General features: G+C 37.7%; 5 protein-coding genes, 3 long non-coding RNA genes and 1 pseudogene across 24 annotated transcripts; 7 read left to right on the top strand and 2 right to left on the bottom strand.

Moving 5' to 3' along the window:
- Positions 1-18,786: 18,786 nt before the first annotated feature.
- On the bottom strand, positions 18,787-25,137 carry LOC113666932 (uncharacterized). The gene is made up of 2 exons (XM_089189289.1): positions 20,538-25,137; positions 18,787-20,155 (listed from the first exon to the last, which is right to left on the bottom strand). Exons 1-2 carry the CDS (start codon positions 24,812-24,814, stop codon positions 20,089-20,091), a joined length of 4,344 nt encoding a protein of 1,447 aa, XP_089045415.1. The 5' UTR covers positions 24,815-25,137; the 3' UTR covers positions 18,787-20,088.
- An 8,016-nt stretch (positions 25,138-33,153) lies between these two features.
- LOC113670392 (2-(3-amino-3-carboxypropyl)histidine synthase subunit 1-like) lies at positions 33,154-38,438 on the top strand (annotated as a pseudogene).
- A 12,756-nt stretch (positions 38,439-51,194) lies between these two features.
- LOC149036551 (uncharacterized) lies at positions 51,195-68,379 on the top strand. Its single transcript, XR_016181441.1, has 8 exons — positions 51,195-51,206; positions 51,552-51,579; positions 52,302-52,329; positions 53,056-53,080; positions 53,796-53,823; positions 54,554-54,581; positions 67,278-67,386; positions 68,243-68,379. It is a non-coding gene; the product is annotated as an uncharacterized LOC149036551 (long non-coding RNA).
- A 2,458-nt stretch (positions 68,380-70,837) lies between these two features.
- On the top strand, positions 70,838-72,293 carry LOC149036550 (uncharacterized). Its single transcript, XM_089189431.1, has 2 exons — positions 70,838-71,267; positions 71,675-72,293. Exons 1-2 carry the CDS (start codon positions 70,838-70,840, stop codon positions 71,737-71,739), a joined length of 495 nt encoding a protein of 164 aa, XP_089045557.1. The 3' UTR covers positions 71,740-72,293.
- Positions 72,294-74,148: 1,855 nt separating this feature from the next.
- Positions 74,149-119,195, top strand: LOC149036546 (uncharacterized). Of its 16 annotated transcripts, none has more exons than XR_016181661.1 (10): positions 74,885-75,212; positions 76,606-76,680; positions 78,467-78,528; positions 112,992-113,039; positions 113,213-113,253; positions 113,706-113,816; positions 114,513-114,569; positions 114,771-114,840; positions 115,552-115,632; positions 117,821-119,195. It is a non-coding gene; the product is annotated as an uncharacterized LOC149036546 (long non-coding RNA). The 16 variants fall into 16 exon arrangements; XR_016181659.1 differs by having other exon boundaries at positions 115,548-115,632; XR_016181656.1 differs by having other exon boundaries at positions 115,548-115,636.
- On the bottom strand, positions 82,371-87,346 carry LOC149036549 (uncharacterized). Of its 2 annotated transcripts, none has more exons than XR_016181668.1 (5): positions 87,231-87,346; positions 86,447-86,515; positions 85,881-86,028; positions 85,638-85,738; positions 82,371-82,660 (listed from the first exon to the last, which is right to left on the bottom strand). It is a non-coding gene; the product is annotated as an uncharacterized LOC149036549 (long non-coding RNA). The 2 variants fall into 2 exon arrangements; XR_016181667.1 differs by having other exon boundaries at positions 82,563-82,660; positions 86,812-87,257.
- On the top strand, positions 87,307-104,164 carry LOC149036547 (uncharacterized). Its single transcript, XM_089189304.1, has 3 exons — positions 87,307-87,804; positions 96,756-102,387; positions 102,725-104,164. Exon 2 carries the CDS (start codon positions 96,791-96,793, stop codon positions 100,283-100,285), a length of 3,495 nt encoding a protein of 1,164 aa, XP_089045430.1. The 5' UTR covers positions 87,307-87,804; positions 96,756-96,790; the 3' UTR covers positions 100,286-102,387; positions 102,725-104,164.
- Positions 101,138-102,408, top strand: LOC149036548 (tetratricopeptide repeat protein 28-like). The gene has a single exon (XM_089189310.1). The coding sequence runs from the start codon at positions 101,138-101,140 to the stop codon at positions 102,389-102,391; it is 1,254 nt and encodes a 417-aa protein (XP_089045436.1). The 3' UTR covers positions 102,392-102,408.
- Positions 119,196-121,608: 2,413 nt separating the features above from the next.
- Positions 121,609-134,840, top strand: LOC149036545 (uncharacterized). The gene is made up of 4 exons (XM_089189447.1): positions 121,609-122,026; positions 129,976-130,515; positions 130,629-134,154; positions 134,338-134,840. Exons 2-4 carry the CDS (start codon positions 130,011-130,013, stop codon positions 134,402-134,404), a joined length of 4,098 nt encoding a protein of 1,365 aa, XP_089045573.1. The 5' UTR covers positions 121,609-122,026; positions 129,976-130,010; the 3' UTR covers positions 134,405-134,840.
- Positions 134,841-144,179: the final 9,339 nt, after the last annotated feature.

The following is a 144,179-nucleotide window of genomic DNA, read 5'->3' as shown; positions in this document are numbered from 1 at the left end:
TAATTGTATTTGCTTTATATCCCAAGTATTAATTGAGTTAATAATAAATTGCTGCTTTTCACTTTTTTACAGGAAAAAAGATCCCGACAGAGTAAATTATGAGAGTTACTCGAAGGAAACAGAGCTAAAAGACTTTTAGATGGATAAATTAAATAGAAACAACTAGGGAAAATACTTTATCCGGTATTTCATTGAAACTGTAAAAAGAGTTATCCCAAATTAAGGGAGATCTATTTCAATTTTTTGTGCTTTCGTCCCAATATTCTCAAAAGGATACATTGGTTATGTACTCAGAATGTTGTTGTTTATATTTGTGAAATAATAAGCACGTAATAATGTTGACGTAGGTAAGGCTTTAAAGAAAAAGCGAAATCAGTAAAGTTAAAACAGTAGTTTAGGTATAAAACGAACCACTAAAATCTGGTTTGGTTCTTTTTTCAAAGCCTTTTGTAAATTTTAGTTAATAAAACCTTCAATATTTGAGGAATGATTTGATGAAGCATCTTGAAGGATCTTTGTCAACCACGGCTCTGTTTTTGTTAACATACGGGCAACTTCTGAGAAATTCGTTCATATTAACTCAACGCTTAGCAGGAGTCGTGCCGGTGTCACAGCGGATTTGGACCTCTTGAAATTGTTTCAGTAAATCTTTGCTTCTTCTGATGCGAATCAACATTAATAAGAAACGTCATAACATTAGTGGAGACTGTTGCATCCCGTCACAAAAATAACTCAGTCTGATTTTCTAATTAAATAGCATTAACCAGTTTCTGAACAAGAACGAAGTAACAACTCCTACTTAAAGTCGTTCGTAAAGCCTATGGTAAGTAAAAATGTTTCTATTCTGAGCAATTGGAACTCTCAGCTTATTTTCAAAGGCAAATCAACATTAATGTCTACGTCCTAACAAAAGTGGTGACTATTACATCGAACTCAATCTTCTTTTCTAGTTTCAACGAATATTAACCGTTGAGAAATAACACCTTAACAATTACGAAGACGTTTAGAGTCTAGCGGTTTGCAGACAATGCAGAGCCAGTTGCCCTCCAGGGCAGTCTTATATCCCTCGCAGCTCATGTGCAACCATTCCTCGCACAACTCGCACTGTACCATGTCGTCCAAACACTTGGGCATTGAATAAAGTTTGTCTATTATTGAATCTAACGGTGTTCGACTTTCGCGGAAAGGGTCATTTCCAGCTGCCAATTGCATGTTTTGAATCAAAAACATACTTTAATATGCACTGTAACGTCAAGTATTTCTACTAGAACGTCAAGGATGATGTTTCACTCAGATTTGCTGGGGGTCCAAATCCGCGGAGGGGAGTCCAAATCCGCTAGCAGATTTGGACCGGGGGGTCCATATCCGCTAGCGGATTTGGACCCGGGTCCAAATCCGCGGGGGGTCCAAATCCGCGGGGGGTCAAATCCGCTGTGACACCGGCCGTAAACACTTTTTACCTGGGGTAAAGAAAGGATTCGCAAAAGGAAAAGTGTTAAAATGAATGCTGTTTTATTAATATTGTCCTGTGCCTATCAAGTCAAGCAATGTTATGCAAAAATCGCAACCGAAGAGAAATGAATTTATTACAAAGCGGCTTCGTTAATTCTTTTTGGTTTCACATCTCACCAATCATCCTCATCAGCTATGAAACATTGGCATGCTATGCATGCAAGAGTTATTTTTTAGGGGGTGGGTGGATTACTTGAAACATTGTCAGTGATGTCTACATTCTTACAAAAGGAAACAGGAGTATTAACGCAGAAAAGAACGAAAATGTCGAATTAACTCACACACAGGTATTATGTGGTAGAGTGTGTATGTAGTGTGAATAACTGTAACCAAAAATAAACTGTATTGGTGTCACGGATACTTGTTAGTACAAAATACAGACTGCACACTGCAGATCGGATACAAAATGTAGACTGGGACAAAATGCAGACTGAGAATCTGAAGAGTTTTTTTTCGTCTGGTATGTGATAACATGTCATCTTACAACTTACCGAGCGTCACGCAATGGCTTTTCCGCGATCAGCTTTCACGATTATTTGCACTATTGTGGAGTATTCCTGGTCCATTTCTTGATGAAAATCTATCGTAATATAATTTCAAGCCTTCATATAGTCTGCTCACTTTGCGCTTGAGTTAGTTGGTGTGATGTCTGTACAGATTTCAGTTTACCAAAGTAATAAAAGTAGATGTAGATGTTGAGGAGATGTCACCTGAATATTTAACACGCGCAACATTCCAGAAACAATTGACAGCTTTGCACGCAGTCCGTTTTATCATCTTTTTATGCGGTATGTGTTTATTTTGTAGACGAAAATGGGAACCGGGACCAAAAGTGTTCCTTCGGCTTAATTAATTTTTCTACGTTTGTAGATCACATCATATTAACTTATCTCTGTTGTGGTTCAATTTTATTCTTGGTTCAAATTTTGTTTTCTTTTGTTTTTGGGTATTGTAATGTTTGATAATGAGTTTGAAACAAAGGAAAATAAAATTTGAACCAAGGATAAAATTGAACCACAACATCTCCGTAAATCATTCATTCCATATGAGTAAATCAAATAAACATGCCAACGATGGTATCTGAATTCGTCCTTGGCCAAACACAAACGACTCCACAAGATCACTTTCTCCAGGCATCGAAAGCATACACAAAATCGTCCATGGTTAATTTTAATCAGACATTCATCTGAGGATAGCACCGATCAAACCAATCCAGAAAAGTACGATCGGCACACTCAACAAATCAGGAATCTTGCAAGACAGCTTGCCGTTAAAGAACCGCTCAAATCAAAATGTTTGGTGCAGTTCATCAACACCTCAAGCAATATTTAATTCAAAATTTTTCCACTCTCTCTCGTCGTGAAGGAACGATAACCATGATCATGTTACAGCGCACAGAACTCCATTTACTCTCGAATAAACTATCCACCATCTTCACAGCATGAGTAACTCGCCTGATATCTTTCATCTGTCCAGTCTCACGAAGCGCGGTAAAATACACGTTTAAAACACAGAAAAGCCAACATTTCGCATTCTAATTCCATTCTACGAACCGCTCTTTCCGAATCCCCCATTACTTCGTTGAAATGTGAACACCTCTCAAAGCAAAGAACAAAAACGAGTGAAAGTCAGAGCTAAACTGGTGGTACTTAGCTGCTGTCACAGTGGAAGTGGACAGATAAGAGCCGAAGGAGTTGAAGGAATTGCCCGTGCGTTCTTAGGATCCGGCTCCCGCTCGGTGTTGGTTGCGCTGTGGGCCATTCCAGACTCAGCAACAGAGCAGCTGATGAGTCGGTTCTACAAACACCTTGTTGAAAAAAAAAGTGCCTGTAAATCTCTTCACCAGGCCATGAAGTGGATGAGAAAAAAACGGCTTTACCAAAATGTCTGGGCATGAGTGGGCTTCGTTTACGTTGATTGGAGATGATGTGAGGCTCGAGTTTGACAAGCAGAGGTAAGACTCAGTGAAAACAGGTATTTCATAAATTAAAGTTAAATTAGATGTGAAGGTGGCTATAACTTACTGGTCGCTGACTGTCGGCGGTGATCCTTTGTCACCTTAAGCTTGAATATCAAGGTTAGTTTTATACCTTTTTTTTTTTTTTTTTTGTTTCTCTCAGAGAATAACAATTTATGCTCCAAGTTAGGTGTAAAATTTAGAATCTCGAAAGCGCCACTCTGCCAATAAAATACAAGTGTGCATTTGCTTACGTACTACGCCTGGTATAATTGTATTTGCCTTATTTAAGAAATTTTGATTGAGTTATTTACAATTTTTTTTACGTTTGTTACAGGAAAGAAGATGAGGATAGCTCGAACGAAACAGACCTTAAAGACTTTGAGATGGATAAACAAATAGAATAAGTAGAGGAAATACTCTATCCGTTATTTCATTGTGTAATTTAAGAATGGGCAATCTCAAATTAAGCATATTGATTTTAATTTTTTGCTTTCTCTTTTCCGATCTTCTCAGAAGGAGGTATTGGTTACGTATCCGAGAATATTTTTTTCTGCACAAAAATTATCTTACCCGGCTGATATAATTAGCATGAAACATTATTGACTTAGGGCTCTTAAGCGCAGTGAAATCAGGGAAGTTAAAACAGTAGGTAATTTAGTATTAACAACTGGGTTGAAAACGTAAATTAGCCACCGTAAAGGGTAAAAAAGTCGCTCTAGTCGCTCAAGTCGCTCTGACGAAGGGCTAACGCTCGAAACGTCAGCTTTTTTTACCCTTTACGGTGGCTAATTTACGTTTTCAACCCAGTTGTTAACACTAAATTACCTGCTATACTCTCCCACCGACGCAGCACCACAGTTTCTTTAGAAACTTACCCCTTTATTCAAGTTAAAACAGTAGTTTAAGCATCAAAAACGAGCCAGTTAAGTCTTATAGGGTTTTCTCTCAAAGCCTTTTGTTATAGGTTTCGTTAACAGAATCCTAAATTTTTTATGTAAAATCTTTACGGAAAGTTTTTCTTTTAGTCAGTTCCAGTACTACTTCTGAGTGCTCATCGCGTAGAATGCCTGGACATCATTAGTTATTCATCAGTACTGAAGCGGGAGATTTGACTGCACTCGCGCCTTGAAAAGCCCATAATTAGAGAAGAAAGGGCCGAAACTAGCTCAGCAGCGTTCATAAAATTCGGTTTTTCAATTGCCAGAGGCAAAAATTGAGAAACCCAAGAGCGGGTTTTTTTAGAGGAAGGGTTAATCCTAAATTTAAGCTTAAAAAGGGGAAGTTTAAGAAAGTATAAGGACTATTCCCGAGCCTTTGAAAATGAGGAAAAGACGGATATTTTTAGTATGAAGGCCGATTTCAAAAGCGATTTTTCAAAAACTCAAACCAGCATCCAAAAACCTAAGAGCGGGAAATAGAAGATGGATCTTTCCTGAAACAGAATCTGTTTTAACTTGGAAAATTGGTGTACGACAATCACTATTCCTCGCAGTTTTAAAATTTGTAGTCGAGGTTCCTTTCGAAAAATGGCGCGTTTCGAGTTCGACACTATTGTTTTCAGCCTACGCTTGAATAACAATGGCTGTCAAAACTAAACAATGGCCTATTCAAGAAAACCACTCATTTTTAAAATAGACGATTTACCGCGAGTTTTAAAAATGATCTTAGCGCATCAGCTGCTTTATGCAACTAAACCGCGCGATGATGAATGATCAAAGACAAAATGATCGTGATCGGGAGCTCTTTTCAGAGCTCATAGAACCCCCGATCCCCCTCTCATCTTATACAAGTAGTTCCATCTTTTCTTGTGGAAAGCAATCCAGTGTACATGATTCAAATGAGCGGTGAAGCAGCCTGGAAATGCAGAGAGTTTTACTGGATGCCTTGTAGAGTATTTGATTCACTTCAGGCGAGCATCCTGCCTCTCGGCTACAAGCTCAACGAATCCTCCTGCGATCACGTTGGTCGCACAGTCTGCGAAAATATAAGGAGATTTAAACGCAAGATGGACTCAATTACAAGCGCTAAACAGAAGCAAAAAGTACGAGCTGAGACGTGGGTTAAAATTACAATAAAACCCGAAGAGATCGCGCTAACACCAAGTGATATGTTGGCAAAGGTGACGAAAAAGAACAACGACCTTTCGACCACAGTTGAAGAAAAGACCGCCGAGTTATACAATTCAGAGGGTCTGAGACTTGCCCACAATGGTAAACACTTTACAGAAGTCGGAAAGAAACAGCAGAACAGACAGTTAACTGAGATACGGTAAGTCGGCTTTTAATTCCCTCTTGTTGCCAACGTAAACTATTTGGTTGCTTAGGAAATTACATATGGGCCTGTTGGTGAAATTCAACGTATTGTTTTGTTATTTCTTTGCAGAAGAAAAGCTAAAGATGCACTCTGGTTCGGAGAAACGTACGGATTAATGCCCGAGTCCTTGAGGGTCTGGGATAAAACCGGACAGAGCCATGACATCAATTTAAGAGAAATTCCAGCGGGTAACCAAACTTCAAAAAACCAGTATACTGCAATAGGGTAATTCACGAGAGCAAAAGATGACTCTCTTCTTATCACTTTCTTGGCAGATGGTCCCGACAAAGAAAACATGCCGATTAGTGGAGCAGTTCCTGAAATTCAAAACAAAGACCATTAGAGGCGAGGAGACAGTTCCAAAGGTAGGGAGACCTTTCCAATAATAATTATTTTCAAACAGGGTGCCTTCTGAGTCCCAAAAGTGGTTTCAGAACAGCCCTGCTTTCTTAGTTTAATAATAATGATAATAATAGTAATGATACTAATAACGGTGTTAGAATTCCCAATATCCACTTAAAAACAAAAAAAAGTGAAGAAGTCGGTTGGTCACCTTTCATTTGACTCAAGTTGTGATTTTTGCAGAACATCTCATGACTTTAAAGTCATTGGACAAAGATTAAAAAAAAAACTGACAGACTTTACCTTAACTTTTGCAATGAGAACTTTCCACATGCATAGTTTCTATAAACAACATTAATCAACGGGGTAAGCTTTTAAAGAAACTTTCGTGGGGTATTAAAAAACTATTTGGCTTTACCAACTGAGTTGATAATGTAAATTGGCCATCGTAATAAGTTTCAGCCGTCGTTTACTTCCGTTTGAAAAATGTCACCAACCAAGTTCACTGTGCATTTGTCACGGAAAAAGCAAGTCCCATACATGAAATTTCAAATCCAATATTGGAACTGACAGTCAGTGTTATCTGCGTAAGGCTCTCCAGAATTATTCAAGAAGAATTGGAAATGACAGCAGACCAAGTTTACTACTGGACTGTCTCAGCTTCCGTGTTGAAGTACATCAACTTTGTTAACTCGCAGGTAAGCGAACCGTAGAAACTAGACTTAACTCACTGAGTCACTGTCGTAAATAATAGCGGAGCTCGCAGAGCGTAGCCCCATAATTATGCAAAATAGTAGTAGCCCATCAAGCCGAAAAAATTTGGATGTACGACCATACGACCGTATAAGGTGCTACTTTTAACATGCGTGGTCAACTGTACCGCGGGCACGCCAACGCCGCAGCTTTGTCCAGTAGTTCAGTGGTCAGTGCATTGGGCTGCGAGTCGGACGACCCGGGATCTAGTCCTGGCCGGGGCGAGGCGTTGTGCCCTTGAGACGTGCGGGAAAAAAAATACGAGCTCCGCTTTTAGGCTTGGTTAAATCTATATATTATACTTTGACCTAGTTTTTTTGCTTCGTTCATCTCGTCACGTGATGTAAAAGAAACATTTTGCCCTTAGGTTGAATCATATTCCTACCGATTTCTGTCTTTCATCTTTTTGTGAGTGAACGTTAAAAGCCAAAAATCTATTATGTACATCCTCGATGTTGGAGCAGTCTGAAGATTAGTGAAAAGTCTTACAAACTTCAAAGAGAACTTAAAGATTATCCGCAAATGGGCTTAAAGGAATGACAATGGAATTAATTGTAGTTTTAAAACAGTTACAATTGGAATATAATAAATCAATGTTAAGAAAGCTCATACAGGTTATAAACAAATAGTTACCAAATGACAATGACATAAAAAAAAATAAATCACTGAGAGTTTTTGTTGTAATGTTCAGTTTTTTCTATCTTTGTACACATTTTTCTTAAGTGATAGACAGTTGTGCCTGACTTAAACTACATTCATATTGAAAATCATTTGATATCAAGCTTAGAGGTCGTTTCAAAAAGTTTCATTGTTACTAAGAATTTGTAACAGGATTTGTGATCAAACTAGAACTTCTGGTCTTTCTAATCGCATGAGGAAACTCACAAAATTTCTCTTCCCAGTGTCTCAACCTTCCTAAGGCAGATAATTAGGAAACCGGAAACAGACAAGAAATGGGAAAAGAGAGTCCCTTCTTAATTGATAATGAAGCTCATTGATTCAATCAGCGAAGAAGATTGAAGAATAAGAGGCTTGGTTTATATCATGTATTGTGAGGTAAGGAAGCTACCTTTTCTCAAACGAAACAAACTGCTGCCATGTGTCATAGCCTGACTCGCTGATTTATTTTTGAGGCATTATTCGCTTTGATTAAAAACAAACAAAAAAGACAAGAAAAAATGCAAATTTAGCTAATGAAAAATCCATGGAAATCAAAAGAAATCAGAAAGAAATAGTCTACAATATAAGTTCTAGTTTCCCCATTCTTAGTTTATTGATTTTGTTATACCGGCTGTCAAAACGTATTTGCAATGCAGACTCTTAGGATCACTGTATTTTATTTCTTATTCATGAATAATACAAGAATGATTAATGAGAAAATTGCTCTAGTTTTCTTGAGAACTATTCGACAGTTTAAATAATGTACCGTCCAAAATGTTTGTACTGGAAATTCCCTCGCTCGATTTTATTGAAACACCGTTCTTTTGGTTCATTACCGAGATGATCACAGTTGTAAGTTATTGACATTCGGGAATATGGCAACGTTTGCAAAGATTGTTCATTTTAAAAGCAATGAGCGCATTTATCAGACGAATGTCCCTGAAAACGAATATTTTCTTATCAGATGAGGATCATTAATAACATGCGAGACCACAAAGGTTTGATATGATCGCCTTATAACAAATTCATTTAACTTCGGTGGCGAATTTTACATATCGTTACAGTACTTTAAAGTGACAGTACAAATACTAACCGGGGAAACAGGACTTTTTTATTTCAGGCTTTGCCATTAATTAAAACGTTACTCATGCACAAATTTCTCTAAATAACAATATTCTAGTGCTATTTACTTGATACATGACAGAATTCTGTATATCTTTTTACTTGCACTTACCAAGTTGTCGACTTCGTGGTTGATACTTTTTAAAAGTGAAACGATAGAAAAGACTTTAATGAAAGACAGTTATGACTTTTCCTTATATTCCAAAACCTCCGCCTCTTGACTTACCCTAACCGCGACTATTTTGTGATTCAGGTGAGAACACAAACTTTCATAACATCCTGAGGACCTATTTAGTTAGATTTTAAAACCATTCTTTAACCGGATTCTGTTTTTTTTTTTTTTGACATCTCAAAACATATGTAAACCTTTAGCTGAAATTCTAATAATAATCTATTTCTCACTCTGGTGTGAGACTGTTGGAAATAAGTAACTTTGATCTCCTTTTTCTTGATCAAAACAGAACTTACAGTTTTACTAATCACGTGAGGAAGCTCGAAAACTTTTTGTTCTGGCCGTCAAAACGTATACGTAATGAAACTCCCCAAAATCAAGCATCCTTATTTCTTGTTCATGAATAATACAAGACATGTTTTAATGTCTTGCTTAAAAGCTTGAATCATTTTCTCTATTTTTTGCTTAAAAGCGTGAATTATTTTCTCTACAAAAATGTCGAAGGGGAATAGACCGCGACGCAAAACATGAAAGAGTAAACAAAGACAAAGGTTCAACGTGAATAACCTAACATTTCATTTTGGGAACTTTGAGGATCGATTATTCCTTTTCAAATCACGGGCGAAAAGCTTGTATTAATACAGAACAAATTTTCAAGTGAGAACCTAAGATAAATATTTAGGTATTGTAGCTTTTCGCAAGTTTGACGTCGGAATCCGATATAGATATTATTTTTTCCTACGCGTAGATTGCTTTTGAAATTCATGGCAAGGGGAGATATTTCGCCACGTGAAATTGACTTTTATTAACACGCACGTTGTTTGTGAAGTCTTAGATGCTGCGTCGTAAATATAATTGTCCACATGATGCCCTAACGTCGATTGCTTTTACCTTTCCAAGGCGATGTCACTAAACTTCTGGATAAAAAGAAAAGCCCGCAAGATTTGGCCGAATTACCCTCAATCTACCCCCTTATAGTTATGTTGTTGTTAATGTCTATTTAGTCACCGGAAATTCATTGTAAAGGACAATAAAATTTTCGATTAGTTCAGCCAATCCCTTGAGCACGCATATCGTCAAGTGATATTCATTATGTTATTTCATAATTTTTCTTCCTTTGTCAACTCGTTCTCCATAATATTCACTAGAGTAGTTTGATGGTTACTGGTATGTCGTCAATATGAGCGTTCACTTATCTCACGGACGGGTGGAGATTGTATGCTTGGCTTGTAAGGGTCATAACTTCTAGGTGACTGGCCAAGGGGGGAACTGGTAAGTCTACTGTGGTAAGGGAAGTCATCAACAATTTTCGAGCGGCTGGAAAAGGTTTCTGTGGTATTTTCCAGTGGTATAGCATGCACGATCCTGGTGCCGCTTCTATCGTGCATTCCTATTATGGATCAGAAATTGCAGACCTATCACGGGGACAGCTATCTGCTTGGTTGATTGGGACGATAGATTAATGCGAGGTGTCACTGTGGGGATGGGAATAACAGTGATGGCAAAGTAAGCTTAAAACAGCAGAAATCGTCAGAAACTAATATGGACACACAAGATGTGTGTACTTTTATTGATTTTACGTGTTAAATGTTGATTTCTCGAAATATTTCTCGCGATAAATCCACCATATTTCGCTCCCCATTCTATTCTTAATAACGAGTTCAACGCTCGTAACTTAACACCAAGTCACACAACCCGTGACGCTTTCAGGAATTAATCGGTTGCTTTTTCTCGAGACGTGAACTCGGACCACCTCTGCCGACACTGATCAGTAAAGTTCATTCTGCATTATGAATATGTCTTAATATGGGATTGATGTTAGTTTTTGATCACGTGATTGCTGAAACCATAAGTTTCTCAAATTAAACAATGCCTAACAATATCTTAACTACTGAGGTTGAAATATATTGTATAAAAACCTTAACGGTTTGAAGAAAGAACTTTAACGGTGGAGATATAAAGTATCCGTTCAACGGTAAGGTACGCTTATACTATGAATGCAATAACAGTGAATTTAAGAAAGTTTCACTCCTCTGAGAAAATTAAACCATCTCTCTCCGTGAGCGCGTAGCCTCACAACTTATCTTCCTGCGCGAGACTCAGGCGCTTAAACGGAAAAAAGACAGATTACGGCTTTAGAAAAAATATGTATCGTAGAAACCGCCGTTAGTATCCAAAGGTTTAAGAGAAGGGTATCTCGACAATGAAACGCTTGTGTACAAGTAGAAATATGGCATTTCGAATCTAGCGCGATCTCTGAATCGTTCGTTCAACCCTCCTAAACAGATTCAAGTTGATAGCTGATGTAGAGTCGTAGCCACTGGAAAACCACGTGATCAAGCACCACGGATTTCCTTCAGCGAGGGACGGTCCACAACATAAATAAAGGTCTGATTTTAGTTTTTTGATCATCAATTGCTCAAATTGAACGATACTCAATAACATTAGTTGATGAGGATAAATTATACTGTATAAAGCTACAGATGTGGTGGCGATTCAATCGCGCCATCAACCGCTTTAATGAAGGGCTAACGCTCGAAACAAGACATAACTACATATTGCAAAAACAAAGCTCGAAAAAGCAGCTAGTGGGCTCTGCCATAAGAGCCTTATCTCTCCACAGTTACTAAATAACTAAAGCTGATAAAAATCGAGTGACTAGGAAAGATTTTCAATCGCGCTAACCAAGATGTTGACAATGTGGCTGATGCTTTGAAAATGAAACAATAAAAATAATGAATTACACTCAGGACTTTTCTCGACCTTCAACTTCCGCTGTCAGAGTGTTTTAGGTATTTAGTTCTCGTGTGTTTTTTAGGTTATTCCCGTCCCCCCTCTAGGCTACTCGAAATAAAATTGCATATTGAAAACGGTTAGTGGTCATATGTTAAAATGCTTATCGACCTAATTTTCCTTCCGGCCCTTCTACTCAATCAATAAGAACGCAGTATTTTGGTTTTGTACGTCACACTTTTATCGCTCATGATGTAGTTGAACATGGAAAATGAGAAGAGTTATTCTTTTTTTAATAAGAAATGTCAGGCTTTAGTGTTTACCCCTTTGAAAGGTTTGATTTTCATCACAAGATAGATCACAGTACAACCTAAGTTTCTTTTTTTTAACGCTAAGCTATCTTTGCGTGATAATGGACTCATTGTCTTCGTGAACTTTTCATTTTCTAGCGGGTGTGATTTGCATGATCGAAGCCAAAAATACCAACAAAACTTAGTGACTTTATTTTGGTTTGGCACGTCACACTATTCTAACTAATGATGAATTTGAGCATCCAAAAATGACACATCTTACTTTGTTTATCCGAAAACGTCAGGCTTCAGTGTTCATCCCTTTTAGTACGTTAGAATTTGCATCACGAGATCGATAAGATTGAGCGACAACTAAAGCTTCTGTCTTTAAACAGTAAGCTATCTGTGCGTGAAAACTGACCCACTGTACACATGAACTTTTCATTTTCTTGCGGGTGTGATTTACATGATCGAAGACAAAAATAGTAACTGATATAATAGATAAAAAAAAAAAAAGAAAACGGACGGAGTGGATCGGTAATTTGCTCGAACATAACCATATCACTGGTCTTACCTTTGAAGGCGTTAATCCAATGACTGAAATATGACAACAAGTAAATGAGGAGGTAGCTTGACTTTCAGTAATAATCAATAGTTATACTTAATAGTTATATATTTTTTTTGAGGAGGGGAGAGAGGTGGGGGAAATGGACTTCACTACAGTTACGTTGTAAGATCCGCGCATCCGGAAGGGACTTTCCTGAAAACTCCCAACGGCAATTCACGCTGTTCAACCTTTTTGTTTCCTCTTTACCTCAGACAAGCGCAAGAAACTTGCAACTAGAGGGCACTAACACCCAGCGATCATTTGAATGATAAAAATTATATATGGCTTAGGTTCTTCTTTGTCTTTGAAAAATAACAAACAATTGCAAGCTTGACAAGCTTGCTTCCCATTTAATTTAGTATTTGTGTCTCCAAATTCGGGGAAATTTCGTTTTCCAAGGCTACACTGTCAAATCCAAACAAGTCACATTTGAGAATTATGGGCGCACTGTAGTAGAGGGAGGGTCTCAATGGGGTGATGGCTTTTACGGCTAACGGTTAAAATTTTGGCCATTTTACTAGTAACGGTTAACATCATTCCATGAGTTGTTACCAGAAATCTTTAACAACTCAATTCATAATTTGTTACCAGAAATTTTTTTTGAGGTTTGATTTTTTTTACGAATAAAGGTTAAAATTTGACGATTTGTACGCTTAACGGTTAGATTTTTTTGTGGCCGTTTCATGGCTATCGGTTAATCCCATTGAGACTCTCTTGAAGTATATGACGTCTCAGATCAGTGGTAAGTAACTGAAAATAAAAAGATTCCAAACGTAATTTTTTGCTATCGTATGCAGCTGACACTATAGATGTTTCACAAGTTATTTTCTATTTATTAGAATCTGAGGCGTTGGGAACATTTTTCAAATGGGGGGGAGGTGGGGGGTTTTTGGTTGTGTCGTATTTGAATTTAAGGGCATTCTGGCCAGAATGTTTTACTATCGTGAATTGTGGGATAGGGGGCAAAATCTCCCGATGAACCCCTTGCATGCCCCCTCTAAGTATCAAGAGGGTCGTAAAAGAGTGTTGGCATGGCTTTTACGGCTAACGGTTAATATCTTTCCATTGTTGCCACTAGAAATGTTTTTACCGTTAACTCTTTTACGAGCTAAGGTTAAAATTTGTCAAGTTTTACGCCTAATGGCTCACAAAAATCTTATTAAGACCCTCTATCAAACACTGTTGCTGCCAATTTGTGATTAGGAAAAATGAGAACTGTGATCAAAAGTATTTAACAAAGTCACTGAGAATAGGAACTGATCAATTATCAAATACGATCAAGTAAAGGATCAAAATGGTATGTTTTTTTTCCCTGGAGCGATTCATTATGTACGAGACGTGAACTAATGATTGTCATTTCACAAAATGTTAATAGCCAATAAGAAATATATCTCCAATATTGCAGAAGATCATGTAGTGAGAGTTAAACTGCCCAGTTTTCATGCGACTTTCGAAAAGTCAAAACGGAAATCGAATACTAAGGGAGAATTAATGAGAGGGAGATATGGAGAGCGAGTTAGCATTTGCTCAGAGGATTTGAGCGTTCCAACTCAAGTGAATGAATTTCGGTTTTGTACGCCACAATTTAATGACCAATGATGGAATTGAACATGTAAAAATAACATATTTCATTCCTTTTTAACAGGAAACGTCAAGCTTCTGTGTCCGTCCGTTTCGAAAATTAGAATTTCATTACAAGATCCCTACCAGTAAAACTAAAGCTTCTTTCTTTAAACGGTAAGCTATTTGTGCGCGATAATCAACTTTTCATGAACTGATTTGGAAAACCGATCAGCAGTTTACTCCGCAGTGAATCTAATTCGGTTTTGCACGTCACACTTTTATAGCTTCGAATCGACCATATGTGGTTCACCATACCACACCTTCTAACGTGTACAACTCTCGTAACTTAACACCGAGTCACACAACGCGTGACGCTTTCATGAACTAATCGTTTGCCTAATCTCGAGATGTGAGCTTGGGCCGCCTCTGCTGACATCAGTAAAGGACATTCTGCATGATAAATATATCTTAATATAGAATTGATTTTAGTTTTTGACGCGTGATTGTGGAAACCATCAGTTTCTCAAATTAAACAATGCTGAACAATCTAAGTTAATGAGGTAAAGGTTAAGGGGTAAATGAGGTAATGAGGTAAAGGTAAAGGTAAAACCATAAAGGTTTGAAGAAAGCCATATAACGGTGGAGATATGAAGCATCCGATCAACAGAAAAGTACAATTATACTATGTATGCAATAACGTTGAATTTAAGAGAGTTTTAGTTCCTCTGAGAAAACTAAAACATCTCTCTTCGTGGGCGCGCAGCGTCATGAATCTTCTTATGCGATACTCTGGCGCTTAAACAGACAAAAAAAAGATTTGTGCTTGTATGCCCGTCTATCGCGTCCTACTTGGCTCGAAATTTTTAAGAGTTAGTGTTCATATGATAAACTGCTTATTGACTGAGTTTGGTTGGGTCGGATGGGATGATGTAATTGAACATGAATTGGGTCATGATGTAATTGAACATGAAAAATGAAAAGTGTTATTCTATTTTTAATGGAGAACGTCAAGCTTATAAGTGTTGACTCTTTGAAAAGTTTGATTTACATAACAAGATTGACCACAGTAAAACCTTGGTTTCTTTCTTTAAACGGTAACTTATCTTTGCGTGACAATCGACTCATTGTCGTCGTGAACAATTCATTTTCTAGCGGGTGTGATTTGTATTGACTGTATTTCGATTTAGCACGTCACTCCTTTCTGACTAGTGATGGATTTTAGCGTCCAAAAATGATACATCTTACTCTGTTTAACCGGAAAGTCAGGCCTCAGTGTTCATCCATTTTGGAAAGATTGGATTTCCTTGACGAGATCGATGAGATCGAGAGTACAACTAAAGCTTCTGTCTTTAAACAGTAAGCTATCTGTGCGTGAAAATTGACTCATTGTACTCGTGAACTTTTCATTTTCTTGCGGGTGCGATTCATGAATTAATCGTTTTTTTTTCTTGAGATATGAGCTGGGGCCACCTCTGTTGACATCAGTAAAGGACATTCTGCATTATGAATATGTCTTAACATAGGATTGATTTTAGTTTTTGAGCACATGATTGTGGACACCATCAGTTTCTCAAATTAAACAATCTTGCTAATGATGTTGAAATATATTGTAGGAAACCATTACGGTTTGAAGAAAGCAATTTTACGGTGAAGATATGAAGCATCCGTTCAACGCAAAAGTAGGCACATACTATGTATGCAATAACAGTGAATTCAAGAACGTTTCAGTTTTTCTAAGAAAATCAAAACATCTCTCTTCGTGGGTGCGCAGCGTCATAACTTATCTTCTTATGGGAGACCTTAGCGCTTAAACAGAGAAAAAAACGGATTACGGCGTTTAGAACTGAAATATGTACAGTAGAATCCACCGTTAGTATCTAAAAATTTAAGTGAATGGTGTCTCGACCATGAAACGCTTGTGTACGGGTAGAAAACGGAAATTCAAGTCGAATCTACCATGATCTCTTAATCGATCGTTAAACCCTCCTAAAAACAAAGTCAAGTTAATTGCTAGTGCAGATCATAGCTAATGGAAAACCACATAATGGAGCACTACGGAATTCCTATGATATCTGTTCAAGCATTTTCCATGGTATGATGCTTCCATTTCATACATACTAAGTTTTTTTCTAACTGTCCAACAAAGATTGGAAGCTAACAACTGTGAAAATACTTTGTTTGTTTCATTAGAGCCACAAATGATACTACTAAACAGTGTAAATCCTTATTTGTATTAAACTAAATTCCATTTCTTAACAATTCTCAAATAGAGGATTAAATAATTTTTCAAAGATTTAAAGGTGAGAAGGAAAAAAAAGGTGAGACTATATGATTATTTTTGACTGTTGACAAAGAAATTAAAATTTAATACAGATCAAATAAAAAACCCTTTGAAGGTCCATTGCAACAGTTTCCAGTTCATACACATATACAAAGACTGTTTTATTTCCAATCCAACAAAAGCTGCCTTAAGCAGGCATTGAAAGATAAAAATCTATGATAATACAAATAGGGATTTTAGGGCAAAAGGGTAATTTATTTAGATCTTGTGAGTATAGTTGTCAGTTGGGTTACATCTCCTTGCAAGTGCATTGCCTTACCTCAACTTTTAATTTCTTTTTTTTTTTTTTCTATCAAAGAAATAAAAAATGTTTCAACTTAGGAGAGAGAGGCCACTCCTACACGGTGGATGTGGTGACCATGCCCACCACGTCAACCTTATTAAAAATATAAAATATGAATCAAAATGAAATCAACTGTCTCTCATTCATTTTATGAATGTAAATTTGCAGCAGATTAATTCAGCCATAACTGCAAATGATAACTTTTTACCAAGCCTGAGGGCCATACAAGAGAAAATTTTCCTGAGTTCCTTACAAAAACAGCGGATGGCCAATATTCCTCAGTAGAATTTGAGCAAGAAAAGTTAGCAAGTGATTCATCACATTGCAGTTGGATTAAACTTTTTAGTTTTAAATTTGGTGCCTTTCAAAACAAAAATACATGGATTATGATCGTTTCGCAGGAAACGGTCTGCATGGAAAAGTGCAGAACAAGTAAGAACCAGATCAGTGCTGGTAATTACCTCCATACTACCGGAGTTATTCGGTTATGAGGCTCACTCGGCTTTAAGACGCACCCCCAATTCGGCAACTTCATTATTGCGTGTTTTCAAACTGAAAATATCGCTAAAATACTTGGCTATAAGGCGCATCGTTGTTTGGGGAGTAAAGATCGGTCAAGTTTATTGTAAATTCTTTCATAAACTTATAAAAAAGCGAAAAAGTCGCGTATTGATTTTAGTTTACCGTTAATTAACAAAAGCAGAATTGTCGACCACGCGCACAAACAAAAGCCTTGATTAAACAAAAGCAAAATGTCACACACATAAACAAAAGCCGAAAAATGTCACACATTTAATCACATGAGATAAACAAATGGCAAAAAAAAGTCACACATTTAATGACAACCTATCGGTACATATTAATTTTTAGCCTTCCCTCTCGGGAAACATGGTTTTAAAGTATAATATCAATTCGATCAACAAAATCAGTAGTTGCAAATTTACTTCACCTGGTGAACATCATCTTGCGAAGTCTACATTCAGCACAATCATGCCAAACTCGCCGTCATTCTAATGATCTCAACTTCAAGTTGAAAATCGTAATTGAAGCTGAAGCTGTTAACAACAATCGAGAGAAAGCGAGGGAATACGGAATTTTCGAATTAATGGTTTCGAATCAATAGTTCGGCCATCTGAAGATGACAGCCAAGCGCGCATCCATGGACCGTCACCGACCAAAAGATCCCGAACTTCATCAACTGTAGGCCGACTGGTTCAGTGATCAAAGGAGCCAAGGTAAGCAAATGCCTTCTTATCTAATACATGAAAGTTCACACGGCAACCAGGTGGACAATCAGACATAGTTTGATGCTACTCTGGTTTTCAGATTTAATGAAGTAACCGAAGAAGATACAATTCATAGACCCAACCTTTCGACACTCCTGTCTAGTGCCTTCATCAGGGGTGATCTAGACGCTGTAACTAGAGGTCCTTTTATATGATCACTAATTAGCGGCCTTTTTTTTTTTTCTGACGAGGTGTAAATAGGCGTCAGGAAGCACGCCGCCCTCGTCACGATCTAAACCTCCTCCCAAAAACATTCAAAAGGATGTTTTCAATGCGCTAATCGCTCTCAAAAAGGATCCGGACAGGCTCGTATTATCTGCTGACAAGGGTAATTGTAGTTCGTGTAGTGTGATCGTCCGGGTGAGTGTAGTTCTGAAAAGAACTGTTGTTGGTGACTGACGTTTCGACTATCTGTGCGGTAGTCATCTTCAGAGTCAAGTGAGGAGTAGTTGTCAGTCGATGATGTTTCAGTTTTGATGATGTTATAAAGTCTGGTCTGTTGAACGTGATTAATGATTGGTCCAATCACGTTCAACAGACCAGACTTTATAACATCATCGACTGACAACTACTCCTCACTTGACTCTGAAGATGACTATCGCACAGATAGTGGAAACGTCAGTCACCAACAACAGTTCTTTTCAGAACTACACTCACCCGGACGATCACATTACACGAACTACTGATACTCCTGGGTTCAAACCATTTTCACTTTAAGGGTAATTGTGTTGTGGTTATGGACAAACAGCAATATCACGACAAAGCTTTGTCTCTGCTTAATGACAAGAGTACGTATGCTGTCTCTGATCCTACCAGAAAAACTCAAAGAAAGTTAAACAAAATGTTGCTTGATTTGAAAAAAGCTGGTAAAATTAGTGACTCTACGTACAAAATATTATACAGTAGTGACGGCTTTTGTCCACGTTTTTATGGCTTACCTAAAATTCATAAACCGGGAATTCCTTAGAGACCCATTGTCCCTTTTGTTAATTCTCCGACTTATGCAATTTCTGGTTATCTTGCGAGAATTTCGTCGCCTGTTGTTGGGAATACTGATTACACTGTCAAAAATTCCTGCGAATTTGCGGATTTCAGCCACAACGTTAAAGTTGCTCAAAAACCTTTTAAAAGACTTCAGTTAATATGCATTGGCGATATGCATGTTTTGAACTAAAAACATACTTTAGTACCCACTGGAACGTATAGTGTTATGTATTTCTACTAGAACGTTAAGGACGTAACTGCCAAAAACCAGTTACAAATAGTAACGCTCTTGATGAAAGGGAACCAGCGACTAGTTTTGCTGTTATTACAGGGTGTTACCAATTAACTTATTCTACAAGAGATGAATTCTATATCCCAAGACAGGATTACTTCCATATTTTCGCTGCTTCGCGCAGGGTCCATAGCACAAGAGGCAAGTGACCAGTTAAAAATTGAAGTATTGACATGCCCGCATGACGCTACCGCCATCCGCAAGCGATTTTAAATTTCTGTCTCCAAAGATCAGTTCTGGTCAGGATATACTTTAATGTTTTATGGCCATGCGATTTTAATGTGGCATTTCCACATCAGCGTGTTCTTGAGCTTTTGTAAAGCCGGAAGTGATACTTCTTTACTGGAGCAGATAACTTCAGACACGAATTTCTGCAGAACTTCGTCAGGTATCCTCTTTCTCCTCTTTTAGTCGTATTTTTAAGCTCTGTACGATTTTTTTTAAATGTGGAGTGCTTCGGATTTATTTTTAGGATGCGCAACGCTTCTCCTTTTGCGAATCCTATCTTAACGCCACTTAAAATGTGTTTACGGGCCGGCACGACTCCTTACAAAAGGTTTGAAAATACAAAAATTAAACTCGATTTTAGTGGTTTGTTTAATACTTAAACTACTGTCTTAACTTTACTGAATGCGTTTTACTCAAAAGGCTTACGTAGGTCAACATTGTTTCGTGCTTAGTATATCAGAATATAATTTTTGCGTGAAAGACAAAAAATTGTTGAGTACATAACCATTACCTCCTCCTGAGAATATTAGTAAAGAAAGCACCAAAAATTGGAATAACTCTCCCCTAACCTGGGATAGCTCTTTTTTTAATGTCGATGAAGTACCGGATAGAGTATTTTCTCTACTTATTTCTGATAATTTATCCATCTAAAAGTCTTTTAACTCTGTTCCCTTCGAGTACTTGTCATTATTTACTCTATCGGGGTCTTTTTTCCTGCAAGAAAAAATTTGAAATAACCAAATTTATTATTACCTCAATTAATATTTTGGATATAAAGCAAACACAATTACACCAAGCACGATATATAAAAATAATTGGCTATTACTTGTATCTCATTGGTAGGGAGGCATCTGTGAGATTCTATACTTTACACAATAGAGCGGGATAGTAACTCTTCAAAAAGGAAAAAAAAGTGTGTGTATAGTCATATATATATATATATTTATTTATATTTATGTATATTTATGTATATTTATGTTACCTGATGCTCAAGGTAACAAATGATCCCCATCCAGTCAACGACCAGTAAGTCATAGCCATCTTCACATCTAATTTAACTTTAATTTATGAAATACTTGTTCTCACGGAGTCTTACCTCTGCTTGTCAAACTCGAGTCTCACATCATCTCCAATCAGCGTAAACGAAGCCCACTCAGAAATTTGGTTCAAGCCGTTTTTTCTCATCCACTTCATGGCCTGATGAAGGGATTCACTGGCACTTTCTCCTTCAATGAGGTGTTCGTAGAACCGACTCATCAGCTTCTCTGTTGCTGAGTCTGGAATGGCCCACAGCGCAACCAATACCGAGCGAGCACCAGATCCTAAGAACGCACGGGCAATTCCTATAACTCCTTCGGCTCTTATCTCTCCACTTCCACTGTGACAGCAGCTAAGTACCACCAGTTTAGCTCTGACTTTCACTCGTGAGACGTCAGCCATCGTCAACATGTAAGCTTCCTTCGGTGGGATAGCGTTTTGACTGTTGGGAGTAGGAATGGGGGAGAGTGCAATTTCTCCTCTTTCCGCGTTACCATGGGCAGCAAAATGTATCAAGCTCACTGAACTTATCCGCTCAAGTACCGCCTGCTTCGTTGCTTTCTTTTCAACTAGAGGCGGAACACCCACCAGTCGTCCGACCATCTCCGCTTCCTTTCTTGCAGCTGGCAATGGTTGCAGCCAATTAACCTTGGGATTGCCTATTACCAAGGCACCAGTGTTGCTGTGATAGTCCTCTGGACTATCTTGAATGTTCTTGAGTGTTGTCAACGAAGGAATGATACGGATCTTATGAGTCTCTGACAAGTATTCGGCTCCTTCCCTTTCACTCAGGGCAGCAAAGGGAACTTTGTACAACCTGCGGTCAGGAACAATAATGACTTCAGGCTTATCAAGCAAATCAGAAACGGGGGAAATGAACATTTTGTAACACAAATATAGACTTGAAATCATTTTCTCGTCCTCGTCCTCGGCCTCGTCCTCCTCCACGAGTCGCAATCTTGCTGAGCTCTTTTGCGCGGGGGAGAGAGGTTGCAATTTAATCGTATTTAAAGACCGATCTTCACAATCCTTAGTGGGCAAAATACCAAGACTCCGGAAATTATAATCCAAAAATTGACTCAAAGACAAATCTTTGGGTAACCCAGCCTGAACTAGATTCTCTTCTGGTGATACTCTTCTATAGTGAAGGACTCCACTTGTTTTCAAGATCCACAAATGCAGACAATTCTGAAAATAAGAAATGTACAGACAAGTACAGTTTTTTTTCTTACTTAAAATGTTCTCAATGCCAAACCAAGATTGTGGATTAGCAGAGATATGTGTTTCAACTGAGTACTTCTCTGCCATTAAGTCTGATAGGCCTCTAGCTCGACCCAACTCCTCAACATAAATAGCATCCCGAGCATTTCCGGTGTCACAAAGCAAAGTACAAAGCAGTTTGTAGGGAAATATTCCTGTGTTCTCCAGAAATGATGTTTTGAACTGATCATTGGCGCCCAAGAAATATCTAAGCTCCTCATACTTTTTAATGCACAGATGAAGACACGACAGGGAGTCTTTTATTTTATTTTGGTCTAAATACAAAACGGCGTAACTTCGAAGGATTTCGAACTCATTTCTTCCATCTCTAATATCTCTGGATATGAATAAAGCTTTCTCCAAGCATACTTCCGAAGCTTCAAAATCACCAACAATTCTAAACACAATTCCAAGGTTTCCGTAGTCAGTTGCCTCCCCTTCTCTGTCGCCAATTTCAGTTGTGATGACAAGCGCTTTTTGGAGACACTCTTCAGCCTTGTCGTATTGGCCAAGCGACCTAAACACAGTACCTAGTTTTCCATAACATGATGCCTCCCCTTCTCTGTCACCAATCTCGGTTTTGATGACAAGCGCTTTTTCGAGATACTCTTCAGCCTTGTCGTATTGACCAAGCGACTCAAACACAGTACCTAGGCTTCCATAACATGAGGCTTCCGCTCGTCTGTCGCCAATTTCAGTTGTGATGACAAGCGCTTTTTGGAGATACTCTTCAGCCTTGTCGTATTGGCCAACGCACAGAAACACAGTACCTAGGTTTCCATAGTTAGTTGCCTCCCCTTCTCTGTCGCCAATTTCAGTTTTGATGACAAGCGCTTTTTGGAGATACTCTTCAGCCTTGTCGTATTGGCCAAGCGACTTAAACACATTACCTAGGTTTCCGTAACATGATGCTTCCCCTTGTCTGTCGCCAATTTCAGTTTTGATGACAATCGCTTTTTGGAGATACTCTTCAGCCTTGTCGTATTGGCCAAGCGACTTAAACACAGTACCTAGGTTTCCGTAACATGATGCTTCCCCTTCTCTGTCGCCAATTTCAGTTCTGATGACAAGCGCTTTTTGGAGATACTCTTCAGCCTTGTTGTATTGGCCAACGGACAGAGACACAGTACCTAGGTTTTCATAACATGATGCTTCCCCTTCTCTGTCGCCAATTTCAGTGCTGATGACAAGGGCTTTTTGGTGATACTCTTCAGCCTTGTTGTATTGGCCAAGCGACCTAAACACAGTACCTAGGTTTCCATAACATGATGCTTCCTTTCGTCTGTCGCCAATTTCAGTTGTGATGACAAGCGCTTTTTGGAGATACTCTTCAGCCTTGTCGTATTGGCCAAGCAACCTAAACACAGTACCTAGGTTTCCATAACATGATGCCTCCCCTCCTCTGTCGCCAATTTCAGTTTTGATGACAAGCGCTTTTTGGAGATACTCTTCAGCCTTGTCGTATTGGCCAAGCGACCTAAACACAGTACCTAGGTTTCCGTAGTCGGTTGCCTCCCCTGCTCTGTCGCCAATTTCAGTTCTGATGACAAGCGCTTTTTGGAGATACTCTTCAGCCTTGTCGTATTGGCCAAGCGACTCAAACACAGTACCTAGGTTTCCATAACATGAGGCTTCCCCTCGTCTGTCGCCAATTTCAGTTTTGATGACAAGAGCTTTTTGGAGATACTCTTCAGCCTTGTCGTATTGGCCAACGGACAGAAACACAGTACCTAGGTTTCCATAGTTAGTTGCCTCCCCTTCTCTGTCGCCAATTTCAGTTTTGATGACAAGGGCTTTTTGGTGATACTCTTCAGCCTTGTTGTATTGGCCAAGCGACCCAAACACAGTACCTAGGTTTCCATAACATGATGCTTCCTTTTGTCTGTCGCCAATTTCAGTGGTGATGACAATCGCTTTTTGGAGATACTCCTCAGCCTTGTCGTATTGGCCAACGGACAGAAACACAGCACCTAGGTTTCCATAGTTAGTTGCCTCCCCTTCTCTGTCGCCAATTTCAGTTGTGATGACAAGCGCTTTTTGGAGACACTCTTCAGCCTTGTCGTATTGGCCAAGCGACCTAAACACAGTACCTAGTTTTCCATAACATGATGCCTCCCCTTCTCTGTCACCAATCTCGGTTTTGATGACAAGCGCTTTTTGGAGATACTCTTCAGCCTTGTCGTATTGGCCAACGTACAGAAACACAGTACCTAGGTTTCCATAGTTAGTTGCCTCCCCTTCTCTGTCGCCAATTTCAGTTTTGATGACAAGCGCTTTTTGGAGATACTCTTCAGCCTTGTCGTATTGGCCAACGGACAGAAACACAGTACCTAGGTTTCCATAGTTAGTTGCCTCCCCTCCTCTGTCGCCAATTTCAGTTCTGATGACAAGCGCTTTTTGGAGATACTCTTCAGCCTTGTCGTATTGGCCAAGCGACCTAAACATAGTACCTAGGTTTCCGTAGTTGGTTGCCTCCCCTGCTCTGTCGCCAATTTCAGTTCTGATGACAAGCGCTTTTTGGAGATACTCTTCAGCCTTGTCGTATTGGCCAAGCGACCTAAACACAGTACCTAGGTTTCCATAACATGATGCTTCCCCTTCTCTGTCGCCAATTTCAGTTGTGATGACAAGAGCTTTTTGGAGATACTCTTCAGCCTTGTCGTATTGGCCAAGCGACCTAAACACAGTACCTAGGTTTCCATAACATGATGCTTCCCCTTTTCTGTCGCCAATTTTGGTGGTTATGGCAAGGGCCCTCTCAAAATATTCCTTTGCTTTTAGGCTTTCGCCAAGTTTATAAAGCATAAATCCATACTCTCTGTATAAGTCAAACAGTTTCCTTCCGTATCTTTCCGCACTTATGTGGTCAGAGATATGACGATAAGCGCTGAAAAGAATGGCATAGATGTCGCTGTAAACTTGTAGCAGTGCCGAATCAAATTGGTCTTTGCTGTTTTGGTCGGTGCAAGTTAGCAAAATCAAACATTCGCTGCATATCTCAATGGCTTTCTGAATGCGATCTGAGTTGAGCAAGAACAGGGCAACAAGTAAGGCGATGCTCATGAAAGGTGTCATGGCTTCTGCTGTTAGGTTTCCATTGCAATCCTGTCCTGTTATCAGGGAAACATTATTTTTATTAACACAATACTAAACAAAAAAAGAAAAAAAAAAAAGAAAACAGACGGAGTGGATCGGTAATTTGCTCGAACATAACCACATCGCTGGTCTTACCTTTGAAGACGTTAATCCAGTGACTGAAATATGGCAACAAGCAAATGACATCAGAGATAGGAGGAGGCTTGACTTTCAGTCAATAGTCATACTTAATAGTACTTCATATATCTTTTGAGGAAGGGAGAGGTGGGGGATGAGTTTCGGTTTTGTACGTCACACTTTTATGACCAATGATAGAACATGTAAAAATAAATTATATCATTCTTTTTTTAACAGGAAACGTCAGGCTTCTGTGTCTATCCATTTCGAAAATTGAAATTTCATTACAAGATCGATACCAACAGAACCAAAGCTTCTTTCTTTAAACGGTAAACTATCTGTGAGCGATAATCAACTTTTCATGAACTGATATGGAAAACCGATCCGTAGTTTACTCCGCTGTGAATCTAGTTCGGTTTTGTACGTCACATTTTTATAACTTCAAATCGACCATCTTTCGTTCCCCATACAATTCCTTATGACGTGTTCAACTCTGGTAAGTTAACACCGAGTCACACAACGCGTGACGCTTTCATGAATTAATCGTTTGCTTTTTCTCGAGTGTGAGCTTGGGCCGCCTCTGTTGACATCAGTAAAGGACATTCTGCATGACAAATATGTCTTAATATAGGATTGGTTTTAGTTTTTGATCACGTGATTGTGGGAACCATCAGTTTCTCAAACTAAACAATGCTGAACAATGTTAGTTACATTATGGTTGAAATTTATTGTATGAAACCTTAACTGTTTTAAGAAAGCCATTTAACGGTGGAGATATGAAGCATCCGATCAACGGAAAAGTACGCCTATACTACGTATGCAGTAACATTGAATTTAAGAAAGTCTTAGTTTCTCTCAGAAAATTAAAACATCTCTCTTCGTGAGCGCGGAGCGTCATGACTTATCTTCTTATGCGAGACTCTAGCGCTTAAGCAGACAAAAAAACAGATTACGGCGTTTAGAAAAATATGTACCGTAGAACCCGCGGCTAGTATCTAAAAATTTAAGTGAATGGTTTCTCGACCATGAAACGTTTGTGTACAAGTGGAAAACGGAAATTCAATTGGAATCTACCGCGATCTCTAAATCGATCGTTAAACCCTCCTAAAAAAGTGTCAAGTTAATAGCCAGTGCAGATCTTAGCCTCTGGAAAACCACGTAATGAAGCACTACGGATTTCCTATGATGTCAGCGTGGGACAGTCTAGTTTTATGATCATCAATTTCTCAAATTGAACGATACTCAATAACCTTGTTTTAGCTAATGAGGATAAATTATACGGTTTAAAGCCACAGAGATTTAAAAAGTCGCCGTAGAATCAATTTATTTCACTGTGGTGACGATTCAATCGCGCTATCAACCGCTTTAACGAAGGGCTAACACTCGAAACGTAACATATTGCAAACATAAAGATCAGGTACTGGATAAAGTAAATAATAAAGGGATAAAGCAGCTACTGGGCTTTGCCATAAGAGCCTTACCTCTCTACAGTTACTAAATGACTAAGGCTGATAAAAACCGAGTAACTAGAAAAGATTTTCAATCGCACTTACCAAGATGTTGACAATGTGGCTGATGCTTTCAAAATGAAACAACAAAAATAACGAATTACTTTTCCCAACCTTCCGAACTTCCGCTGTCACAGTGTTTAATGCATCCAGATCACGTGTGTTCAGGATATTCCCTTCCCCCTCGGGGCTAATCGAAATAAAAGGAAAAGTTTTAAATTGCATATTTTTTTGTGTGCTTGTATGCCCGTCTATCGCGTCCCATTTAGGTTAAAAATTTTTAACAGTTAGTCGTCATATGATAAAATGCTTATTGACAGAATTTGGTGGGACCAGTGGGGAAAATATTTAGCTTAGGGTCATGAAGAAAGGACCTCGCTGTGCCCCTACCACTCAATCAAGAAGTACACAGTATTTCGGTTTCGTACGTCACACTTTTGTCAGTCATGATGTAATTGAACATGGAAAATGAAAAGTGTTATTCTTTTTCCAACAGGAAATGTCAGGCTTCAGTGTTTACCCCTTTGAGAGGTTTGATTTTCATCACAAGATCAATCACAGTACAAACTAAGTCTTCTTTTTAACGCTAAGCTATCTTTGCGTGATAATGGACTCGTTGTCTTCGTGAACTTTTCATTTTCTAGCGGGTGTGATTTGCATGATCGAAGCCAAAACTACAAAAAAAAAAACCGAGTGACTGTAATTCGGTTTTGCAAGTCACACTTTTATAACTAATGATGGTTATAAAATAATTGAGATAGTTCGCACGCTCTCAATAGGCCAACTAGTTAGTTTAGATGAGAGTATGTAAACACAGCTTGTTTGGACGTCACACTTTTAATGTTTACCGGCGCAATTTGAAAACATTTCAAACTCAAAGTTTTCCCAATACTCGCACAGTAATCTCAAGTGTAAGTGATAAATATTGGAATTGGAGAAGTATGTGCCAATTTTTGATCTAGGGTTTGGCTTCCATCCCTTCCCCAGTGAGGAACAAGAAGGAGGAAAAAGAGGCACTCTTTTGCCTGCCTTGATGACCATGAACTGTGTGGCCTAGTCGAGGGAATTCAAGTAAAGACGACCAATATGCAACAAAATGCGCAGAAAACATCGAAATGTAAGGAAACAAGGAAAAATTCTGAAAAAAAAACATTTTGTTCTACGCGCCCTACTTTCAAAGAAACACTTGAAAACTGTATATCACTGAAAAGCTTATAAAGTATTGAAGAAAGTTTTAAAAGTTTGTTTTTTTCCCAGCAAATTTAATTTCAATATTTTCTCTAAACAAAGAGTAAATGAAGTGGAAGTTTGAAATTTGACCAGATCTTGTTGACAGTAATCTCAAATCAAAACTCACAATTCAAGGCAGTAACAAAACAATTTTTTTCGTTACTGCCTTCGCTACATTACAAAACTGAAGAAACCGTTTGTTCGTTGCGGCTGAACGAAAACAAAAATCATGCTGCCTAGGTCTCGAAGGCAGGGTAATTAATTTATTTTTCAAAAATGACGTTTAGTTGCCCTTTTGCTGTGCCCTGAGCAAACGCTGGTCCCTCGTAAAAATGCCGAGTTAATCAAGTCGATTTTGAAATTAACGCAGGGGTCATATCATCGAAAGAACTCGGTGACACTGATTGCAAAATGAGAAACTTTCAAAGTGTGGCTACATTTTCCAAGATAAACAAACAGTGACGTGGCTTGATTAAATTTCCTGAACTTAAGAGTCATCAGATATATTGACAACTGACATACTTAAACGTTAAGTCAAGTACATATGTATTCAAATTGGGGAAACTTTGTGTAAATATTGGTTGCAAGCGAAGGTAATTGATTAATTACCAAAATTACCGACCAATTGCCTAAATTTAGATAGATTTTGCTTTTTGAAAGTTTCTCAGATATCACTGGCTAATTTTCAGCTGGTTAAGATGTCACTTTTTTACCTATGTCTTTTGTACCCTTCTTTAACTTCATTCGCTTGCAGTTTATCACTTCTCTTTATCGGAATAGTGGTTAGGATATCCGTACTTATCTGTTCAAGTTACCAAATTTTCCAGCTTTTGCATGATTCAATTCTGATCTATTCAGATTCACCGTAAAAAGGAAATAAACAACTGGTTTCCTTGGTTTCCCATCCTGTTATCACTGAAAACTTTCCACTTGAATATTCTCTTCGCATATCTTTTTTTTCCTCTAATTGCTGCTTCCTGTTCTCTGTTTTTGCACTTAGCTTGTTTTGAAGCCAAAACAAAGGTAAAAATACAAAATATACCACTGAAGATATTGACAACGTAAGTAATTAGAAAAAAGGCTCTAAAACGGCAAATTACGAAAATACGCGGTCATTCAAGGCTGCTGTTTCTCAGTGAAGGCGAGGCCCCTCTTTGATGAGGAAAATGGCTGTTGTTCAGTTGTGTATTTTAGCGCTGTTTGTGGCTTCCACAAAGAGTAGCAGTATGTACAACATGTATTCCAACATGATCATACTCGATGGCAAAAGAAATTACTTTGTTTTCTACAACTACAAGGGGTCCGCGGACACACTGGAGTTTATGGTGCAAATCAGTTTAGGTTGGTTTCGGTGTTGCTGAAGTAGCATCAAATACATATATGCTATTTGCCATCCCACGGCCTCGGGCGGTACTTAAGACAGCAGGCACAGTTTTTACCAATACGGACTGACTTAGACTGGTGAATAACATCTTTATTTTTTTCCTTAAACTGAACTAAATTCCTTCCAAAACATCCTGAATGATTTAGGGCTGTAATTACAGCAGGATCCTCCATAAATTGAGCAATATGTTGAGCGGATAAATGATAGTTAAAATAGAGGTGATGCAAGAGAGATGCTGCATCAAAACATTTCCATGTACGTAATGAATAAGATAAGGGTGATTTAAAAAGCTTCCTAAAAAACTTTGAAACATTATTTTTACAAGTATCTGTCACAATCTGACACAAGTTAATTGAAGAGCGCGTAAGAAAAAAAAGGGCATGTACACTTTTGAAAAACAACCAAACTAGTTTAGCAAGGACTGTCACCACAATGTTTTCTTCAAAAACAGTCAATGATCTGACGGAAAGTATTATTCACTCTCGTCGACGATTAATTCATGTGCGAAGATTTACTGCTGCTCATGAAGTAAATGGCGAGGAAAATAATTGCAAGTAAATTCGAATTTTCTATTTTGAAGTTGTAAGAGTTTGCTCGTTTGTTTGCTGCAATGGCGTGTGTAAATCTGGTCTTTCCTTCACACAAAATCTAAATTCGAATGAGACACTTCAACGAGACACAAGGGGATTTAATGCGTATATTTGTTGTTGAACTGAAAACTTCGCTCGTCCTTTTACAACGAACAAATTGTTTGAGAGAACTAGGATATTAAATGAATGAAGGTTCCATCGATTAATTCAATTTTGATCAAATACCTCACGTTTTAACTTTCTAAGTATTTTTTGTGAAGGATTGAAATTAATTACAGACAGGTTTTAGGCCGCTTATCAACCAATTTAATGGCACTTTAGCTTATACAAATTAATTTCGAAACCAATATTTTTCTGTCAACCAAGGTGATTTGAGAGAGAGAAAAGAGAGGATTCATAAGTTAGTAATAGGTTTGAGTTAGTGACCGACGTCTTTGCTTAGAAATACTGCCCGTCGGGAAAAACGGATACGGACCGCAAAAAGAACCAATCAGATTGTAGGATACGTTACCGTGCCCTCTGAGAAAAAAATAAGGGAGAATTAATGAGAGGGAGATATGGAGAGCGAATCAGCATTTCCTCAAACGATGTGAGTGTTCCAACTCTAGCGAATGAATTTCGGATTTGTACATCACTCTTTTATAACCACTGATGGAATTGAATATGTAAAAAGAACTTATTTCATTCCTTTTAACAGGGAACGTCAGGCTTCTGTGTCTATCCCATTGGAAGATTTTCATACCAAGATCGATATCAGTAGAACTAAAGCTTCTTTCTTTGAACGGTAAGCTATCTGTGCGCGATAATCAACTTTTCAGACTGATATGGAAAACCAATCCGTAGTTTACTCCGCAGTGAATCTATTTCGGTTTTGCACATCACCCTTTTTCAATTTCAGATGGATTTGAGCATGCAAAAATGAAACATTCATTTCCTCTTATCAGGGAACCTAAGGGTATAGTTTCAACGCAAGGGGTCTTGAAACAGTTTTAAAAAAACACCGTGGGAAGCTATGGAGGACTTTCCTGGTAAGTAACTGTGTTTTCTTCTCGATCCGTGCCTTATCCTTGCTGAAAAATAATCATAGTTACTTACCAAGAAAGTCCTCCATGGCTGCTCACGATGTTTAAAACCCCCTGCGTTGAAATTATTCTGTACCCAGAGTTCTCACGGTCAAACAGGCTAGCAAACAAATCCAGCCGAACCATGGACGCTGGAAATCATCGGCGATTACAGACAAGCTCTCCTGCATATTACTCTTTTCTGGAGACCACCGAAAATTATACTTTACAAATTCGGCGCAAAAATCAGGTTTGTTCACGTCCCCGAGTCCCACGTCCCCGAGTCCACGTCACAGAGTCCACGTCCCCGAGTCCACGTCCCCGAGTCCACGTCCCCGAGTCCACGTCCCCGAGTCCACGTCCCCGAGTCCACGTCCCCGAGTCCACGTCCCCGAGTCCACGTCCCCGAGTCCACGTCCCCGAGTCCACGTCCCCGAGTCCCAGTCCCCACGTCTCAGTCCTACTTTTAGTCTATATGCAGTGAAACACGGTTTACCTACCAAACATGGCCGAGGCATCAAAAGGCTGCGCGTTAGAGGACAAAGCGAGTTGTACGCGAGTTTCTGCCGAGAATAACATAAGAAGGAGATTTGTGGGAACTAAGTCTAATGCTGGAAAAACGACTGAAAAACTCGTAGGTACAATGTAGTTGATATCGGCTTGTAATTCACTATGCACGTGCACACGTTTACGTAGAAGGAACAGAATTGTTATCGTTCCCACTCTCAAACCCATTTTTAACGCATTTTCTTCCTTTCTCTTCCTTTTTTTTTCGTATGCCTTTCCTTTAGGTGCACACGATATAATTTTTACGTTCATGTCGTACTTAATTAATATGTATCCTAAGCCCAATAAATGGATGAAAACTGAGTTGTTGTTTTTTTTGCTTGTTTTGGTTTGTTTTGTTTTAATTTCCTTATCTGTAACCTTGCACTGTTACTTATAATTTGATATACTAGTCGAAATCCCCAGCCCTGGACCCAGTATACATGCCTTAAAGTCTCTGATCCCTGGGGGATAATAAGGTAAGATTTCCGCTCAGCTCCATTCTTCATTATGCATACATATCTTGGATAACTGAAAGAAAACGATGACGAAAACAATAGATTACCTTTGTTTTACAAATGTATGGGACTGTACGGAAATCTTGCTGAAAATATTCCGATCACACTTTCTGTTCCTTGAGCAAATATTGTCAAGGGATTAAAAAAAAATAGTCACTGTTATTGAAATGCCTTACATTCCCTGTTATTCAAGAAATAGGAGCAAATAAGAGAAGAGTTGTTCGTCAGATTCCAGATGAGATTGTCAACAATCTTGAGCTGCAAGATGCTGTGAGACACTGGTAAATAATGAGAAACTTCACATGACCCTCGGTTCACTTGACCCTTTAACCCCATAAGTGACCAGGAAAGAATTTCTCCTTACAATATCAGTACAATATCAAGCAGACAAGTGATGAGAATGAAGAAAAATATCAATTAGGGGATTAATAGCTGATCCAATACCCAACTTCTCAGAACTGACATCAAAAGAATTGTTGGGAAGACAGTAAGGAGAATTACTAATGAGATCATGGGAGTCAAAAGGGGTTGAAAAAGTAAGTTAATTACTTTCAAGCCCCTTTCAACTGATTTAGTTTTATAAAATCCAACTAGGTTCATCATTGGGATTTTCAGTCAGCCGACTGAGTGTGGAAAGAAATTAAAATGTGACTTCTTTAAGTATAAATGTATTGTAAGTTGCTCTCCACAAACTTGAATCCTTTTCAGCATGTCATGATGTCACTGAGGCCTGTAGGATTGTTATTTAAGAATCAGATCTTATTTTTCAAGTGTATTTTAATTTTGCAGGCTGTGTACTAAATTAACCATCCTTGTCCAAACCTTTTTTTTTTTTTTTGCAACTTTTTTTTACATGTATTTGAAATGTGAGGCATTTACAAAGAGTGTGTTCTAGATAACTGTTATTTGTCTGGAATGGTCATCATCAAAAACAGGTCACAACAGTTTAACCAACTAGCTACAATCCATTTTCTATATATCAGATTTTGCACCAATAGAGACCAGGGTAAATATTACTTTCTAACCGAGATAATTATTCCTTTTACAACAGTTACCTCCTAACTACAATTTTGAAATCTTCAGGTCAGTTTGGAGGAGTTAAGAAATAAATGCTGAAAGAGGTAAATAAGCCACATTAGTTGTTAATTTTTGTTTGTTACTTGTTCTTATGCAACACACTTGACTCCACCTGAGTGCAAAGAAAAAAAAGATGAAGTCGTTACTCTAGCCAAGTGGCCCTGATTCAAGGGGAGCTTATCTGGGTTTTCATAGCATGAAGTAACAAGGAGTATTACAACTCCCCCCAGATGGAATGCTGGTCCATCACTAGGTTACTTCCCTGGGTTGAGAGATGCATTGTCAGAATGAAGTGTTTTGTTGAAGAACACAACAGAATGACCTGGCCAAGTCTCAAACCCAGACCTCTCCAGCCAGATTGCAGTGCACTAACCATTATGCTGCAGCATAATGGCATCTTCCATGAGTACAAAAGAAAGGGTGAGGTGGAAATGCAGTACTCCTTATCAATACATGCTACAGAAATCATGATAAGCTTTAGTCCCTCTGTCATTTGATCTTGTATGCAGACCTTGGCCTTCAAATGTTGCCATGAAAAAAATGAAAAAATATGATGTCATCTTCAACCACAATAGGCATAAATCAATGTCAGTTTCATGTTCTGTTTTTTTTTTTTTCCAATCATCCGTGGCATTACAGTTTCCTGAAGGACAGCAGACATTTTAGAAAGGTATTTCAAACCAATTCCTACCAAACTTTTCTTATGTTTGTTATTTGTACACATAAATTATTTGATACATTTCATATGTTGGAAGGATTGTAAAAAGTAGCAATTGATAATTATATCACTTTGAATGGACTGCAAGCCAGCTGTTTACCTACTGACAGCTTGCTTAAGTATGCCAGGCATTTGTCAATTAACAAAAAGATTCCATATTGCCGTGTATCTGTTCAGCGACAGTGTGTCACTGATGGTCTTAACACATTTTGACGTCTTCCACAATCTATTACTGTACAAACCCACAGAAATACAGTCTAATCTATTTGTTTTATGTGGTAACAAAGCAAAATGTTGTCAATAGTGACATCAACTAAATTGTATGCATCTGTCCCACAATAGCTCATATTAAGTAAAAACCATTCAAAATGTGTGCATAATTCAGCTTATCATATAATTTCAAAGCTGACATTTTGAGTGTTAGCCCTTTGTCAGAGCAAAGGACTAACACTTGAAACTTCAGCTTTGAAACTCTTCATGGTGGCCAATTTACACTGTTAACTCAGTTGATGGTGAATACTAAATTACCCTGTTATACTCCACCACCAATTCAGCACCACAGTTTCTTTACAAACTTACCCCCTTTATTAATTTATTATTATCATATAATAATTATATGATCTATGATGGATTCTGAAGGATTACAACTGTAAGATAATCTGCACATGCATACTTTTTTGCCCATCACCTCAAAAAAATTCATACAGAAAGTGGCTCAGGTTTTCAGCACTGGGTGACTGCCATTGTACTCACTGGGACTTTTGTGTTAAATTCACAGGTTGTGATACAGTCATCATGCGGGATGTCACGTATGGTGCTTGCTGTGTTGATGACTTCACTGTGAGGGCTCTTGGTTGTGATCTATGGCTACAGCTGCTTGAGTAAGAGAAAAAAAATGTTGATAGACATCACTTAGTCTTCTTCATCATAATGTAAACTCATATTATACCACAACTGAATCCTTTCAGCCTTGATCTTTTTCTTCTAACCTCCCAGTTTCACCTTTTGAAGTCCCCTTTGTCTCACCTTATACTTCATAGTTCTCTAAAGTTGCCCTGTGTTTTTATTGCCCTTGCTTTCTGTTTTCTGCTGGTAGATATGTCTAAGTTTTGAATGATATTTTTTTTGAGGAATCCTTGCTTTATAACTTTGATGCTTGAGCAACACAACAGTTCAATGTCAGTAGCATGGTATTTTGATGCAAACAATAGTGTTGCAATCAGTGGCTATGAATGTATGAAAAAAATTCAAGCCTGTGCTGGATTCAAACCCATGACCTTTAATTGCGATACCAATGCAGTGCTCTACCATTACTGAGCTAACAAACCAACTGAGAGCTGGTCATTATGTTGGTTCATAATAAAACCATGAAGAGATTAATCAATTTTTTATTTTTTTTTATTTTTTTAATTGTGACTTATTTAATATATATATATATATATATATATATATATATATATATATATTCACTCAAACTAGCACCCATGTGCTAAACAATAAGCAAGTTCAAATAAAGCTTTATTACTACTACAATGACCATGAAGACAGTTAGTTGCAAGTTAGCACTTTCTTTTTATCAAATATGGTTATGAAGACTGAAAATGACACTTTATTAGACTAAGTTGTTTTGGTACAAGATATCCCTCATGAAATTCGACTCATTATATTTGCAACTTTTGGTCTCTTCTATTGATGTAAAATTGAAAGACCCTAAACAATTAGTAACCATACATACAGTACTGTAGGTAAGATAATGTGAAAAGGTTCATTATTTGTTCATTGTTTTATAGTTCCTATTGACTCAACTAAAGGATTCAAGATGTTATATGTATTTGTGGACATAAAGCTGGATGCCACACATTTGGTCAACACAGTCACACACAATTTTGAAGCTGGAAAGTCACTTGCACTTTTGAGCACAATCCAGTTTGTGACAACACTTCAAGTATGTATTAAATGATTACACTGATGGGACAGTATCGGGATCATGTTTATTGTAGGTACAGTACTCTCCACTGAATATATTGGTCAAGAGTTGGTCGATACTTAACCAATATATTGGTTGACAGTCGGTCGACAGTCGGTTGACTGCTTCTTCTGGATGGAAGGAGCATCTCACATGGTTCTCTATCAGGCATTTTGTCAAGTTTCCATGACAACTCAATGGTACCCATTTCTCTCCAAGCTAGAGAGAGGGGAGAGAGAATGCAACACAGTGACTTGGCTGAGACTTAAACCCTGTGGTTTGGAACCAGTGTCTCCTTTTATTGTGTGCACACTTTCAAATAATTTTTACATATATGTATTTAATTTGTTGTTTACCCTGTAGGCTGTATATCAAGACCTGTGTAGAGATTATCAGGTAGAGATTCAGCAGTGTAAACCATTGTCACCTGGAGAGATTCTGGGCTGCACTGCATGCTCCCAGAATAAAACACAAGGATGCATTCATGTAAGAAAATTATTAAGCAAAACAAGGAAATAATTATGTAATTTAGTTCATTATGAATTTAAGAAAACTGCACCAACTCTTTCATAGCGAGTACTCTTAAATTGAATATTCTTTTGAAAATCTTTCTTATTATTTGTATTGGCAAATCTAGTTAAAAGTACTGTAGTGGTTTAGATTCATTAAAAATTTGCACCATTAGATCTGAAGCTATTTGCTTATAAATAAAACAATGTTCTGAGCCATAAGGATCACTGTAGTTAGGATGAAAATTAGGCAGTTTGTTCGTGTTTTGACCATGTCCGTTGTTTTGCCAGGAAAACTCCCATAGAGCCTCTGTCTTATTTCTGGAAGAATTGTTTGGCATTCTTCCTGCTGTCTCCATGGCATATTTATTGTTTAGTGATGTTGCCTAGCAACAATGGTGCCCACTTTGACTAAAATAATCATGTTTGTTCTGAGGACTAACTTAAAATCATTTAACCCTTTCATTCCCAAGATCTCATTAGTAATTCTCCTTACTGTCTACCATACAATTCTTTTGATGTTAGTGTGGAGAATTTGGTACTGGATGAACTACAACTACCCTAATTGATATTTTCCTTTAGTTCATCACTTGTCTGCATGATATTGTATTGATATTGTAAGGAGAAATTCTCTCTTGGTCACTCATAGGAGTGAAAGGGTTAATCATTTAATTGGGTGGAAATTTAGTAAAAGTGTTATCAAAAACTAAATTGGGAAACAGATAAGTGGGTGTTATGTTTTTGATTAATGTGTTATTATTGCAATTATTCTTAATTAAATGCTTGTTTTGTCACTGTATTTACCATTTTGATTATAAGCAGCAGCTATCATTTAGGCACATGCCACCGACCACAGCAGGTACTTGTTTCAATTTTTTCACTGGAATGATCTTTAAACTTACACTTTTTTTTTAGTTACTTAGGTGATGGAAGGTTCCATCTAGAGGCTGTCATGATTGTTAACCCATCTACACCAGCATACATGTACACGTAGAGAACCTCAAAAGGCAGATTAATTTACGTGTACCAAATAGCCTTGCCTTGCATAACATGTAGCTTCATATTATTTCAATTGGTTGCAGTGCTCAACAGCTAGAGAGGCAGCACAGATCGAGCCATCATTGAAGACTGATTTTTTCAGATCTCTTTCGTGTAATTCTGTGAATAAAAATTCATCACTTTTTCGATTAAAAAATTGTTTGTCTCTAGTAAAGGCATACTGTCTGTGTAGACAGAGTGCGATGCCCGTCTTTTCCAGTGTTTTCCCTATGCCCTCACTAAAACAGACCCCCTACCGCCTTGTACGCTTTGGATTGTTAGATATTGTATACCTTTCTGGGCCTTTGAGACACACAACTTTGAACTAAAATTCTACTGCACTTTCGCTTTCATCGCAGATACGATCCCTATGGCAAAGTGTTTTCCAGGGAATATTACGATATTGATGCCATGTTTCAAGCGAGGAAAGACGCCATAACTACAGCATCAAGAGCTAAGAAATTTGGACTCATGCTAAGTACATTAGGAAGGCAAGGAAGTCCAAAGGTGCTAGAGGTATTGCATACAGCTAAAATGTGAAAATTTTATGAGTAAATATACTTTTTGAACGGAGTTCTACTTTGTGTGATTCAAAATTAAACCTTCAAATGTGCGTTGAAAGTAATCGGCAATCAGTTCGCCATGTCATGGGTTGACTGACGTGAACAATCCAAGCTACCCTCTCAACCAATCAGGTGCAAGGCAAATACCAATCGTGACTCGGTCAATAATGTTGCTCTCGCTGTACCTTTTAATTTTAGTTCCCATCTGGTTTTGATTATATTTTCCAACGTAGTGATTGGACATCTGCTGATGACTACTATGTTTTTGGTATTACGGCACACTATCGAAATGCACTTTAAGACATGACTCAGACTCTCTCTGGACAAAATCAAGTCATTCTCGCATCTAAATATAAGTTTTTCTGATGCAATTAACTTTGGGGAAGGCTGCAAATTTAAATTTAAATTCTCCAGTTTTCTTACGATGTAATGTGTGAAATATTTTCGTCTATGCAGAAGAATCTCAATTTTTTGGGCATCCTTATTAAACGTTTTCTCTACTTGAGGGACACAAACTTTGATTAAAACCCTTGTATTCGATGCCATCATTGAGGGGACACCCCTAGTTCAGGGATATTTTGCTCGTGACGGTTATTATTCATGTTATCATCTTTTCCAAAGAGCTCATAAAGCAGATTTCATGAATCCTTTCATCTTTTAATTTTATCTGCAGAAGTTAGAAGAACGATTCAGCAAGGCGGGCCTGGAATATGTAATTGTACTCATCTCTGAAATATTTCCGGGTAAACTTGGATTGTTCGAGGACGTGGAAGCGTAAGTTGCTTTTCTTTATAACTGCTTTCCGTCGATAAGATAAGATAAGATAAGAACCGTCTTCACGTAAATTCTGTTTTGTCAATTGTCCTTAACAAAAAATCGCATAATCAGGGCGTGAAATTGCGCCCAATATAGGCGCCAATGCGACTAAATTTTTCACTTTGGCGACCAAATCCTGATCTGTGATCTTTGATTAAAATCCTAAGAGGGCACAAAAGAATAGAAATAGAACGGCACTAGATACTAACGAAACAATGGATGAAAACACTAGTATACTAAGCTACAGGAGAGACTAACGTAACAATCGAATGTAAGGCGGTCCTAAGACTGCGCGAGACAGTTACGAGATAGGTAATGCGCGGAAATGCTGTCGTAACAGTGTAATCAAAGAACATCCTAAAACTGCCTGAGATACCGAAGTAACAATCAACTGAAAGAGAAACTTTAAGAGAAAACAGAGATAGAAGCTAAAAGATTAGCTACTAACATAACAAGCCAATCTAAGAAAATCTTAAAAATGCGCGAGACACAAACGTAACTTTCCAATGAAGGAATATCCCGAAAGTGGGCAAAACACGAACCAAACAATCAAAAGTGCAAAAGGGCATGAAGCAGTAGTGAATGGAAGGGAATCCTTTAACGGTACAAGATACAAATGCAACAATCAAATGATAAAGAATCTTTAAAGAGTGCGAGATACTAACGTAACAATCCGATGAAAGAAAATCCTAAAAGTGTGCAAGATATCAACGTTAAAATTAAATGAAAGAAAATCCTAAAAGTGCACGAGGTGCTGTGACAAAATCCAATAAAAGAGAATTCTTAAGGTGAGCGAGATACTAACGTAACAGTCCAATGAAGGAGAATTCTTAAAGTGCGCGAGGTACTCACATAATAATCTACAAAATGGAATTCTAAAAGCGCGCGAGGTACTAACGTAATAATCTACAAAATGGAATTCTTAAAGTGCGCGAGGTACTAACGTAACAATCTAACGAATTAGAATTCTTTAAGTGCGCGAGGTACTCACGTAATAATCTACAAAATGGAATTCTAAAAGCGCGCGAGGTACTAACGTAACAATCTAACGAATGAGAATTCTTTAAGTGCGCGAAGTACTAACGTAATAATCTACAAAATGGAATTCTAAAAGCGCGTATGGTACTAACGTAACAATCCGAAAAAAAGAGAATCCTAAAAGTGTCCAGAATACCAGGGTAGTAATCGATTGAAAGAAAAGCTTCTAGTCTGCGAGATACCAACCAAACAATTGAAAGAAAGAGAAATTATAAGATAGCGCGCGTGCTTGCCCTATACAAGTCCTGTTAAGCCGCTATGAATAATATTCTTATCTACGCACGCCCGTGCGTAAATAAGATGACGTGATCAATTTTTTTTTACCTGGCTTTCCGTCCTGTTAAGCTGCAATGCAGTTTTCCTTCTCTTTTAAATATGGAAGGAACCAGCGAAGAACTTCCCAATTTTTCTATCGGCATTGAACTTTTAGGTCCTGATCCAACAAGCAACAAAAATAAAGCCCCAAAAAAACGCGCAAGTTGCACTTTTCGCAAATTTTCATTCACAGTTATCGGATAACTGGATCAAATGTTTTCCCTCAAACGAAAGTATAAAATGTGGTGTGTTTTTGACCAGCCAATAAGGACGTTTGTGTACTTTTTTTTTTGTGCGTCGTGAGAATTTTGCACTCTATCACAATAAAAGGCTTCTTCGCGCAGATCCTTGTTGTCGCTCTGTTATAAAAGAATTTGCTCATGCTTTAAGCTGTGCGTATATCGAGTTATGGATGCACTTGGAAAGTTTGAAGGGCACTCAAAAAAGAGCACTCTAGCACTCAAAAAACCAGAGTTGCTCTCGGCTGCGCCTCGAGCTACCCTTCCGCATTTTTCTTGCTCTCCAAACTTCCCGCGTGCATCCATAAATCGATATACGCACGTTAAGCATCAACAATTTCTTAACTTAAAGTGCCCGTGATAAAAATATAGCAATCGATAATAAGAGCAGCCTAAAAGTGTGAAAGATACTAAAGTAGCAATCCAATCGAAGACAATGCTGAAAATGCGCATGACAATAACGTAACTTTTGAATTCAAGAGAATCCTGAAAGTGGGCAAGACACTAACACACTAACACTAACCTTCCGGAACTTACCAAAACGTGACCAAAAAATTTAAGCTGCCAGGATATCCACGCCTCAAAGCAATGGTGAAATATTCATGTGCACGCACAAAAAAGAAATCAACATCAATGACTTTTGTTTCAGAAACTCAATATGCGAGTTTTACTTTTTTTTCAGCCACTTTCTCCAACGGAGGCGATGCAACTATGTCATCTGAATATAAAAGCGAACGAGTGTAACAATCCAAAACCGAGCTTTACCCAATTTTGACCCCATATTACTAATTGTTTGTTTCCGAGTATCTTTGAAGATCGACACACTTAAGAAAGATGAGTGTCAGTCTTTTTCTGTGCCAAAAAAAGAACCCTCAGATATGATTTTCTTAGCGGTTGCTGTGACGCTACCTTCAAAATTACTTTGTCATGGTCTCTCGCCTGCGGTTGATTAAAAGAAAATGAAACAAACTTTAACTTTTCCTTGTAGAGGAAACGAATGTTATCGGTGAATCTTAGAAACTTGGGGGAAAATAACTCTTACCTTTAATTTGAAGAGAGAATTTTATAGGTGTGTTGGTGTCAAAATTTGGAATAAGATACCGAAAGAATTCAAAACGTTATCAAAACATTCCTTTAATAAACAAATAAAAACGTCTTTATTTCAGATACTAGATAATGAAGATTCTTATCTTGATGTTGAAAAGATCTCCTCTAAACTTAAGGACTGCATAATTAAAACAAATTGATCCGATTGCTTTCAGTACTAATTTATTTGCTTCTATACTTTATTGAACAACTATTGATGTATTTACCAGTTATGCTTCTCTTTATAATTTAACAATATCTAACTATTTAGTTTTTAATTTTCTTTATATATTGTAAATAATGTTTGTTGATGATTGACCCGCCTCGAATAGCAAATTTGCTATCTGCGGGTCAACATAATCTAAATTATTTTGTAAGAAAAAGAAAAATAAAGTGTGTAAGTGTGTAAGTGTGAATAGATAAAATTAGCGACGAGTTTTTAACAACCTGTCGTGATACTACAGACATGAAAGGAGACAATACATATTTCACCAAAGCCTTTCGCTCCATAAAAAAAAAACTTTTTGTAACAGAAAAATGTAAGGTGGAATCGAAGCATCACAGAAACTTTGAAGAAAAATCTTGCCTTTGAAGAGAGTATTTAAATATTTGAGTGCGAATATGCGTTTTGACTTTGAAGCACTCCCTGTAAAAGTTTGCAATATAATATACTTGAGTAAGCACTTAAAAAATAATACGTCACTGACAATACACGCTTCGTTCGTTCACTGGTTATAGGAAAGGGAAAACTTTCTTCAGCCATTACTTTGCAAGATGGAAATCAAATATCAAACATTAATTTAACATATGACCCTTGTGGACTCACGCGCGCTTTTATTGAAAAAGAAAATGGTGTTTAAATTACGCCTATGGATAACAAAGCTATGTGAGAATCTTCAGAACAAGTGAAAAAGGACAAGAAAAGTTGCTAAATTAACGCGTTTAAAAGCCTTTAAAAAAATGACACCGATAACCTTTAAAAGTCCAAATTTGTGGGTGGAAAGCTAACTTCCACAAGTCTTTGATGTATTCCTTTCGATATGGCAATCGTTGTATGTGATGGTCGCCCTCACTGTCAGTCTCTGGAATATCATTAAGGACAGGAAGGGAAGAGCCAAAACTTTCCAAACGAATTTAAGCAGAATGGAGCCCAACTTCTTGAATGTTTGTCCCGTCACTAAAAGATTATTAACTTCATGCAAATGGCTGTCAAAAGATGCAGTTGATTGTTATTTCAAATGCAAATCGCGCTAATAAATGTTTTGTCTACAAATATGATTGCCCTGTATTTCGAAGTACAGTTTGATTGTCTTTTATCTGATGAAAATATGATTTCAACTAATAAATGTCTGAGAGGGTACTGTTTGTTTTGAAACAATGTTGAATGTCGTTTAAATTGCCAATATCGTTCTGCTATTTCTATCGCGTTTTTTTTTTCCGTCTAAATGAAAATTATGCGAAAGAATAGCAAAAGATGTAGATTTCCTTAATTCTTATCGGGCTATAACTGACTGATATACAGCTGCTCAGCTGATCCTGAACTGCGAGCCTGAACTGCGAGCCTGAACTGCGAGCCTGAACTGCGAGCCTGAACTGCGAGCCTGAACTGCGAGCCTGAACTGCGAGCCTGAACTGCGAGCCTGAACTGCGAGCCTGAACTGCGAGCCTGAACTGCGATCCAAAAGTGTGCAATATACTTATGTTAAAATCCAATGAAAGAGAATCCTAAAAGTGCGCAAGATACTAACGTAGCAATCCAATGAAAGAGAATCCTAAAAGTGCGCAAGATACTAACGTAGCAATCCAATGAAAGAGAATCCTAAAAGTGCGCAAGATACTAACGTAGCAATCCAATGAAAGAGAATCCTAAAAGTGCGCAAGATACTAACGTAGCAATCCAATGAAAGAGAATCCTAAAAGTGCACGAGGAACTAACGTAACAATCCAATGAAAGAGAATTCTTATAGTGTGCAAGGTACGGACGTACTAATCCAATGAAAGAGAATTCTTATAGTGTGCAAGGTACGGACGTAACAATCCAATGAAAGAGAATTCTTATAGTGTGCAAGGTACTAACGTAACAATCCAATGAAAGAGAATTCTTATAGTGTGCAAGGTACTAACGTAACAATCCAATGAAAGAGAATTCTTATAGTGTGCAAGGTACTGACGTAATAATCCAATGAAAGAGAATTCTTATAGTGTGCAAGGTACTGACGTAACAATCCAATGAAAGAGAATTCTTATAGTGTGCAAGGTACTAACGTAACAATCCAATGAAAGAGAATTCTTATAGTGTGCAAGGTACTGACGTAACAATCCAATGAAAGAGAATTCTTATAGTGTGCAAGGTACTAACGTAACAATCCAATGAAAGAGAATTCTTATAGTGTGCAAGGTACTGACGTAACAATCCAATGAAAGAGAATTCTTATAGTGTGCAAGGTACTGACGTAACAATCCAATGAAAGAGAATTCTTATAGTGTGCAAGGTACTCACGTAACAATCCAATGAAAGAGAATTCTTATAGTGTGCAAGGTACTGACGTAACAATCCAATGAAAGAGAATTCTTATAGTGTGCAAGGTACTAACGTAACAATCCAATGAAAGAGAATTCTTATAGTGTGCAAGGTACTAACGTAACAATCCAATGAAAGAGAATTCTTATAGTGTGCAAGGTACTGACGTAACAATCCAATGAAAGAGAATTCTTATAGTGTGCAAGGTACTGACGTAACAATCCAATGAAAGAGAATTCTTATAGTGTGCAAGGTACTCACGTAACAATCCAATGAAAGAGAATTCTTATAGTGTGCAAGGTACTGACGTAACAATCCAATGAAAGAGAATTCTTATAGTGTGCAAGGTACTAACGTAACAATCCAATGAAAGAGAATTCTTATAGTGTGCAAGGTACTAACGTAACAATCCAATGAAAGAGAATTCTTATAGTGTGCAAGGTACTAACGTAACAATCCAATGAAAGAGAATTCTTATAGTGTGCAAGGTACTAACGTAACAATCCAATGAAAGAGAATTCTTATAGTGTGCAAGGTACGGACGTAACAATCCAATGAAAGAGAATTCTTATAGTGTGCAAGGTACTGACGTAACAATCCAATGAAAGAGAATTCTTATAGTGTGCAAGGTACTGACGTAACAATCCAATGAAAGAGAATTCTTATAGTGTGCAAGGTACTAACGTAACAATCCAATGAAAGAGAATTCTTATAGTGTGCAAGGTACTAACGTAACAATTCAATGAAAGGGAATTCTTATAGTGTGCAAGGTACTAACGTAACAATCCAATGAAAGAGAATTCTTATAGTGTGCAAGGTACTAACGTAACAATCCAATGAAAGAGAATTCTTATAGTGTGCAAGGTACTAACGTAACAATCCAATGAAAGAGAATTCTTATAGTGTGCAAGGTACTGACGTAACAATCCAATGAAAGAGAATTCTTATAGTGTGCAAGGTACTGACGTAACAATCCAATGAAAGAGAATTCTTATAGTGTGCAAGGTACTCACGTAACAATCCAATGAAAGAGAATTCTTATAGTGTGCAAGGTACTCACGTAACAATCCAATGAAAGAGAATTCTTATAGTGTGCAAGGTACTAACGTAACAATCCAATGAAAGAGAATTCTTATAGTGTGCAAGGTACTCACGTAACAGTCCAATGAAAGAGAATTCTTATAGTGTGCAAGGTACTAACGTAACAATCCAATGAAAGAGAATTCTTATAGTGTGCAAGGTACTAACGTAACAATCCAATGAAAGAGAATTCTTATAGTGTGCAAGGTACTAACGTAACAATCCAATGAAAGAGAATTCTTATAGTGTGCAAGGTACTGACGTAACAATTCAATGAAAGAGAATTCTTATAGTGTGCAAGGTACTAACGTAACAATCCAATGAAAGAGAATTCTTATAGTGTGCAAGGTACTAACGTAAGATTCCAATGAAAGAGAATTCTTATAGTGTGCAAGGTACTAACGTAACAATCCAATGAAAGAGAATTCTTATAGTGTGCAAGGTACTGACGTAACAATTCAATGAAAGAGAATTCTTATAGTGTGCAAGGTACTAACGTAACAATCCAATGAAAGAGAATTCTTATAGTGTGCAAGGTACTGACGTAACAATCCAATGAAAGAGAATTCTTATAGTGTGCAAGGTACTGACGTAACAATCCAATGAAAGAGAATTCTTATAGTGTGGAAGGTACTGACGTAACAATCCAATGAAAGAGAATTCTTATAGTGTGCAAGGTACTAACGTAACAATCCAATGAAAGAGAATTCTTATAGTGTGCAAGGTACTGACGTAACAATTCAATGAAAGAGAATTTTTATAGTGTGCAAGGTACTGACGTAACAATCCAATGAAAGAGAATTCTTAAAGTGTGCAAGGTACTAACGTAACAATCCAATGAAAGAGAATTCTTATAGTGTGCAAGGTACTGACGTAACAATCCAATAAAAGAGAATTCTTATAGTGTGCAAGGTACTGACGTAACAATCCAATGAAAGAGAATTCTTATAGTGTGCAAGGTACTAACGTAACAATCCAATGAAAGAGAATTCTTATAGTGTGCAAGGTACTGACGTAACAATCCAATGAAAGAGAATTCTTATAGTGTGCAAGGTACTAACGTAACAATCCAATGAAAGAGAATTCTTATAGTGTGCAAGGTACTGACGTAACAATCCAATGAAAGAGAATTCTTATAGTGTGCAAGGTACTGACGTAACAATCCAATGAAAGAGAATTCTTATAGTGTGCAAGGTACTAACGTAACAATCCAATGAAAGAGAATTCTTATAGTGTGCAAGGTACTGACGTAACAATCCAATGAAAGAGAATTCTTATAGTGTGCAAGGTACTGACGTAACAATCCAATGAAAGAGAATTCTTATAGTGTGCAAGGTACTGACGTAACAATCCAATGAAAGAGAATTCTTATAGTGTGCAAGGTACTAGCGTAACAATCCAATGAAAGAGAATTCTTATAGTGTGCAAGGTACTGACGTAACAATTCAATGAAAGAGAATTCTTATAGTGTGCAAGGTACTGACGTAACAATCCAATGAAAGAGAATTCTTATAGTGTGCAAGGTACTCACGTAACAATCCAATGAAAGAGAATTCTTATAGTGTGCAAGGTACTGACGTAACAATCCAATGAAAGAGAATTCTTATAGTGTGCAAGGTGCAAACGTAACAATCCAATGAAAGAGAATTCTTTTAGTGTGCAAGGTACTGACGTAACAATCCAATGAAAGAGAATTCTTATAGTGTGCAAGGTACTAACGTAACAATCCAATGAAAGAGAATTCTTATAGTGTGCAAGGTACTAACGTAACAATCCAATGAAAGAGAATTCTTATAGTGTGCAAGGTACTGACGTAACAATCCAATGAAAGAGAATTCTTATAGTGTGCAAGGTACAAACGTAACAATCCAATGAAAGAGAATTCTTTTAGTGTGCAAGGTACTGACGTAACAATCCAATGAAAGAGAATTCTTATAGTGTGCAAGGTACTAACGTAACAATCCAATGAAAGAGAATTCTTATAGTGTGCAAGGTACTAACGTAACAATCCAATGAAAGAGAATTCTTATAGTGTGCAAGGTACTGAGGTAACAATCCAATGAAAGAGAATTCTTATAGTGTGCAAGGTACTGACGTAACAATCCAATGAAAGAGAATTCTTATAGTGTGCAAGGTACTAACGTAACAATCCAATGAAAGAGAATTCTTATAGTGTGCAAGGTACTGACGTAATAATCCAATGAAAGAGAATTCTTATAGTGTGCAAGGTACTGACGTAACAATCCAATGAAAGAGAATTCTTAAAGTGTGCAAGGTACTAACGTAACAATCCAATGAAAGAGAATTCTTATAGTGTGCAAGGTACTGACGTAACAATCCAATGAAAGAGAATTCTTATAGTGTGCAAGGTACTGACGTAACAATCCAATGAAAGAGAATTCTTATAGTGTGCAAGGTACTGACGTAACAATTCAAAAAAGGGAATTTTAAAAGCGCTCAAGATACTAAAGTAACAACTCAAGGAAAGATAATCCTAAAAGTACACGAGAAACTAAGGAAATAATACAATGAAAGATAATTTTTAAAGTGTGCAAGGTGGTAACGTCACAATCCAAAAAGGGAATTTTGAAAGCGCGCAAGGTACTAACGTAACCATCAGAAAAAAGAGAATTATAAAAGTGTACAAGTTACTAACGTAGCAATCCAATTTAAGACAATCCTAAAGATGTGGGAGGCACTAACTTAACTTTTGAATGAAGGAGTATTATGAAAGTGGTCAAAACACTAACGTACTAATCAATTAAAAAATAATTCTAAAAGTGCGCGAGTAACTGACGTATTAATCGAATGAAAAAAAAAGTGCGCAAGATACTAAGAAACCAATGAAAGAGAATACTAAAAGTGCGCAAGATGCCAAGTAAAGTAATCATCCGATAAAATATCTTAAAAGAGCACAAGATACTAACGCAACAATCTAACGATAGATAATTTGTAAAAGTGGCAAGGTGCTAACATAATAATCCAATGAAACAGAATCCTAAAAGTGCATAGGATACTAACGTAACTTTTAAATGAGGGAGTATCCTGAAAGTGGTCAAAACACAAACCTAACAATCAACTAAAAGACAATCCTATAAATGCGCGAGAAACTGACGTACTAATCGAACGATAGAAAATTCCTTTAAGTGTGTCAGGTACTAACGTAACAATCAGTGAAAGAGAATTCTAAAAGTGTGCGAGATACTAACGTACTAATCCAATCAAAGAAAATCTTAAAAGAGCGCGAGATACTCACCTAACAATCGAATGAGAGAGAATTCTAAATCCCAGATCCCACACGCCTTCGCGCAATCACGAGTATCCGATTAGCAGCAACTCATTGAATACGTATGAGGTTTACATACTGATTTGCTAAAGTTACGAGTATAACACGAAGAAGTCCTGGTCACAGGAAAAAATTAGATGAAAATGAAACAAATTTTTAAACCTTTGAAACCTACGCACGTGAAGTAAGATGTGGAAATGTGAACATTATGCAAGCTCTTCTTGAGTCCAAATTAAAAAAGTATTTGCTGATCTGTGAAAGCGGGATTTCTGTTTTCTGTTTCTTTTGCACATTTAACCGAAATAACGTTTTTGGCTGTAAGATTTATACTGACTGCATCCAAATTACCCAGATCACCCTCCAGAGAGGCCCCTGGTTCTTCTAACAGATCTGCCACAGCGCCATCATTGACAGTTTGCTCAAATGAAAATTTGATAAACCTTAACACTGTTACGGTATAATCTAACCAACAGAAAAGCACTACAATCCAACAACCTCAACTATTTTATTAAACAGCGCGTAATGTTGTTCTTAATAAGGAGCGACTCCTGAAGCAGCACAATGCTTATCGTTAATAAACTTAATTGAGCCCAACACCCCACACAGTCTATACCCTAGCTCACCATTGACACAATCTCACTGCTGTCTCCAAAGTTCCTTGGACAGCGTTTCCTCCTTCTGGAAAGTTCTACGGTATGCAGGCTCTCTCACCGATTGCAATTGCTCTTGATCCGACATTTTCCCTCTTAGCGCGCGCACCAGCATGGAGGGCGCAAATTTTATGAGCCCAAAGATCTGGTTACGACTTCGCTTTCCGCTGTGTATTTCGCCCAGCGGTTGGTCGATAGAGGATCTGCAAGCGGCCCTGTACGCATCCATGAAAATATTTTTTGAATGAGCGTGAAATTTATGGCCTTTTTCAGACTGAAAAACTTTGAGAAATGTCCATCTATTATTCAACACTAACACAAGCAAAGCATTTTGACATATTTCACCGAAAGTACTGGCTTAACTCATCTGAACTGGGAGCCTCATGGCTGAGCTCGGTACAGAAATGTTCCAGATGTAATCGACCCAGCCCGTTTGCTGGCGTGTAGAGTTGTATGTTGCTCGTACTAATCAGATCACCAATCAAATTGCATTTCGGCAAATTAGATTTCGCTTCATCACGAGTCATTTCCTTGTCAACAACGTGTATCTTATCGTGTATTCTAGCTGCATAACGCAAAATGAAATCCTAAAACTACTGAGAAGAATTCACGTGGCACCAAGTGCAACTGTTAGTGAATTATTCACACAATTCAAAGGAAGTTTTGACGTTTTCAAAAATAACTCCTGCTTCCGCAATATGCTTGTTTTTCATTTTGAGCGCTTTCGCCTACGATCATTACTACTTTACTCTCTCGGATTATGGATTCTTTTTTTTTTCTTTTTTTCTTTCTGTTTTTCATTCATTAATAAATTCGACCTTTCCTAACAGTAAAGGCCTATCGTGTTTATATAATAAACAAAAGTTAATAATACATGGTTCCCTGACATGTCACAGGCTGTGATATCAGGCAATCTCTCCCTGTATGCTGACGATACCACAGTTCACTGCATTGGATCTACCGTTGATAAAGCATGTAACCAACTAAATAACGCACTTGACGAGCTTAACAAATGGTGCATGACTAACTCGTTAACAAATGGTGCATGACTAACTCGTTAACAAATGGTGCATGACTAACTCGTTAACACCACACTCTTGAAAATGCCAAGTAACGTTGTTACACCGGGGAGCCTTCATTGGTCCATACTCTTTGATTATTATTGGTAACGTTGACGTTGCGTGAGTATGTCACGCAAGGCTGTTGGGTATTACCACTGATAACGTTAACGTCGCAGAGGTATGTCACGCAAGGCTACTGGGTATCACTGTAGACTGAAAACTTACTTACACGAAACATCTTACGGAATTAAGAAGTCACTAAATTGAATTTATTTAAAAATTGCTCTTTCCCAGAGAGGAAACTTTCCCTGACCTATATTTTCAGGTGATTCTCACTTCTGTGACAGACGACATCACTGTCTGGGGAAACTGTAACAATCAGATCACGTTAACTCCCAGCAAGAACTACACTGTCGCTGGAAGGATAAGTTTCAATTTGCCACGGGATACACTTTCAGAAGCAGTTATGGATCTCACTCGATGGCACTCGATTTATGATCTGTATAAACTAAGTCTTTTAAAACTATTTTACAACATAGTTAGCGATAATATACCTCCATTTATTCCAGATTGGCTGTATGACCTAACAGTCCGCATAACTTGGGAGGACATAACAAATCCGTTGTTCTGCAATTTTCCGCCTATTTTATGAAAAATTATATTCGTTATAACGGCGCTGTATAACTAAGTTTGGTCTCAGACTGAGACTCTTGAAGTTTTTTAGGCAATTTTATAGAAATGTGAAACCTTATCCCGAATTTAAGGAAATCAGATTGACCAGCTTATTCGCACAGTCGGTAGCAAATATTTCCGATGTTTAATTTCAAATTATCTTAAATCATAGTAATACATTTTGCATTGTCACGTGTTTACTTCTAAGTCTGCTTATTCATTTCATATATTTTATCCACTTTTACTCGTAGGTTACTTGAGTATTAACTATTTACACACGACCCCTCAAGCATGTAATACCTTCAATCTAATCGTGTTCAAATAAAGGATCTTACTTACTTACTGGGGAAAGTCCCGACAGTAATTCAATATGTTTGTCTTCTCACTTTCAGAAGCATCAGCCACGAAGTCTACATCTTGTGCGATTCATTATCTTTCATACCGCCCAGTTTTCCATCGCTGAAATGACTGAGTAACTCAAGAGAAATAATGCTCTTTTGGAAATGCCCAAGCTTTTTCGAACTTCATGTTTGCACTTTGTAATTACATGTCATTCGAATGACACGCCGCGAAAGAACCGCCACTACAGTGAAATAAATTTAGAGCGCCCTTTTCAAACCTTTGTAGCATTATACCACTTATTTTATCTACTAAGTAAAGATATAGGCTCTCAGGGGAAAGCCCGCTTACTCGTTTTTCAATCTTTATGCTTACACACTATGTAGTTATGTAACGTCATGAAAGAATCATTCTAAAACGACTTTTGTACCATGGCACTAAAGGTACACTCACTCTTGATATATCGAGTTAAACACTCCTATAGACTTTTCATGCCGACACGCGCCAATGTATTAATTTCTAGTTAAAATCTCTCGCTGCGTCAATTAACTTAAAACAGCGATTTCTCTCATTTCGGCAATTAATTTAAAACTTTACGAAAAGTTATCATAGGACACCATGTTACTTCCCCATGCTCCAATGCTGTTCAGCTGACGTTTGTTTAGAGTATCCCTAAAGGGACTACCCAACAAATACACACAGATACCCAAAACACTACGGCAGCGGAAGTTTTAATGTTAAGGGAAAGTCCCGTCTGTAATTCAATATGTTTGTCTTTTCACCTTCAGAAGCATCAACCACGGAGTCTACATCTTGGTGAGTACAATTAACAATCTTTCATACCTCCCAGTTTTCCATCATTGAAATGGCTGAGTAACTCAAGAGAAATAATGCTCTTTTGAGAATACCCAAGCTTTTTCGATCTTCATGTTTGCACTTTGTAGTTACATGTCATTCGAATAACACGCCGCGAAAGAACCGCCACTACAGTGAAATAAATTTAGAGCGCCCTTTTCAAACCTTTGTAGCATTACACCACTTCTTTTATCCACTAAGTAAAGATATAGACTCTCAGGGGAAAGCCCGCTTACTTGTTTTTCGATCTTTATGCTTGCACACTATGTAGTTATGTAACGTCATGAAAGAATCATTCTAAAACGACTTTTGTACCATTGTCCAAAATGTACACTCACTCTTGACATATCGAGTTAAACGCTGCTACATATTTTTCATATCTACACGCGCCAATGTAATAATTTCTGGTAACAATTACAATCTCTCGCTGCATCAATTAACTTATAAGAACAGCGATTTCTCTGATTTCAGCAAATGATTGTACATGTTACGAAAAGTCATCTTAAGACACCATGCTACTTCCTTAGTCTCCAATGCTCATCAGCTGCCTTTTGTTTAGAGTATCCAGAGAGGGGATACCCAGCACAATACACGGCGATACCCAAAACACAACTACGGCGGAAGTTTTAATGTTAAGGGAAAGTCCCGTCCGTAATTCAATACGTTTGTCTTTTCACCTTCAGAAGCATCAGCCACGAAGTCTACATCTTGGTAAGTACGAATAATAATCTTTCATGCCATCTAGTTTCCATCACTGAAATGACTGAGTAACTCAAGAGAAATAATGCTCTTTTGGGAAAGCCCAAGCTTTTTTGATCTTTATGTTTGCACTCTGTAGTTACATATCACTCGAATGAAACGCAGCGTAAGAATCGCCTCTACAGTAAAGTACATTTTGAGCGTCCTTTTCAAACCTTTGTAGCATTATACTACCTACTCTATCCAGTGAGTAACTCAGGAGATGTGAGGCTCTAATGGGAAAGCTCGCTTACTCGTTTTTCGATCTCATGCCGCCACGCTGTGTAGTTATGTCACGTCATGAAAGAATCGTTCTAAAACAACTTTTTTATCATTGTCCAAAAGCTACACTCACTCTTGACATATCGAGTTAAACGCTCCTACAGACTTTTCATATCTACAAGCGCCAATGTATTTATCTCTAGTAACAACCACAATCTCTCGCTGCGTCAATTAACTAAGGCAGCGATTTCTCTGATTTCAGCAAATAATTTTACATGTTCCGAAAAGTCATTACAGAACGCCATGTTACTTCCCCATGCTCCATTGCTGTTCAGCTGACTTTCGATTAAAGTATCCTTAGTGGAGATACCCAGCACAATACATGTCGATACCCAAAACACTATGGCCGCGGAATTTTTTATGTTAAGGGAAAGTCCCGACTGTAATTCAATATGTTTGTCTTTTCACTTTCAGAAGCATCGGCCACGAAGTTTTTATCCTGGTGAGTGAGATTAATAATCTTTCATACCAACCAGTTTTCCACCACTGAAATGACCGAGAAACTCAAGAGAAATAATGCTCTTTTGGGAATGCCAAGCGTTTTTGATCTTCAAGTTTGCACTTAGTAGTTACATATCATTCGAATATCACTGGGCGAAAGAATCGCCACAACAGTGTAATATTTAGAGCACCCTTTTCAAACCTTTGTAGCATTATACCTATCATTCTATCCAGTGAGTAATTCTGGAGATGTAAGGCTCTTATGGGAAAGCTCACTTACTCGCTTTTCGATCTTTATGCTTGTACACTATGTAATTATGTCACGTTGTGAGAGAGGCATTCTAAAACTTCTTTTGTACCATAGTACAAAAGGTACACTCACTCTTGACATATCGAGTTTAACGCTCCTACATATTTTTCATATCTACCCGCGCGATTGTATTAATATTAAGTAATAACCACAATCTCTCGCTGCGTCCATTAACTTAGAGCATCTGATTTCAGAAATAATTTTACATGTTGCAACAAGTCATCATAGGACGTCATCTTACTTCCCCAGTCTCCAATGCTGTTCAGCTGACTTTTGATTAGAGCATCCCAAGAGGGGATACCCAAACACAATACACGGCGATGCCCAAAACGCTGCTAAAGTGGAAGTTTTAGTGTTAAGGGAAAGTCCCGACTGTTATACAATATGTTTCTGTTTTCACTTTCAGAAGCATCAGTCACGAAGTCTACATCTTGGTGAGTACTATTAATAATCTTTCATACCACCCGGTTTTCCATCGCTGAAATGACAAAGTAACTCAAGAGAAATAATGCTCTTTTGGGAAAATCCAAGCTATTTCGATCTTTATGTTTGCATTCTGTAGTTACATGTCACGCGAATAACACGCCTCCGAAGAATCGCCATTACAGTGATATAAATGTAGAGCGCCTTTTTCAAACCTTTGTAGCATTATACCCCCTATTCTATCTCGTGAGCAACTCAAGAGATGTGAGGCTCTCGTGGGAAAGCCCACTTACTCGTTTTTCGATCTTTATGCTTGCACTTAGTAGTCAAATTATGTCACGTTATGAAAGAATCGTTCTAAAACGACTTTTGTACCATTTTGCAAAAGGTACACTCACTCTGGACATGTCGAGTTAAAATGCTCTTGCAGACTTTTCATTTCTACACGCGCCATTGTATTTATCTCTGGTACCAACCACAATCTCTCACTACGTCAATTAACTTAGAGCGGCGATTTCTCTGATTTCAGTAAATAATTTTAGATGTTACGACAAGTCACCACAGGACGCTATGTTACTTTCGCAGTCTCCAATGCTGTTCAGCTGACGTTTTTTTAGAGTATCCCAAGAGCGGATACCCAACACAATACATGGCGATACCCAAAAAACTGCGACAGAGGAAGTTTTAATGCTATGGGAAAGTCCCGACAGTAATTCAATACGTTTGTCTTTTCACTTTCAGAAGCATCAGTTACGAAGTCTACATCTCGGTGAGTACGATTAGTAATCTTTCATACCACCTAGTTTTCCATCGCTGAAATGAACGAGTAACTCAAGAGAAATAATGCTCTTTTGGGAATGCCCAAGCTATCTCGATCTCTATGTTCGCACTCTGTAGTTATATATCACTCCAATAACACGTGGCGAAAGAATCGCCACTACAGAGATTATACCCCCTATGCTATCCACTGAGTAACTCAGGAGTTGTAAGATTCACAAGGGAAAGCCCACTTATTCGTTTTTGGATCCTTGTGCTTGCACTTCGTAGTTATGTCACGCTATGAAAGAATCGTTCTAAAACGACCTTTGAAAATTTTGTGGCTTTTTGCCGTCAACTCTATCCATATCAGCCAAGATTTTAAACCAATGCTCAATTTGAGGAAATGATGACCAAAAAAATAATCTCAGACTTATCTTTATTATGACTGTCTGACCACGTTATTATAAGACATTTCTGGTGATTCATTACGTGGTTTTCAAGTGGCTTTTCTGTATTAGTAGTCATCTTGACCTCGTTTCAGCAGGATTCAGCGAATGATTCAAAGATCTCGCTCCATATGAATTCAGTTTCTTATTTTCACCTGTATATAGTAGCGTTTGATATTAGAGATATTCTTCACTGAAATCTATTCACACCCGCGGTTTTTTCAGTACACAAACTTTCAGTGGCCGCAATGTACATCAGCAAACAAAGTGACCTCGTTTCCATTTCAAAGTGCAAAGTCTCGTTTAAGAAGATAAGTCGATCACTCTTTGATATTCCACGCCAAATGGAGGCTTCTTATTCCTTGACAATCTTAACTTTACCTGAATGCACTGAAATTGAGTGATAGTGTAGTTAATCACTACTCTTACTTTGGAGTGGGAAAGAAAGTTTCGAACCCCGCAATTGAATACGTACGACTCATCTTTTCTGCGTGACGCGAAAACGAAACAACCTTCGTGCCAATTCCTTTTTATTAATACCCGTTTTCACGTCAGCTATAATATTTGCCTTACTTTACCTTATCACTATAATCACATATATATATTGCAACCAGTCTTTTTGTGGATCACTACACGTATGCTTACTTTTCAGTAGGAAGTAACCTTCAGGTTTCCACAGCTTTAAATTAGTTCGATTGCGTTGTCACGGTGTACCATGAATCCAAGAAAAAATTCGTTGAAAGTTTGAAGATATTGTTCGTGCTATTCGTATCATTTCTGACTAGGATAATATTTAACAATTATTAACCGAAAGTGAAGCGAATGTAGTTCAATAATTCCCGAGACGATGTCGAGGGGATTATTCTCGTATATATGTATTGAGCCTAGGGATTTTTCTCCGATATATTATTCTCCTATATATGTACATATGTAATGAGCCTGGGGTACGTAATTGTTTTCGTACAATTGCTTAGGTGCTTTTAATTTCTTTGTGAATTCGTTTTGTTTTTGAAACCTAACCCTAAGCCAACAAGATTAAGGAGGTTGTTTGGTTGTTTCTGTCATTCATTTTTTTCTCACTCCTGTTGCTGACTAGTTAATGAGGTTGGCCTATCAGTGTAAGGGACTGAGGATTTTAGCAGGCCAGTAGATTTAAGGGAAACTATCACTGTGAAAAGCCACACTTAAATAGGTAACTCTTTCGTATTCTTCTCTACTAGTTTAAGGAAGGCACAAATGAATGTTTTATTTCAAAAATTTGTTGCACATAACTGTGCACAATTCATTTTTACAACTTATTTATAAATGTGGGCCTAGCTAAAATGAAAAACTCAACATACACATTAAATCAGGTTTATACCCATAAAGGGAAACTTACCTTCATTAAAAGGAAAATAATACACATTTCTAAACAAAGGTCAATAGTGTTTTCCACAATTAGAAGCAAGTGTCAAATAACAAATGATTGAAAGCTGTCAATCTCATCATCAGAAGAATGTTATTAACTATTGTAAGGCAATATCTCAAGGGTGATCAAATTTCTAAAATCCCATCAAATTATTTTGCTAAACACCTGATATAGAAAAAAAACTATCTAATGAAACTAGAGTAATTTAGGAAAATGCTCCAAAAAGATAAAAAATTTGCTGGGTAGATTTTTTAAAAACTATTTTTGGGACCGCGCAATGGTAAATCTTATTTGTAAACAAAATATTAGGGTAGGTCAGCAAGCTAACTTTCGAGATACTTACTCATTAATATAGCCAGCTTTACTTCAGGTGCTCACAATTCAGCTCACAGTTTTATGGCCAGTGGTGTGTTTTAAATAATATCCCTGACTCAATGGCTCAGTTTGCGGGGAAAATTCCAGGTGATGGCCACAGATAAGAACAAAGTATTCCTTCTCTTTTTGTCAGTCAGCAAACGACAAATTTGTCATTTGGAATTCGCAATGGAGGAGAAAAGATAAGTTTTCTGGGGACTTTGACACCTTACAGAGTGTTAAAAAAAAAGCATACTAAATCGAAAAAAAGCAAAATTTGCACTCATGGTTTGGGGAAGAACTTATCTTTTTGTTGGAGGAAATTCTTGGTGACCAGTCCGACTTGTTTGGGCGAAGCTGATAATATCTAGCCGATGTCGAGGGTGCATTAACTCCTTCAAGTAATTTTTGTCCAAATTTGGAATAGGGATCTCGAAGAATTGAAATAGCTAGTCTGCCATCTGCAGGCCAACTAATGATACTTCAAAGAGCCACTCAGGTGGTAAAGATTTTCAAAGAAGGAGTCAACAACTTTTCATCATTGCTCAGCAAATGTTTTCTGTTGCAGCATTTCATTTGGTGATTATGTTTTTGAGCTTGAGTAAAGAAGAAAACAAAAAAATGTCTCGGTGAATTACTTCCGATGATTTAACAACTACATTGACATTTTCTCTTCTCTGTGTCTGACTTCTGTGTATAAGTGAATGGTACCGTATGAATTTTGTGCAATACTTTTCGCACATTAAACAAACAAACAATCAAAAATGTGTAGCATGATGTTGAAAATCAGTACATAAAGATTCTGCCATCTTTCTTCCTTTGCGTGGTATTTGAACATCGTATTATAAACTCTACTTATGTCTCTTTGCCTGAGTTGTTTGTTTGTCGAGCTTTCCCTTTGCTCAACACCCTATTTATTACCGAAATCATTCAGCTTTTAAAAACAAATAAGCAAGCAATTTTCATCTGATTTGCAACCACCTTTCTTGTTTAAAACTCATGCCATGAAATTTCCTGTAAAAGACTGTGCATAGGATGCATTAAGAGTGTTTCCACGAGAGCACCGGGCAGTCGTGCTACATGCCATCTCACCGATTTCAATGAAACTTTGCCAGTTTAAAGGGTCTACCCCAAAACTAAAAAATCTCTGAAAATTATCAAAAAAATCTCTGGGCGCCAATGTATTTTGTCTTGGATGCCTTTTAAAATCTGCGACTGTGACAAGTTTCTCTCAACTACACCTGTCACGCAGTTCTTGCTCTGAGCAGTCACTTGACCAAATAAACCTACATTTACAAGATGATTGATCAAGAAAGCTAAAAGATGTGAAAAACTTTCAAGATTTTTGTAGGAATGGAAAATTTCAAGTTTAAAGAGATGCATGTAAGCGAAAAATCAACGGGAAAATCGTAGCGTTTCTGTCTTGTCATTTATTACTTTGAAGATTTGCTAAAATCAGGAGATAGGGCTCTTGTACATAACAAAACATTCATTAGCCAATAAAGTGATCTTCTATTATCATTATCGCATAGTTTATAATAGGGAAACTGTAACAGGAGAGGAGATTTTAAAGTTACATGTCGCGTGCTTGTTGACGTACAAGTTCCCTAGTGTAGCAACTTCGGCTTTTCCACACCGCGGATGACGGGAAACTCTGCCCCCCCCCCCCTTATTTGATAGAAAATATTAAATATTAATAGACCCATCAATTCATTAAGTGCACCATGTTTCCAGAAAATAAGACTGGAAAATGTTTTTTCCACTTTCCACCGTCAGGAAATTCCACGTATAGAAATAGTATTTGTGGTGTGACTGCGTGACCTTTCATGAGAAGTAAAAATTGTTTATCCTTTTTTTTCAAGAAGACACTTCTAGAAAGTTCTTAATCCTTCTGTTATCTTATCTTCCTGTTTTTTGACTGCAAATACCATCTGCATTGCTATTATTTTCGCTGATTGTCATGGCCTTTCCTGCGTGCACGTGCGAGCCAGTTCAAATACAGCACTCTTTCAAGTTTCTCTGGGTGGTGTCGGGCTTAGGTGTGTAGGTCTGGCTCAAAAGATATCTGCGCGCTGCAACACGGGTTCCTATGTTTTCTCATTTTTCTTTATTTGTATTTTTATTCTCTTCCGTGCATTATTACACATTTATGTTTTTTTTTATTCCCTCAGCGTGTTCCCTCAGATTTGAAAGTAGGCTATGAAAACTCGATATTGACCAGAACTGAAACCCTTTTCTATCACTATTTGTTTCAGAGAACCCCCGTTATTTATAACCTTATTTCTCAAGAGAATATGTTTTTATTTGCTATTTATTTCCATTAGAACATGAAACTAGGTCCTGATAAGTTTTTTTGTTTCGTGACTCCCAAAAACTGTGTTTACGACAGCATCAACTGAGAAATCAAAGGCAATTACGCCTGAGAAATTTGCTTGTAACCTTCTACCCGCAAAAGGCAAATCCAAATGATGAAACGTTCTAAGACCTCTGTAAACTGGAGACATTGCGTGATGTTGAGGGGTCAAATATTTACACTAAATCTGTGACGCTCAAACGAATCACGTACACATGTAACGTCCGGAAAATGTCACGCATGTATAACACCATAGGCGCACCTGACGAATTCTATCCACTGGCTTCAATCAGGCCTGGGCTTCAAAAGTAAAGAAACAACTTATTTCCCATTTGTTCATGAGCAAGCTTATTTACCCTACTTGAAAAAATCCTTGATGAAGTCTACTATTGTCAGACGAAACGCGTGGGAGATAAATACAAGTTTTTACTTTCTCAGTTCGTGCAATGATGCTCACTAGTTTGTTCCGTCAAAAACGCTTTTAATGCGAGGTCACGTCGACCTCGACAGAAAAATTAAGCTCACCCTGTCAAAATCAATGGTTTGATACCGTAAGTACCAATTTAGTTACATCATTGGGCTTTGATCACAATAACGAAAAAAATGTGCGTTCCTCACGCTCGCCACATTTATTCTTTGGAAAATTATTTACTGGAGGGCGATGTCGCTTAGCTTCGTACGTCTAGACTCTAGCCTACGAAAATTATCGAGGTGAACCCCATGAAATTCTTGACAAATGTTTTAAAAACTTTGTCTACCCTTGAATTGCACGCAGGAAAACAAAGGCAAATTCCGAACGGTATTTCAAAACATTTTATTCATTGGTCAATTTATGAACTGTTTTATTGCAGCCCGAGAAAAAAAGCAAAATTGAAACAACCGGCGTATCGGTCAAATGAATTCCAATTTTTTTCAACGAGGAGTTGGTAAGTTCATTTTTCCCAGTAAATTTAAGTGGGAGTCAATTTTTTGTGACAGCCGAAGATAGACATCTCTGAAACGTCTCTGAAACTCTTAAAGAGTTTACACTTCCGGTAATATTTTCCTCCTTCTCGCAACAGCGCAACAGATGTTGTTAATCCTATGTAGTATACGTGTACAGTTGTATTATGTCTTCATAGTGATGCCATATAAGAAGTCGTGTGTCTGAAAAGCTCTCAATTCAACCTAACACTCGAATTGATAGAGTCAAGATGGTGCAGTTGTCTTGTTCATTTGCAACTAACTGTAGAACCAAATGTTATTTTTCTCGCGCTGCCCAGGGACGGCAACAGCTCATACCTCTAAATTCGTGGGTATACAGCTTAAAAAAAAATTTGACAGACGTCGATGTATCCCAAACATGCGTTTCGTCCGAGAAGAAGCTAATTCTAGCGCGTATTGGCTTGTCTAAGACTGACCGGTTGATAGAGCAGCAAATCGCACGATACTTCAGCCGGTTATCTGCCGTAACAAAAGTTGGTTTTGTTGACGAGGTCCCCCTCTGTAGAAATGAACGAGGACGAAGAGGCCGATGCCAATGATCTAGCTTCAGAAGTCGAAACTGACCGAACAAGGCAGAAAATAAGGAGTGACCTTACAAAATTTAGACGAAGACTGCAGGAGAGGGTACAGCTGCTATTAAGCTAAAAAAAAAAGATAATAATAAAGACATTTGCATCTCACTTTTCTTTTATATATGTTGTCTTTACTCGCGAAAACAACTGACTATGTCTCGGGATTTCATCAAGGGAAATTTGCAGGAAGCCTACTGGTCAAATTACTGCTGGCTCATTCTTAATAAATTTTACAAGTCACCCAATTAAACGCCGGCAACACTCGATCTACAGAGGTGTAGATTTTTATGTAGTAATAGAATGCTTGAAAAAAATATGCATATATTTACGATCGAGGCAGGCAAATAATCATAGAGATCTGCAGATTATTCTGAAATTGCTATCTGGCAGACAGCATAAACAACGCTCTTGAAAAATTCCTACGGAGAGTCTTCGGGTCACGCAATGTTAGCTTAGCGGAGTTCTGCATGGAAAAGTTCGATGGCGGTAAGTGACGGCGACAACGCTATTTTAATTTTATTTTCGGGATAGAAGCACAGTTTTCAGTCGGATAGAACCATGGATATTTGCTCTTAGGCGAGAGAGCAGAATTTCTCGTCTGTAAAAGTCGAAGTTGTTGCACACTGGAACTTGTAATAGTGTCAACCAAAACGCAGCGTGTGACTTTAAAATCTCCTAAAATGAGCAATGATGATGATAAACAATCAAATTATAGACTAATGAATGTTCTGTGCCGTACAAAAGCCATAGCTGCTGATTTTAGCAAATCTCCAAAGTAATAAACGACTGCAGAAAGAAACGCTACGATTTTCTCTTCGATTTTTCACCTACATGCATCTCTCTAAACGTAAATTTTTCCATTCCTACCAAAAATCTCGAAAGTTTTTCACATTTTTCACCTTTCTTGATCAATCATCTTGTATGAGGAGCTAAAAAATGTAGGTTTATTTGGTCATGTGATCGCCAAGAGCAAGAATTGCGTGACAGGTATAGTTGAGAGAAACCTGTCACAATGACAGATTTTTAAAGGCACCAAGACAAAAATACGGTGGCGGCCAAAGATTTTTTGATGATTTTCAGGGACGAAATAGTGGGTTATAAAGGGTAATTAAGATTAGTGTTGTAGCTTTCTGGCAACGGGAGATATTTGACCTCAAAGTTGTCAAATATTTGGATGAATCGAAAAGTCTAAAAACACTGTCGTATATTTGCCTCTGTTGATTGACAAGCCGTCAATCAAATTGACTGATACTTGCGGCGGACATAAACCAAGGATGTAAAAATATGTGTGCAAACCCTCAGAGTAATTGGTTAAATACCATCGCAGTGAGAGCTTCATACATTTTACCTATTTAGAAGCGATTTCCTTAGTGAAAACCAAGAAAAACCGGGGGGTGGTCTATCTCCCCCCGGTAAAAACCAAAACAGAAACCAGTCTTTTTGAGTTTTGGGGTAGACCCTTTAAACTGGCAAAGTTTCATTGAAATCGGTGAGATGCCATGTAGCACGACTGCCCGGTGCTCTCGTGGACACGCTCTTCATTTGAATCCAATTTCCTCAGACATAAAAACCCTGTTGACCCTCATTAAAATGCTGACGAGGAGAATTTGGTCAACAATCAAGAGCTTCTCTAGTTGGTGATCGCTTCTTTATTCAAGCGACCTTAATCTGTGATTCAGGGGTGTAATATGTAAATCAAATCAAGGAATGAATATGGTATGATAATTACAATAATAATAATGAGGGTATTATTGTGAAATAATTGCACTTAGAAGCAAATTGCAAAATTAAATGAAATTTCAATGAGAAATGTGATAAAAAAATTGGTACAATTATATTGAACTGGGTCTGTACATATCCATAACGTTTAAGAACATTTCACCAGATCATAATAAAAGGGGATGCCAAAATTTATATCTACCAATTGAAAGTTAAAAAAATGTAAAATTTTAATAATTTAGAAGTTTAAAAAATATCTGGCTGGAGGCACGTTGCAGGGAAAAACAATTCTTCTTCAAAGACTCAGTCTGACAAAAATAATCTTGGTGGGTCAGACTTAAGTCAGGCTGCCGTATTTTTCAATGGTTATAATTAATATAAGGTTGAAAGTTTGAAAGCTGATCATAACTAAATACATTACAGGGTTGAAAGTTTGAAAGCTGAAATACATTACAGTCACCTGCTATAATCACTTACATATAGTGCGAGGTGATTGAAGCGTGAGAGCTAAATTTCAAAATGGCTGCCTCGCCTTTCGTCGATGTTTGTGAGGAAGTGATAAAGTGATAGTTCATTCCCCTATCTCTATATATAGCACCTTCTACAAATTTTGTATTTTTACTTTTCAACTAAAAAAAAAACCCTCGTGAAAATGTTAATTATCTCACTCGTTACTCACGACTGTTCAATCATTATCTTGAATACCAAACTAACCTCAGGAAAAGCAAAACCTTTTGCTCCAAGGGTTTCAGACAAGGTTCTGTCAGTTCGTGATGCAACCTCCTTGCAGAGTCAAAATCAGCCAGTTTGGCTCGCGAACCTTCTGCCGCAAATTCTGACTCAAGGGTAAGGGAGCGCATCAAGGCTCATGGGAGCGCCTAGTCGGCAGCATACTTAAAACGCTCTCTAACTTTCGGGTTTTATTTTCGTTATTTACTGCTTCTTCTGATTTAACGTTATTCACCTATCGTGGATTACGTCATTAACTAGTTTATCGATGGCCCTCGTGTACTCTCGAACTGCTTTCAACGCTATTTTATCGAATCTTACGCCTCAGCGATTAAAGCCTTCTTCGTGGACGACGCTTGTACAGCTACAAATAGCAAGAACACCACCCACTCGCCGTGGCTGCTGTAGCGGTAAAAGAAAACAATAATCACCTGCCTTACTCAATAGAAATTCTGAGCTGGATGGAATTTATACAAACAATTTCCAAAATCATTTAACTGACGACAGTCGCGAAATACGTAATTTGCATATCAACGAAATAAATACAAACAATTCAATTCCTTCAATACGAACTATACAAAGTAACACCTTAACAACGCCATCTTCTCACAAGACCGAGTTTGCTGTCCTGTTCTATTGACAAACGTCGTGTCTTTGGTCCCAAAGATCGACAAAATTAGTATCCTAATATCCCAAAAGAACTTTGATTACATCTTCTTTACGGAGACCTGGTTACGAGAATCCGTTGGAGACAATCACTTGACACTAAACAACTGCAATCTTCTTCGGCGTGATCGCTCCCCAAGGTACACATGGAGGAGTTTGCATGTATATAAAAGAATCTATCAAGACCAGGAGACTACAAGAGCTTAAAGATCCCGCCTTCGAAGTCCTATTGCCCTACGTCAGACCCCCAAGATTACCAGTAGGGATTAACTGCGTCGTCACCGCATGTGTTTACCACCCACCTAGTTCTAACGATACTGAAATCTTGGAGTACTTGTCCGATGCCATCACGCGTGCTGAAGGTCTATTTCTTGGTTGCGGTATTATTATCGCCGGCGACTTTAACCAATTGGACACAAAACATCTTTGTCGAGATTTCCGCCTAAAACAACGTGTCCACCAACCAAACCGCGGTGCTAACATTCTGGATCTAGCGCTCACCAACATGCATAATTTCTATGATTCAAAACCAGTCGTACTTTTACCACCCTTTGGCCTATACGACCATAATGCTGTTGCAGTTTGGCCGAAAACTAGAGCATCTTCTAGTACTCCAAGCATGAAAATAGTCATTAAAAGAGACACCTGCCCATCGCGTAAAATGAAACTTGGTCGGTACCTATCCGAAATCGATTGGCACCTGATTGAATCGGAAACGTCGTGTGACGAGAAATGCAAGTTTCTGTGTGCTCTGTAATCATGACTGGCTACAACATTCTCATGCCAGAGAAACTAGTGAAGATTCACCGGAATGATCCCCCGTGGATATCGGAAGAACTGAAGCACTTAATAACCTTGCGCCAACGTGCTTTCTCCTCTGGGAACAATGTTATCTTCAAATTATATCGGAACAAGGTCAACAGAACGAGGAAATCCTGCCGAGGGAAGTATTTTACCTCCAAATTTATCAAGCTTAAACAGACGAACCAAAAGACCTGGGGGTCTGAAGTAAAACCTTTAAGTGGTATGACATCTGCTCCTAACGAACTCCTCAATCAACTTCATATTGACAACACCCAAGATCTGTCATCTAAAGACTTTGCAGATTTAATTAACAACAGTCTGATCGCACCGATGAGAGCCTACAATCCACTGGATTTCTACCCTTCTTGATGAAATCCATGAGTACCCAAATCTCAACACCAACTTGGCTGACACTGACTCTGTGTTAAAGAAGTTAAAAAACCTCAACCCATCCAAAGCACTAGGCCCTCATGGTATTGGCAATAGGATCTTGAAAGAATGCGCACTTCCTATCACGCACCTACTCAGTGCCTCGTGGAAAGAACAGAAGCTACTCCGAGTATGGACACAAGCCAACATACCACCAATTCCCAAGGAGAAAACCGGTTTCCAACATCAGCAAGCACTTAAGACCAATTTCGCTCACCCCTGCTTTATCTAAACTGGCTGAGGGCTTCTTAGTTGAAAAGACTATCGCCCCTGCTGTTTAGAAGATAGTCGAACCATCTCAGTTTGGCGGTATTCCTCGTTCATCCGCAACCCATGCGCTCATCTCGATGGTGCATTCTTGGGCTAAGGCAACCGACGGACCAGGAAGCGCAGTCAGATTTTTTTTTTCCAGTCAGAGTTGCTCTATTTGACTATCGCAAGGCTTTTGACCTCATAGACCATCACATCCTAGATAAGAAGGTCTCTCTCTTTTCCAGGCCTCTCTTTGTCAAGCGCTGGGTGATCGACTTTCTCATGAACAGACAACAGCGAGTAAAGCTAGCTAGAGACTGTCTCTCCGAATGGGCTGATATCCCGTCTGGTGTGCCGCACGGGAAAAAGGTATTACTTTACGGTTTGTTGCGCGTGTATCAACTTTCGATAGAGATTTGATTTATTCAGCTGACACGTTCTTTAACAATTGGTTCATGCTTTAGCGTGCACTATCAAGTTATGGAGCACGTGGGAAGTTTGGAGAGCTCGAAAGAAGCGTAAGAGTTGCCCGAGGCAATAGCCGAGAGCAACTCTAGCTTCTTGAGCCAATTGTTCTTGAACCAATTGTTTTATGACATAGCCGGTGGAATCGTGCATCAAATCCGACGCGAAAAACGGACAACAATATCACAAGTGATTGTTCGCGGTAAGCGAAATATTAATTGAGTTTTACTATTTCCGAGAACAACTGTAAATATATATTTAACAATTTTGAAACGGAAAAATGTAAGCTTACCTTTGAAGGTTGAAACAGACCAGTTTGTCATTTGTTTGGTTTTACCAGTGTCTTTCTGTCAAAATTTGTTGCATTTCACCCTCGGACAGTGAAGCGAATCGTGACGGCGCTGATGCCGAGTCTCCTTTTCCGTTGTTTTTCTCTTTTTCTGCCTCATTTAAGAACTCTAGCCCAAGAGAAAAGGTCGGAAAATTATCTTCGTTTTGGGACTGGTGGGCCGAGTCTCTGTTTGTATTCATTATTTTTGCGAAATATATTATTTTTCCCCGCGCTAACAATGGCCGCTCGCGCGATAAAAAAAAATTTCTGGCGAAGCGATATGCTCACGCTATCAGCGTGCACTATCGGGATTTTGAGCGCGCTTACGTACACTGAATTTGATTGCGCGGCTCTGTTAGCTACGTTAGAATTTCAGTTATGGCGCGTACAGGTTTTTTTTTTAACAAAAGTCGCGCGCGCAACACACCGGGATTGAAAATTCGTCGTAAAATCGCACGAACCTTAGAATGAGTGTAGGCAACTTTGACTTCTGGCGAGATAAAGTGGATGGTTCAAAGGACCCCCTGAGATTTTTTCCAAGGCTATAACTCCAATTTGTTTATAACTATGATAATCGTCATTAGTAGCGGACGATGCTCTTTACCCATTATTGTCCTCATATCGTTATCACGCCGGAAGAAGTATAAAGCCGACACGTTGCCTTACCTAACTACGCAGAAAATTGTTCTCTCTTTTGCTCCCCTTGCATCCTGGAAACTGTTACTATTAAGAAGATCAACAAGAAAGCCTTAAGAACTACTGAAATTTTTGATTAACAGAATGTAAAGAAAAAAATGGGTAGGAAGAGTAATTCGCGTATCTTGTAATCTGTACGACAGTTTTCACTTGTTCAAAATTTGAATTTGATCAGTTTTCGCGTGTGTGACTTAAGCGAACCGATAAGATTCATTCAAGTCTTCTTGTTTGCTTGATTGAAACCTCCAAAGTTGTCCTAAATGGAAGTCTTGAAAAGTGTCACGACAAGCCTTCGCCCAAGTGAAATTTAATTTCCGTAAAACTCTGAAAAATAAAGAGATCCGATCAAACGGATTGTGGTTTTAGTATAGGTACATGAATGTCTTATAATACACAATAAATGAGCGAAATCTGTGTATCAAGCAAAATCGACCGGACCGCTCTTACAGAGACACTCTTAATATTGCAGACCACTCTTTGCTGGTTCTTCAGTTGTAGAATACCGTCTGGCACTACAACATCATTGATTCATCAAGATTATCAAATGCTCTACTGAAGGGCTTCAGAAACTCATTACGATGGCCAATTTACATTGTCAACTCAGTTGGTAAAGCCAAATTATTTTATAATACCTTCCAAAGTTTCTTTAGAAACTTACCCCGTTGATTAATGTTGTTTTTAGAAACTATGCAAGCCGAAAGTTCTCATAAAAGTTAAGATAAATGCTGCTTTTTTCATTTATCTTTGTCCTTTGACTTTTAAGTCATGTCGTGCTGTCCAAAATTCACAACTTAGGTAAAATCAAAGGTGACAAACCGAGTTTGTCAAATTTTTTGGCAATCTTTTTGGCAATCATCCTCATCAGACACGAACAGATTCGTTTTCAGCTGTATAATTCATATAAGTAAGCTTATTAGTGTTGATAAACTGCTACAACAACATTTTCAAATGTTCCTAGAACGTCGTAGCGAAAGGTTTATCAATCCTTCTTGTTTTTGTAGGAAACCCGCAACCTTTCAAGAACCCCCTAATTGATGGCGCGATCCCCCGACTCACAACCATTAGTCAAAGTCAAGTGTGCTTCACTTTTTTTGTTTTGTTTTGTTTTTTTATACTTGATAAGATGAACAAACGAAACAGCTAGATCAAAAATCGCTTCGATAACAGTTGACTTTTACGGCGTGACAGTCAGACAGTCCGTTTTTAAACTGTGCAGGTCGAATTAATTTTACAAGTTTCACCAAATGTGATCCGTTGATGTGCTCCAGTTGTACTTATCCACACCTCTTCTTCACTTCTTTTTTTGTTTTAAGTCAATATTGTGAATTCTAACGCTTTCAGAAAGTTCCAAAAAGTTTCGGCGCACGTAATCGACCCAGTCCGTTTTGGTCACATTATAAATCGAGATTATCCAATCATTTGGTTAGCTTGTGTTACTGAAAATAATGTCTCCCTCATAACAGGAGAGGATGGCAATGGAAACCTAACAGCAGAAGACATGATATCTTTCATGTGCATCGCCTTGCTAGTTGTCCTGCGTAACTCAGATCACATTCAGAAAGCCATTGAGATACGGAACGAATGTTTGATTCTGCTGAATAACAACGATAAAAACAGCGAAGACCAATTGAATTCCCTCCGCCAACCAATTTACGAATTCATCTAATTTACGAAGGTTTACAGATGCCAAAGAACTTTATGAAAAAGCAATTGATAGAGAGAGACAAACCGGTGAAAAACTTGGAGAAGCAAGTGCCTGCGCAAGATTCGGAGCTATGTTTTATAAACTTGGCTAAAACCTAAAAGCGAAGGAGTATATTGAGAGGGCCCTTGCCATAAGCACCGAAAATGGCGACAGGAGAGGAGAAGCATCTTGCTACCAAGGCTTAGGAGCGTTGCATCAGTCGCTCGGGGAATGCAACAAGGCTAAAGAATATCTCCAAAAAGCGCTTCTCATCACAACTGAAATTAGCGACAGAAAAGAAGAAGCATCATGTTGTGGGAACCTAGGTTATGTGTGCGGGTCTCTCGGACAATACAACAAGGCTGAAGAGCATCTCCAAAAAGCGCTTGTTATCAGAACTGAAATTGGCGACAGAAGAGGAGAAACATCATGTTATGTAAACTTAGGTTATGTGTTTATGTCTATCGGGCAATACGACAAGGCTAAAGAGTATCTCCAAAAAGCGCTTGCCATTAGCACTGAAACTGGTGACGGAAGAGGAGAAGCATCGTGTTATGAAAACATAGGATGTGTCTTTGCGTATCTCGGGCAATACGACAAGGCTAAAGAGTATCTCCAAAAAGCGCTTGAAATTTTCAGCGCTGAAATTGGCGACAGAAGAGGAGAAGCAACATGTTATGGAAACCTAGGTAATGTCTTTGAGTGTCTCGGGAAGTACGACAAGGCTGTAGAGTATCTCCAAAAAGCGCTTCCCATAAGAATTGAGATTAATGACAGAAGAGGTGGGGCAGCTGACAACGGAAACCTTGGTAATGTGTTTCTGTCGCTCGGGCAGTACGAGAAGGCTATAGAGTATCTCCAAACAGCGCTTATCATCAGAACTGAAAGTGGCGACAGAGAAGGAGAGGCAGCTGACTACAGAAGCCTAGGTAATGTGTGTGAGTCGCTCGGACAATACGACAAGGCTAAAGAGTATCTCCGAAAAGCGCTTGTCATCAGCACTGAACTTGGCGACAGAAGAGGAGAAGCCAACATCTTATGGAAACCTAGGTAATGTCTTTGAGTGTCTCGGGCAGAACAACAAGGCTGTAGAGTATCTCCAAGAAGGGCTTGTCATTACAACTAAAATTGGCGACAAAGGGGGAGAGGCATCTACCTCCGGAAACCTAGGTACTGTGTTTAAGTCGCTCGGGCAATACGACAAGGCTAAAGAGTATTTAAAAAAAGCGCTTGTCATCAGCACTGAAATTGGCGACAGACGAGGAGAGGCAGTTAACTACGGAAGCCTAGGTAATGTGTTTCACTCGCTCGGGCAGTACGGCAAGGCTTAAGAGTATCTTCAAAAAGCGCTTGTCATCAACAATGAAATTGGCGACAGAAGAGGAGAAGCAACATCTTATGGAAACTTAGGTCATGTGTTTCGGTGTCTCGGGCAATACGACAAGGCTAAAGAGAATCTCCGAAAAGCGCTGATCATCTCAACTGAAATTGGCCACAGAAATGGAGAGGCATCTACCTACGGAAACCTAGGTACTGTGTTTCTGTCGCTCGGGCAATACGACAAGGCTAAGGAGTATTTCCAAAAAGCGCTTGTCATCAGTACTGAAATTGGCGACAGACGAGGAGAGGCAGTTAACTACGGATACCAAGGTATCTTGTTTGAGTCTCTCGGGCAGTACGACAAAGCTGAAGAGTATTTCCAAAAAGCGCTTGTCATCAGAATTGAGATCGGCGACAGAGAAGGAGAAGCAGCTGACTACGGAAACCTAGGTACTGTGTTTCAGTCGCTCAGGCAATACGACAAGGCTAAAGAGTATCTCCAAAAAGCGCTTGTCATCACAACTGAAATTGGTGACAAAGGAAGGGAAAGGCATCATGTTATGGAAACCTAGGTACTTTGTTTCAGTCGCCCGAGCAATACGGCAAGGCCAAAGAATATCTTGAAAAAGCGCTCGTTATCAGAACTGAAATTGGTGATAAGGAAGGGGAAGCAGCAGATCTTGCAAACCTTGGAATTATGTATAGAAAGTTTGGAGATTATGAAGCTTCGGGAGTATGCTTAGAGAAAGCTTTATCCATATTCAGAGATATTGGAGATAGAAAAAAAGAGTTCCAAATCTTTGAGGATTACGCTATTTTGTATTTATGTCAAAATAAAATCAAAGACTCCTTGTCGTGTCTTCATCTGTGCATTGAAAAGTATGAGAAGCTGAGATATTTCTTGGGCGCCAATGATTAGTTCAAAACATCATTTCTGGAGGACTCAAGAATATTTCCTCACAAGCTTCTTTGTACTCTGCTTTGCGGCACCGGAAATACTTGTGATGCTCTTTATGTTGAGGAGTTGGGTCGAGCTAGAGGCCTCTCAGACTCGATGGCAGAGAAATACTCGGTTGAAACGCACATCTCTGCTAATCCACAATCTTGGTTTGGCATTGAGAACATTTTTAAAAAGAAAAATAACTGTACTTGTCTGTACATATCTTATTTTCAAAATCACCTGCATTTGTGGATCTTGAAAACAAGTGGAGTCCTTCACTATAGAAGAATATCACTAGAAGAGAATCTAGTTCAGGCTGGGTTGCCCAAAGATTTGTCTTTGAGCAAATATTTGGCTGATAGCTTCCAGAGTCTTGGTATTTTGCCCGCTGAAGATTGTGAAGATCGGTCTTTAAATATGGTTGAATTGCAACCGCTCTTTCCCGAACAAAAGAGCTCAGCAAGATTGCGACTCATGGAGGAGGACGAGGACAAGGAGAAGGACGACGAGGACAAGGACGAGGACAACGGACTCCCCTCAACAGGTGTCAACCACTACAGGCACCATACAAACGACTCATTCACGACATTAACATTACAAACGAACCGAACATGCAGAACGACCTAACTTCACTAACGGATCCAAACCGACCAATCACGATTGACCTACGCCACTTGAGTCTTACAGCCAATAACATCACGGTAAAACTGACCAATCAGTTTACACAAACCGGACTAAGTACATTCGACTGACAACAACCTTTCACTTGACTCTGATGATGACTTCCGCGCAGGTTGTCGAAACGTCAGTCACCATTACCGACAACAGTTCTTCTCAGGACTACACTCACCCAGACGATCAAACTACACTATTACATGTTACCCCCGGGTTCAAACCATTTACTGTACTATGTTATTTATAATTGTTTTTCTTTTTTTACGTTTGTTACAGGAAAGAGAATGAGAATAGCTCGAAGTAAACAGACCTTACAGACTTGTAGCTGGATAACCAAATAGAATAAGTAGAGAAAATACTCTATCCGTTATTTCATTGTGTAATTATAGAAAGGGCTATCTCAAATTAAGCATATTAATTTCAATTTTTTGCGTTCTCTTTTCCGATCTTCTCAGGAGGTGTTGGTTACGTATCCGAGAATATTTTTTTTCTGCGCGAAAATTATCCTATCCGGCCGATATAATTAGCACGAAACATTATTGACTTAGAGCTCTTAAGTGAAGTGAAATCAGGAAAGTTAAAACAGTGGTGTCAGCATCAAAAACGAGCCAGTCAAGTCTCACAGGGTTTTCTCTCAAAGCCTTTTGTTATAGGTTTCGTTAACAGAATCGTAAATTTTTATGTAAAATTTTTACGGAAAGTTTTTCTTTTGCTCAGTTCCAGTACTACCTCTGAGTGCTTAAAAGACTGGAAAAAATTACGTGGATTTCCTAATAGAACCATGGAAAAAGCTATAAAGGTCAAGAACTTAATTAGTATCAAGTGGAAAAATAACGACAGCAATATTTTGAAACTGGTTCAACAAGTCACTTACGCATTACAATGTTTGAGATAATGTATGTTTGCGTGGTGATTTAATGTTTTCAAGTCAGGTGCAAGTGGTAGGAGTGTCTTGAGAAAACAAAGGGTGACGTTACATGGAAGAGAATGTCATGCGTTGAGAGGTCAAATATTCCCACTAAATCTGTGATCCTCAAACAGATCACGCACTCGTACATGTAACTTCCGAATAATGTCACGCATGTACAACGCCGTAAGCGCACCTGGCGAATTCTTTCCGCCTGCTTCAATCGAAAAGAGACAGGTTATTTATTTAAGCAAGCTTATTCAGCTTACTTGTAAAACCCCTGGATGAAGTCTGCTATTGTCAGACGAAACGCATGGGAGATAAATACAAGTTTTTACTTTCTCAGTTCGTGCAGTGGAGCTCGCTAGTTTGTTCCGTCCAAAAAAAAATCGCTTTTAAAATAGTCACGTCGACCTCGTAGAAAAATTAGACTCACCCTGTCATAATCACTGGTTTGGTACCGTACGTATTAATTACGTTACATCATTGCGCTTTGATCACAGCAGCGAGAATGTGCATTTTCTCACGCAGGCCACATTTATTACTAGTCGTAGTCATTGATTATGAAGTACGTTTGTGGTGGAGATTGAAGGTTTTTTTTGGTTTTCGTACTAACGAAGGCTTTATAAGAAACAGGGAACAAATGGCTGGGTGCCCATTACGCGGTTGGAGGTAAACAAGTTTAAAGCAGAGGGAAACGTCTGAACAGGAGTTGAAGGCTAAGTGGAAATATTGTACAGTAAAGAGGCAGATGATGTTAGGAGCTGAACAAGACTTTATTGCCTGCAAAAACCGCCACTCAACTTGCCACCTGTGGCTTCGTTGTGACGTGACCACCAAGGAAAGATCTGCGTGAAATGCTTTATTGTTCCCGAAAGAACAAAACTCGTTTGAAATAATTTTCCTAATTTTCTAGAAGTAACGCAAACTTCCCTTAGGCTTCGATAATGGATAAAAGTTAGCTATAAAAGTGTGAAAAAAAAAGTTAAGCTTACCCCAAACGCGAGAAAGTACCGCTTTTACTCTTCTTCCAGTTAAACTACTCGCCACAAGATGCGCGATTGCTATTTGCGCATCGGGATGTGACGCGTGACAAAACGAGGTAGACTATTCAAGATGGCGCTGAAAATGCAGACGTTCGACGAAAATGAGTATCACATAAGATCAGCCTTGAGTACCACAGGAATCCCAACTGAGTACCACAGGACTGTGTTTTGCGTTCTCCTAATGTCGAACGCAATTACAATTGGAAAATGAATTCACTCGAGGGCGAGGTCATAGGTCGGCAAGTCTTGACTCTGGCCGACGATAATTGCCAACGAGCGGCGAGGTAACCTCCCTGTTGAGCACCTTGAAACTCTTGTCAAATGTTTTAAATACTTTGCCTCCCCTTGGTTCGCACGCAAAGAGAGACAAATTTTGTCCCTTTCGCAACAGCCCAACAGATAGTATTGATCTTATGTAGTGTAAGTGTATCAGTTGTATTGCGTCCTCATAGTGATGCTACATAAGTGATCGAGCGTCTGAAAAGCCCTCAATCCAAGATGGCGCAGTTATCTTATTCATTTGCAACTAACTGTAGAACTAAATCTTATTTTTCTCGCACTGGCCAGGAGGGCTTTGAAGAGCTCATACCCCTAATTAATGGGTGCACAGCATAAAAGAACACTTCAGGAGAGACTTCAATGTATTCCAAACATACGTTTCGTCCGAGAAGAAGCTTATTCTAGCTCGTATTGGCTTATCTGGAGAATATGAAGGCCACGAGTTCATGATATGCCTCAGATATCGTGCACAGGTTGGTGTGAGATTCAGTCCTTTGAGTTTGTAAATTCCAGTATCCTCTTCATAAAAATCGGAGACGTAAAGTTGAGAGAGTAGTAGATCTTAAGATGGCAGAAGAAATCAAAGCTGGCAGAAGAAATCAAAGCTAGTGACGAGTCTTTCAGGTGGTAAGGTGACTGTAAACATAATAGAACACATACTGTGACTGTTATCTTAGAGTCAATGAGTAAGGAAGAAAGGCAATAATGGTGCTTATCTGAACATCAATTTTCCTAACTGGTGAGTGGTGACTGCGATAAACTTTATATCGCATGATTGTTAGGGATACGCAGATACTGTAGAGGCGCTCACGTAGACAGTTTGGAGGCGGGCGATCCTCCCTCTGACTTTGGAACTGCGACAAGTGTATAGCGCAGACTAGCTGGCACAGTTTGGAGCACCTCAGGGCTTCACTAGGCTCATTACACTAGAAATCTTAAGCAAACTAGTCATAGAAGCAGGTGGTTATCGGCAACGTGCACAGATCTCTGAACCCGGGCCATCGCGAGAACTATACCCAATCCGTCTCAGACAGAACAAGAAAGTGGTGTATTAAAACGTTACAGTCATATTTACTGCCTTCCAAAAGCACCTTAACATAGGATGAAGCTGATAAGAGAATCCGCCTTTGATGAGATCAAGAGGAAATTGACGGAGGCTTAAAGAGACTACAAGAGAGGGTACAGCTGCCATAACCTACAAACGATACAGACCTTTGCATCTCACTTTTCTCTCAAACAATAATTTACTGTTATAACCCATGAAAACAACTGGCTATGTTGTCAGGTCTTTTCACCAAGGAAACAGGAAGCCTACTGGTCAAAATATTGCTGGCTCATTCTTTACGTCACGTTATTCGACGCCGGTAACATTCGATCGAGAGAGAGATGCAGGCTTATGTGGAAAAAGGGGAGATATTTGAGATCGATGTAGGCAAATACACATAGAGATCTGCAGAATAATCTGAATTTGTTATCTAGCAGACAGCATGAACAACGTGCTTGAATAATTCCGATGAAAAGTCTTCGGGTCACGCCACAGACGTAAGTTAGGCGGAGCTCTGCATGGAAGTGTTCGATGGCGGTAAGTGACAACGACAACACTATTTTAGTATTATTTCCGGAATAGTAGCACAGTTTTTGAATTTGAAAGAGCTATTGATATTTCCTCACAAGCGAGAGGACAGAATTTCGCGTCTGCAAAAGCCGAAGTTGTTGTATAGGGAACTTGTATGTCAACCAGCACGCAGCATGTGACTTAAAAATCTCTTAAAATGAGCGGTAAACAAATCATAGACTATGAATGTTTTGTGCCGTACAAAAGTCATATTTGCTGATATTAGCAAATCTCCAAAGTAATAAACGACAGAAGAAAGAAACACTACGATTTTCCCATCAACATTTCGCCTACACGCATCTCTCTTAACGTGAAATTTTCCATCAATTCCTACAGAAATTCTTGAAAGATGTTCACATTTCTTGGCTTCCTTAATCGGTAAAATTTCCGCACAGCCCATATTATATTATGCATTCAGTTCTTGGAGAAAGAAAAAATAACAAAAACAATACATTGCCATCGAGAAAACAGGTTTGTTTTCACAATAGTATGGGGCTGTGCGGAAATTTTACCTCCTTAATCAATTATCATGTATAACGATCGAGCTACAACATGTAGAGGTTTATTAGCTCAAGCTTAGCCTCTTAGAGCCAGAATTTCGGGACAGGTTTAGTTGATAGAGGCTTGTCATAGTCGCAGATTTTAAAAGACATCAAAGACAATGCAAGGCTATTCATATCCTACTTCCAACTTTGTCTCCTATGTCTGAAAGCTGACAATAGCCACTTAAAAGCCTGCTGATACTATACCAACAGTATAAAAAAATGCCACTTTGTTTTGCTGAGAAAGAAATGCGAAATTCCACTGACTAAAACCCAAAAACTGTGAACATATTTGACAACCATCTATTCTTGCCCAGTAAATTGAGCAAGGACTTTTATTTTTATTTTTTTTTAATAGAGGGAGCTGGGTTTGTGATTGACATGAGTCACTCAATGAAGTTTTAGTCAGATTCAGAATATTTCCAGTTGGTAAAAATTATAAAGATACAGGATACTTAAAGAAAAATTCAACAGAATGGGAAATGTTTCAAATAGATGATTGTGGGAACTAAACTACAGGAATTAATGAAATACAGGAAAGTTAGGCCAATAGTTCATAGGATATGGGATGCTCAGACTAATTTTACTTGGAAAGCTGCAAATAATACTTTCCAACCTACAATAATTGTACCTGTTTAGTAATTCCAAACACTGCAAACAACAATCCATAATATAATTGGTGCATTTTAATTAGTTAAAAAACTTTTTTTGTTTGCATAAATTGTATGTATACAATCATAATTATAGTCTCTACTGATCAACCCATCAATAATGAATTACATGATATGCATAATTGTATGTTTTGTTTTGTTTTTCAGAATTTCAACACATTACAGAGTGTATGTATTCAAATGGATGCCAGTGTGCTAGCCCAATGGCCAATCAGGTTGCAAGTAAGTACACAAATTATACATCACAAATTACAAACTTTACTCCTGTTCTAAAGATACAACTTGTCCATGTATGTATAAATATATCTGATTGCATTTGCCAAAAACATGCCCGTTATGTTACAAGATTGACATTTGAGTTCATGCCCTGCCAGTCAGCTCAGTTAATGGGTGAACACCCTTTGGTTGGAGGCTTGTTGAACATCCACAGTAGCAGGCTTAGGAGAGGCTGCAAAAACCTGATGGTTAGGTTTTGGTTGAAGGTGGCCATTGCCTGCCTTCAAGCCAGCCTAGTTAAAGATAATGCAGGGGATTAAATGTTTAAGTTAGACTGTGCCCACATGCATCCCAGCCACCAACCAATCCAAAGGTGGCTTGCAAATAACTCTGTATGGAAACCTCAGGGGGTGGAGAGGGTAGATTTTTCAAACCTCTTGGTCCACAACATTTTTCTCTGAGGCTAGGAAATGCTTGTCTTATTCATTGTGGTTGAAAGTCTGCATTGCAAAATTAGTAATGACAGGCTAGTAACCTGTCACACTTCACCACTGAAGAGGAGAACAGTGGGATTTTAGGTTTTGCAGTTTCTAATAGACCCCAATTCCCTCCTTACTGAACTTTAAACACTCCATGGCCAGAGGGTGGTTGGTGTCAAAAGCATGCCTTTGGAAAAGAGAGCTCAATTGACATTGCATAGTTTTCAATTGAAAGTAGGCATTGCCCACCTTCACATGAGCCTGGCCATAGAAAATGCAATGGGCTTAACGTCATTGCTAGTAACCACATGCAACTCAGCTGCCAACTTTTCCAAGGGTGGGTTGCAAATGGATTTGTGTAGTCAAAGGTCAGAGGGTGGGTAGAGTAGGTTTTTGACTTGCAAGTTAAGGGGGATTTGTTTTTAGCATAAAAGTGGACATCTTGAGTTGTTATGAGGCTGGATTTGCTTTATACTTTGGCCATAAATATAAATATCAGACCCATACTTCATGGCATCTCTTCTCATGTACTTCATCATTTTGGCTGGGGGTAGGTAGGGGTGGGGTGGGGTAGGGTGGGGTGGGGTGAATACGATATTCACTTTTTGATGTTTTTTGGATCTGTTTTGGTGAATTCACTCAGATATAAATATATATATATTTATATATATATATATATATATATATATATATATATATATATATACACACATACATACATACATATGTAGGGTTTGAGCTAGGATTTGATCACTGGGAGACAATTTGTGCCCTTAGCAAAAATTTTGGGGGACGTTTTTATTTTTAGGGGGACAGACAAATTAATTTTCATTCAACTTTTTTTTTTTTTTACATTCATACCAGCAAGCCAAAAAAACTTTTTTTTTACCTGATCGATAAAATAATATAATTATACTTTCCATGTTCTGTTTTAGCTTGCAATTTCTGTACTGAAATAAAACTCTTTGTGTGTGCTTCTTTTTGAGTTTTTCCCAAAATTTTAAAGGGGAAAAAATTGTCCCCTTGGCAGTTTTTTTAAGAGATAATTTCAATTGCAGTGTGGGATTGGCGAAATGGCGCAGCCTGGCTCAAATCCTGTACTTATGCATATATAATTATATACACACCTGTTTTGAAAAGTGTTGCCATTTGAAAAAATACATGATTGAAATATAATAATATACCTTTTGTTTTCTCACTAAAAATTGTCTCTTTTCTATGTTTACAATAATGATGAACTATGTAATAAGCCACATGAATATGGTCATCAATTTCAATATCACTGACTATGTATTTCTATTACTTTTGTACAGAATTTGTAAGAAATATTAGATCACAAGGGGAATTATGCAACAATTACAAGATGAAAACAGAGGTAATACATCAATAAATTAAAAACTTTAAAATCCCCTTTTCATTGTGGAGCAACTCATAAGAAGAGGAAAAATTCTCTAAATATATCCAAAATTAACTTCCTAATGGTTAAATGCACTATGCAATATGCCACAAATATGGTTGTCAGTTGTATTATTACTGATGGCATATTTGTCACACTTTGTTGCAGAGTATGTTGCAAGGTATATATAGTCCAAGGGAATAAAAATCTTGGTTTGTTGTAGAATTTGTATTTGATCGACTAATTATCCTGTTTCTGATGTTTTATTTAATTTCCTTTGTCATCTTTTTGGCATTGAACTGATATCACTGACTACATATTTCTATTACTTTTTCACAAAATTTCCTGTAAATGTTGTAGCTGAAATAAACTCTGTGACAGAATAAAGGGGGTAAGTTTCTAAAGAAACTGTGGTGCTGTGTTGGTGGGAGAGTAAGTAATTTAGTGTTAACCACTCAGTTGAAAACATAAATTGGCCACCTATAGAGAGTAAAAAAATGGACATTTCGAGCATTAGCTCTTTGTAAGAGCGCTTGTGACAGAATAACTGGAAGATAGGAACAAGTAATGCACCAGTAAATTCTGACTTTAAAATCCCCCTTTCACCCTGCATCAGCTCAGAAGAAAACTTCATAGTTTACCATTAAAACCTTAGTCAAGATGGAAAGTTGTTTGTGCCTAAAATACAAACGACTAGGGATAAAACCCACTTATTACTATAAGCAACAAATTGTATTTGTTAATAGATTTACTTGCCATTCTCCAATGGTCAATTGTTAGTGCTGAACCCTAATCACTGGCGTTGTTGTATCAAACAGTTAAAAATGCTAATTATAAATCACTGGTACTGCAAAACAGAAAAAGAGCACTAACTATCAATTGTTTTGCCTAGTATGAATTAATTACATAAATCTGTAATGCTTGTATTATTTTTAAAATACAGCAACTGTATGATGTGTTGACATTGATTTTTTGGCACAAAATGCTCCTGGCCCAGTATGTATTAATAACTAGAATGTCATAATCACTGATTTTGCCTTTTTACAAAAATTAATTTTTAAATCCAACACTTTGAGTAGGGAATCTGAACAACACTTTGGTCCCAGGAAAAAACTAATCTTCAAAACTTCAAATGCCTTACTTCAAACTTCCCATCACTCTGATGAAGGGCTAACGCTCGAATCATCAGCTTTTTTACCCTTTACGGTGACTAATTTACGTTTTCCACTCAGTTGTCAACACTAAATTACCTTCTATACTCTCCCACCGATGCAGCACCACAGTTTCTTTACAAACTTACCCCTTTATTCAAATGCCTGAGGGGTTTGCTGTGATAGGGGGATGTTGAAGCTCCAAATTGACTGATACATATTTATGTACCATACCTAGCCTATGAAATGTGATCAAATCCTATCAATCCTAACATAATTAGCATAAATTTTGATTCATAGTTCCTAATACTAGCACATAATGCAAAAAATTCATCAGCCCATCAGTGACATTATGAACATCCTGAAAACAGTTCTTCCCACAACACACACACAAAAAATGAAACTTAAAAGAAACTTTATTCCTTTAACCCAATCATAGCGAACCAAACATCCAAAAAATCTGCAAAATGTCTGTCAATTGAAACTTGTATTGGAAAGACTTGACTCAGACTTGAATGCAATTTTTTTTTGCAGAACATACTACTCAAGCAGTTATAAGGAGAAGAGACACACAACTACAATGTAAGAATATATGTGTAGTTATAAAATAGCTTTTAAATTACTGCTTAGTTCTACTTACGATAAACAAATAAAACTGTTACAAGAGAGTTCAATTAATTCAAGTAGGATTTATGTTCTTGATACTCACTATATCAACTGTTTGTGAAAATATTTCTGTTCAAACAATTTAGATGCTATACGCTGCAGACAGCATTAAAAATCTTGAGAGAAGGTAAGAGAATTCCCTTTTAAATATTTCTTCTACATAATATGAGATTAACTGCATCAAAATCACAAAAAACATGTCAGGACTCACTAGTGTTGACATCTTTGACTAGCCATTATACTATCACTGACTATAAGCAGTTCTGTTTGAAAATACCTTATTGTTAAAAAAATCATGCACATTTCAATATTTTGCAAAAGTTTCTCTTCACAACTAAAGTTAAAAATGTAGAAATTTTTAGTTTGACGTGACAAACATAATTTAAAATAAATAAATCCCTTTAAGGTCTCATTTATCCTTTATCTGAAAACTTTCAAAAATATATCTTGTTCATTCATTACCCCATACTTTGTAATCTTTCCTTCAACTTTTACCACGACTTTCTTGTACTTGTCTATCAATAATCAGCTAACAAAATACATATAACTTATCAAATTCTTTCAATTTATTTTTAGATCAATTTGAGGAAAATTAAGGAATCATTATAAGTAATGATTCAGAATTTATTGACCATTTACACCCAACTCAATTCCATTGGCAATCTGTTGCACCAATCACCAGCCATGGTAAGTGAATTTTTTTTAAATTGATTCTTAGAACTGAACATTACCGATAAAGCTAAATGATGGTAACAATTTTCAAATAATTTTCACATAGAAAATACAATGCATATTGCTTCCTTATCACCATCATTATAAGTATTTATCTAAACATTAGAACTTCACCACACGTGTAACACTACACCAAATCAAAATGTTCCAATCTATGAGATTTAATGTCTGACTCATAAATTATCACAACCTGAGGTACAGATCTTAACCCTTTAACTCCCAAGATCTCATTAGCAATTCTCCTTACTGTCTACCATACAATTCTTGTGATTTTAATTTGGAGAATTTGGTATTGGATCAACTAATTATCCCCTGATCAATATTTGTCTTTATTCTCATCACTTGTCTGCTTGGTATTGCATTGATATTGTAAGGAGAAATTGTGTCTTGGTCACTTGATCATAGAAGTTAAAGGGAACTTAAACAAAATTCTTTAAAACCTAAAGTGAACTTTTGGTTTTTAGTGAAAAACCTAATTCAACGTAGTTTAACACCTTAATTGTGTATTGATTTGATCATTTTTTAAAAGATTATACAGTGACATTACAAATTAAATCTAAAAAACAGGTTTCCTCTGTAGATCTTGTCAACTATAGGTATTTAAAGTGAATCACATCATTTTAGTGACAAATTATCTCCTTTATTTCACAGAACTCATAACAAAACAAAGCCTTTGTTGACCATATGTTGGAGGTGTGCAATTAAGAGGTAACACTTCAGTCCATGTAGTTTACAATTTAAATTAATCACAGCTATAATTAGACAGTCAAGAAAAGCAATTATTATTGACAGTCAAAACACAAACAAAACTTTACATTTACTCACAAGAGAAATAATCATACAGGTGTGTGAAGTTTAATGTGCACTTTAAAGATCATTTACTCCTTCTGATGCACTCCTTCTGTTAATGACTTCTTTTCCCACAGTTTGCCACGTCAAATATTGAAAAAGTTTAAACAACGTCTGATGAAAATGATGCGAAAGATGAATAAACAGGTAAGATTCTGTTTCATTCTCTTCCTAGTATACTCTACTATACCATTATGTACTGAGCTTCATATATCCGAACGAACACCAGGAAGTTTTCAATTTACTTTCAAGGTCCAAACTTTTATAATTCGTTAAATTCTGACATAACTAGTTCTCCCTCCTCCGCTTCTTTTAAAAGAAAGCTTAAGGAATTTCTTCTCTCTAAGTATTAGCTTCTGTAAGGCAGTAATTCTTAACTAACTTACTTAATATGTGTGAGCGTGTGTGTGTGTGTGTGTACGTGTGCGCGGTCAAAGTTAATTACCATAAGTCCATATTGTAATTCTAATATAAGATTAGTTATTTTAAGTGAGAAAGCCTGACTTGTTATAAGCCTCGTGGTTTCTTTCAGGTTTTCTCGCCATTTATTTTCTGTCATCAATTTTCTTCATTTTTTTTTTTTTTCCATGTGTAAATGTCGTATATGGCAAATAAAAAATATTGTATATTGTATCCATGTAACTGAAGATAGCTTGATCTTTTGTCGTCTTTATACTTTTATGAGTAAGTTCTGTGTGAGTATTGTGATGATCCTAAAATCCAACAATCACATAAATATTGTAAATAAAATCTATCAAATGCTGCATATTATGTTAATAGCATAACTAGTACACAAATTTGCAACCTGATACAGCCTAAACATAACCAAAAAAGGGCAGGAAAGGAGCTGCACAACACTGAGATCAGTTGATAAGTCAACAATGCATTCAATTTCAGAACCATTAACAAATTGTGACAGTCATGACAACCCATGTTTTTTTTAAATAAAATGTTATCTTGTTAATAAATATTACTCTCAAAACTGGCTGTCACTTGAATGAAATAACATATTAGTCACACCACAGGCATCCCAAGCTCATGTCTTGAGAAAAAGCAAACAATTAATTAATGAAAGTATCACATATTGTGTGACTCGGTGTTAAGTTACAAGAGGAACCATTGAGAATTTGAACATGTTATAAGGAATAGTATGGGGAACAAAATTTCATCCATCTATAAGATGAAATCAAGGCTGCATGCTAGGATTTTAACCATTGTCCATGCAGAGGCAGTTTGCACCCTGAAAATCCTCCCAATCAGCATTTTTCTCAGTCAAAGGTATAACAGGAATAACAGTGATAGCAAAGCATGCTTAAAATGGCACAGATTGCCAGACACACAAGATGTCAGTAAGTTCTATTGATTTTGTGTTAAATGTTCATAGTTCAAATTATTTATCTTTACAAATCAACCATATTTCATTTCCCATACAATTCCTTATAACATGTTCAAATTCTAAATGGTTCCTCTCATAACTACACACCAAGTCACACAATGTGTGACACTTTCATGAATTAACTGTTTGCTTTTTCTGGAGACATGAGCCTGGGACACCTGTGGTCACACAACAAAGTTTCTGTCAATTTTCTTGACACACACAAGTCACGAAGAGTTGTTTTGAATTACAAATTTAAATAGTTGTTCAATCTGAAAAAGGACCTAGTTGAGACCTATCAAATGAGTGCAAAAATTACATTAAAAATTTGTATTAAGGTAAAGGTTTGAGTATGTACAATTTACATGATTGAAAAACATTGACAGAAACACTAGTGTTAACACAAAATGTGACACACAATTTTTTAAATAACAGCCAAGAATACAAGTTCAGTGGTAATTAACCCTTTGACCCCAAAGAGTGACTGGCATCTAATTTCTCCTTACACTGTCATCCATAAATCACACATTAAACCTTTAACTCCTAAGATCTCATTAGTAATTCTCATTACTGTCTGTCATACATTTCTTTCTGTGAAGTTTATATGAAATAATTCATATTTGTACTTAAATTGGAAAATTTACTGCGATGATCACATTTCACTTTCATCTACAACCGCAGTACAAATATGAATTATTTCATATAAACTTCACATCATTTCACTGCACGGGAAGATATGAACTCAATAAATTGACCTCGCTCCCAATGTGTGGCTTCATAGCTCAGTTGGTAGAGCATCGCACCGGTATCGCGGAGGTCACGGGTTCGAATCCCGTTGAAGCCCTGATTTTTTTCAGGCTTCTTCTTTCCAATTGCTTAAATTGGAAAATTTACTGCGATGATCACATTTCACTTACATTTCCTTCTCTTGATGTTAGTTTGGAGAATTTGGTATTGGATCAACCTATTAAATCCCCTAATTGATATTAATTTTTTTTTATTCTTGTCACTTGTCTGCTTGATATTGTATTGAAATTGTAAGGAGAAATTCTGTCCTGGTCATTCATGGGAGTCAAAGGGTTATGGTTATGAGACTAAAGGAAATGATCACCAACTATTAATACATGTAAGCTCTTGATCAAAAAACAAATTCTCCTTATTAGAATCTTAGGACATCTACTGGTATCAAGAGAACAGTATGGAGAATATACATACTGATGTTAGGGTGTAAAGGATTAAAGAAACAAAAAAATCAATTATACGGCATTAGATTGATTATCCAACCAATTATCATTTTTATTGAAACAATTCACCCAGTGCATTCAATGTCACTTTAACCTTTAACTCCCAAGATGTCATAAATAATTCTCCCATAGAGTTCTTGTGATGTTAGTTTGGATAATTTGGTATTGAATCAGCTTATATCCCCTAACTGATATTTTTCTTTATTCTCATCACTTGTCTGCTTGATATTGTATTTATATTGTAGGGAGAAATTCTGTCTTGGTCACTCATTGGAGTTAGAGAGATAAACAAGAATCATGCCTTGATGTGCTTCAGAATGTTTGTTTTGCGATTACATGGATAATCACTGCTTTCTTAAACAAGTGGACTGTTCAATTTTGCGAGAAAGACAAATCTTATTTGGAAACTTTTGTAGCTTAATACTGGTCAACATTCAAATGCGAACAAAATGGATATTACTATTTTTGTTCCTTTGCAAATTTGCAAATATGAATGTAAACTAATAATTAAATAACACTGTCAATCGTCACTATCACTTAATTCCTGCAACTCTAACACCAACTTGCACAAATGCAGAGTAAGTCGAGTATTAACTATCAATCCATTAGAACAACCTGCATCTTTTAAATTCACATTTCAAATGACTCATCGTTTCAAATTCAATTTTTAATGGTTACCTAAGGTTCATAATACACAAAAATCCACCAGCAATTTGTAAAAAACGAAATTTTGGCCGAAAAACATTTAAAAACTGGTCACTCTAAATTATCGAATGTTGAGAAATATATAAGTTATGTAGGTTTTGCATTTATTAACCTGTAAAGGAAAGGTTCATATTTAAACATTTTTATTTAAGAACATCAGCACATTCCATTTATTTTAGTGTATCGCTGTATTTGACAAGTTAATCAGTAAACAACTTTTTCATTATTTAAATGACTTGTATGGCCAAATTAAGGCAGGATTTTTCTAGTATAATTACTTCTTATCTCCTGTGACGGTTCTTATCTTATCTTATCTTATCGACGGAAAGCAGTTTTCACACCTTAACAAGAAAAGCGCCAACTTACGTTTCCACGTCCTCGAACAATCCAAGTTTACCCGGAAATATTTCAGACATGAGCACAAATACATATTCCAGGCCTGCCGTACTGAATCTTTATCCTAAATTCTGCAGATAAAAGTGAAAAGGATTAATGAAATCTGCTTTATGAGCTATTTGGCAAAGATGATAATATGAATAATAACCAGTTCAAAAAGTATATTTACCTATAAATGTTTCACATTTTAACTGTATACAATACCACTAGCACCTTTGAACTTCCTTGCCTCCCTAACGTACTTAGAATGAGTCTAAATTTCTTAGCTCTTGACGCTGTAGTTATGGCGTCTTTCCTCGCTTGAAACATGGCATCAATATTGTTATATTCCCTGGAAAACACTTTGCTAGAGGAATCGTATCTGCGATGAAAGCGAAAGTACAAGAGAATTTTAGTTCAAAGTTGTTTGTCTCAAAGGCCCAGCAAGGTATGCAATATCTAACAATCCAAAGCGTACAAGGCGGAAGGGGGTCTGTCTTAGTGAGGGCATATGGAAAACTCTGGAACAGACGAGAATCGCACTCTGTCCACACAGACAGTATGCTTTTACTAGAGACAAACAGTTTTGTAATCGAAAAAGTGATGAATTTTTATTTACAGAATTACGAGAAAGTGGTCTAAAAAAATCAGGCTTCAATGACGGCTGAATCTGTTCTGCTTATCTAACTGTTGAGCACTGCAACCAATTGAGTCAATATGAAGTTACATGTTAGGCAAGGAAAGGCAAGGAAATTTGTTACACGTAAAGAAATCTGCCTCTTAAAGTTCTCTTTGTGTACCTGTATGCTGGTATAGATGGGTTAGCAATCACGACAGCCTCTAGATAGAACCTTCCACCACCCAAGTAACTAAAAAAAGATAAAATAAAAATAGAATAAACATGCGTTAAGTTTAAAGGTCATTCCAGGGAAAAAAATTGAAAAAAAGTACCTGCTATGATCTGTGGCATGTTTGCAATATATAGTTATGTCACGTTTCGAGCGTCAGTCCTTTATTAAAGCGGTTGATGACGCGATTGAATCGCCACCACTGTGATCTTTTCTAAGGCGACTATTTCAAATCTCTGTGGTTTTATACCGTATTATCTATTCTCATTAACTAAGGTTATTGAGTATCGTTCAATTTGAGAAATTGATATTCAGACCTCTATTTATGTTGTGGACTGTCCCTCGCTGATATCATAGGAAATCCGTGGTGCTTCATTACGTGGTTTTCCAGTGGCTATGATCTGCATTAGCTATTAACTTGACTGGTTTTAGGAAGGTTCAACGAACGATTCAGAGATCGCGGTAGATTCGAATTGAATTTCCGTTGTCTTCTTGTACACAAGCGTTTCATGGTCGAGATACCCTTCACTTAAATCTTTGGACACCAGCGGCGGGTTCCACGGTATATAATTTTCTTAAGGCCGTAATCTGTTTTGTTGTCTGTTAAAGCGCCAGAGTCTGGCATAAGAAGATAAGTCGTGACGCTGCGCGCTCACGAAGAGAGATGTTTTAATTTTCTTAGAAAAACTGAAACTTTCTTAAATTTACTGTTATTGCATATATAGTTTTAGCGTACTTTTCCGTTGAACGGATGCTTCGTATCTCCACCGGTTAATTGCTTTCTTCAAACCTTTATGGCTTCATACGGTATATTTCAACCTCATCAGCTAAGATTGTTAAGCATTGTATAATTTGGGAAACTGATAGAAGAGAGGTCAATATCTGACACCGCGTGCTCACGTAGAAAGATGTTATAATTCTCTGTAAGGAACTAAAGGAAATTGATCATTCAAAGGCAAAGTTAACATGCCGGCCATCACGCAAACTTTTGTGAATTAGATTTATATCAAACTGTCAGCTAAAGGTTTACTAACAAATGATTTCGGGTGTTTAAAAAGAAAGAATCGTGAAGAATGGTTTTAACATCTAAAAAATGTACCCTCAGGATGTTATGAACGTTTGAGTTCTCATCTGAATAACAAAACAGTAACGGTAATTAAACGACTGTGAATATATGAAAGTCATGTAATTAAATCACGGTAATTGTTGTTCAACTGCGGATGTTTTGGAATGTAGGTAAAGTCCCGATTGTGTTTTATTGTTTTTGTCCTTTCACTTTCAAAAGCATCCACTACGAAGTCAACAACTTGGTGAGTACGAGTAGACATGTTAAATACAAGGGTATACAGCTTTCTATCGTCTACAAATGAATTAGTAATAGTCTACTGTTATTCTGAGTAACTTTGCATGGGTAACGTTTTAATTGCAAAGCCTAAAATGAATGCTGTTTTGTTAATATTTGTCCTGTGCCTATCAAGTCATGCAATGTAATGCAAAAATCGCAGCCAAAGTGAAATTTATTTATTTCAAAGCGACTTCGTTAAATCTTTATGGCTTCACATCTTACCAATCATCCTCATCAACTATGAAAAAGTTTGACTTTAGCGACACTGGCATGATAAGTAAGCTCATTTCTAGGTAATAAACTGCCAGAACAATCTTTTCAAATGTTGCCATATTGCAGAATGTCCGGAAAGTTTCCAGAACACTGTAGTACTGAGGTTTATTATCCAACTGCACAAAGTAGAGAACAAGTAACGCGCGAATAGAGTATAAACATCCTACGATATTATACACTGTAGTACTGAGGTTTATTATCCAACTGCACAAAGTAGAGAACAAATAACGAGCGAATAGAGTATAAACATCCTACGATATTATACGCTGTAGTACTGAGGTTTATTATCCAACTGCACAAAGTAGAGAACAAATAACGCGCGAATAGAGTATAAACATCCTACGATATTATACACTGTAGTACTGAGGTTTATTATCCAACTGCACAAAGTGGAGAACAAATAACGAGCGAATAGAGTATAAACATCCTACGATATTATACGCTGTAGTACTGAGGTTTATTATCCAACTGCACAAAGTAGAGAACAAATAACGCGCGAATAGAGTATAAACATCCTACGATATTATACACTGTAGTACTGAGGTTTATTATCCAACTGCACAAAGTGGAGAACAAATAACGCGCGAATAGAGTATAAACATCCTACGATATTATACACTGTAGTACTGAGGTTTATTATCCAACTGCACAAAGTAGAGAACAAATAACGCGCGAATAGAGTATAAACATCCTACGATATTATACGCTGTAGTACTGAGGTTTATTATCCAACTGCACAAAGTAGAGAACAAATAACGAGCGAATAGAGTATAAACATCCTACGATATTATACGCTGTAGTACTGAGGTTTATTATCCAACTGCACAAAGTAGAGAACAAATAACGAGCGAATAGAGTATAAACATCCTACGATATTATACACTGTAGTACTGAGGTTTATTATCCAACTGCACAAAGTGGAGAACAAATAACGAGCGAATAGAGTATAAACATCCTACGATATTATACGCTGTAGTACTGAGGTTTATTATCCAACTGCACAAAGTAGAGAACAAATAACGAGCGAATAGAGTATAAACATCCTACGATATTATACGCTGTAGTACTGAGGTTTATTATCCAACTGCACAAAGTGGAGAACAAATAACGAGCGAATAGAGTATAAACATCCTACGATATTATACACTGTAGTACTGAGGTTTATTATCCAACTGCACAAAGTAGAGAACAAATAACGAGCGAATAGAGTATAAACATCCTATGATATTATACACTGTAGTACTGAGGTTTATTATCCAACTGCACAAAGTAGAGAACAAATAACGCGCGAATAGAGTATAAACATCCTATGATATTATACGCTGTAGTACTGAGGTTTATTATCCAACTGCACAAAGTAGAGAACAAATAACGCGCGAATAGAGTATAAACATCCTACGATATTATACACTGTAGTACTGAGGTTTATTATCCAACTGCACAAAGTAGAGAACAAATAACGAGCGAATAGAGTATAAACATCCTACGATATTATACGCTGTAGTACTGAGGTTTATTATCCAACTGCACAAAGTAGAGAACAAATAACGCGCGAATAGAGTATAAACATCCTACGATATTATACACTGTAGTACTGAGGTTTATTATCCAACTGCACAAAGTAGAGAACAAATAACGAGCGAATAGAGTATAAACATCCTACGATATTATACACTGTAGTACTGAGGTTTATTATCCAACTGCACAAAGTAGAGAACAAATAACGCGCGAATAGAGTATAAACATCCTACGATATTATACGCTGTAGTACTGAGGTTTATTATCCAACTGCACAAAGTAGAGAACAAATAACGCGCGAATAGAGTATAAACATCCTACGATATTATACACTGTAGTACTGAGGTTTATTATCCAACTGCACAAAGTAGAGAACAAATAACGCGCGAATAGAGTATAAACATCCTATGATATTATACGCTGTAGTACTGAGGTTTATTATCCAACTGCACAAAGTAGAGAACAAATAACGCGCGAATAGAGTATAAACATCCTACGATATTATACACTGTAGTACTGAGGTTTATTATCCAACTGCACAAAGTAGAGAACAAATAACGAGCGAATAGAGTATAAACATCCTACGATATTATACACTGTAGTACTGAGGTTTATTATCCAACTGCACAAAGTAGAGAACAAATAACGCGCGAATAGAGTATAAACATCCTACGATATTATACACTGTAGTACTGAGGTTTATTATCCAACTGCACAAAGTAGAGAACAAATAACGCGCGAATAGAGTATAAACATCCTACGATATTATACGCTGTAGTACTGAGGTTTATTATCCAACTGCACAAAGTAGAGAACAAATAACGCGCGAATAGAGTATAAACATCCTACGATATTATACACTGTAGTACTGAGGTTTATTATCCAACTGCACAAAGTAGAGAACAAATAACGAGCGAATAGAGTATAAACATCCTACGATATTATACACTGTAGTACTGAGGTTTATTATCCAACTGCACAAAGTAGAGAACAAATAACGAGCGAATAGAGTATAAACATCCCACGATATTATACACTGTAGTACTGAGGTTTATTATCCAACTGCACAAAGTAGAGAACAAATAACGCGCGAATAGAGTATAAACATCCTACGATATTATACACTGTAGTACTGAGGTTTATTATCCAACTGCACAAAGTGGAGAACAAATAACGCGCGAATAGAGTATAAACATCCTACGATATTATACACTGTAGTACTGAGGTTTATTATCCAACTGCACAAAGTAGAGAACAAATAACGAGCGAATAGAGTATAAACATCCTATGATATTATACACTGTAGTACTGAGGTTTATTATCCAACTGCACAAAGTAGAGAACAAATAACGCGCGAATAGAGTATAAACATCCTATGATATTATACGCTGTAGTACTGAGGTTTATTATCCAACTGCACAAAGTAGAGAACAAATAACGCGCGAATAGAGTATAAACATCCTACGATATTATACGCTGTAGTACTGAGGTTTATTATCCAACTGCACAAAGTAGAGAACAAATAACGAGCGAATAGAGTATAAACATCCTACGATATTATACACTGTAGTACTGAGGTTTATTATCCAACTGCACAAAGTAGAGAACAAATAACGCGCGAATAGAGTATAAACATCCTACGATATTATACGCTGTAGTACTGAGGTTTATTATCCAACTGCACAAAGTAGAGAACAAATAACGCGCGAATAGAGTATAAACATCCTATGATATTATACGCTGTAGTACTGAGGTTTATTATCCAACTGCACAAAGTAGAGAACAAATAACGCGCGAATAGAGTATAAACATCCTACGATATTATACACTGTAGTACTGAGGTTTATTATCCAACTGCACAAAGTAGAGAACAAATAACGAGCGAATAGAGTATAAACATCCTATGATATTATACGCTGTAGTACTGAGGTTTATTATCCAACTGCACAAAGTAGAGAACAAATAACGCGCGAATAGAGTATAAACATCCTATGATATTATACACTGTAGTACTGAGGTTTATTATCCAACTGCACAAAGTAGAGAACAAATAACGAGCGAATAGAGTATAAACATCCTACGATATTATACACTGTAGTACTGAGGTTTATTATCCAACTGCACAAAGTAGAGAACAAATAACGAGCGAATAGAGTATAAACATCCTACGATATTATACACTGTAGTACTGAGGTTTATTATCCAACTGCACAAAGTAGAGAACAAATAACGAGCGAATAGAGTATAAACATCCTATGATATTATACGCTGTAGTACTGAGGTTTATTATCCAACTGCACAAAGTAGAGAACAAATAACGCGCGAATAGAGTATAAACATCCTACGATATTATACACTGTAGTACTGAGGTTTATTATCCAACTGCACAAAGTAGAGAACAAATAACGCGCGAATAGAGTATAAACATCCTACGATATTATACACTGTAGTACTGAGGTTTATTATCCAACTGCACAAAGTAGAGAACAAATAACGAGCGAATAGAGTATAAACATCCTACGATATTATACACTGTAGTACTGAGGTTTATTATCCAACTGCACAAAGTAGAGAACAAATAACGAGCGAATAGAGTATAAACATCCTACGATATTATACACTGTAGTACTGAGGTTTATTATCCAACTGCACAAAGTAGAGAACAAATAACGAGCGAATAGAGTATAAACATCCTACGATATTATACACTGTAGTACTGAGGTTTATTATCCAACTGCACAAAGTGGAGAACAAATAACGAGCGAATAGAGTATAAACATCCTACGATATTATACGCTGTAGTACTGAGGTTTATTATCCAACTGCACAAAGTAGAGAACAAATAACGCGCGAATAGAGTATAAACATCCTATGATATTATACGCTGTAGTACTGAGGTTTATTATCCAACTGCACAAAGTGGAGAACAAATAACGCGCGAATAGAGTATAAACATCCTACGATATTATACACTGTAGTACTGAGGTTTATTATCCAACTGCACAAAGTAGAGAACAAATAACGAGCGAATAGAGTATAAACATCCTATGATATTATACGCTGTAGTACTGAGGTTTATTATCCAACTGCACAAAGTAGAGAACAAATAACGCGCGAATAGAGTATAAACATCCTATGATATTATACGCTGTAGTACTGAGGTTTATTATCCAACTGCACAAAGTAGAGAACAAATAACGCGCGAATAGAGTATAAACATCCTACGATATTATACACTGTAGTACTGAGGTTTATTATCCAACTGCACAAAGTAGAGAACAAATAACGCGCGAATAGAGTATAAACATCCTACGATATTATACACTGTAGTACTGAGGTTTATTATCCAACTGCACAAAGTAGAGAACAAATAACGAGCGAATAGAGTATAAACATCCTACGATATTATACACTGTAGTACTGAGGTTTATTATCCAACTGCACAAAGTAGAGAACAAATAACGCGCGAATAGAGTATAAACATCCTACGATATTATACGCTGTAGTACTGAGGTTTATTATCCAACTGCACAAAGTGGAGAACAAATAACGAGCGAATAGAGTATAAACATCCTACGATATTATACGCTGTAGTACTGAGGTTTATTATCCAACTGCACAAAGTGGAGAACAAATAACGAGCGAATAGAGTATAAACATCCTACGATATTATACGCTGTAGTACTGAGGTTTATTATCCAACTGCACAAAGTAGAGAACAAATAACGCGCGAATAGAGTATAAACATCCTATGATATTATACACTGTAGTACTGAGGTTTATTATCCAACTGCACAAAGTAGAGAACAAATAACGCGCGAATAGAGTATAAACATCCTACGATATTATACGCTGTAGTACTGAGGTTTATTATCCAACTGCACAAAGTGGAGAACAAATAACGCGCGAATAGAGTATAAACATCCTACGATATTATACACTGTAGTACTGAGGTTTATTATCCAACTGCACAAAGTAGAGAACAAATAACGCGCGAATAGAGTATAAACATCCTATGATATTATACACTGTAGTACTGAGGTTTATTATCCAACTGCACAAAGTAGAGAACAAATAACGAGCGAATAGAGTATAAACATCCTATGATATTATACACTGTAGTACTGAGGTTTATTATCCAACTGCACAAAGTAGAGAACAAATAACGAGCGAATAGAGTATAAACATCCTATGATATTATACGCTGTAGTACTGAGGTTTATTATCCAACTGCACAAAGTAGAGAACAAATAACGAGCGAATAGAGTATAAACATCCTACGATATTATACGCTGTAGTACTGAGGTTTATTATCCAACTGCACAAAGTAGAGAACAAATAACGAGCGAATAGAGTATAAACATCCTACGATATTATACACTGTAGTACTGAGGTTTATTATCCAACTGCACAAAGTAGAGAACAAATAACGCGCGAATAGAGTATAAACATCCTACGATATTATACACTGTAGTACTGAGGTTTATTATCCAACTGCACAAAGTAGAGAACAAATAACGAGCGAATAGAGTATAAACATCCTATGATATTATACGCTGTAGTACTGAGGTTTATTATCCAACTGCACAAAGTAGAGAACAAATAACGCGCGAATAGAGTATAAACATCCTATGATATTATACACTGTAGTACTGAGGTTTATTATCCAACTGCACAAAGTAGAGAACAAATAACGAGCGAATAGAGTATAAACATCCTACGATATTATACACTGTAGTACTGAGGTTTATTATCCAACTGCACAAAGTAGAGAACAAATAACGAGCGAATAGAGTATAAACATCCTACGATATTATACGCTGTAGTACTGAGGTTTATTATCCAACTGCACAAAGTAGAGAACAAATAACGAGCGAATAGAGTATAAACATCCTACGATATTATACACTGTAGTACTGAGGTTTATTATCCAACTGCACAAAGTAGAGAACAAATAACGCGCGAATAGAGTATAAACATCCTACGATATTATACGCTGTAGTACTGAGGTTTATTATCCAACTGCACAAAGTAGAGAACAAATAACGAGCGAATAGAGTATAAACATCCTACGATATTATACGCTGTAGTACTGAGGTTTATTATCCAACTGCACAAAGTAGAGAACAAATAACGAGCGAATAGAGTATAAACATCCTACGATATTATACACTGTAGTACTGAGGTTTATTATCCAACTGCACAAAGTAGAGAACAAATAACGAGCGAATAGAGTATAAACATCCTACGATATTATACACTGTAGTACTGAGGTTTATTATCCAACTGCACAAAGTAGAGAACAAATAACGCGCGAATAGAGTATAAACATCCTACGATATTATACGTGTATTTGGACCGTTGGTTACTTTGTACTGAAAAAAAAACCTGGCTAACCAGTCGGCTGCGCACAATACACTTCTCTCTCCGCTTTGCTTTTCCCGCCTTATGAGGAATGAGCTGAAAGACTCAGCGGAAAAAAAAAGCAGTTGGATAATAAATAACTTATTGGAGGTTTTGGTGTGTAGTGTCGCTGAGTATTTTTACGAGTTGTGTCCGTATTTGACGAGTTCGTAAGGTGAGTCAAAATACAAACAATGATTTTGTATTATTCATGAACTAGAAATTAGGATGCTTGATCCTAAGGAGTCTCATTACATAAACGTTTTGACGGTCGAAATAAAAGAAAAAAAACGAAAAACTAAGAAAAGGGAAACTACATCTTATACTGATAATGAAAAATCATTGATTTGCAAAGTTTGTGTTCTTACCTGAATCACAAAATAGTCGCGGTTAAGGTAAGTCAAGAGGCGGAGGTTTTGGAAAATAAGGAAAAGTCACAACTGTCTTTCATTTAAGTCTTTTCTGTCGTTTCACTTTCAAAAGCATCAACCACGAAGTCGACAACTTGGTAAGAACAAGTAAAAAGATATCCAGCATTCTGTCATGTACCAAGTAAATAGCACTAAAATATTGTTATTTAGAGTAATTTTGCATGAGTAACGTTTTAATTAATGGCAAAGCCTGGAATGAATCAGTCCTGTTTTCCCAGTTAATATTTGTCCTGTCACTTTAAAGTACTGTAACGTTGTGTAAAATTCGCCACCGAAGTTAAATGAATTTGTTATAAGGCGATCATATCAAACCTTTGTGGTCTCGCATCTTATTAAGGATCCTCATCTGCTTAAAAAAATATTCGTTTTCAGGGACATTCATCTGATAAATGCGCTAGTTCCCGTTTAAAATGAACAATCTTTGCAATTTTTAAATATTGTGGAATGTCAGGAAAGTTCCAAGTAAACTGTATTTAGAGGTTTATCTGTCTTATTTCAGGCTAAAAATTTAAACGCTTAAAAGTCGGGGAATGCTAACTCGGAATCAGTACTCAAAGTAAAATTATCACTAACTTACATCTGTGACTATCTCTTTTGCACTTTAACAAAACGGTAATGAACCAAAAGAACGATGTTTCAATAAAATCGAGCGAGAGAATTTCCAGCACAAACACTTTGGACGGTACATTATTTAAACTGTCGAATAGTTCTCAAGAAAACTAGAGCAATTTTCTAATTAATCATTCTTGTACTATTCATGAATAAGAAATAAAATTCAGTGATTCCAAGGCTCTGTATTGCAAATACCTTTTGACAGCCGGTATAACAAAATCAATAAACTAAGAATGGGGAAACTAGAACTTATATTTTATTTTTAGTTCGATCACAAATCCTGTTACAAATTCTTAGTAACAATGAAACTTTTTGAAACGACCTCTAAGCTTGATATCAAATGATTTTCAAATATGAATGTAGTTTAAGTCAGGCACAACTGTCTATCACTTAAGTAAAATGTGAACAAAGATAGAAAAAACTGAATATTACGACAAAAACTCTTAGAAGTTTATTTTTTTGAAAGGTGACCAACCGACTTCACTTTTTTTTTTTGTTTTTAAGTGAATATTGGGAATTCTAAGACTTTCAGCTTGTTACAAATACTTTCCGGGTGTAATCGACCCAGCCCGTTTTTGTAACTTAACATGTGTGTTCCTGTTTGCAGTGACTCGTTATTAATCCAGATTATCGACCATTTAGTATTGTGTTACTAAAAATAATGTTTCCCTGATAACAGGAGAGGATTGCAATGGAAACCTAACAGCAGAGGCCATGACACCTTTCATGAGCATCGCCTTATTTGTTGCCTTGTTCTTGCTCAACTCAGATCGCATTCAGAAAGCCATTGAGATATGCAGCGAATGTTTGATTTTGCTAAATGGTACCGATCAAAACAGCAAAGACCAATTTGCTTCAGCACTGCTACAATTTTACATTGACATCTGTACCGTTCTTTTCAGCGCTATTCGTCATATCTCTGACTACATAAGTGTGGAAAAATACGGAAGGAAACTGTTTGACTTATACAGAGAGTATGGAATTATGCTTTATAAACTTGGCGAAAGCCTACAAGCAAGGGAATATCTTGAGAGGGCCCTTGCCATAACAACCAAAATTGGCGACGGAAGCGGAGAAGCATCATGTTATGGAAACTTAGGTACTGTGTTTGAGTCGCTTGGCCAATACGACAAGGCTGAAGAGTATCTCCAGAAAGCGCTTGTCATCACAACTGAAATTGGCCACAGAGAAGAGGAAGCATCATGTTATGGAAACCTAGGTACTGTCTTTAAGTCGCTTGGCCAATATGACAAGGCTAAAGAATATCACCAAAAAGCGCTTGTCATCAGAACCGAAATTGGCGACAGAGGAGGGGAAGCATCATCTTATGGAAACCAAGGTACTGTGTTTAAGTCACTTGGCCAATACGACAAGGCTGAAGAGTATCTCCAAAAAGCGCTTGTCATCAGAACTGAAATTGGCGACAGAGGAGGGGAGGCATCATGTTATGGAAACCTAGGCACTGTGTTTAAGTCGCTTGGCCAATACGACAAGGCTAAAGAATATCACCAAAAAGCGCTTGTCATCAGAACCGAAATTGGCGACAGAGGAGGGGAAGCATCATGTTATGGAAACCTAGGTACTGTGTTTGAGTCGCTTGGCCAATACGACAAGGCTGAAGAGTATCTCCAAAAAGCGCTTGTCATCACAACTGAAATTGGCCACAGAGAAGGGGAAGCATCATGTTATGGAAACCTAGGTACTGTGTTTTATTCGCTTGGCCAATACGACAAGGCTGAAGAGTATCTCCAAAAAGCGCTTGTCATCAAGACTGAGATTGGCGAAAGAGGAGGGGAAGCATCATGTTATGGAAACTTAGGTACTGTGTTTAAGTCGCTTGGCCAATACGACAAGGCTAAAGAATATCACCAAAAAGCGCTTGTCATCAGAACCGAAATTGGCGACAGAGGAGGGGAAGCATCATGTTATGGAAACCTAGGTACTGTGTTTAAGTTGCTTGGCCAATACGACAAGGCTGAAGAGTATCTCCAAAAAGCGCTTGTCATCAGTACTGAGATTGGCGACAAAGGACGAGAGGCAACTTACTATGGAAACCTAGGTGTTGTGTTTCAGTCACTCGCGCAATACGAGAAGGCTATAGTGTATCTCCAGAAAGCGCTTGTCATCAAATCAGAAATTGGCGACAGAAGAGGAGAAGCATCATGTTATGGAAACCTAGGTAATGTGCTTACTTCTCTCGGGCAATACAACAAGGCTGAAGAGTATCTCCAAAAAGCGCTTGTCATCAGTACTGAGATTGGCGACAAAGGACGAGAGGCAACTTACTATGGAAACCTAGGTGTTGTGTTTCAGTCACTCGCGCAATACGAGAAGGCTATAGTGTATCTCCAGAAAGCGCTTGTCATCAAATCAGAAATTGGCGACAGAAGAGGAGAAGCATCATGTTATGGAAACCTAGGTAGTGTGTTTGAGTCGCTTGGCCTATACGAGAAGGCTGAAGAGTATCTCCAAAAAGCGCTTGTCATCAGTACTGAGATTGGCGACAGAGGACAAGAGGCAACTTACTATGGAAACTTAGGTGTTGTGTTCCAGTCACTCGCGCAATACGAGAAGGCTATAGTGTATCTCCAGAAAGCGCTTGTCATCAAATCAGAAATTGGCGACAGAAGAGGAGAAGCATCATGTTATGGAAACCTAGGTAATGTGCTTACTTCTCTCGGGCAATACAACAAGGCTGAAGAGTATCTCCAAAAAGCGCTTGTCATCAGTACTGAGATTGGCGGCAGAGGAGGAGAGGCAACTTACTATGGAAACCTAGGTACTGTGTTTTGGTCTTTCGGGCAGTACGACAAGGCTATAGTGTATCTCCAGAAAGCGCTTGTCATCAAATCAGAAATTGGCGACAGAAGAGGAGAAGCATCATGCTATGGAAACCTAGGTAATGTGCGTACTTCTCTCGGGCAATACAACAAGGCTGAAGAGTATCTCCAAAAAGCGCTTGTCATCAGAACTGAAATTGGCGACAAAAATGGAGAGGCAGCTGACTACGGAAACCTAGGTACTGTATTTCAGTCGCTCAGTCAATACGACAAGGCTTTAGAGTATCTCCAAAAAGCGCTTTTCATCAGAATTGAAATTGGCGACAAAAGAGGAGAGGCATCTGACTACGGAAACCTAGGTGCTGTATTTCAGTTGCTTGGGCAATACGACAAGGCTAAGGGGTATCTCCAAAAAGCGCTTTTCATCAGAACTGAAATTGGCGACAAAAAAGGAGAGGCAGCTGACAACAGAAACCTAGGTATTGTATTTCAGTCGCTTGGGCAATACGATAAGGCTAAAGAGTATCTCCAAAAAGCGCTTGTTGTCAGCACTGAAATTAAAGACAAAAGAGGAGAAGCAGCTGACTACAGAAACCTAGGTACTGTGTTTCAGGCGCTCGGGCAATACGAGAAGGCTAAAAGGTATCTCCAAAAGGCGCTTGACATCAAATCAGAAATTGGCGACAGAAGAGGAGAAGCATCATGTTATGAAAACCTAGGCAATGTGTTTGGATCTCTCGGGCAGTACGCCAAGGCTAAAGAGTATCTCCAAAAAGCACTTGTCATCAAATCAGAAATTGGTGACAGAAGAGGGGAAGCATCATGTTATGGAAACTTAGGTTATGTGTTTGGGTCTCTCGGGCAGTACAACAAGACGAAAGAGTATCTCCAAAAAGCGCTTTTCATCAGTACTGAGATTGGTGACAAACGTGGTGAGGCATCTCACTACGGAAAGCTAGGAACTGTGTTTGAGTCGCTTGGGCAATACGACAAGGCAAAAGAGTATCTCGAAAAAGCGCTTGTCATTCAATCAAAAATAGGTGACAGAAGAGGAGAAGTATCATGTTATGAAAGCCTAGGTAATGTGTTTGAGTCTCTTGGGCAATACAACAAGGCTGAAGAGTATCTCCAAACAGCGCTTGTCATAAGAACTGAAACTGGCGAAAAAAATGGAGAAGCATCATGTTATGGAAACCTAGGTACTGTGTTTCAGTCGCTTGGGCAATACGACAAGGCTAAAGAGTATCTCGAAAAAGCGCTAATCATCAGAACTGAAATTGGCGACAGAAAAGGAGAGGCTGGTGACTACGGAAACCTTGGTACTGTGTTTGGGTCTATCGGGCAGTACCACAAGGCTATAGAGTATCTCCGAAAAGCGCTTGTCATCAGAACTGAGATTGGCGACCAGAAAGGAAAGGCAACTGACTAGGGAAATCTAGGTGCTGTGTTTACGTCGCTCGGGCAATACGACAAGGCTATAGAGTATCTCCAAAAAGCGCTTGTCATCAGAACTGAAATCGGCGACAGAAAAGGAGAGGCAACTGATTATGGAAACCTAGGTAATGTGTTTTGGTCTTTTGGACAGTACGACCAGGCTTTAGAGTATCTCCAAAAAGCGCTTGTCATCAGAACTGAAATTGGCGACAGAAAAGGAGAGGCAGCTGATTACGGAAATCTAGGTACTGTGTTTATGTCGCTCGGGCAATACGGTAAGGCTAAAGAGTATTTTCAAAGAGCGCTTGTCATCAGAACTGAGATTGGCGACCAGAAAGGAAAGGCAACTGATTACGGAAATCTAGGTGCTGTGTTTACGTCGCTCGGGCAATACGACAAGGCTATAGAGTATCTCCAAAAAGCGCTAGTTATCAGAACTGAAATTGGTGATAAGAAAGGGGAAGCGGCAGATCTTGCAAACTTTGGAATTGTTTTCGGAAAAATCGGAGATTATGAAGCTTCGAAAGTATACTTGGAGAAAGGTTTATCCATATTCAGAGATATTGGAGATAGAAGAAAAGAGTTCCGATTCCTTCAAGATTACGCCATTTTGTATTTACTTCAGAATAAAATCAAAGAATCCCTTTCGTGTCTTCATCTGTGCATCGGAAAGTATGAGGAGCTGAGATATTTCTTGGGCGCCAATGATCAGTTTAAAACATCATTTCTGGAGGACTCAGGAATATTTCCCTACAAGCTTCTTTGTACTCTGCTTTGTAACACCGGAAAAACTCGTGATGCTCTTTATGTTGAGGAGTTGGGTCGAGCTAGAGGCCTATCAGACTTGATGGCAGAGAAGTACTCGGTTAACACGCGCGTCCCAGCTAATCTGCAATCTTGGTTTTGCAGTGAAAATATTTTAAGAAAGAAAAATAACTCTACTTGTCTGTACATTTCTTATTTTCACAATGATCTGCATTTGTGGATCTTGAAAACATGTGGAGTCCTTCTCTATAGAAGAGTATCACCAGAAGATAATCTAGTTCACGCTGGGTTGCCCAAAGATTTGCCTCTGAGTGAGTTTTTGGCTGATAGTTTCCGGAGTCTTGGTATTTTGCTCACTGAAGATTGTGAAGATCGGTCTTTAAATATGGTTGAATTGCAACCTCTCTCACCCGAACAAAAGAGCTCAGCAAGAATGCGACTCATGGAGGAGGACGAGGACAAGGACGAGGACAAGGAGGTCATTTCAAGTCTATCTTTGTGTTACAAAATGTTTATTGCCCCTGTTTATGATTTGCTTGAGGAGCCTGAAGTCATTATTGTTCCTGACCGCAGTTTGTACAAAGTTCCCTTTGCAGCCCTGAGTGAAAAGGAGGGAGCCGAATACCTGTCAGAGACTCATAAGATCCGTGTCATTCCTTCTTTAACGACACTCAAGATCATTCAAGATAGTCCAGAGGATTATCACAGCAACACTGGTGCCTTGATAATAGGCAATCCCAAGGTTGATTGGCTGCCGCCACTGCCATGTGCAAGAAAGGAAGCGGAGATGGTCGGACGACTGGTGGGTGTTCCGCCTTTGCTAGAAGAGGAAGTAACGAAGGAGGCGGTACTTGAGCGGATAAGTTCAGTGAGCCTGATACATTTTGCTGCCCATGGTGAGGCCGAAAGGGGAGAAATTGCCCTCTCCCCCATTCCTATTCCCAACAGTCAAAATGCTATCCCACCACAGGATGCTTACATGTTGACGATGGCTGATGTCTCACGAGTGAAAGTCAGAGCTAAACTGGTGGTACTTAGTTGCTGTCACAGTGGAAGAGGACAGATAAGAGCCGAAGGAGTTATAGGAATTGCCCGTGCGTTCTTAGGATCTGGTGCTCGCTCGGTGTTAGTTGCGCTGTGGGCCATTTCAGACTTAGCAACGGAGCAGCTGATGAATCGGTTCTACAAACACCTTGTTGAAGGAGAAAGTGCCAGTGAATCCCTTCATCAGGCCATGAAGTGGATGAGAAAAAACCGCTTTACCAAAGTGTCCGAGTGGGCTTCGTTTACACTGATTGGAGATGATGTGAAGCTCGAGTTTCACAATCAGAGGTGAGACTCGTTGAGAACAGGTATTTTATAAATTAAAGTTAAATTAGATGTGAAGGTGGCTATAACTCACTGGTCGCTGACTGTCGGCGGGGATCCTTTGTTACCTTGAATACCAAGGCTAGTTTTATATCTTTTTTTGTTGTTGTTTCTTTCAAAGAGTAACAATTGATTCTCACGGTTAGAAGTACAATATAGAATCTCGAAAGCGTCTCTCTGCCAATCAGATACAAGTGTACATTTGCCTACATATTGCGCCTGGTATAACTGTATTTGCTTTATTTAAGAATTGTTGATTATGTTATTTATAATTGCTTTTCTTTTTTTACATTTGTTATAGGAAAGAGGATGAGAATATCTCGAAGGAAACAGACCGTAGAGACTTTTGGATGGATAAGCAAATAGAATAAGTAGAGAACATACTCTATCGGTTATTTCATTGTTTAATTAAAAAATGGGTAATCTTCAATTACGCATATTAATTATAACTTTTTTACGGTTTTTTTTTCCGATCTTCTCAAAATGAGGTATTAGTTACGTATTCGAGAAAGATTTTATTCCGCGCAAAAATTATCTTATCCAGCCGATATAATTAGCAAGAAACAATATTGACTTGGGGCTCTTAAGTGAAGTGAAATCAGGAAAGTTTTAACAGTAGATTAAGCATCAAAAATGAGCCAGTTAAGTCTTACAGGGTTTTCTCTGAAAGCCTTTAAGTTTGTCAAAGGTTTCGTTAACAGAATCCTAAATTTTTGATGTAACATCTTAACAGAAACCTTTCGTTTTGATCATTTCCAGTACTACTTCTCAGTGCAGAAAAGACTGAAAAATACACGGAAGTGGAAAGTGGAAAAGTTACGGCAGTAATATTTTGCAACTGGTTCGAAAACTCTCTTACGCGCTTTAATGTTTGAGATGTTGTAATGTTTGTATGGTGATTTGATCGTTTCCAAATCAGGTTATTGTCAAAATGTTGGTTTGGGAATCAAAATATTCTTGTTTTTACCACACTTTTATACACTCCTTTTTTGGTAAACTTTCTTAGGGGATTATGTAGTAATTCAAAAGATGCTAAAATAAAAGACAGCTTGAGAGAAATCTTAGAAAATATCGTGAGCGTTTGTTTTAACCAGGTTACAGAGTAAAACAGATAGCACTGTTGTTCATAGTTAAGGCGTCAATGTGGCGGGAAAAGGGTGTAACTGGTAGGAGTGTCAGCATGCGGTCCACTGACACTTTCTTGCGCAGAAAACATCAACAAACTCCATGATCGCAAGAAGGTTGTTTTGTTTCTCAATGCTTTTCAGTGCATTTCTTTGATCGGTTTTCCTCAACCTATGTTACTTGATACTCGCCTTATAGTCAAAAAAATTACGGCGATGAAGTTCTGGTGATTAATATTCTAGTGTCAAATATTAATTCCATGCCAGTATCGAATAGTGATCCTAGTATCAACAGTTATGGCATAAAACGATCATGCCGAATTATGGGAGCCAAACGAGTTTTGCATCCCTTTATTTGACGTAAATTAAGTTAATTTTAGCATAAAAACATGAGGCATAAATAAGTGATTACATGCACGAAAAAAAATTTGGTTGATGTGTCCTTCTCACTTCCTCCTTTAAGTATTTCTAAGGGCGTTAACATCACGCTAATTATTCCGAAAGTTATCACCTGGACTATGAGTCTCAGTGCATGAGGAATTCTCATTCCTACCCCAACCTACTCAGTAGTAATTAGTTTGCTGAATAAATTTTTGATTCTTTTTGCTCTCGACCAATTAGCCCGCAGCAGTTCTCATAGTTATTTTTAAGAGCTTTTAATAAGAAATTCCAGCGCAAAATTTAGAAGTCATTCCGAAATTTTGTAGGTGACTGGCTTTTATTTCTGCTGAGGTAGCGTTGCACTTTTTCTAGACCATGAAACGTTAATGTCAACTGCAATTTCTTGGGCATTTTACTTTACTTCCAATGCACAGAGGCGTTTGCTTCCAGCCAAAAGTAAAAAGGAACTTAGCAACAGTGCTTAGCAACAGTTGGCTGAATATTTTCCCTATAAGGTGGTTTCATATATGAGCTGATTACCTGAGGTGAGTGAAAAAATCAGAAATGAAAAAAAAACTCGAAATGAATTACCCGGAGTCCAAAATTTAAGAGTGTGTCCACGAAAGCACCAGGCAGTCGTGTTACATGCCATCTTACCGATTTCAATGAAACTTTACCAGTTTAAAGGGTCAACCCCAAAACTCAAACAGACAAACTGGTTTCTGTTTTAGCTCTTTCTAGGGGAGGATAGACCATCCCCCGCCTCCAGTGTTTCTTGGTTTTCACTGAGGAAATCGCTTCAAAATGGGTAAGATGTATGAAGCTTTCACTGCGATGGTTTTTAACCGATTACTCTGAGAGACTGCATACATAATAATTACCACTACTAATTGTTTCAAAGAACCCCTGTTATTTATAATTTATTGCAATTAGAACATATAACTGGGTCCCGATAAATTTTACGTTTCGTGACTCCCAAAAAGTGTGTTTACGAAAACATAAATTGAGAAAACAGAGGGAAACGTTACATGGACGAATATGTAATGTGTTGAGAGGTCAACCGTCCTCGTACATGTAACTTCCGAAAAATGTCAGCATGTACAACCCCCTTAGGTGCACCTGGCGAATTCTTTCCGCTTGCTTCAATCCAAAAGAGACAAGTCATTTACTTAAGGAAGCTTATTTACCCTACTTGTAAAACTCCTGGATGAAGTCTGCTATTGTCAGACGAAACGCATGAGAGATAAATACAAGTTTTTACTTTCTCAGTTCGTGCAGTGATGCTCACTAAATTTTGTCTTCACCACACAACAAATAACACAGTAGTATACATCAAATAAGTTTATTTAGGGAAGCCTGCCAAGAACCAACCCGAGGCATGCATACATACATATATTCGCAACTGATATACCATATCCAATCCTGATATACAGTCAATTCCTTATACATTAAAAAATAGGTATACATTGCTAAAATGCAAACTTCACTAAGTCTGGATTGACAGAGATGGGCAACCGCTTACAAGGACATAACTACGGTTATACAGAGGCCAGAAAAAAACCTGCCAGAAAAACCCATTTGGGGAAAGAACATGACAGGAAATCTGGGTAGGAACCATGATCCAAACTCAGAGCAGTTGGCAGCCCATCCTACGAGGCTTCACAGTTAAAGAAAATACGTTTTCAAACTAAAATAAATTTGTCATCAGCCAGGGGTGAACGGTTGGTTCTGAGGCCTAGATAGACACCACGTGCTATACTTCCCCTTCTATACCACTGCATCATTACCCATGATGCTCGGGCCTAAGGCCCAGGTCTTGTCGTATCTCGTGCCGACAAAATATTTATTTCTGCCTTATTCGCAGACTCATTCGTCAGAAGTACCATTTTGTTCTGTCAAAAATATTGCCTTTGATGTAAAGTCACGTCGACCTCGCAGAGAAATTCGGCTCACCCTGTCATAATCAAAGGTTTGATACCGAACGTATTAATTACGATATATCACTGCGTTTCAATCACAGCAGTGAAAATGTGCATTTCCTCACGCTCCCTACATTTATTGTTACATTTGGAAAAATAATTCACTTGAGGGCGAGGCCACTTACCTTGGCAATTCTTAACTCTGGCCGACGATAATTGCCGACGAGAGGCGAGGTAACCTCCCTATTGAGCCCCATGAGATTCTTGTCAAGTGTTTTAAAAAAATTTGTCTTCCCTTGGTTTGCACGCAAAATTCTGAACGGTATTTTAAATTAGTTTATGCATATTATTATGTATAAAGTGTTTATGTTTTATGTTTATTTTTTTAGTTTATGCATATCATTGTGGCTTATTTGAAGATTACGAAGGCCACAATTTCACGATATGCCTCAAATATCGTGCACAGGTTGGTATGAGATTCAGACGATCGGGTTCGTAAGTGCTAGTATCTTAATCATAAAAATCTTAGACGTAAAGTTGAGGGAGAGGTAAATCTTACGATGGCAGAAGAAATCAAAGCTGGTGGCGAGTCTTCCAGGTGGCAAGGTGACTGTCAACCAAATAGAAAGCATACCGTGACTGTTATCTTAGAGTTAATGAATAAGGAAGAAAGGCAAGAAGGGCGCTTATCTGAACATCAATTTTCCTAACTGGTGAGTGGTGACCGCGATGAACTTTATATCATACGATTGCTAGGGATACGCAGATACTGTAGAGGCGCTCACGTAGACAGTTTGCATTTGGAGGCGGCGATCCTCCCTCTGACTTTGGAACTGCGATAAGTTTATAGCGCAGACTAGCTGGCACAGTTTGGAGCACCTCAGGGCTTCACTAGGCTCATCACACTAGAAATCTTTAGCAAACTAATCGTAGAAGCGGGTGGTTATCAGTAACGTGCACAGATCTCTGAACCCGGGCCATCGCGAAAACTGTACCCAATCTGTCTCAGATAGAACAAGAAAACGGTGTACTAAAACGTTACAGTCATATTTACTGCCTTCAAAAAGCACCTTAACATAGGCAGACACAAATTGAAGCTGATAAGAGAATCCGCCTTTGATGAGATCAAGAGGAAATTGACGGAGGCCTACCAATCTGTAGGGTGTGGCTACGTTCAAGGACGGAACTCAGGCAAAAATTCTAAGGAACAATCCCTTACTAGCCAGGTGGACTTTGGATAGGCCCTTTGGAAAACACAAAAAGTAGATGCCTTTTCTCAGAAGGCAAATAAGTGTCTCCCAGACGTGTGCTGGACATGGGAGGAAACTAGTATGAAGTCGACCGCCTCTGATATGGGTTCCCAAATAAAGAGTTTAAGAGACGAGACCGGCCAGAAATGCGGTATATGACAGACTGCTTGATAGAGAAGCAGATCGCTTGATACTTCAGCTGACTATCGGCCCTGACAAAAGCTGGTTTACTGCAGAGGTCCTCCTCTGTAATTATGAATATGGAGGAAGAGGTTGATGCCGATGACCTAGTTTCAGAAACTGACCGAACAAGGCAGAAGATCAGATGGGATCTTGCAAAATTTAGACGAAGACTAGAAGAGAGGGTACAGCTGCCATAGCCTACAAACAATACAGACCTTTGCATCTCACTTTGCTCTCAAATAATAATTTACTGTTATAACCCATGAAAACAACTGGATATGTCCTCAGGTCTTTTCACCAAGGAAGCAGGAAGCCTACTGGTCAAAATATTGCTGGCTCATTCTTTATGTCACGTAATTCAACGCCGGTAACATTCGATCGAGAGAAGATGCAGGTTTATAATTATGGAAGTAGGGAAGATATTTGAGATCGATGTAGGAAAATACACATAGAGATCTGCAGAATAATCTGAATTTGTTATCTAGCAGATAGCATGAACAACGTGCTTGAATAATTCCGATGAAAAGTCTTCGAGTCACGCCACAGATGTTAGTTAGGCGGAGCTCTGCGTGGAAGTGTTCGATGGCGGTAAGTGACAACGACAACACTATTTTAGTATTATTTCCGGAATAGTAGCACCGTTTTTGAATTTGAAAGAGGTATTGATATTTCCTCACAAACGAGAGGGCAGAATTTCGCGTCTGCAAAAGCCGAAGTTGTAGCACAGGGAACTTGTATGTCAACCAGCACACAGCATGTGACTTTAAAATCTCTTAAAATGAGCGGTAAACAAATCATAGACTATGAATGTTTTGTGCCGTACAAAAGCCATATTTGCTGATATTAGCAAATCTCCAAAGCAACAAACGACAGAATAAAGAAACACTACGATTTTCCCATCAACATTTCGCCCATACTCATCTCTCTTAACGTGAAATTTTCCATCAATTCCTACAGAAATTCTCGAAAGATGTTCACATTTCTTGGCTTCCTTAATCGGTAAAATTTCCGCGCAGCACATATTATATTATGCATTCAGTTCTTGGAGAAAGAAAAAAATAACAAAAACACTACATTGCCATCGGGAAAACAGATTTGTTTTACAATAGTATGTGGCTGTGCGGAAATTTTACCTCCTTAATCAATCATCATGTATAACGATCGAGCTACAACATGTAGAGGTTTATTAGCTCAAGTTACCTCTTAGAGCCAGAATTTCGGGACAGGTGTAGTTGATAGAGGCTTGTCATAGTCGCAGGTTTTAAAAAACATCAAAGACAAAAATACGGCAGTGCCAAAAGATTTCTTTGATGGTTTTCAGAGATAACATGATAGATTATAACGGGTAATTAAAATAAGGGTCTTAGCTTTCTGGTAAGGAAAGTTAGTTGAACTCAAAGTTATCAAATATTTGGATGAATCAAAAAGTCTAAAAACACAGTCATTTATTGGCCTCTGTTGATTGACAAGCCATCAATTAAATTGACTGACACTTGCATCGTAATCATTAATGGCTACTCATATCCTACTTCCATCTTTGTCTCCTATGTCTGAAAGCTGACAATAGCCACTTAGAAGCCTGCTGAATTACTATACCAACAGTATAAAAAAATGCCACTTTGTTTTGCTGAGAAAGAAATGGGAAATTCCACCGACTAAAACCCAAAAACTGTGAACATATTCGACGACCATCTGTTCTTGCCCAGTAAATTGAGCAAGGACTTTCATTTTTATTTTTTTAATAGAGGGAGCTGGGTTTGTGATTGACATGAGTCACTCATTGAAGTTTTTTAGTCAGATTCAGAATATTTCCAGTTGGTAAAAATTATAAAGATACAGGATACTTAAAGAAAAATTCAACAGGATGAGAAATGTTTCAAATAGATGATTGCGGAATATCTAATTGGAACTATTGGGATACAAACTACAGGAATTAATGAAATACAGGAAAGTTAGGCCAATAGTTCATAGGATATGGGATGCTCAGACTTGGAAACCTGCAAATAATACTTTCCAATCTACAATTGTACCTGTTGTAACTGACACAAGACACAAAAACTTGAAATTCCAAACACTGCAAACAACATTCCATAATATAATTGGTGCATTTTAATTAGTTAAAAACTTTTTTTTTGTTTGTGTAAATTGTATGTATAATATACAATCATAATTATAGTCTCTACTGATCAACCCATCAATAATGAATTACATGATATGCAACAAATAATCTTGCTGATAATTTCACTGACAACCTAATTGTATGTTTTGTTTTGTTTTTTCAGAATTTCAACACATTACAGAGTGTATGTATTCAAATGGATACCAGTGTGCTAGCCCAATGGCCAATCAGGTTGTAAGTAAGTACACAAATTATACATCACAAATTACAAACTTTACTCCTGTTCTAAAGATACAACTTGTCCATGTATATATAAATATATCTGATTGCATTTGCCAAAAACATGCCCGTTATGTTACAAGATTGACATTTGAGTTCATGCCCTGCCAGTCAGCTCAGTTAATGGGTGAACACCCTTTGGTTCGAGGCTTGTGGAACATCCACAGTAGCAGGTTTAGGAGAGGCTGCAAAAACCTGATGGTTAGGTTTTGGTTGAAGGTGGGCATTGCCTGCCTTCAAGCCAGCCTGGTTAAAGATAATACTGGGGATTAAATGTTTAAGTTAGACTGTGCCCACATGCATCCCAGCCACCAACCAATCCAAAGGTGGCTTGCAAATGACTCTGTATGGAAACCTCAGGGGGTGAAGAGGGTAGATTTTTCAAACCTCTTGGTCAACTGCATTTTTCTCTGAGGCTAGGAAATGCTTGTCTTATTCATTGTGGTTGAAAGTCTGCATTGCAAAATTAGTAATGACAGGCTAGTAACCTGTCACACTTCACCACTGAAGAGGGGAACAGTGGGATTTTAGGTTTTGCAGTTTCTAATAGACCCCAATTCCTTCCTTACTGAACTTTAAATGCTCCATGGCCGGAGGGTGGTTGGTGTCAAAAGCATGCCTTTGGAAAAGAGAGCTCAATTGACATTGCATAGTTTCCAATTGAAAGTAGGCATTGCCCACCTTCACATGAGCCTGGCCATAGAAAATGCAATGGGCTTAACGTCATTGCTAGTAACCACATGCAACTCAGCTGCCGACTTTTCCAAGGGTGGGTTGCAAATGGATTTGTGTAGTCATAAGCTCAGAGGGTGGGTAGAGTAGGTTTTTGACTTGCAAGTTAAGGGGGATTTGATACGATATTCACTTTGAGTTTGATGTTTTTTGGATCTGTTTTGGTGAATTCACTCAGATATAAATATATATATACATACATACATACATATGTAGGGTTTGAGCTAGGATTTGATCACTGGGGGACAATTTGTGCCCTTAGCAAAAATTTTGGGGGACATTTTTATTTTTAGGGGGACAGACAAATTAATTTTCATTCAACTTTTTTTTTTTTTACATTCATACCGGCAAGCCAAAAAAAACATCTTTTTTTACCTGATCGATAAAATAATATTATACTTTCCATGTTCTGTTTTAGCTTGCAATTTCTGTACTGAAATAAAACTCTTTGTGTGAGCTTCTTTTTGAGTTTTTTCCCAAAATTTTAAAGGGGAAAAAATTGTCCCCTTGGCGGTTTTTTTTAAGGGATAATTTCAATTGCAGTGTGGGATTGGCGAAATGGCACAGCCTGGCTCAAATCCTGTACTTATGCATATATAATTATATACACCTGTTTTGAAAAATGTTGTCATTTGAAAAAATACATGATTGAAATATAATAATATACCTTTTGTTTTCTCACTAAAAATTGTCTCTTTTCTATGTTTACAATAATAATGAACTCTGTAATAAGCCACATGAATATGGTCATCAATTTCAATATCACTGACTATGTATTTCTATTACTTTTGTACAGAATTTGTAAGAAATATTAGATCACAAGGGGAATTATGCAACAATTAGAAGATGAAAACAGAGGTAATACATCAATAAATTAAAAACTTTAAAATCCCCTTTTCATTGTGGAGCAACTCATAAGAAGAGGAAAAATTCTCTAAATATATTCCAAATTAACTTTCCAATGGTTAAATTCACTATGCAATATGCCACAAATATGGTATGTCCATTGTATTATTACTGATGGCATATTTGTCACACTTTGTTGCAGAGTATGTTGCAAAGTATGTATAGTCCGAGGGAATAAAAATCTTGGTTTTTTGTAGAATTTGTATTTGATCAACTAATTATCCTGTATCGGATGTTTTATTTAATTTCCTTTATCATCTTTTTGGCATTGAACTAATATCACTGACTGCATATTTGTATTACTTTTTCACAAAATTTCCTGTAAATGTTGTAGCTGAAATAAACTCTGTGACAGAATAAAGGGGGTAAGTTTCTAAAGAAACTGTGGTGCTGTGTTGGTGGGAGAGTAAGTAATTTAGTGTTAACCACTCAGTTGAAAACATAAATTGGCCACCATATAGAGAGTAAAAAAGCGGACATTTCGAGCATTAGCCCTTTGTAAGAGTGATTGTGACAGAATATCTGGAAGATAGGAACAGAAGTAATGCACCAATAAATTCTGACTTTAAAATCCCGCTTTCACCCTGCATCAGCTTAGAAGAAAACTTCAAAGTTTACCATTAAAACCTTAGTCAAGATGGAAAGTTGTTTGTGCCTAAAATACAAATGACTAGGGATAAAACCCACTTATTCCTGTTAGCAACAAATTGTATTTGTTCATAGATTTACTTGTCATTCTCCAATGGTCAATTGTTAATGCTGAACCTAATGTTAGTGCTAATCACTGGCGTTGTTGTATCAAACAATTAAAAATGCTAATTATAGATCACTGGTACTGCAAAACAGAAAAAGAGCACTAACTATCAATTGTTTTGCTTAGTATGAATTAATTGCATAAATCTGTAATGCTTGTATTATTTTTAAAATAAAGCAACTGTATGATGTGTTGACATTGATTTTTTTGGCACAAAATGCTGCTGGCCCAGTATGCATTAATAACTAGAATGTCATAATCACTGATTTTGCCTTTTTACAAAAATTAACTATTAAATCCAACACTTTGAGTAGGGAATCTGAACAACACTTTGGCCCCAGGAAAAAACTAATCTTCAAAACTTCAAATGCCTTACTTCAAACTTCTCATCACTCTGATGAAGGGCTAACGCTTGAAACATCAGCTTTTTTACCCTTTACGGTGGCTAATTTACGTTTTCAACTCAGTTGTCAACACTAAATTACCTGCTATACTCTCCCACTAATGCAGCACCACAGTTTCTTTAGAAACTTACCCCTTTATTCAAATGCCTGAGGGGTTTGCTGTGATGGGGGGATGTTGAAGCTCTAAACTGACTGATACATATTTATGTACCATACCTAGCCTATGAAATGTGATCAAATCCTATCAATCCTAACATAATTAGCATAAATTTTGATTCATAGTTCCTAATACTAGCACATAATGCAAAAAATTCATCAGCCCATCAGTGACATTATGAACATCCTGAAAACAGTTCTTCCCACAACACACACACAAAAAATGAAACTTAAAAGAAACTTTATTCCTTTAACCCAATCATAGCGAACCAAACATCCAAAAAATCTGCAAAATGTCTGTCAATTGAAACTTGTATTGGAAAGACTTGACTCAGACTTAAATGCAATTTTTTTTTTGCAGAACATACTACTCAAGCAGTAATAAGGAGAAGAGACACACAACTACAATGTAAGAATATATGTGTAGTTATAAAATAGCTTTTAAATTACTGCTTAGTTCTACTTACAATATTAAACAAATAATACTGTTGCAAGACAGTTCAATTCATTCAAGTAGGATTTATGTTCTTGATACTCACTATATCAACTGTTTGTGAAAATATTTCTGTTCAAACAATTTAGATGCTACACGCTGCAGACAGCATTAAGAATCTTGAGAGAAGGTAAGAGAATTTCCTTTTAAATATTTCTTCTACATAATATGAGACTAACTGCATCAAAATCACAAAAAACATGTCAGGACTCACTAGCGTTGACATCTTTGATCGACTAGCCATTATACTGTCACTGACTATAAGCAATTCTGTTTAAAAATACCTTATTGTTAAAAAACCATGCATATTTCAATATTTTGCAAAAGTTTCTCTTCAAAACTAAAGTTAAAAATGTAGAAATTTTTAGTTTGACTTGAAAAACATAATTTAAAATAAATAAATCCCTTTAAGGTCTCATTTATCCTTTATCTGAAAACTTTCAAAAATACATCTTGTTCATTCATTACCCCATACTTTGTAATCTTTCCTTCAATTTTTACCACGACTATCTTGCACTTGTCTATCAATAATCAGCCAACAAAATACATATAACTTATCAAATTCTTTCAATTTATTTTTAGATCAATTTGAGGAAAATTAAGGAATCATTATTAGTAATGATTCAGAATTTATCGACCATTTACACCCAACTCAATTCCATTTGCAATCTGTTGCACCAATCACCAGCCACGGTAAGTGAAATTTTTTTTAATTGATTCTTAGAACTGAACATTACAGATAAAGCTAAATGATGGTAACAATTTTCAAATAATTTTCACATAGAAAATACAATGCATATTGCTTCCTTATCACCATCATTATAAGCATTTATCTAAACATTAGAACTTCACCACACCTGTAACACTACACCAAATCAAAATGTTCCAATCTATGAGATTTAATGTCTGACTCATAAATTATCACAACCTGAGGTACAGATCTTAACCCTTTAACTCCCAAGATCTCATTAGCAATTCTCCTTACTGTCTGCCATACAGTTCTTGTGATTTTAGTTTGGAGAATTTGGTATTGGATCAACTAATTATCCCCTGATCAATATTTGTCTTTATTCTCATCACTTGTCTGCTTGGTATTGCATTGATATTGTAAGGAGAAAATGTGTCTTGGTCACTGGATCATAGAAGTTAAAGGGAACTTAAACAAAATTCTTTAAAACCTAAAGTGAACTTGTGGTTTTAGTGAAAAACCTAATTCAACATAGTTTAACACCTTAATTGTGTATTGATGTGATCATTTTTTTAAAAGATTATACAGTGACATTATAAATTAAATCTAAAAAACAGGTTTCCTCTGTAGATCTTGTCAACTATAGGTATTTAAAGTGAATCACATCATTTTAGTGACAAATTATCTCCTTTATTTCACAGAACTCATAACAAAACAAAGCCTTTGTTGACCATATGTTGGAGGTGTGCAATTAAGAGGTAACGTTTCAGTCCATGTAGTTTACAATTTAAATTAATCACAGCTATAATTAGACATTCAAGAAAAGCAATTACCATTGACAGTCAAAACACAAACAAAACTTTACATTTACTCACAAGAGCAATAATCATACAGGTGTGTGAAGTTTAATGTGCACTTTAAAGATCATTTACTCCTTCTGTTAATGACTTTTCCCACAGTTTGCCACATCAAATATTGAAAAAGTTTCAACAACATCTGATGAAAATGATGCGAAAGATGAATAAACAGGTAAGATTCTGTTTCATTCTCTTCCGAGTATACTCTTCTATACCATTATGTACTGAGCTTCATATATCCATGTAACTGAAGATAGCTTGATCTTTTGTCTTCTTTATACTTTTATGAGTAAGTTCTGTGTGAGTATTGTGATGATCCTAAAATCCAACAGTCACAAAATATTGTGAAGAAAATCTATCAAAATGCTGCATATTATGTTAAAAGCATAACTTCTACATAAATTTGCAACCTGATATAGCCTCAATATGACCAAAAAAGGGCAGGAAAGGAGCTGCACAACACTGAGAACTGTTGATAAGTCAACAATGCATTCAATTTGAGACTCCGATAACAAAATGTGACAATCATTACAACCCACATTTTTGTAAAATAAAATGTTATCTTGTTAGTCAAATATTACTCTCAAAACTGTCTTTCACTTGACTAAAATAACATGTTAGTCACACCACAGGCATCCCAAGCTCATGTCTCGAGAAAAAGCAAATGATTAATTCATGGAAGTGTCACATATTGTGTGATTCGGTGTTAAATTATGAGAGAAACCATTGAGAATTTGAACATTTTGTAAGGAATAGTATGGGGAATGAAATTTCATCTAGTTATAAGATGAAGGCAAAGCTGCATGCTATGATTTTGACTGTTGTCCATGCAGAGGTGGTTTGCACCCTAAAAATCCTCTCAATCGGCATTTTCCTCAGCCAGAGTTATAACAGGAATAACAGTGATGGTAAAGCAAGCTTAAAACGGCACAGATTGCCAGAAACCACAATGGACACACAAGACGTGAGTAAGTTCTATTGATTTTGTATTAAATGTTTATAGTTTGAAATATTTATCTTTGTAAATCAACCATATTTCGTTCCCAATACTATATTCTTTATAACATGTTCAAATTCTCAATGGTTCTTCTCATAACTTCACATTAAGTCACACAATGTGTAACAATTTCACAAATTAATTGTTGGCTTTTTCTCAAGACATGAGCCTGGAACACCTGTGGTCACACAACAAAGTTTCTGTCCCTTTTCTTGACACACACAAGTCACTAAGAGTTATTTCGAATCAGAAATTTAAATTGTTGATATTCAATCTGAAAAAGGATCTAGTTGAGACCTATCAAATGAGAGCAAAAATTACATGAAAATTTGTATTTATGTGAAAGGTTTGAGTATGTATGATTTACATGTTGAAAAACATTGACATAAACACTAGTGTTAACACAAAATGTGATACACAATTTTTTAAATAACAGCCAAGAATACAAGTTCAGTGGTAATTAACCCTTTGACCCCAAAGAGTGACTGGCATCTAATTTCTCCTTACACTGTCATCCATAAATCGCACATTAAACCTTTAACTCCTAAGATCTCATTAGTAATTCTCATTACTGTCTGTCATACAGTGCTTATGATGTTAGTTTGGAGAATTTGGTATTGGATCAACCTATAATCCCCTAATTGATATTTTTCTTAATTCTCATCACTTGTCTGCTTGATATTGTATTTAAATTTTTAAGGAGAAATTCTGTCTTGGTCATTCATGGGAGTCAAAGGGTTATGGTTATGAGAATAAAGGAAATGATCACCAACTATTAATACATGTAAGCTCTTGATCAAAAAACAAATTCTCCTTATTAGAATCTTAGGACATCTACTTGTATCAAGAGAACAGTATGGAGAATATACATACTGATGTTAGGGTGTAAAAGATTAAAGAAACCAAAATATCAATTATACGGCATTAGATTGATTATCCAACCAATTATCATTTTTATTGAAACAATTCACCCAGTGCATTCAATGTCACTTTAATCCTTTAACTCCCAAGATTGCATAAATAATTCTCCCATACAGTTCTTGTGATGTTAGCTTGGAGAATTTGGTATTGGATCAGCTTATAATCCCCTAACTGATATTTTTCTTTATTCTCATCACTGGTCTGCTTGATATTGTATTGATATTAGCGGAGCTCGCAGAGCGTAGCCCCATAATTATACAAAATAGTAGTAGCCCATCAAGCCGAAAAAATTTGGATGTACGACCATACGACCGTACGACCGTACGACCTTACAAGGTGCTACTTTTAACATGCGTGGTCAACTGTACCGCGGGCACGCCAACGCCACGGCTTTGTTCAGTAGTCCAGTGGTCAGTGCACTGGGCTCCGAGTCGGACGACCCAGGTACTAGTCCTAGCCGGGGCAAGGTGTTGTGCCCCTTGAGACGTGCGGAAAAAAAAGTGCGAGCTCCGCTTTTAGGCTTGATTAATTCTATATATTGTAAGGAGAAATTCTGTCTTGGTCACTCATTGAAGTTAAAGGGTTAAAGAAGAATCATGCCTTGATGTGCTTCAGAATGTTTGTTTGGTGATTACATTGATAATCACTGCTTTCTTGAATTAGCGGACTGTTCAATTTTGCGAGAAAGACAGATCTTATTTGGTAACTTTTACAGCTGAATACTAGTCAACATTCCTGTGAGCTTATCCATTGCTCTTTCCCCACACTGTCTCAGGTTCTTTTAGGAGCCTTCCACTGCTCTGTTCCATTCAACTGACTTCTTCACTTGATGTTTAATCTCTGTCTGCTTCAAATATCAAGGTGTATCAACAACTTGTCAGGCCTGACATTTTCATATGGGATCTTTCACATTAAAACTTGTATAAAATAAATACTTAAAAAAGTGAAGAACTATACGAAATCTAGCATCCAATTTTGCAATTTCAATTCCATTTCAATTTCCAAAAACTAGCCCTTTAACATACAAATTTCACCGCAACATCACAGTAAAATACCGGTATCAACATAGAATTGACTCTTAAACTTAAACTTATTCTAAACCCTCCCGATCTGCCAAATTTATTTTGTATCAATCATGAAGTCTGATTATGTTTAACTGCACCAGAAAAATCAATCTTTAATAAGCTATCAGCTTTTTCCTCTATTTGTAAAACCTATTTACTTTGTCTTTCAGCAACAAATGTTGGCCCATGGCTTCACATGAAGATAAATACAAAAATAATGTTGGCCCATCGCAGCCATTCACGTACCAGTTCACTAGAAGTTGACTTATCAAGTTGAACATAATGTACAAAACATAAAAGGAAATTTAATGCACATGAGTATTCAGTGTTTGGCCGAAGTGACTCTACACCTTTGTTTGTTTGTTTAAGCAAAAAAATATGTGTAGGTGGAATAGGTATAACCCCCAGTCTGAAAAAATTGCCAAATCTTTTGCACACTGCCAAATTTTTTGCCAATCTTGAAAGAACAGGTGTCAACCAAAACAAAAGAAATCAACACAACAAAGAAAAAACCGTTCCTGCGCAGTACTGATTCGCACGAGATCTCTTGTCATAGCATAGCTTCACAAAAGCCCATACAATGATTGGTCAAATTGCTCAATTCCATTTGTCCGTGTGTGGCACGCTGACATCAGAGTTTGTTCTTCTTCACAAAACGAAAGATTTTTGAAACTCTCGATGTTTGAAACCCTCAAGAAGCTAGAATCGCACTTGGCTGTTGCCTTGTGTGACTCTTACGCTTCTTTGGGCTTAGCAACCTCCCACACGTATCTATAATTCAACAGTTGCAAACTGTAAGCTAACCATTTCTTAATTGTTAAATCTTTTGAATATTACTCTTATGTGACCGTCGCAAATTTCGAAAATGCGAAAATTTTTTAACTTTTGACACGAAAAAAGTTGTCAAATATTTTACTTTATTCATGTATACCATTTAATTTACGGTACATTATAATTAAAAATGATTTCATCAAATAATAGATAGAAGGTTCATTTTGGAAACCATGGCCTTTTTCTGTGTAAAATGATTTCGAGTTGACAACAATAGTAACTCTTCAAGCCTTTGTGCTGTGATTAATACATACATCCCGGTGTGACCAAAACATCACACCTAATGACAAAACTATTGAAAAACCTTAGCTAAGCAAAATTACCTTTTCCCCTTGCGATGAACAATTGTCGTAAAAATCATAATTCCATTGTTCCCTTGTTTTATATCCCATTCGCCAGCAATCTTAAAAGCAATTCCCAAATGGAAATTCATCATCTGGCTTTTCCTCTTTTTCTTATTTTATTTATTTTTTCTTTTTCTTTTGGGTCTTAATATTAGCAGGCAAGTCAAGAATTTAAAGAAAGCGACTAAACTTTTGAGTTTGTAAAACGTGTTTCGACTGAAACTTCTGTCATCTTTAGTTAATTGCTGTACAAAGCGTTGAAAGTTGATTTATATAGTAAGTAGAACAATGCTAATGAAGGTGAATAGTGACAACAAGAAGAGAGGTAAAGCACGAAAGTGTGAGAATTAAAAAGATAGTTTTAGATTTACATGGTGTAATTGTTGATTTAAAGATGGTTGTTCTCTTTGAATATGAAAAGCCTCTTTTATCTGAAGCTGAAAACCGGTAGAGGCGTGATCTAAAACATGGAAGTTATCTGCTGAACATAAAGCGCGACAGTGCGGAGAACCTTTCAAATGCCTGAAAATGTGAGAGGCCCTGTCACTGACTAAGTGCTCTCTAACACGCGTGGAAAAATGCAATTTGATATCCAAGTCATTGCAATAGCGCTTAATAAAATGGCAGGTCTTTTTTTGAGTGATAGCAGAGAAGTGGCCTATGTAAGGTAGGTTAAAGACATCTCCCTTAGCAACAACCTTTTTACTAGGAGACTAATGTTTACCAATACTCCCCTAGCAACAAACCGGTTTAGCACTGCCAATTGTCTTGTCAGGTGACACACTTTTGCCAATTTACTTCCATGTAAATTGCTTTCAGCGTCTCATACCCTAATCTGAACTTCGTCTACTTTGAATGTGAAACCTCGTGTAACCTCTTCAGTTCTATTTAGACAGTGCGCTCGTCCCAATTTCAACCCGGACACAACCGACTGGCACCAGCGACCAGTCGTAAGAAGTGACCAACCACCTGTTACAGATACAAATCAAGTGCTTTCCTCACCCAGGAAAAAAGCCTCCCACAAAATGCTTCAACTTCATCAGCAGCTCAACAAAATTGTTGAAATGCTTGCCATACAGCAAAAAAGAGTTCTCTTACTTAATCTCAAGTCTTTGTTTTCGATGGTGACCGTCTCAAGTATGAACCCTTTCAAACAACTTTCGGGTTCCATGTTTCGCGAGAAGTCCACGCCTCACGAGAAGGCCACGCGCATTCAAAGATACAATAGTGTAGTTTCTAACTTAGTTTTCTTTCACTTGTGAAAGCAGCATTTCATGGTACAAAACAGATGTCAAAACGGTGCAACAGAAGCTCTTGATTTTAAGGTGAAAATGATGATAGTAATAGTTTAATTGACCACTCCCCCAGTGAGATTTTATTGCCATTGTAAACAAACGAGGAACCAAATATGGTGTTAGGATGGACGGCTTGGATCCAAGAATACCAGATTTCACCTCCAGCACCCAAACCCAAGGGTCCGAACCATGACTTAAAGATGTGAAAATGGTAAGAGTGTTTGTGAAAAATTTTTTAGTGTCCATTATACACTTATCAATCGGAAGCTTCAATGCCCCCTTCCCTGGACAACCCACGGGCATTTGACCGTCATCTGTACCCAGGGGGTAGAGGATTTGAATCGGAAGTGCCAAGTCTTTCAAGGAGACTACAAGTGTTAAATCTTAAAATACGGAGGTGCTTTAGGCAAGTAGTTCACTTTGCTAAGCAAATGGCTCAGAAGAAAAGCTCCATAACGTCTAGGTGTTAAAGCTTCCCCAATGTGTACAAAGTCACAATTGCTGAATTTCCCTTTTGCAAAAAAAAAAAAAAAAACAACTGAGCGGGCCATCTGCACACAGTTTTGGTCCGGTGGAGGGGGGCAATAATTTGAACAAACAAATCTTTAAAATGTCATATGTGCAGGGGTGGGGGGAAGTTGAAGCTTTGAAGTTACTAATGCGTTAGTCTGACTCAGTCCAAGTCCTCTGTCAAGTGTGGTAATTTCTTAGACAACAATTCTCTGAATTTCCTGGAAAGAACAGATAAGTAAAACTTGGATTGATAATTGAAACTTTTTATTAAAGGAATAAAACGACAATTCCATAAGAAATACCAGGTTTGAAAGTAAAAATATGTTTTATCTTTTCATAGTCATCAAACTAATCGTATTGAAGCATCAACAACGCAACGCTCTTTTTCCTCCTTCTTGTTCCTCACTGGGGAGGGGATAGAAGCCAAACCCCAGATCAAAAATTGGTACATTTTTCTCCAATTCCGATATTTATCACTTATACTTGAAATTACTTTGTGAGTATTTGGGAAAACTTTGAGTTTGAAATGTTTTCAAATTGCGCCGGCAAATATTAAAAGTGTGACATCCGAACAAGCCGTGTTTACATATTCTCATCTAAACTAACTAGTTGACGTATGAGAGCGTGCGAACTATCTCAATTATTTTCCAACCATCATTAGTTACGAAGTGCGACGTGCCAAACCGAAATACAGTCACTCGGTTTTTTTAGTAGTTTTGTCTTCGATCATGCAAATCACACCCGCTAGAAAATGAAAAGTTCAAGAAGACAATGGGTCCATTATCACGCAAAGATAGCTCAGCGTTAAAAAAAAGAGACTTAGGTTGTACTGTGATCGATCTTGTGATGAGAATCAAACCTTTCAAAGGAGCAATCACTAAAGCCTGACATTCCTTATTAAAAAAAAAGACTAACACTTTTCATTTTTCATGTTCAATTACATCATGACTGATAAAAAGTGTGACGTACAAAATCGAAATACTGTGTACTTATTGTTTGAGTGGTAGGGTCGGAAGGAAAAATATTTGGCTCGGGGTCATGACCTACGGATCGAGCGCAGCGAGGTGCTTTCTTCATGACCCCGAACTAAATATTTTCCCCGCTGGTCCCACCAAATTCGGTCAATAGGCATTTTATCATATGACCACCAACTGTTGAAAATTTCAACCTAAATGGGACGCGATAGACGGGCATAGAGGCACACAAAAAATTTGCAATTTAAAATTTTTCTTTTTTATTTCGATTAGTCCAGAGGGGGGAAGGGAATAACCTAAACACACGTGATCTGGATACCTAAAACACTGTGACAGCGGAAGTTCGGAAGTTTGGGAAAAGTAATTCGTTATTTTTGTTGTTTCATTTAGAAAGCATCAGCTCCACTGTCAACATATTGGTAAGTGCGATTGAAAATCTTTCCTAGTCACTCGGTTTTTATCAGCTTTAGTTATTTAGTAACTGTATAGAGGTATGGCTCTTATGGCAAAGCCCAGTACCTACTTTTTTGATCTTTCTGTTTGCAATATGTCGCGTTTCGAGCGTTAGCCCTTCGTTAAAGCGGTTGATGGCGCGATTGAATCGTCACCACGGCGAAATAATTGGTTTTACGGCGACTTTTTCTAATCTTTGTGGCTTTATACCGTATAATTTATCCTCATTAACTAAAATAAGGTTATTAAGTATCGTTCAATTTGAGAAATTGATGATCATAAAACTGGACTGTCCCACGCTGATATAGGAAATTCGTAGTGCTTCATTACGTGGTTTTCCGGTGGGTACGATCTGCACTAGCTATTAACTTGACACTTTTTAGGAGGGTTAAACGATCGACTCAGCGATTGCGGTAGACTCCAATTGAATTTCCGTTTTCTACTTGACCACAAACGTTTCATGGTCGAGACACCATTCACTAAAATTTTTAGATACTAGTGGCGGGTTCTGCGGTACACATTTTTCTAAACGCCGTAATCTTTTTTTTTTTTTTTTATTTGTCTGTTTAAGCGCCAGAGTTTCGCATAAGAAGATAAATTATGATGCTGCGCGCTCATGAAGAGAGATGTTTTAATTTTCTTAGAGAAACTAATACTTTCTTAAATTCACTGTTATTGCATACATAGTATAAACTTACTTTTGCGTTGAACGGATGCTTCATATCCTTACCGTAAAATTGCTTTCTTCAAACCGTAATGGTTTCATACAATATATTTCAACCTTATTATAACTAAGATTGTTCAGCATTGTTTAGTTTGAGAAACCAATGGTTTCCATAATCGCGTGATCAAAAACTAAAATCAATCCACTCAGTGTGACTCGGTGTTAACTTACCAAAGTTGAACATGTTATAAACAGAGGATAGACGGGCATACGAGCACAAGGTCGTCTAGCGGCTGGTTCTACGGTACATATTTTTCTAAACGCCGTAATCCCTTTTTTTGTCTGTTTAAGCGCTAGAGTCTCGCATAAGAAGATAAGTCATGACGCTGCGCGCTCACGAAGAGAGATGTTTTTATTTTCTGAGAGAAACTAGGACTTTCTAAAATTCAATGTTGCTGCATACATAGTATAGACGTACATTTGTGTTGATCGGATGCTTCATGTCACCACCGTTAAATGACTTTCTTAGAATAGTTAACCCTGTAACTCCCAGAAGTGATTAACATGAAATATCCCCATATAATATCCATAGATTATCCAGCAAAGGGCAAATGAGAATACCCAAACTTATCGGGTAGAAGTTGTTATCTTGATCTAGTACCAAATTACTCTAACTTATTTGCCAAGAATTGTGTAAAAGCTGAAGGGGAGAATTAACAATCAGATCTTGGGAGTTGAAGGGTTAAGGTTATATATATAATATTTCAACCATATTGTAACTAAGATTGTTCAACATTGTTTAGTTTGAGAAACTGATGGTTTCCATAATCACGTGATCAAAAACTAAAATCAATCTTATATTAAGACATATTTGTCATGTAGAATGTCTTTTACTGATGTTAGCAGAGGCGGCCCAAGCTCACATCTCGAGAAAAAGCAAACGATTAATTCATGAAAGCGTCACGCGTTGTGTAACTCGGTGTTAACTCACAAGAGTTGAACACGTCATAGAGAATTGTATGGGGAACGAAATATGGTCGATTTGAAGTTGTAAAAGTGTGACGTGCAAAACCGAAATAGCTTCATTGCGGAGCAAACTGCTGATCGGTTTTCCATATCAGTTCATGAAAAGTTGATTATCGCTCACAGATAGCTCACCGTTTCGAGAAAGAAGCTTTGGTTCTTATAACAAAATTTCAATTTTCGAAATGGATCAATTCCATCATTGGTTGTAAAAGTGTGACGTACGAAACCGAAATTCATTCGTTTGAGATGGAACACTTAAATCTTCTGAGTAAATGTTGATTCGCCCTCCAGATCCCCCTCTCATTAATTCTCCATTAGTGTTCGAATTCCGTTTTGAGTTTTCGAAAGTCGCATGAAAACTGGGGAGTTATACTCTCGCTATCTTCTGCAAGATTAGAGATATATTTCTAATTTGTATTAACATTTCGAGAAATGAGAATCATTAGTTCACGTCTTGTACATAATGAATCACTTTAGGAAAAAAAACATACCATTTTGATCTTTTTCTCGATCGTATTTGAAAATTGATCAGTTCCTATTCTCAGTAATTTTGTTAAATACTTTTGATCACAGTTTTTATTTTTCCTAATCACAAATTGGCAGTAACAGTGTTGATAGACGGTCTTAAGGTCTTAATATAGGTTAACCGTGAGCCGTAAAACGGCCAAAAAAATTAGCCGTTAGGCGTAAAAATTGACAAATTTTAACCGTTATTGGCAAAAGAGTTAAGGTGGTACAACCCTCAAAAAATCAACATTTTTTCATATGTTGTTTTACAAAAAGTTATCTATGTCACCTGAAATGACACATGGAGACAACTATATTTTTGCAGTTTTTGACTTGATATTTTATTATTGCTGCTGAGAATTAGCAAATGATGCCTCCCAGTAGGCACCCGAACAAGAACAGTCATATCTCTTAAACATTAGATTAAAAATTCACAAAATTTTTAGACAATGATCTTCACATGCACCTGCATGCAATGAACTACCAAAACACCTCTCAGTCATATAGAATGGAAAATATTAAAGAAAACACAACAACTTTCAGGAATTGATGAGATAAGCAATCTCATTTTGGTCATTTAACAACAAAAGATGCACCTAAGTACATGTTTCTAGTTCATTGCATGCAAAAATATACAGAGATCTCTCACTCCAAAAATGAGAAGAATTGAATAAAACCCTGGAAAGTTATCTTTGTTAGAGTGTCGGTAGTTTCACAAAATTCAAAATTGAGAGAAAACTGGTTTAAAGTTTCTAAACTGATTTTTTCAAGACTTAAACACAGTTTCCATGAATTAAACTGTTCAAAACTGACCAAGGCCATAGCTGACACCTTCAGTTTGCTTATTATGATCATCTTTTCGTTTTTTAAGGCCCCTAATCACTTTGTATCCCTTCTTGATAGTAGCTTTGCTTTTATGTTGTGCAATATTAACTCTAAGCTGGTCTTGGAGTCTGAAACCCATCCTTGGTATATTTGCCAGGAGGAATACCAAGGGCTTGGAAAAGCTTAATTATACTAATTGAACCAATATTAAAATAAGAAACAGCATCATAAAGTCCTAATTCCAATGTCTCTCTTCCAACATAAATTTCTTTTGGAATCCTTTGCCATGTAAGCATCTTGCCATGTAAGCACTTCAGCAGCAAGTTGTTCTCACTAAGTCGAATATATTCTGGCTTTAGCTTGGCAATAACAGGTAAAGAAAGGCCAGGTCCATGCTTAAAGAGATTTTTATGGTTGGCTTTGTCCTTTTGATACTTGCACCAACTTGCATTACCTGTTGGGCAGAGGTCATGAAGTGGGCATGCCTCACTTGAGGCACAATGCATGAGGCTAGCATGGATAGCTTTCTTCACTCCAGCCAAATTTCCAACATTGGACCTTGTGGCAATGCCATAATAGTTCTGCAGTTTATCAATTAGATTGTCTGTGAGTTTCCCTTTGCCTCCAAGGCCTGGATTGTCACGCTTTAATTTGCGAAGTGCAGTTCCAATCCTCTTCTGCACGTGACTGATGCATTCTTTCTTTTCCACTAAAATTCCAGCATCTTGATAAATATTCTTTATCCTGGAAAAACTCTTGCTGTCCCCATCCCCATAAAATTCAGTGTACCTGAGATTGTGCAGCTCAACAGACCTTTGATATAGTTGATTGAAGCTTTCGATACGAAGCCGAAGATTCCTTCGCTTCGCTTTGATCATGTGAAATGCCATCTGTGGATTCACGTATCCCACTCGAAGTGCTTTCGACAGCAATCGACTCTTCTTCGTTAATTCTTGAACTATTTGTAAAGCGATTTCAATAAAATTTACGCTTCTTACGTCTCTGAGACAAAAATTTCGCCATTTTGATGATTGAAGCTCTCTCACTTGCGAAAATTCCAAACTAAATGATTGATAATAACGGCCGTTCACCGAAACATATCAAAACGAGGCTGAAAGTCATTGTTAGGCCCCAGTCTCCCAATAGATTACTCAAGATGCAATCAGTTTGCTTTGGCCTGGGTGGAAATCGCACTTTCAGGCCCTAAAAGGACGCATTTAAAAATACGTTTCCATGGCAACGGAACAACAGTGCCTTAGAAATTGCATTTTATTACTATTTTATTACAAATTATTCGCAAAAAGACATTTGGGACGATTAAACAAAAGCCTTTAGAGGTGAAATCAAATGAGAAAAAAATGGACTCATTTTCAACAAAAATTGCGTTTTTTTTTGTATCGTACCACCTTAACCGTAAAAAACAATCCTGGCGACAACAATGGAAAGATATTAACCATTAGCCGTAAGAGCCATACCAACACCCCTTTGCGACCCTCTTGATACTTAGAGGGGGCATCCAAGGGGTTCATTGGGAGATTCCCCCCCCCCCCCCCACCCTCCCTCATCCCACAATTCATGCTAATGAAACATTCTGGCCGGTATGCCCTCAAATTAAAATTTGACGCGGCTAAAACCTCCACCTCTCCCGTTTAAAAAATGTTCCAAACGCCTCAGATTCTAATAAATAGAACATAATCTTTGAAGTATCTATAGTGTCAGTTGCATACGAAGGCAAAAAATTACGGTAAGAACCTTTTTATTGTCAGTTATTTACCACTGATCTAAGACGTCATATACTTCTAGAGGGTCTCAATGGGGTTAACCGATAGCCATGAAACGGCCACAAAAAATCTAACCATTACGCGTACAAATTGTCAAATTTTAACCTTTATTCGTAAAAAAAATTAAACCCCAAAAAAAATTTATGGTAGCAAATCATGGAATGAGCTGTTAAACATTTCTGGCAACAACTTATGGAATGATGTTAACCGTTACTCGTAAAATGGCCAAAATTTTAACCGTTAGCCGTAAAAGCCATCACCCCATTGAAACCCTCCTTTTATTACAGTGAGCCCATAATTCTCAAATGCGACTTGTTTCGCTTTGGCCGTGTAGCCTTGGAAAATGAAATTTCCACTAATTTCCAAAAATCAGGTAAAGTTGACATCAATACTAAATTAAACGGGATGCAAACTTGTCAATTGTTTGTTATTTTTCAAAGACAAGGAAGAACCTAAGCCATATATAATTTTTATCATTCAAATCATCGCTTGGTGTTAATGCCCTCTGGTTGCAAGTTTTTTGCGATTGTCTGAGGAAAAGAGGAAACAAAAAGGTTGAACAGCGCGAATTGCCGTTGGGAGTTTTCAGGAAAGTCCCTTCCGGATGCACGGATCTTACAACGTAACTGTAGTGAAGTCCATTTCCCCCACCTCTCTCTCCTTCTCAAAAGAAATATGAATAACTATTAAGTATAACTATTGATTATTACTGAAAATCAAGCTACCTCCTCATTTACTTGTTGCCATATTTCAGTCATTGGATTAACGCTTTTAAAGGTAAGACCAGTGATGTGGTTATGTTCGAGCAAATTACCGATCCACTCCGTCCGTTTTCTTTTTTTTTTTTTTTTTATCTATTATATCAGTTACTATTTTTGTCTTCGATCATGTAAATCACACCCGCAAGAAAATGAAAAGTTCATGTGTACAATGGATCAGTTTTCACGCACAGATAGCTTACTGTTTAAAGACAGAAGCTAGCTTTCGTTGTCGCTCAATCTTATCGATCTCGTGATGCAAATCCTAACGAACTAAAAGGGATGAACACTGAAGCCTGACGTTTTCGGATAAACAAATTAAGATGTGTCATTTTTGGATGCTCAAATCCATCATTAGTTAGAAAGTGTGACGTGCCAAACCAAAATACAGTAACTATTTTTTTTTAGTATTTTTGGCTTTGATCATGCAAATCACACCCGCTAGAAAATGAAAAGTTCATAATGAGTCCATTATCACACAAAGATAGCTTAGCGTTAAAAAAGAAACTTAGAATCGATCTTGTGATGAAAATCAAACCTTTCAAAGGGGTAAACACTGAAGCCTGACATTTCCTATTAAAAAAAGAATAACGCCTTTCATTTTCCACGTTCAATTACATCGTGTGTGATAAAAGTTGACGTACAAAACCGAAATACCGTGTGTAGCGCAGCTACTCTACTGAATATTATGGAGAACGAGTTGTCACAGGAAGAAAAATTATGAAATAACATAATGAACATCACTTGACGATATGCGTGCTCAAGGAATTGGCTGAACTAATAGAAATTTTATTGTCCTTTACAATGAATTTCCGGTGACCAAATAGACATTAACACCAACATAACTGTAAGGGGGTAGATTAAGGGTAATTCGGCCAAATCTTGCGGGCTTTTCTTTTTATCAGAAGTTTAGTGACATCACCTTGGAAAGGTAAATGCAATCGACGTTAGGGCTTCGTTTTTAGGGACATTCGTCTGATAAATGCGCTCATTGCTTTTAAAATGAACAATCTTTGCAAACGTTGCCATATTGCCGAATGTCAATAACTTACAACTGTGATCATCTCGGTAATGAACCAAAAGAACGGTGTTTCAACAAAATCGATCGAAGGAATTTCCAGTACAAACATTTTGGACGGTACATTATTTAAACTGTCGAATAGTTCTCGAGAAAACTAGAGCAATTTTCTCATTAATCATTCTTGTATTATTCATGAATAAGAAATAAAATACAGTGATTCTTAGGGTCTGCATTGCACATACGTTTTGACAGCCGGTTTAATAAAATCAATAAACTAAGAATGGGGAAACTAGAACTTATATTGTAGACTATTCCTTTCTGATTCCTTTCTGATTCCTTTCTGATTTCTTTTGATTTCCATGGATTTTTCATTAGCTGAATTTGCATTTTATTCTTGTCGTTTTTGTTTGCTTTTAATCAAAGCGAATAATGCCTCAAAAATAAAGCCGTGGCGTTGGCGTGCCCGCGGTACAGTTGACCACGCATGTTAAAAGAAGCACCTTGTACGGTCGTACATCCAAATTTTTTCGGCTTGATGGGCTACTACTATTTTGCATAATTTTGGGGCTGCGCTCTGCGAGCTCCGCTACTATTTACGACAGTGACCCAGTGAATTAAGTCTAGTTTCTACGGTTCGCTTACCTGCGAGTTAACAAAGTTGATGTACTTCAACACGGAAGCTGAGTCAGTTCAGTAGTAAACTTGGTCTGCTGTCATTTCCAATTCTTCTCCAATAATTCTGGAGAGCCTTACGCAGATAACACTGACTGTCAGTTCCAATATTGGAATTGAAATTTCATGTATGGGACTTGCTTCTTCCATGACAAATGCACAGTGAACTTGGTTAATGACATTTTTCAAACGGAAGTAAACGACGGCTGAAATTCATTATCATGGCCAATTTACATTGTCAACTCAGTTGGTAAAGCCAAATAGTTTTTTAATAACCCACCAACGTTTCTTCAAAAACTTACCCCGTTGTTTATAGAAACTATACATGTGGAAAGTTCTAATTGCAAAAGTTAAGATAAAGTCTGTCAGTTTTTTTTATCTTTGTCCAATGACTTTAAAGTCATGTAATGTTCTGCAAAAATCCCAAATTGAGGAAAATGAAAGGTGACCAACCGACTTCTTCACTTTTTTTTTTGTTTGTTTTTAAGTGGATATTGTAAATTCTAACACCTTCAGCTTGTTACAAATAGTTTCCGGGTGTAATCGACCCAGCCCGTTTTTGTAACTTAACATGTGTGTTCCTGTTTGAAGTGACTCGTTATTAATGAAGACTACCGACCATTTAGTATTGTTACTAAAAATAATGTTTCCCTGTTAACAGCTGAGGATTGCAATGGAAACCTAACAGCAGAAGCCATGACACCTTTCATGAGCATCGCCTTATTTGTTGCCCTGTTCTTGCTCAACTCAGATCGCATTCAGAAAGCCATTGAGATATGCAGCGAATGTTTGATTTTGCTAAATGGCACCGATCAAAACAGCAAAGACCAATTTGATTCAGCACTGCTACAATTTTACAGCGACATCTATATCGTTCTTTTCAGCGCTTATCGTCATATCTCTGACTACATAAGTGCGGAAAGATACGGAAGGAAACTGTTTTACTTATACACAGGGTATGGATTTATGCTTTATAAACTTGGCGAAAGCCTAAAAGCAAAGGAATATTTTGAGAGGGCCTTTGCCATAACAACCAAAATTGGCGACAGAGGAGGGGAAGCATCATGTTATGGAAACCTAGGTGCTGTGTTTCAGTCCGTTGGCCAATACGACAAGGCTGAAGAGTATCTCCAAAAAGCGCTTGTCATCACAACTGAAATTGGCGACAGAGGAGGGGAAGCATCATGTTATGGAAACCTAGGTGCTGTGTTTACGTCGCTTGGCCAATACGACAAGGCTGAAGAGTATCTCCAAAAAGCGCTTGTCATCACAACTGAAATTGGCGAGTGGAAGCAACATGTTATGGAAACCTAGGTGCTGTGTTTCGGTCCGTTGGCCAATACGACAAGGCTGAAGAGTATCTCCAAAAAGCGCTTGTCATCACAACTGAAATTGGCGACAGAGGAGGGGAAGCATCATGTTATGAAAAGCTAGGACCTGTGTTTACGTCGCTTGGCCAATACGACAAGGCTGAAGAGTATCTCCAAAAAGCGCTTGTCATCACAACTGAAATTGGCGACAGAGGAGGGGAAGCATCATGTTATGGAGGCCTAGGTACTGTGTTTACGTCGCTTGGCCAATACGACAAGGCTGAAGAGTATCTCCAAAAAGCGCTTGTCATCAGAACTGAAATTGGCGACAGAGGAGGAGAGGCAACTGACTACGGAAACCTAGGTACTGTGTTTAATTCGCTTGGGCAATACGACAAGGCTGAAGAGTATCACCAAAAAGCGCTTGTCATCAAAACTGAAATTGGCGACAGAGGAGGGGAAGCATCATGTTATGGAAGCCTAGGTACTGTGTTTACGTCGCTTGGCCAATACGACAAGGCTGAAGAGTATCTCCAAAAAGCGCTTGTCATCACAACTGAAATTGGCGACAGAGGAGGAGAGGCAACTGACTACGGAAACCTAGGTACTGTGTTTAATTCGCTTGGGCAATACGACAAGGCTGAAGAGTATCACCAAAAAGCGCTTGTCATCAGAACTGAAATTGGCGACAGAGGAGGAGAGGCAACTGACTACGGAAACCTAGGTACTGTGTTTACGTCGCTTGGCCAATACGACAAGGCTGAAGAGTATCTCCAAAAAGCGCTTGTCATCGCAGCTGAAATTGGCGACAGAGAAGGGGAAGCATCATGTTATGTAAACCTAGGTACTGTGTTTACGTCGCTTTGCCAATACGACAGGGCTGAAGAGTATCTCCAAAAAGCGCTTGTCATCACAACTGAAATCGGCGACAGAAGAGTGGAAGCAACATGTTATGGAAACCTAGGTGCTGTGTTTCGGTCCGTTGGCCAATACGACAAGGCTGAAGAGTATCTCCAAAAAGCGCTTGTCATCAGAACTGAAATTGGCGACAGAGGAGGAGAGGCAACTGACTACGGAAACCTAGGTACTGTGTTTAATTCGCTTGGGCAATACGACAAGGCTGAAGAGTATCACCAAAAAGCGCTTGTCATCAGAACTGAAATTGGCGACAGAGGAGGAGAGGCAACTGACTACGGAAACCTAGGTACTGTGTTTACGTCGCTTGGCCAATACGACAAGGCTGAAGAGTATCTCCAAAAAGCGCTTGTCATCGCAGCTGAAATTGGCGACAGAGAAGGGGAAGCATCATGTTATGTAAACCTAGGTACTGTGTTTACGTCGCTTTGCCAATACGACAGGGCTGAAGAGTATCTCCAAAAAGCGCTTGTCATCACAACTGAAATCGGCGACAGAAGAGTGGAAGCAACATGTTATGGAAACCTAGGTGCTGTGTTTCGGTCCGTTGGCCAATACGACAAGGCTGAAGAGTATCTCCAAAAAGCGCTTGTCATCAGAAATGAAATTGGCGACAGAAGAGGGGAAGCATCATGTTATGGAAACCTAGGTACTGTGTTTGAGTCGCTTGGCCAAAACGACAAGGCTGAAGAGTATCACCAAAAAGCACTTGTCATCACAACTGAAATTGGCGATAGAAGAGGGGAAGCATCATGTTATGGAAACCTAGGTGCTGTGTTTACGTCGCTTGGCCAATATGACAAGGCTGAAGAGTATCTCCAAAAAGCGCTTGTCATCACAACTGAAATTGGCGACAGAGAAGGAGAGGCAACATGTTATGGAAACCTAGGTGCTGTGTTTCGGTCCGTTGGCCAATACGACAAGGCTAAAGAGTATCTCCAAAAAGCGCTTGTCATCAAAGCTGAAATTGGCGACAGAAGAGAGGAAGCAGCAGCTCTTGGACACCTTGGAATTGTGTTAAGTACTGTTGGTGATTTTGAAGCTTCGGAAGTATGCTTGGAGAAAGCTTTATTCATATCCAGAGATATTGGAGATGGAAGAATTGAGTTCGAGATCCTTCTAGGTTACGCCGCTTTGTATTTATGTCAATATAAAATCAAAGACTCCCTGTCGTGTCTTCATCTGTGCATTGAAAAGTATGAGGAGCTAAGATATTTCTTGGGCGCCAATGATCAGTTCAAAACATCATTTCTGGAGCACAGAGGAATATTTCCCTACAAGGTGCTTTGTACTTTGTTTTGTGACACCGGAAAAGCTCGTGATGCTCTTTATGTTGAGGAGTTGGGTCGAGCTAGAGGCCTATCAGACTTAATGGCAGAGAAGTACTCGGTTGAAACGCACATCTCTGCTAATCCACAATCTTGGTTTGGCATTGAGAACATTTTAAGAAAGAAAAATAACTGCACTTGTCTATACATTTCTTATTTTAAGAATCGTCTGCATTTGTGGATCTTAAAATCAAGTGGAGTCCTTCACTATAGAAGAGTATCACCAGGGGAGAATCTAGTTCAGGCTGGGTTGCCCAAAGATTTGTCTTTGAGTCAATTTTTGAATGATAATTTCCGGAGTCTTGGTATTTTGCCCGCTAAAGATTGTGAAGATCGGTCTTTAAATACGATTAAATTGCAACCTCTTTCCCCCGCGCAAAAGAGCTCAGCAAGATTGCGACTCGTGGAGGAGAACGAGGACAAGGACGAGAAAGTGATTTCAAGTCTATATTTGTGTTACAAAGTGTTCATTGCCCCCGTTTATGATTTGCTTGATGAGCCTGAAGTCATTATTGTTCCTGACCGCAGGTTGTACAAAGTTCCCTTTGCTGCCCTGAGTGAAAGGGAAGGAGCCGAATACTTGTCAGAGACTCATAAGATCCGTATCATTCCTTCGTTGACAACACTCAAGAACATTCAAGATAGTCCAGAGGACTATCACAGCAACTCTGGTGCCTTAGTAATAGGCAATCCCAAGGTTAATTGGCTGCAACCATTGCCATCTGCAAGAAAGGAAGCAGAGATGGTCGGACGACTGGTGGGTGTTCCGCCTCTAGTTGAAGAGAAAGCAACGAAGCGGGCGGTACTTGAGCGGATAAGTTCAGTGAGCTTGATACATTTTGCTGCCCATGGTAACGCGGAGAGAGGAGAAATTGCACTCTCTCCCATTCCTACTCCCAACAGTCAAAACGCTATCCCACCGAAGGAAGCTTACATGTTGACGATGGCTGATGTCTCACGAGTGAAAGTCAGAGCTAAACTGGTGGTACTTAGCTGCTGTCACAGTGGAAGTGGAGAGATAAGAGCCGAAGGAGTTATAGGAATTGCCCGTGCGTTCTTAGGATCTGGTGCTCGCTCGGTATTGGTTGCGCTGTGGGCCATTCCAGACTCAGCAACAGAGAAGCTGATGAGTCGGTTCTACGAACACCTCATTGAAGGAGAAAGTGCCAGTGAATCCCTTCATCAGGCCATGAAGTGGATGAGAAAAAACGGCTTGAACCAAATTTCTGAGTGGGCTTCGTTTACGCTGATTGGAGATGATGTGAGACTCGAGTTTGACAAGCAGAGGTAAGACTCCGTGAGAACAGGTATTTCATAAATAAGACTTACTGGTCGTTGACTGGATGGGGATCCTCTCTACCAATGAGATACAAGTAATAGCCAATTATTTATATATGTTGTTGCTTGGTGTAATTGTGTTTGCTTTATATGTTAATTGACCAATTTTTTATTTCAATTTTTTTCTTGCAGGAAAAAAGACCCCGATAGAGTAAATAATGACAAGTACTCGAAGGGAACGGAGTTAAAAGACTTTTAGATGGATAAATTATTAGAAATAAGTAGAGAAAATACTCTATCCGGTACTTCATCGACATAAAAAAAAAGAGCTATCCCAGGTTAGGGGAGATTTATTCCAATTTTTGGTGCTTTCTTTACTAATATTCTCAGGAGGAGGTAATGGTTATGTACTCAAAAATTTGTTGTTTTTCACGCAAAAATTATATTCTGATATAATAAGCACGAAACAATGTTGACCTACTTAAGCCTTTTGAGTAAAACGCATTCAGTAAAGTAGTAGACAGTAGTTTAAGACAGTAGTTTAAGTATTAAACAAACCACAATCGGGTTTAATTTTGGTATTTTCAAGCCTTTTGTAAGGAGTCGTGCCGATAGGTTGTCATTAAATGTGTGTCATTTTTTTTGCCTTTTGTTTATCACTGGGATTAAATGTGCGACATTTTGCTTTTGTTTAATCAAGGCTTTTGTTTGTGAGCGTGGTCGCGTGTGCGACAATTCTGCTTTTATTAATTAACGGTAAAATAAAATCAATACGCGACCTTTTCGCTTTTTTGTAAGTTTATGAAAGAATTTACAATGAACTTGACCGATCTTTACTTCCCAAACAACGATGCACCTTATAACCGAGAATTTTTAGCAATATTTTCAGTTTGAAAACATGCAGTGATGAAGTTGCCGATCGCGAATTGGGGGTGCGTCTTATAGCCAAGTGCGCCTTATAACCGAATAACTACAGTAGTGTGGAGGTAATTACCAGCACTGATCTGGTTCTTACTTGTTCTGCACTTTTCCACGGAGACCGTTTCCTGTGAAACGATCATAATCCATTTTTTTTGGTTTTGAAAGGCACCAAATTTAAAACTAGAAAGTTTAGTCCAATTGCAATGTAATGAATCACTTGCTAACTTTACTTGCTCGACTTCTAGATTGCTCGACTTCTAGATTGCAGTAGTCTGCAAGATTGGAGATATATTTCTTATTGGTATTAACATTTTATGAAATGAGAATCATTAGTTCACGTCTCGTACATAGTGAATCGCGTTAGGGGAAAAAAACTTACCATTTTGATCCTTTACTTGATCGTATTTGATAATTGTTCTCAGTGACTTTGTTAAATACTTTTGATCACAGTTTTCATTTTTCCTAATCACAAATTGGCACCCCATTGAGACCCTCCCTCTACTACAGTGCGCCCATAATTCTCAAATGCGACTTGTTTGGCTTTGACCGTGTAGCCTTGGAAAACGAAATTTCCCCGAATTTCGAGAAATCAGGTAATGTTGACATAAATACCACGGCAAAAGAACAAGCGTTCACCGTACGGAAAACGAAGGTTGAATTTACGGAAAACGTGGCAATTTACTATCGTTTACCCGTGTTTTGTCTACGGAAAATCCGACGTTTTCTGCGCGTTTTCGCATCGGTGAATCCCAGTATTCGTTCCATTATTCGGTAGTTTTCCTTTGCGGTAAATGCAGGTAAACAATTCATTTTCCGGCTTTAACCGCTCGGTTAACACATGGCAAACAGCGTGTTTTCCTTTCGTTCATTGGCATTTTCCGAGTGAACAACAACGTATTCACCGGAGTTAACAGCCGAAAACACGCATTTTCCGGGAAGGTTAATGTGTGTAAATACGGGAAAACATAATATTTTCCAGAGTTTGCAGTTCGTATAACGCGTAGAAAATGCCATGTTTTCTTTTGTTCGCAACCATTTTACGCCCGGTGAACGAAATGTTCACAAGAATTATCCAGTCGAAAGCATGCATTTTCCAACGTTTTTCCGCAATAGTGAATTCGAGAAATTTCGTGAAAACGCATTTTCAGGCGTTTTACCTTTTATTATTGTTCAGTTAATCTATGGAAAACGACATGTATTCTGCCGTTTACAGCCATTTTGCGCATTCCAACGTTATGTTCACTGGTATTAACCAGTCGAAAGCATGCATTTTCCGGTATTTTCTGTAACGGTGAATTCGTGCAAGGGATGCATTTTCCCGCGTTTACTGCCGCACGGTCAATTACTGTTCGTTGTATTTCACTTCCTGGACTCAGCTCTACTGCAGGTTCTCAAAGCATTTTGTCCTATTTCCCTCTCCCAGACAGGATTAGCACTCCTTTAATAATTCTTATCAAGTTTATTAATGCACAATGATGTTAGCGGTACAATTTTTTCAGAGTCCAAAACGGAGCCTGATAACAATCATGTTTGTCATCCTTATTTCACTTTACACATTTTTTCTCTCTAAATCCAAAAGAGGCAAAACTTAACCCGTACAGTATAACTGATATTATAAAATTGGAAGGATGACTGTCTGAAAAATTATGTGCGGGTCTATATATACAAACTATAAACATTTTGCAAAAATGAGTGTCAAGGTTTGAAGAAAATATAATTATGTGAACTTCATGTGCTGAGGGAATCAAGGCAACATTCTGAGAATACCACCTTACATTTAATTTTATACCTTAGATCTATTTTAAAAACTTCTAATGTTTGAAATTGCAACTGAAGAATAAATTTAATTGACAGAATTTTCTTAAACCTTAACTGTGAAGGCTGCATGTATCTTTGACTCTGATATATTAATTATAACAGTTTGAGCCAAATTTGAAAATCATTGAAACTTCTAAAATATTTACTTAAAGAGAAAATATTTACTTGGACTGAGAAAATCTTGGAGTACTCCATCTGATGGAGAACAAGAGAACTCTAAAAGGAAGAATGAAAATTGCAGCCACCTCTAAAATAGCAGATATGTCAAGGATTTTACTAAATTAAACAGGAAGGAAGCTTGTCAAGCTTTCAATTGTTTGTTCTTTTCCAAAGACAAGGAAGAACCTAAGCCATATATCATTTTTATCATTCAAATGATCGCTGGGTGTTAGTGCCCTCTAGTTGCAAGTTTCTTGCGATTGTCTGAGGTAAAGAGGAAACAAAAAGGTTGAACAGCGCGAATTACCGTTGGGAGTTTTCAGGAAAGTCCCTTCCGAATGCGTGGATCTTACAACGTAACTGTAGTGAAGTCCATTTCCCCCACCTCTCCCCCCTCCTCAAAAAAAATATAACTATTAAGTATAACTATTGATTATTACTGAAAGTCAAGCTACCTCCTCATTTACTTGTTGCCATATTTCAGTCATTGGATTAACGCCTTCAAAGGTAAGACCAGTGATGTGGTTATGTTCGAGCAAATTACCGATCCACTCCGTCCGTTTTCTTTCTTTTTTTATCTATTATATCAGTTACTATTTTTGCCTTCAATCTTGCAAATCACACCCGCAAGAAAATGAAAAGTTCATACAGTGGGTCAGTTTTCACGCACAGATAGCTTACTGTTTAAAGACTGAAGCTTTAGTTGTCGCTCAATCTTATCGATCTCGTGATGCAAATCCTAACGTACTAAAAGGGATGAACACTGAAGCCTGACGTTTTTGGATAAACAAAGTAAGATGTGTCATTTTTGGATGCTCAAATCCATCATTAGTTAGAAAAGTGTGACGTGCCAAACCAAAACGAGGTCACTAAGTTTTGTTGGTATTTTTGGCTTTGATCATGCAAATCACACCCGCTAGAAAATGAAAAGTTCACGAAGACAATGAGTCCATTATCACGCAAAGATAGCTTAGCGTTAAAAAAAAAGAAACTTAGGTTGTGCTGTGATCTATCTTGTGATGAAAATCAAACCTTTCAAAAGAGTAAACACTAAAGCCTGACATTTCCTATTAAAAAAAGAATAACTCTTCTCATTTTCCATGTTCAGCTACATCATGAGCGATAAAAGTGTGACGTACAAAACCGGAATATTGTGTTCTTATTGATTGAGTGGAAGGGCCGGAAGGAAAATTAGGTCAATAAGCATTTTAACATATGACCACTAACCGTTTGCAATATGCAATTTTATTTCGAGTAGCATAGAGGGGGGACGGGAATAACCTTAAACACACGAGAACTAGATACCGTACTCTGACAGCGGAAGTTGAAGGTTGAGAAAAGTCCTGAGTGTAATTCATTATTTTTATTGTTTCATTTTGAAAGAATCAGCCACATTGTCAACATCTTGGTTAGCGCGATTGAAAATCTTTCCTAGTTACTCGATTTTTATCAGCTTTAGTTATTTAGTAACTGTAGAGAGATAAGGCTCTTATGGCAAAGCCCAGTAGCTGCTTTTTCGAGCTTTGTTTTTGCAATATTTAGTTATGTCTTGTTTCGAGCGTTAGCCCTTCATTAAAGCGGTTGATGGCGCGATTGAATCGCCACCACAGTGAAATAAATTCGTTATCCAGCGGTCTTCTCAAATCTCTTTAGCTTTATACAGTATAATTTATCCTCATTGACTAATGTTATTGAGTATCGTTCAATTTGAGAAATTGACGATCATAAAACTAAAATCAGACCTCTATTTATGTTGTGGACTGTCCCTTGCTGAAGGAAATCCGTGGTGCTTGATCACGTGGTTTTCCAGTGGCTATGACTCTACATCAGCTATCAACTTGAATCTGTTTAGGAGGGTTGAACGAACGATTCAGAGATCGCGCTAGATTCGAAATGCCATATTTCTACTTGTACACAAGCGTTTCATGGTCGAGATACCTTTCTCTTAAACCTTTGGATACTAACGGCGGTTTCTACGATACATATTTTTTCTAAAGCCGTAATCTGTTTTTTTTTTTCGTTTAAGCGCCAGAGTCTCGCACAGGAAGATAAGTTGTGAGGCTCCACGCTCACGAAGAGAGATGGTTTAATTTTCTAAGAGGAGTGAAACTTTCTTAAATTCACTGTTATTGCATTCCTAGCATAAGCGTACCTTACCATTGAACGGATGCTTTATATCTCCACAGTTAAATTTCTTTCTTCAAACCGTTAAGGTTTTATACAATATATTTCAACCTCAGTAGTTAAGATATTGTTAGGCATTGTTGAGAAACTTATGGTTTTAGCAATCACGTGATCAAAAACTAACATCAATCCCATATTAAGACATATTCATAAAGCAGAATGAACTTTACTGATCAGTGTCAGCAGAGGTGGTCCGAGTTCACGTCTCGAGAAAAAGCAAACGATTGATTCAAGTCGAGAAAAAGCAAGCGATTAATTCATGAAAGCGTCACGGGTTGTGTGACTTGGTGTTAAGTTACGAGCGTTGAACTCGTTATTAAGAATAGAATGGGGAGCGAAATATGGTCGATTTATTACGAGAAATATTTCGAGAAATCAACATTAAACACGTAAAATCAATAAAAGTACACACATCTTATGTGTCCATATTAGTTTCTGACGATTTCTGCTGTTTTAAGCTTACTTTGCCATCACTGTTACTCCCGTCCCCACAGTGACACCTCGCATTAATCTATCGTCCCAATCAACCAACCCGTGATAGGTCTGCAATTCCTGATCCATAATAGGAATGCACGATAGAAGCGGCACCAGGATCGTGCATGCTATACCACTGGAACATACCCCAGAAACCTTTTTCCAGCCGCTCGAAAATTGTTGATGACTTCCCTTACTACAGTAGACTTACCAGTTCACCCCTTGGGCAGTCACTAAAAAGTTATGACCCTTACAAGCCAAGCATACAATCTCCGCCCGTCCCTGAGATAAGTGAACGCTCATATTGACGACATACCAGTAACCATCAAACTACTCTAGTGAATATTATGGAGAAAGAGTTGACAAAGGAAGAAAAATTATGAAATAACATAATGAACATCACTTGACGATATACGTGCCCAAGGGATTGGCTGAACTAATCGAAATTTTATTGTCCTTTACAATGAATTTCCGGTGACTAAATAGACATTAACACCAACATAACTATAAGGGGGTAGATTAAGGGTAATTCGGCCAAATCTTGGGGGCTTTTCTTTTTATCCAGAAGTTTAGTGACATCACCTTGGAAAGGTAAATGCAATCGACGGTAGGGCATCATGTGGACAATTATATTTACGACGCAGCATGTAAGACTTCACATACAACGAGCGTGTTAATAAACGTCAATTTCACATGGCGAAATATCTCCCCTTGCCATGAAGTTCAAAAGCAATCTACGCGTAGGAAAAAAAAATATCTCTATCGAATTCCGACGTCAAACTTGCGAAAAGCTGTAATACCTAAGTATTTATCTTAGGTTCTTACTTGAAAATTTGTTCTGTATTAATACAAGCTTTTCGCCCGTGATTTGAAAAAGAATAGTTGATCCTCAAAGTTCCCAAAATGAAATTTTAGGTTATTCACCTTGAACCTTTGTCTTTGTTTACACTCTCATGTTTTGCGTCGTGGTCCCTTCCCCTTCGACAGTTTTGTAGAGAAAATAATTCAAGCTTTTAAGCAAAAAGTAGAGAAAATAATTCCAGCTTTTAAGCAAGACATTAAAAAATGTCTTGTATTATTCATGAACAAGAAATAAGGATGCTTGATTTTGGGCAGTTTCATTACGTATACGTTTTGACGGCCAGAACAAAAAGTTTTCGAGTTTCCTCACGTGATTAGTAAAACTGTAAGTTCTCTTTTGATCAAGAAAAAGGAGATCAAAGTTACTTATTTCCAACAGTCTCACACCAGAGTGAGTTAGTGAGCGAGTGAATATTTGCATATCAGACTTTCCACAGTAAACCCATTTCTCCGTATCGCGTAGCCACAAGTTAACAACATGATATCAAATCATAGTTTAATGCCGGCCATCAGGGAAACTTTTGTGAATTAGATTATTATTATTAGAATTTCAGCTAAAGGTTTACAAATGCTTTAAGATGTCAAAAAAAAAAAAAACAGAATCCGGTTAAAGAATGGTTTTAAAACCTAGCTGAGTAGGTCTTCAGGATGTTATGAAAGTTTGTGTTCTCACCTGAATCACAAAATAGTCGCTGTTAAGGTAAACCGAGAGGCGGAGGTTTTGGAATATAAGGAAAAGTCATAACTGTCTTTCATTAAAGTCTTTTCTGTCGTTTCACTTTTAAAAAGTATCAACCACGAAGTCGACAACTTGGTGAGTGCAAGCAAAAAGATATCCAGCATTCTGTCATGTATCAAGTAAATAGCACTAGAATATTGTTATTTAGAGTAATTTTGCATCAGTAACGTTTTAATTAATGGCAAAGCCTGAAATGAATCAGTCCTGTTTTCCCGGTTAATATTTGTCCTGTCACTTTGAAATACTGTAACGTTGTGCAAAATTCGCCACGGAAGTTAAATGAATTTTGTGGTCTTGCATCTTATTAATGATCCTCATCTAATAAGAAAATATTCGTTTTCAGGGACATTCGTCTGATAAATGCGCTCATTGCTTTTAAAATGAACAATCAAATGTTGCCATATTCCCGAATGTCAATAACTTATAACTGTGATCATCTCGGTAATGAACCAAAAGAACGGTGTTTCAATAAAATCGAGCGAGGGAATTTCCAGTACAAACATTTTGGACGGTACATTATTTAAACTGTCGAATAGTTTTCAAGAAAACTAGAGCAATTTTCTCATTAATCATTCTTGTATTATTCATGAATAAGAAATAAAATACAGTGATCCTTAGAACTTATATTGTAGACTATTCCTTTCTGATTTCTTTTGATTCCCATGGATTTTTCATTAACTGAATTTGCATTTTTTTCTTGTCTATTTTGTTTGTTTTTAATTAAAGCCAATAATGCCTCAAAAAAAATCAGCGAGTCGGGCCATGACACATGGCAGGAGTTTGTATCGTTTGAGGAAAGGTAGCTTCCTTACCTCACAATACATGATATAACCAAGCCTCTTATTCTTCAATCTTCTTCATTGATTGAATCAATGAGCTTCATTATCAATTAAGAAGGGGCTCTCTTTTCCCATTTCTTTTCTGTTTCCGGTTTCCTAATTATCTGCCTTAAGAAAGTTGAGACACTGGGAAGAGAAATTTTGCGAGTTTCCTAATGCGACTAGAAAGACCAGAAGTTTTAGTTCCATCACAAATCCTGTTACAAATTCTTAGTAACATTGAAACTTTTTGAAACGACCTCTAAGCTTGATATCAAATGATTTTCGAATATGAATGTAGTTTAAGTCAGGTACAACTGTCTATCACTTAAGTAAAATGTGAACAAAGATAGAAAAAACTGAATATTAAAACCAAAACTCTTAGTAATTTTTTTTTATGCCATTGTCATTTGGTATCCATTTGTTTATAACCTGTATGAGCTTTCTTAACTTTGATTTATCATATTCCAATTGTAACTGTTTTAAAACTATAATTAATTCCATTGTCATTTCTTTAAGCCCATTTGCGGATAATCTTTAAGTTCTCTTTGAAGTTTGTAAGACTTTTCGCTAATCTTCAGACTGCTCCAACATAGAGTATGTACATAATAAATTTTTGGCTTTTAACGTTCAGTCACAAAAAGATGAAAGACAGAAATTGGTAGGAATATAATTCAACCTAAGGGCAAAATGTTTCTTTTACATCACGTGACGAGATGAAGGAAGCAAAAAAACTTAGGTCAAAGTATAATATATAGATTATTGGTGGTATAATATATAGATTATTGGTGGTATAATATATAGATTATTGATGGGCTACTACTATTTTGCATAATTATGGGGATGCGCTCTGCGAGCTCCGCTACTATTTACGACAGTGACCCTGTGAGTTAAGTCTAGTTTCTACGGTTCGCTTACCTGCGAGTTAACAAAGTTGATGCACTTCAACACGGAAGCTGGGTCAGTCCAGTAGTAAACTTGGTCTGCTGTCATTTCCAATTCTTCTCCAATAATTCTGGAGAGCCTTACGCAGATATAACACTGACTGTCAGTTCCAATATTGGAATTGAAATTTCATGTATGGGACTTGCTTTTTCCATGACAAATGTACAGTGAACTTGGTTGGTGACATTTTTCAAACGGAAGTAAACGACGGCTGAAATTCATTACGATGGCCAATTTACATTGTCAACTCAGTTGGTAAAGCCAAAAAGTTTTTTAATACCCCATGAAAGTTTCTTCAAAACCTTATCCCGTTGATTAATGTTGTTTATAGAAACTATGCATGTGGAAAGTTCTCATTGCAAAAGTTAAGATAAAGTCTGTCAGTTTTTTTTATCTTTGTCCAATGACTTTAAAGTCATGTAATGTTCTGCAAAAATCCCAACTTGAGTAAAATGAAAGGTGACCAACCGACTTCTTCACTTTTTTTTTGTTTTTAAGTAGATATTGGGAATTCTAACACTTTCAGCTTGTTACAAATAGTTTCCGGGTGTAATCGACCCAGCCCGTTTTTGTGATAACTAACATAACATGTGTGTTCCTGTTTGTAGTGACTCGTTATTAATCCAGATTATCGACCATTTAGTATTGTGTCACTAAAAATAATGTTTCCCTGATAACAGGAAAGGATTGCAATGGAAACCTAACAGCAGAAGCCATGACACCTTTCATGAGCATCGCCTTATTTGTTGCCCTGTTCTTGCTCAACTCAGATCGCATTCAGAAAGCCATTGAGATATGCAGCGAATGTTTGATTTTGCTAAATGGCACCGATCAAAACAGCAAAGACCAATTTGATTCAGCACTGCTACAATTTTACAGCGACATCTATACCGTTCTTTTCAGCGCTTATCGTCATATCTCTGACTACATAAGTGCGGAAAGATACGGGACGAAACTGTTTGACTTATACAACGAGTCTACAATTATGCTTTATAAACTTGGCGAAAGCCTTAAAGCAAAGGAATATTTTGAGAGGGCCACTGCCATAACAACCAAAATTGGCGACAGAAGCGGAGAAGCACCATGCTATGGAAACCCAGGTACTGTGTTTAAGT

This window comes from Pocillopora damicornis, chromosome 12 (genome assembly GCF_964200805.1).
Source record: "Pocillopora damicornis chromosome 12, jaPocDami1.2, whole genome shotgun sequence".
NCBI classification, from domain to species: domain Eukaryota; kingdom Metazoa; phylum Cnidaria; class Anthozoa; order Scleractinia; family Pocilloporidae; genus Pocillopora; species Pocillopora damicornis.
Note: the sequence above shows the minus strand (reverse complement) of the source record. Positions and strands in the feature narration are given on the sequence as shown.

Excerpts from the sequence above, each read along its gene's own strand:
- LOC149036545 (XM_089189447.1), top strand. The coding sequence starts at position 130,011 with ATGACACCTTTCATGAGCATCGCCTTATTTGTTGCCCTGTTCTTGCTC. Across the intron at positions 130,516-130,628 it reads ATCATGTTATGGAAACCTAG|GTGCTGTGTTTCGGTCCGTT; the intron begins GTGCTGTGTTTA and ends ATGGAAACCTAG. Across the intron at positions 134,155-134,337 it reads CTCGAGTTTGACAAGCAGAG|GAAAAAAGACCCCGATAGAG; the intron begins GTAAGACTCCGT and ends TTTTTCTTGCAG.
- LOC149036550 (XM_089189431.1), top strand. The coding sequence starts at position 70,838 with ATGGCAGAGAAATACTCGGTTGAAACGCACATCTCTGCTAATCCACAA. Across the intron at positions 71,268-71,674 it reads CAACGGACTCCCCTCAACAG|GAAAGAGAATGAGAATAGCT; the intron begins GTGTCAACCACT and ends CGTTTGTTACAG.
- LOC113666932 (XM_089189289.1), bottom strand. The coding sequence starts at position 24,814 with ATGACACCTTTCATGAGCATCGCCTTACTTGTTGCCCTGTTCTTGCTC. Across the intron at positions 20,156-20,537 it reads CTCGAGTTTGACAAGCAGAG|GAAAAAAGACCCCGATAGAG; the intron begins GTAAGACTCCGT and ends TTTTTCTTGCAG.
- LOC149036548 (XM_089189310.1), top strand. The coding sequence starts at position 101,138 with ATGGCAGAGAAGTACTCGGTTAACACGCGCGTCCCAGCTAATCTGCAA.
- LOC149036547 (XM_089189304.1), top strand. The coding sequence starts at position 96,791 with ATGACACCTTTCATGAGCATCGCCTTATTTGTTGCCTTGTTCTTGCTC.